Source organism: Salvelinus alpinus, chromosome 33 (assembly GCF_045679555.1).
Source record: "Salvelinus alpinus chromosome 33, SLU_Salpinus.1, whole genome shotgun sequence".
Taxonomy (NCBI): domain Eukaryota; kingdom Metazoa; phylum Chordata; class Actinopteri; order Salmoniformes; family Salmonidae; genus Salvelinus; species Salvelinus alpinus.
In genome coordinates this window covers 13,748,954-13,893,132 of record NC_092118.1, presented here as the reverse complement: position 1 = coordinate 13,893,132, position 144,179 = coordinate 13,748,954, and the positions used below count along the sequence as shown (strand labels likewise).

The 144,179-nt window shown below is 44.1% G+C and overlaps 3 protein-coding genes across 3 annotated transcripts; 1 reads left to right on the top strand and 2 right to left on the bottom strand.

Moving 5' to 3' along the window:
- Window positions 1-86,292: 86,292 nt before the first annotated feature.
- tpcn2 (two pore segment channel 2) lies at window positions 86,293-99,118 on the bottom strand. Its single transcript, XM_071380836.1, has 24 exons — window positions 98,546-99,118; window positions 94,270-94,325; window positions 94,060-94,136; window positions 93,566-93,743; window positions 93,302-93,418; window positions 93,065-93,171; window positions 92,685-92,757; window positions 92,315-92,414; window positions 92,148-92,213; window positions 91,979-92,043; window positions 91,762-91,871; window positions 91,594-91,675; window positions 91,350-91,436; window positions 91,065-91,184; window positions 90,787-90,975; window positions 90,330-90,379; window positions 89,910-90,009; window positions 89,572-89,643; window positions 89,356-89,429; window positions 89,101-89,206; window positions 88,607-88,689; window positions 88,101-88,182; window positions 87,904-87,995; window positions 86,293-86,899 (listed from the first exon to the last, which is right to left on the bottom strand). The coding sequence occupies exons 1-24, from the start codon at window positions 98,682-98,684 to the stop codon at window positions 86,824-86,826; spliced, it is 2,301 nt and encodes a 766-aa protein (XP_071236937.1). The 5' UTR covers window positions 98,685-99,118; the 3' UTR covers window positions 86,293-86,823.
- Window positions 99,119-99,259: 141 nt separating this feature from the next.
- Window positions 99,260-120,717, bottom strand: LOC139562791 (glutamine-dependent NAD(+) synthetase-like). The gene is made up of 21 exons (XM_071380837.1): window positions 120,340-120,717; window positions 119,995-120,055; window positions 119,633-119,749; window positions 119,442-119,495; window positions 119,252-119,341; window positions 118,552-118,603; window positions 109,425-109,513; window positions 109,074-109,191; window positions 108,399-108,530; window positions 108,126-108,197; window positions 107,708-107,832; window positions 107,192-107,240; window positions 106,926-107,028; window positions 106,588-106,756; window positions 106,307-106,442; window positions 105,908-106,014; window positions 105,613-105,744; window positions 105,433-105,502; window positions 104,838-104,966; window positions 104,008-104,184; window positions 99,260-99,696 (listed from the first exon to the last, which is right to left on the bottom strand). Exons 1-21 carry the CDS (start codon window positions 120,422-120,424, stop codon window positions 99,658-99,660), a joined length of 2,106 nt encoding a protein of 701 aa, XP_071236938.1. The 5' UTR covers window positions 120,425-120,717; the 3' UTR covers window positions 99,260-99,657.
- A 937-nt stretch (window positions 120,718-121,654) lies between these two features.
- LOC139562921 (7-dehydrocholesterol reductase-like) lies at window positions 121,655-129,494 on the top strand. The gene is made up of 8 exons (XM_071381092.1): window positions 121,655-121,762; window positions 123,128-123,239; window positions 126,201-126,423; window positions 126,533-126,623; window positions 127,284-127,497; window positions 127,591-127,795; window positions 127,929-128,060; window positions 128,270-129,494. The coding sequence occupies exons 2-8, from the start codon at window positions 123,130-123,132 to the stop codon at window positions 128,732-128,734; spliced, it is 1,440 nt and encodes a 479-aa protein (XP_071237193.1). The 5' UTR covers window positions 121,655-121,762; window positions 123,128-123,129; the 3' UTR covers window positions 128,735-129,494.
- The last annotated feature ends 14,685 nt before the right edge of the window (window positions 129,495-144,179 follow it).

Below are 144,179 nucleotides of genomic sequence, written 5' to 3'. Positions count from 1 at the left end.
TCTCTCTCCTCTGTTCATATTCTCCTAGATCTATCCGCTGCCTTCGACACCGTGAACTATCACATCCTCCTCTCCACCCTGCGTCTCAGGCTCTGCACACTCTTGGATCGCATCCTACCAGGTGATGTGGAGAGGATCTGTGTCTGCACCACATACTGCCACTGGTGGTGTCCCCCAGAGCATGGTTCTAGGCTCTCTCCTTTTCTCTCTATACACCAAGTCACTCGGCTTCGTCATATACTCACATGGTCTCTCCTATCTCACAACTATTTTTCTCCTTCCCCCCTTCTAACACCCAGGTGGCGACATGCATCTCTGCGTGCCTGGCAGATATCTCAGCTTAGATGTCGGCCCACCACCTCCAGCTCAACCTCAACAAGACAGAGCTGCTCTTTTCCTCCTGGGGAAGGCCTGCACGTTCCAAGACCTCTCAATCACGGTTGACAACTTCACGGTGTCCCCCTCCCAGAGTGCAAAGAACTGGCGTGACCCTGGACAACAACCTGTCATTCTCTGCAAACATCAAAGCAATGACTCGCTCCTTCAGGTTCATGCTCTACAACATCTGTAGAGTAGGACCCTACCTCACACAGGAAGTGGCGCAGGTCCTAATCCAGGCACTTGTCATCTCCCGTCTAAACTACTGCAACCCGCTGTTGGCTGGGCTCCCCGCTTGTGCCATCAAACCCCTGCAACTTATCCAGAACGCTGCAGCCCACCTGATGTTTAACCTTCCCAAGTTTTTTCACGTCAACCCTACACCCCAATCCGAGTACTCCGTTCTGCCACCTCTGGTCTCCTCGCCCTCATACCCCTACAGGAGGTCAGCTCCTGCTCAGCCTAGTCAAAGTTCTTCTCTGTCCTGGCACCCCAATGGTGGAACCAGCTTCCGCCTGAAGGTAGGACAGCAGAGTCCCTGCCCATATTCCGAAAACATCTGAAACCCTCCCTCTTCAAAGAGTATCTTAAATAATGGCACAGCACCCTCCCTCGCACCACCTCCCTACCCCTCCCCAACACAAAAAAACATTCCTTTCGTAAATGAACACTCACAAATGACTTTTTCCCCCCTTACTAGCACTGACTTTGCTGATTTACTTTATTGAAGAAAATGTACGTACTATAACTGAGATATGTGGTTGTCCCACCTACGGTATATATCTGAATAGTCTCTCTGGATAAGCATCTGCTAAATTACTGAAATGTAAAAAAATATATAATGTAAGCTCACATTGAAAACAAACAATGACTTTACCTGTATCAGGTAAACACGAGCCAGGAAGATGTCATTCACATGTGACATTCTGACGCATACACAACCTGGCGTTCATACAATAATGCACACATAGAGGCACGCTTAAAGACACAAATACATAACACACTGTACATGCACACACATACGCACAAATACACAATTCGGTACATCCAGAAAACCACACACGGCCTCTCTCTATGCAGCTGTCTGGCCTCACAAAGCTCAGCCTGTTAGACTAGGAAGAGCCAGCTGGACTCAGCTCACACTCATCCCCGCTCAAAAATAAAACCTAGCCCCCCCCCCCCCCCCCCAAACCCCCCTCCCTGTCCCTGCCCTGCTCTCTCTCTCCCACCCTCCACTCATTACCGCATGCCAAGTGGGCAGCTGTCGGCATGGGTGGCACAGAGTGTTAGAGACAGAGAGCGAGGGAGAGAGAGAGACAAAAAGAGAGAGAGCTCCATCCATTGCAACTCTGAAGACACAGAGACGCGTTAAGCGAACGAGCATAGAGCACTTAATCAGTCTCCTGCCCCCAGCCTCCAGTCCCTCCCTTTGTTTCCTTTCTTCGGACCTCAGAAAGGGAGCTGGACACGTTAATGGCTGTATCACAATCATAATTGCAGCCTTCCCAATCGCATACGTACGGAGGTCTACCGCACAACATGGCCCCAGAGCTCCTGTCCTACTGCTGCTGGACCACAGCGAAGCCCTCAGACCTCAGCCTCCTGGGGCAATTATTTACCATTACATGTAATTGGGAGCCATGGTGGGGTCCATCAAAGGCCCAGCCGTCCCGCTCCTCCACAGGGAGGGACACTGTGCAGATGTCCGCTCATAATCCCACTGACTGGCCTGGGAGGAAGCAGTTCACTGGGTTCATGGCTCTCCTTCGTTTCTTCCTTCCTTCGCTCTGTCCAGTATTGTCCTGTCACGGGGTGTCGTTTAGGGCCGGAGACGGACCTAGGTGATAAAGGGTTGACCTTGGGAGTTTGCAGCTGATCATGAGAAATCCTAACCATCTCAATGCAACTTATCTGTCTCCGTGTCTTTCCCTTTCATTCTCGTTCTCACATTCACCTTCTCACGTCCTCTGTATCCCTCTCTCTCTCCTCCCTCCCAGATGTGGTATGCAGTGCACTCCTCCCTCATCATGACTCTACAGTGTTCCCTCTCCCAGTCAGAACAACCCAGGCGGCCTCTACTCCTCTTATCAGATGGAGCCAGGCAGGCAGGACGGGACGGGGCCAGTGTGGATCCAGCTGCTCCCAGGAGCAGGGCGCAGGCCCACTTAATAGGTCTGCTGGCATCCCAGGCCTCGCCCCACTGGCATCCCAGTCACAGCCAGGCAGGCTGCTCCATGGGTGGCACACCTTGGAAACAGGCGGCAGAGACAGAGGAGGTGGACACGGGGGAGACTGGTAAGACAACACAGTCCGTCTGAGGGAGGGTGTGGATAGGTAATGTTCAAAGTATGGTGTTCCAAAGAACTTTGCCGTTAGACCCATTGCTTCCCTAGGACCCGTACAAAGCAATAACTCAGACATGATGAAGAGTCTACACGACGCTGAGTTAGGAGGACCATGACTTCAGAAAGTTGCTCAATCAAGGTCAATCAGGGGCTTAGTGTTCTAAATCACCATAATCGATGGGTGTCGGATGTGTTAGTATTATTATAGGTGCTCTGAGATTTGTCTCCAAATAAATAAAGCTTTAATTTATAAGCATGGACATATATTGTCCTGCATGTCTTGAATGGAGTGTAAACAGCTTTTCATGTTCAGTCTCTTCATGTTCCTGCATGTTCCCACCCTCCACCCCTTCCTCTCAACATGATCCTGCAGGTGAGGGGATCTTCAACGCCAGGTGACTCTAGGTAAGAGCTCAACCTTTCTTCAAAGATGATACTGTAAATGCATGGACCGGTACAGTAGGTTTAAGCTGATCTAGAATCATCAGTAAAGCCCGGGTTTACATACAATGCTCTAGGGATCTGATCGTGGAGGTGGCCTTGCAATTTCAGGTCATCATGACTTCTCTCTAAATATTTATATAGGAAACCCCTTCAACTGCTAACCATGGATATAAGTAGAAAAGCCTCAATAGTAAATTATAAAGCAGTGAGATATGTGCCTCCTACACCAGGGGTGTAGACAGGCCAAACCAGCTGTTAGCTGTGGAGAGCTGTGAACTCAGCCATGGGGTGATAAGGGTGGAGTGGTCTACAGGGAGGAGTGTGTGTGTGTGTATCTGGCCATCCGTGGTTAACCCCTGGCAGATCGATAGGGGCCTCTATCACTATGACTTATGGTGACATGATGCAGGATGGGTGTGTCAGCCCGCTTCTGCTCACATTCCAGGGTGCACGAAGCAAATCTAACGCAGGCGCAACCAAATATAACTGATCACACCGCACCGCATCACTATAGTCAAGGCATGTCATAAAAACTAATTGCCCTGTGAGAACTGTGATTAAAGCAAGCTCTCCAGATTCCAAACCTTCCTTGCAAGTAATTATTGTTTAGACATTGAAACCATTTGTAGAGAAATTATAGGAAAACCCTAACCATTTAAAAAAAAATCCATGCTACAGTATTTTGGTAAAATACATTTTTACCTGTGCAATATCCTTGAGTAATCCAATAGAAATCTATACAGTGCCATCAGTTTAAATGCATTTCAAAGGCTCATAAGATTTGAGTGTTTATAGGTATTCTAGAGGAATGCTATGGAAAGTAAACCTCCAACGCTGCTCAGGTGCGCTCCTTCTTCTTTCCAGAGAGGCAAGCCATTTTTGTTTTACTTGCGTCTCTTGACCTGGAAAGTCAGACACATCGCCGACAGAGAAAATAACAGTTAGAAACTCCTTTGATTACGAAACACAATCCCCGCAGGCTAGTTTCCAAGGAAAGTTATTTTCATATATTTGCATGGTTTTGCATAGAATTTGAAAGGCAATCTTTGGCTGGCCATGACTTGTGTAACTGTTTAGGGGGAAACCCCAGTGGTTGACTGTGATTAATGTTACATAAAGGTATCCACATGCAGCAGCTGGCTCTATTGCTCCATTACTCTAAAACAGTCCCATGCAGCTCCTTGTGTACCATAACATAAGACTCAGTCCTTCCTGTCCTGGATATAAAGAATATTTCTTCCCCTTCCTTTCATGTGTATTATACTCTATGACAGCCTGACTGTATAGAAACCTGTTGGTTCATTCCCGCCCAAACCCAAGTCAACTACCAGGGGATTGGCCTAGTAAACTTTAACTTTGTAATGAGGAAAAGGTTACAGGCTTCTCTGAATAAACCTCTCTTGAAAAGGCGTTGAGCTCAACGGACTATCTGTTAAAACATGTTCAGGACCATTTCCGATGACTAACCCAAGCTGATATTGCAGAACTTATGTAAACAAAGCCTGTTCTAACACATTAACAAGTCACTTTTAAAAGTTTTGTAAGTTCCGGCAGTAACAGGGAACACTGTCAGGTCATGAGTGCATGAGATACTAATAGCTTCTCTGAAAAATGTGACATATACAGCACATACATCCATCTTTCCTGATTAAGAAGCTTTTATCAATGTAAACTGTCTTTCATGAAATCCAGGAGAGGGTCTCTCTCTCTCGCACTCTCCTGCTCTCATCTCAAGGTAATTGAAAAACTTGTGTTTTACAATAGATGATAAAGGACCTAGAATGACTGAAGTCTTTCCGTTTAATAATCTTCATAAGACAAGGCTTTAAATGCAGCAAATGGGTATGCAATTCTCTTAAAAATGCTTGTGCTGCTTTGCCAGTGTCTGAACACAGGACATCACGAGAAATAGTTCACTGTAAAAAACAACAACTATAAACTGTGTAATAAATAACATGAAGACATTGTACATATGCTATGCTAGTCAAAGGATCTAGTATGCCATTGTGGCCAATCAGGATCATCTCTGGCTCTCAGTTCAAAACAGCAATCTAAGGATAGCGGGAAAAAACTCCTTCACCACCATCAAATTAGATTTGCTGTAATGAAATCGAACAGCCCCTTTGACAACTTTTAGCTGAGTAGAACTATTCCAGGAATGTCACGCTATTTGCAAGGGCCTGTGCACCGGCATCACCAGTCAATTAGTCAAACCTTTTTTCACTGACGCAACAAGCGGCTAAGTCATTACTAGCAGCGTTATTGAATCAACCAATTATTTCAAAGACAAGAGTCACTGAGAGGCCACTGTGGAATGTCAGGTTAACTAAGCTAACTGCAACCTGGTGAGATTAACTAGCTGAAATCCATTTGTTCTCTGTTCATTAAATAATAAATCATATTAGGTACCATGATGACACTGCTGGTTACATATCCCCTTAGTTTTATGGATGATCACCTTTCTACATGAGTAAAGGAAATGAGATGCAATAGGTCAAATACCATTATGCTAGATGCTGACTCTAGACTCTGCAATGATACCTGGGATAAAAAAAATGGCTTCCAGGAGTAACACCCCAAGCTAGACTGTACCACCCATAGTTAGCTAGCAATCAAAGGGGTTGGGTTCAATTCGGAAGACACATTCCAGTTGAATGCATTCAGTTGTGCAACTGACTAGATATCCCTCTCCCAATGATTTCCAGTTGAGCAGCCCAGAGCAAGAATGTGTCAGCACAAGCAGAAATGGAGCGCAACATCCAGCTAGAGTTAGAAGGAATGTCATGGCCTTTAATATGATAACAAGCAGGGACGTTCTCAGAGAAATTACCATTGATAACACATCCTCCATATTTTGGGGACTATATTTCATAATTAATCCTCTCCCCAACCTGCAGAATGGTTGGCGTCCCATGATTACAAATATGCAGCAGGTGGCCTCTGCTCCAAAGCTGCTCCAGAGCTTAGTGCATGGGTCCCCCAAATGACAGTCTTGTTCAGGGGGCTGAGTCTAGCTGTCATCTTCGGGAAGAAAGAGGAGATTTCCTGTCAGATATGTGTGCCCTTCAAGGTCTTTTGTTTTGAATTATCGGAGATATCCGGTCTGTGAGGCTAGTGTACACACTCAATGTTCCCTTCCTCTTTCACTGGAATTCTTAAAGAGGAAAAACGACATATTGCAGCAGTTACAGCACATTGCTATTGTTGCAGTGTGCACCCTATTGCTGAAATGCACACTCCACGAATGCTTGTACACACACACAGCCGCACTACAGAAACATGTACACACAGAGACACGTACACATGCTCACAATCATGCAAGTTTATATCAGTTTACCCTGCAGTAACAAATTGTTATGAATCTACTTTCCATCAACCAACGACTTAAAAGGCAACCAATGTACACTTGGTGCATTAGACTAGGGATAAGAATTTGTTCTTAACTGACTTGCCTAGTTAAATAAATGTTAAATTAAATGTACACTCTGAAACCCGAAATGATATTTTCTTTCTTTATGGTAGAGGTCGGAACTCCCACTCACAAAGCAGGATGGGTAGAGGAAGCAAACCAGTCGCGTCAGTTTTCATTTTTGGAGAAACGGACTTCCCCACTGAGAGAGCTGTGTCTGTCGTGGGCTCCCACTTAGAGCATCATGTGATTTCCTTATGCACTCCTAATGACATTAAGCTATTTCTGTCAATGGCAGAAATAGCCACCTAGACCAATCAAAGACTTCAAGGTCGATAGAAATGTTTTTCAATAAACCAATGTCAATATTGTAGAATCTCATCACCTGCTAATACATATGCATAGACAGATGCCGTTGCAAGATATTTAAAAAACTAAACAATTCTCCAATAATCTCTTAGAGACATAAATATCATCCATACCTGCAGCTGATAGTTCAATGACCAGAACAAGCTATTTTTATGTGGTATTTCCTCTCTGGATGAAAGTTGCTTTCCCCCTCTTCCTATGACCCCACAGGATGTCATTAGATTTCACTTCCTGGTGCTCTAAACCGTCTTCCTTTAGCTCTTAAACACAAGGCCATCTAGCTCGACTCAAGGACAGGAGTGACATTACATTTAAAGTGCTGCCCCAGAATCGGTTTTCTGCTTCCAGTCAAGCCCAAACTCAAGCAGTGTGTGTTCAAAAACAAAACACGTCTCGATCTGAACCTCAGTCGGTAAGGTATGCATGATGCACAGTGAATCAGGTTTGAAATAATGCCAAAATTCCTTTGTTGTATGAAATGGACCAAAAAATTTAAATAAAAATTCTTTGTCACATACAACAAGTGTAGACTTTACCGTACTTACGAGCCTTTTCCCAACAATGCAGTTAAAAAGTAAGAACATTTACAAATAGATAAAAACAAAATATTAAAAATGGCGCTGGAGAGGGTGGCTGACGTTTTACATGCTCCTAACGAACTGTGCTATTTTGTTAGTTTTTTTGCGTTGTTTGTATTTTTTTACTTATTTTGTACATAATGTTGCTGCTACCGTCTCTTATGACCGAAAATAACTTCTGGACATCAGAACAGCGAGTACTCACCTCGAACTGGAAGAAGCTTTTTCCTTTAACGAGTCTGACGAGTTCGGCAGGAAGGATACACTGCTTTCCGATGCTTTCAAGATTATCCTACCAACGGGACATAAAAAACTGTAATATCTTATGTTTCACCGAGTCGTGGCTGAACGACGACACAGATAATATTGAGCTGGCGGGATTTTCCATGAACCGGCAGAACAGAGAAGCTACGTCTGGCAAGACGAGGGGTGGGGGGGGGTGTCTATTTGTCAATAACAGCTGCTGCGCGATGTCTAATATTAAAGAAGTCTTGAGGGGCCGAGCTACCTGCCATCCAGGACATTTATACCAGGCAGAGGAAGGCCCCAAAAATTGTCAGACTCCAGTCACCCAAGTCATAGACTGTTTTCTCTGCTACCGCACGGCAAGCGGTACCGGAGTGCTAAGTCTAGGACCAAAAGGCTCCTTAACAGCTTCTACCCCCAAGCCATAAGACTGCTGAACAATTAATCAAATGGGCACAATTTACATTGACCCCCCCCCCCACATATACAGTGGGGAGAACAAGTATTTGATACACTGCCGATTTTGCAGGTTTTCCTACTTACAAAGCATGTAGAGGTCTGTAATTATTATCACAGGTACACTTCAACTATGAGAGACGGAATCTAAAACAAAAATCCAGAAAATCACATTGTATGATTTTTAAGTAATTAATTTGCATTTTATTGCATGACATAAGTATTTGATACATCAGAAAAGCAGAACTTAATATTTGGTACAGAAACCTTTGTTTGCAATTACAGAGATCATACGTTTCCTGTAGTTCTTGACTAGGTTTGCACACACTGCAGCAGGGATTTTGGCCCACTCCTCCCTACAGATCTTCTCCAGATCCTTCAGGTTTCGGGGCTGTCGCTGGGCAATACGGACTTTCAGCTCCCTCCAAAGATTTTCTATTGGGTTCAGGTCTGGAGACTGGCTAGGCCACTCCAGGACCTTGAGATGCTTCTTACGGAGCCACTCCTTAGTTGCCATGGCTGTGTGCTTCGTGTCGTTGTCATGCTGGAAGACCCAGCCACGACCCATCTTCAATGCTCTTACTGAGGGAAGGAGGTTGTTGGCCAAGATCTCGCGATACATGGCCCCATCCATCCTCCCCTCAATACGGTGCAGTCGTCCTGTCCCCTTTGCAGAAAAGCATCCCCAAAGAATGATGTTTCCACCTCCATGCTTCACGGTTGGGATGGTGTTCTTGGGGTTGTACTCATACTTCTTCTTCCTCCAAACACGGCGAGTGGAGTTAGACCAAAAAGCTCTATTTTTGTCTCATCAGACCACATGACCTTCTCCCATTCCTCCTCTGGATCATCCAGATGGTCATTGGCAAACTTCAGACAGGCCTGGACATGCACTGGCTTAAGCAGGGGGACCTTGCGTGCACTGCAGGATTTTAATCCATGACGGCGTAGTGTGTTACTAATGGTTTTCTTTGAGGCTGTGGTCCCAGCTCTCTTCAGGTCATTGACCAGGTCCTGCCGTGTAGTTCTGGGCTGATCCCTCACCTTCCTCATGATCATTGATGCCCCACGAGGTGAAATCTTGCATGGAGCCCCAGACCGAGGGTGATTGACCGTCATCTTGAACTTCTTCCATTTTCTAATAATTGCGCCAACAGTTGTTTCCTTCTCACCAAGCTGCTTGCCTATTGTCCTGTAGCCCATCCCAGCCTTGTGCAGGTCTACAATTTTATCCCTGATGTCCTTACACAGCTCTCTGGTCTTGGCCATTGTGGAGAGGTTGGAATCTGTTTGATTGTGTGTGGACAGGTGTCTTTTATACAGGTAACGAGTTCAAACAGGTGCAGTTAATACAGGTAATGAGTGGAGAACAGGAGGGCTTCTTAAAGAAAAACTAACAGGTCTGTGAGAGCCGGAATTCTTACTGGTTGGTAGGTGATCAAATACTTATGTCATGCAATAAAATGCAAATTAATTATTTAAAAATCATACAATGTGATTTTCTGGATTTTTGTTTTAGATTCCGTCTCTCACAGTTGAAGTGTACCTATGATAATAATTACAGACCTCTACATGCTTTGTAAGTAGGAAAACCTGCAAAATCGGCAGTGTATCAAATACTTGTTCTCCCCACTGTATGTACAAATTGAGCATGTTTGTGGCACTTCACCCCTACCTACATGTACAAATTACCTCGACTAACCTGTACCCCTGCACATTGACTCGGTACCGGCACCCCCTGTATATACCCTGTATATAGCCTATTGTTATTTTATTGTGTTACTTTTTAATTTTTTTTACTTTAGTTTATTTGGTAAATTATTTCATAACTCTTCCTGAACTGTACTGTTGGTTAAGGGCTTGTAAGTAAGCATTTCACGGTAAGGTCTACACTTGTTGTATTCAGCGCATGTGACAAGTAAAATTTGATTTGATTTGACAATGCAATAACACAATAAAATAACAATAAAGAGGCTATATACAGGCTATATACAAGGAGTACCGAGTCAGTGTACTGGGGGACGAGGTAGTTGGGGTGATTGATTGAAGTAACATGTACATGTAGGGTTGGTTGGATGATTGTTTGAAGTACTATGTACATGTGGGTACGGGGTGAAAAGCAGAGAGTCTGGGTAGCCATTTAATTAACTCTTCAGCAGTCTAATGCTTTGGGGTAGAAGCTGTCCAGGAGCCTTTTGATCCCGGACTTGGCACTCTGGTACTGCTTGCCATGCGGTAGCAGAGAGAACAGACTGTGATTTGGGTGGCTGGAGTCTTTGGGCCTTCCTCTGCCTGGTATAGACGTCCTGGATGGCCGTGGGTTTGGCCACAGTGATGTACTGGGCCGTACGCTCTACCCTCTGTAGCGCCTTGCGGTCAGATGCAGCTCAATGGTGCAGCTGTATAACTTTTTGAGGATCTGAGGGCCCATGCCAAATCCCATCCTTTCAGCCTCCTGAGGGGGAAAAGGCATTGTCACGCCATCTTCATAACTGTGTTGGTTTGTTTCACCATGATAGGACTTGAAGCTTTCAACCGTCTCCAATACAGCCCTGTCGATGTGAATGACGGTGTGCTCTGTCCTCCGTTTCCTGTCAGAAAGACCGCAGGTCACAAGACAGTATTACAGAGGCCAGACAGTTCTGTAAAATATGGTTCTATGAAGGAAGTTGGACAGTGGCTTTGAGCCTTGGCCAACCACACTCTAAGCCAGCTTAAACAGAAAACCTGTCCCATCAAATGGACTCCGGAACTAAATTAGATGGCTTAATGGAAACCCAATTGAATAAAGTTATGATTTGCTAAGCATTTCCTAAAAATACGCATTTTGTCAGTGCCTGAGAAACAAATGGTAAAAAGGACAAACTGTACTGCCCAGTACTGTCAACCATGCAGTTGGCATTAAATGTTACGTACCATCAGTATCATCTTACAGACCAATATAATCAGTACATTGCATAGATACATCAGATCAAAGAGAAAAACACTGAATTACCTATTTAGTTTGTTTTTGCTGATGTCACAGCATATACGTTTTATCCTCATGCCTCTATGTTCAGGTTCCTGCAGCAGATTGATGCTCACCATCCTAGCATGTAGCATGATGTATCACCTATTGAGCTTCTACTGTAATGACATCATATAATATCCGCCCCTGAGACAGACGGAAGGTCCTGATTATTGGCAGGGGAAAAAGAAAAAGAGAGAAAGAGAGAGATGAATGCGATGCAGAAGGAAAACCCCAGAAGGATCATATGTGGCAGCTGCTGTGTTACATTCCTGAAGGCAAACACCAGGGTTACATCTGAGGCTAATGTCCCTGGGTCATCGTCTTTCCTTGGGACATGCTGCCCAGGCTCTGCCCAGGCTCAAGCCCAGGACCCAGGCCAGCAACACAAGGAGCCTCCTCTGGGAAATCAGATTCAATCAGCCATTCCAAGGGCTTTTAGAGGGTCGGTGGATCTACCCCGTTTGATATTTGATCAGATTTGTCATCCACCCCCACCCAGCCACTTTCTTTCCCCTGCCTAATGGGAAGTGAAAGATCAGTAAGCCTTGTGGAATTCACCACTCCTGTTACATGAGCATGTGCTTGCCGTCTGGACAAGGGCTTGTTCTCTCTTTCCCTCTCTCTCTCTCCCCTCTTGCCTTTCTATTCCTCTTCTCTTTCTTTCTGTCTCATCCTCCTCCCATCTCCGAGAACTGACCTGTTGTTTGTTGTTAAGACTTCCACAGATGCAAACGTCTCTGAATAGAACTGTGCAAATGGCTGGCCAAAGATCACATATCAGTTGTTGTTTCTCTTCAGGTCTTTGAGACCCTCTTGTTGTCATCTTGTCTCTTCTTACCATCTGGTTGTTTGTATATTTCTCTATTACCATCACTACACCCCTGAGCTCCTGGCTTGCCAACGTGTGATGTGTCACGGCACAAAAATATCTCTGAAAAAAGAGAATTTACCGAACAGTTTCAGCAGGACCAGGAAGGGAAAAGGGAAGGTCCTTTCAATTACAGTATGCAGGTCAACATCAGCAGGAAATAAATACATTTCTTGGCAGATCTCAATACCAGGCAGCCCAAATAAACATTGCATCACTTAGTCCCCTGCCGATGCATGTTTCAGGCCTAGAGTTCTGCATTGTAACAGCTTGACCACACTGTCCCATCCACAAGAGGTTGGAGTGTGATTAGTATGCACTCAAACCAGGGGTGAGGTTGTCATTGAAGACATGTTGAGTGTAACATGATACTTACACCATGATTTACGTGGCTATCTTATGATAAGTTCTATGCAACAGAAGGGGATGGCCCGGCCAGTTAGGTTTCTCTATGTAGCGTATTGGGGGGAAGCACTATGAGTTCATCCTTCCAGCGTTCTGAAAGTGATTACTCTTCCTAAGTCCCCACAACTGTGTTTCATTTTGTCATTACAGACCCCATGAAAGCTGCAATTGTTGCACATGGCTCCTGTGAGCGGAGCTCTCCAGATGAGGGGTGGGGGTGCAGAGGGAGGGGACCACACATGTCTCTGTGTAGGAATCCCGTCCTTATGAACACTGCCCGTGTGACTGTGCCATCCTCTGTATGCACAATACGGGCAGAGGAGCCAACAACACAGGCCACTGCCATGCCTTGTCCTACTCCATATGTTGAGGATTAGGAGGGACTACGGTGAAAACATTGCATTGGTCAATTGGAAGCCCATCTCTACCTTTTCAGGCAATGACATCCACTTTCTACGCCACTTGAAGCATGGCAGGTTGCCTGCCTTTCATTCCAACCACACACACACAAACTCTTTCATGACTCACCTTATGTCATCACTAGCCCGTTTCAGAGCCATATCCAATCAGCCATATTCATAAATCTAGGTTTGTTGGTAGGGTTCCACTAGATACCTTCACTTAGTTAAGACAAAACCTCACGTCAGTCACTAGGATGTGTAACAACCTCCTTATAAAGTATCTACTCTGTCAAAGCCTTTGTGCCAAATGACACAAAGAGCCACTATCCACAAATCACAACAAGCCTATCTCTGTGAGGCAGAGCTCCATGTCTCATGCCCACAGGCAATGGAGCCTCACATCTCTCTCAAACCCCCACTGAACCACTTCATGCACCAGCACTGTCCCACTCATTCAAGTCAATGGACTGTTTCGGCCACAAGTCAGGCTAGATTTTGCAGTGGGGTGTCTGGGGTGAGGCCCCCGAGCCCTTTGCTACAGAATTAGAATAACTGCAGTCCGCTTCATTCATGGTTACGCTTGACCCCCAGAGGTTAGCGGTCACACTGATTAGGTCACCTCTTGAGTATCATCATTCTGGAGTGCTGCTGTGTTGAAGGGATTGATCAGGGTAAGGAAGTATATGTTAATATATAACGGTTTGGAGAAAGCACCGCAAAAGTTGCAAAGTTGTGTAATAGGAAAAATGATTTCCTTAATCTTTTGTTGTGTGCAGTTGAAAACAAAACTCTTCTTTCTGGTCTTGCATCAGTGCTATGACGGTATGGGGAGTAGATGTAACGGCCAGATCATGGCTGTACACTAGCAGGCTGTTTCGGGTTGAGGCACCACCTCCCCCTGGCAGGCAGATAGTGTTATCGGGTAGGAGGTGGGCGAGCAGGTGAGGTGCACGGTGTGGTTGCAGGATGATAGGCCACTGTTAGGACCTCAGAGCTGTGGGAGAAAGGAGACTCTCTGTGAACGTTATCTCCCTCAGCGTCTGCTGCCTGCAGCCAGGGGGAGGAAACATAGCCACTGTGATCACATAGGCTTCCTTTTCAGTACATCTCTTTCTTTCTGTCTATCTTTCTTTCTGCATTGTTCAATTATTTTTTTAATAAAATGGAGTGCTACTTGTAGTGTATTAGAGAATGATTCCAACAGGGAGACCTAAAGGCCTTCAGGAGATGCACTCACATGGCAACAGATCCAGATCTTAGAGGTTGTGCAATGGTAGTCAACAAGCCAATCACTGTGTGAGTGACCAAATCAGCTCCGGCCAATCAGAGGGAACCTGTTTCACTGACCAATCAGCAGAAGTTCCTCTTCTTCTCCCTCTTTCTTTCACTCATTCACAATGCAACTCTCTCATATGTCAATTGCACTTCTTTGTCAGCAGTGTGTAGTCAATTTGCAGGAATTAGGAACTGAATGTGAAAGTTGTGTGCAACAACTTCCATCTTAGTAATTGCAAAACATTTACTTCTATGTCTATGAATTGTTATTGACACATTTCCATTGTTGATACAGTTGAATAAAGGCCAAAGAACTGAATGCAAATGGACCACACGCCGTCATAGGCCAGGTGACCCTCAGGCCCTTTAGACTAGACCTCTGATGGACTACACTCTCACCTTATCCAAAGCTGCATGGCAATTTAATTCCCCTTGTTTCCACGGAAACAAACGTCTTGAACAGTCTGAGATGCGTGTGATTTTACCCAATGTTAAAAATGACAAGTGGAGCAGGGAAACTGTGCACCTCACTTTCCCCCTCGTCGTTTATAGAGGGGGTGCAGAGTGAAGGGGTGGTAAGACCTCTCACACACAAGGTAGTCTTTCAGAAATCAAATCCCTCCGGTTAGTTTTAGCCGAAATGGGAGCCCTCTCTCTTTCCCAACCGTCTAGCCTGCTTATGTAATAAACCCAACATCCCCAAAAAATGTACGACTGCGCTTCGCTCGGCTGTCATAGGAGGAAGGAATCTATAGGGTTGATGTGGGTGGAGGCTTAAAAACCAGAACAATCTTTGTGTGGAATGATTACAAAGACATACGCTCCATGGCTCTAGAGGCACTTTGTGCATGCAGACACTTGAAAACAGACAGATTTGAAGATAATACTCACGCTGAGTGAAAACTGATGGTCTTAAAACATATTCCCATCCGCTGTCTAAGTGAAGACAGATAGACCTGTGCAGAACAAAAAATAAACTGTGAAGGGAGGATAAGGAAGAACATAAACCAAGACAGCATCAGATCAAGGAGGCTATTCAAGGCCAGAGGAAGGTACAGAGGATTTCTGAGGTACTGCAGAGACACTGCTTGGTGATTGAGGATACATTTACAAGAAAATACAAACATGTTATCATTAACAGATCTGCGTTCCCTCAGTGTTGACCAAAGAGCTAATAGCCTCTCAATGTGAGGCCCCCACACAGGTAGCATACGTTACATTGCCTGTGCAGGAAGTGTGAAAGTTTTCATGAGTGACAAACATCCTTAAACTATTTCTGTGGTTTTCCTCAGAGCAAAAAAACGTTTACACCCCCCCCCCCCCCCCTCCTTCTGTTGTCTGCAGAAAGATTTCGCCCTCTCTCCCCGGGTTGTTCTTGTGCTGTAACATGTCAGCATGCTGAACACTAGGCCCAAAGCACATGGCTCGGGGGAGAGCTTATGTGGGAGCATTACTCTGCCTAGTGTGTGGGCTGGGAGGCCTTTGTTGTAGATTACCGTCCCATGAGAACCCAGAGCAACAACTAACCGGGGGAAGCAGGTGGGGCTGGGGGACTATGTGGAGACAGACAGAAGCCTCAGCCATGGAATGATAACCCCCCCCCCCCACACACACACACACACACGCACACAAAGTCACATAAAGAACAACATACACCACTACTACAAACTACTAAAAGCAGGAGGAATAAACAGCATAGATGACCTAACTAGAACAATAGATTCTCAGCCTCAAACAAAAGTGTAGCATGGGTGTACACTTTTTTTTAAAAGACAAACTGAGGTAATTGCAGAATTCCCAGCCAGATATTATTCCCTGATGAAAGATCAATGCTTGGAATTCCATCGGATTTGGCCCCGCTTAAAGTTGCGCTGGCGGAAAGTCTATTTATATGAAGAGCAAAACGTTGGATTTTGAGAGAGCTCGAGGTTAATAAAAAGTAAATACCTATGGTTTGCTTTGGGTGGAGTAGATCCCCTTTTCATACTCTTAGTGAAATGTAAGGAATATTGTTTGTTGGAATGTTGATGTCATAAAGTCATGACCTCTAACATGCTTTTAGTTTTTCACATTTGGCTAAATAGAATGCTCTGTAATTCCTACCAATACGTCCACATGGCCCACCACAAGAGCTACAGTAGCTGTTATTTTTGTTCAGTAGTGTACTAGTGCTATTAACACATTCTTAGAAACCACACAAATACCTGAGGAGTTACATGTTCTAGACAAGAGAAGTGGGTGGCTTTGCAGCATTGTATAGCAGAAGTGTGTCCTAACGAAAGATATCCCTGTTCCTCCACAGAGTGCCACATCCCTCTCTCTCTCTCTCTCTCTCTCTCTCTCTCTACCTGTGAAGTTACTCCCGTCTCCCTCTCTCTCGCTCTCTCTCTCTCTACCTGTGAAGTTACTCCCGTCTCCCTCTCTCTCTCTCTCTCTCTCTCTCTCTCTCTCTCTCTCTCTCTCTCTCTCTCTCTCTCTCTCTCTCTCTCTCTCTCTCTCTCTCTCTCTCTCTCTCTCTCTCTCTCTCTCTCTCTCTCTCTCTCTCTCTCTCTCTCTCTCTCTCTCTCTACCTGTGAAGTTACTCCCGTCTCCCTCTCTCTCGCTCTCTCTCTCTCTACCTGTGAAGTTACTCCCGTCTCCCTCTCTCTCTCTCTCTCTCTCTCTCTCTCTCTCTCTCTCTCTCTCTCTCTCTCTCTCTCTCTCTCTCTCTCTCTCTCTCTCTCTCTCTCTCTCTCTCTCTCTCTCTCTCTCTCTCAACCTGTGAAGTTACTTCCGTCTCCCTTGTAGGCTCACAGTAACCTAACATAGCAGGCGTATAAATATGCTTGAGCGGAGTTCGCACTTCCTTTTTTCAGGGAAAACAGAAGTTAGGTTGAAAATACTGTATCCCTGAAAACCGGATGTTAGCGTTTTCTGCCGACTTAGCATAGACAAGGGTCACAGAGGCATGACCCAGTCTCCTTAGACCTAAGCAGAGGAGAGCACAGAGAAAACCCACTGGTTATTTATAGTGGCTGGAGAGCGGAGAGGTCCTGTCTGGCTGGCCATTACCTCAGCCTCTGGATATCTCAGTCTGCTCCCCTCTTCTCACCACTCCAGCCCTGCCAGACCCTCTGTTGCAGCTTTGTTGAGTTGGAATGCAAGCACCACCTAGGGGTAGCCACGAGGAACGGCGCCTGTGTCCCATATGCTTCAGGACACTCCACGAGGCCCTGACCATGCTCTTTTTGTCTCTGTTCCTCTTCTCATAGCTGCAGTGGTCCTACTGTGGACAAAGCAGCTTTTGTAGACTTGGACCTTATGTGGATCAGGTAAGCAATTTGAGATATGCAATGAGCATTGTAATTTGATGCTAGCAATATAGGTAAATATTGCTATGACAATAATACATCTTCCATTACAACAAGACAAAGGACTTCCATAAAGTCCAACTTTCACATTCTGGTAACCTAGCTGTATATGGACTCCCATGATGGTAATAAACAAAGTAATCTTTCTCAGTTCCTAGACAACAAAATCAAGAGGAAATAGCATTGACAATGTGTTTGATCTAGTATATTGCTCTGAGGGTTTCACGTGGGAATGTTAGCATTGGTAAACTCATTTACAGTACCTTATGACAGGAGGTGCCGCAGAGCTAGGGAAGTGCGGGGGCTGTTTTTACAACTCTGCCGTAAAGAAACCATGTTGTGATATCGATAACCTCTTGACCCCATAGAAACACACACACACCCACTCACATACAATCTCGGTTTATCATATATCCTGATGCCTAGTCACCTTACCCCATATACATATCTACCTCTATCACTCCAGTATCCCTGCACATTGTATATACTGTATGATACTGGAACTGACTGACCCTTATATATTATGCTTACAGTACTTACTTTCTCATGTTCTTCTTATTTCCATTTGTATTTCTCGTGTGTTTTTGTTCTACCGTATGTTATTTTTAGTATTACATTGTTATTGATTACTGCATTGTTGGGTTTAGCGCTTGCCAGAAAGGCATTTCACTGTACTTGTGCACGTGACATTAAAACTTGAAACTTGACTTGCACATTCTAGTTGAGATACTATATGCATCTTAGCTAATGGTGTCTGTACAAAAAAATCTATAAAGATGCTGATTGCAAAAAAGTCGAGGCAAATCTTATATATCTCGAGACATCCTCATCTGCAACATTAGCTACATTAAGCATGAATTGTAAGCATATGAGCCCATGTTACAATGCCTTAGAACATTGACGACGGGTGGTGCACTTATGTCCCTCTGTGATAAGAACAAAACATTCAACACCCCATCTCTGTCTCAGGGTGTGTCAGAATCGACAGTCACATTGCACATTGACATGTCCTCATGTTACCTCTCCAGTCATGTATGGCAACGTGAATGAAACTCTGGGAAGTAAATGTCAATATTGATAACTGTGACTGCAGCTTTCTTTCAAGTAATATTTCTTAGACGTCACATCACATCCCCCTCAGTGCTGATGGAGCCTGACAGGATCTGCAGCTAAAGTTTGCCACTGTAGTCTCCTTTTCTTGCTGGGAGGCCTGGAGGAGAGACTGTGGCTCAGTATTAGTTCACCATGAACCCAAAACATCCAGCTGTCACACAGTAACAGTGGACTGTGGAAACACGGTGGAAATAATCTTCCATTCAAATGTACTAGTGGGACGATTCACATCGCTATAATAAAATGGTATAAAATTGCGAACCATCTGAACGAGTTATAACACCATTTGGAGAAGCACATATTGGTTGAGAATCAGTCCTTGTTGGTAGGTATTGTCTACAGAGGTACAGGGGAGACCTTCAAGTGACCTTGAGAAGATGGATGGGAAAGAGGCCAGTGGTGGGGGGGGTGTGTGTGAGGCCATCAGCGTCTCTTCCCTGCCTCGGGACATTAGGCTGTGGCTCTCTGGGTGTATACAAGGCCCAAGAAGGTAGGTCAGGCTAAGCAAAAGGACCTCTCATATGGAACCAGGGGCCCTGCCTGGCCCCTTCCTGGTGCCATCTGTGAAGGCAGGGCCTACAGAGGATCAGCACTGTATTTGCTTGACCAGGAGCCTCCTTCATTTGTCATTTAACCATCTTTGTGGCCCGAGGTTCAGTCTTCTTCAGGCTGTCTGACCTGTCTTACTGTCATTTGCAAATGGGTCACCTTTCTAGATGATTACTCACGCTGTTTTAAAGAAAGAGATGAAAGAAATGGTCAGACACCTTTATCATATGTTGCCTGTGTAAATAATACGGGAATGAGGCCTACTGCTCTCAAGAGACGCAGCTTGTTTCGGCTTCAGGTATATAATAGAATAGATGGATGTAAACACTCCTCAAAGTATAACATTTCTCCCACAGTAGACAACTGAGCATTGCTCCGGGAACTCAGAGAATCCTGCAAGAGTCTTTTTTCAGCTGCCACTGTTAGCAATGACTGGTCATTGGGTCAAAAGATTTAGCAAATGTGTCTTAATATTTGAAGGACAAACTTGCATAGACAAAAAAATGCAAACATCTTTTACGCTTGTGCAAAATATGTATTTTTTTAAATTGAAGATAAGTTCAAATACAAGAGATGCAGTCAATTCTCTGCTTATATCTTCTCTTGGTCCCTTGATAGAAAAACATTATAAGAGATTATAAGAGAACACATACAGCAACATCATTTTATCTTGATATTGTATTGTTAATCCAGGCAACTTTAACAGGCTCTGAGTAATATGTCAACATTGATTCTACCTCTTCTCTCTGCCTGAAGTTCCTCCATCCGCCCCTGTTTGAACAGTGGAGGTCAGTTGACTTATCTCCTAAATATTTGTGAATGAAGGAGCTAGTTAGATAAGGGGATGGTGCCATTCATGCATTCCTGCCTCTCAGGGTAACATGAGCCCTGTAGAAGGGGATGGGCTGTCAAAGTTTTCCACTGGAGACAAGGAAATGGGATCTGTCCCATTCCACACATCAAACACACACTATCACACATGATCAGATTTTTTCCCTCAAGCATAATCTAATTACCATATGTAGATGAATGAAATTAGAATTTGATGAGTGTACTGCTGAATGAATAAATCAAATGAATGACTGGTTCAGTTAGCACGGTGTCAAATCCTTTCATGCTGTGTAGACCATGAGGTCCAGCACATTCCACACACTATCTTGACCACTTTCTATCATTCATAGTCACATGTCAATATACCACATTTCACACTTCCTGAGGAAGAACAAACATTGAGTTACACACTGATAAGCTTCATGATAATGTCTTGTTCTGTCCTACACTATCCAATGTCTGCTGTTCCTAGAAGTCAGTATGCTTCTCATGCATAAAACCGTCTGACAGAAGTGAGGCTGACTTTGACAAGAACATCTGTCTGTGCATAACTGATACCACTAGCCTGTTGAGTGTGAGGGGGTAACTAGACACCATGGCCAGCTGTTGCCCAATGGGTGTTCCAAAGGCTGAGGAACATTATTCTTCACTCTGGCCCCTCTATGGCCGGTTCTTCAGCTCACTTTATACAACTGGGGGAACCGTCTCAGCAGACCAGCTCATTCCAGCACTCCTTCCTGACCTTCCTGCATTTAACCTTTGACCCGGAAGGACAATATTAACTCTTGGCCAATTGTCTGGGGGCTACCAACTTCCCCTGCGCGATCTGTGAGAACATTCCTGGGGTGGTTGCCAAGCAAGACTGGGTGTTTGAGCATTGACCTCCAATATGTCCTGGGTTACCCTTGATCTTCTCCCCACCCCATGGCCCCTGTCCAAGCCTCATAGCACTTCCCCCACCCCATAGCAGGGGGCTACTGCTCTGTCTCTGAAAGCAGCCCACCCAGCCTGCATGCTATTTTGTCCCCATTCCCCTATATCTATCCAAAGTTTCTCTGATTAACACAAAACACCTGCAGCCAAAAGGTCTTGGTAGGTCTATATTAGTGCAAAACACATAGCATTCACTCACACACTAGTTCTCTTGTTCACACACCATATGCACACAAACAGACAGACTAACAATAACTTCCTGTGCTACTCCCTAAAACCCCTCCACTCAAATCACACTATTTTTATTTTATTTATTTAACCTTTATTTAACTAGGCAAGTCAGTTAAGAACAAATTCTTATTTACAATGACGGCCTAGGAACAGTGGGTTAACTGCTTTGTTCATGGACAGAACGGCAGATTTTTAACTTGTCAGCTCAAATCACACTAACTGGTGCCCACTGGGCACAAACTGGTTGAATCAACGTTGTTTCAATGTAATTTGTCAAGGTATTGTGACATGGAATCTACGTGGAAAATACATTGGATTTTAAAAATGTAATCAACATAAACTGTTCTTTTGAGGGTGATACTTCAAACACAGGATTGTCATCATGGTCACCACATTTCAACATAGACAAATCTTGTATAAAATATATTGAATTTGTACCTTTAAAACAACGTCAGATCTTCAACGTTACATCCACTATCAGAGAAAAATACAATCGGCTGGGGTTTTGATCTATCTACAGCTACCCTTTTGTCTCCCATCCAGAGTTTTAACCAAGCCCTGTCCAGCTTAGCTATGATGTTTGTTACTGACTATTACCAATGTGCTATCTTGAGAATGAATCTATTTACTTTAAAAAAGTAAATAGATTCACTGTTGCTCTTGAAGTCATTCCAAAGGGAAGGTTTAACAGAGCAATTGAAATGTACTTTATCACATTTTTGCAAAGTCATCAACAGCTATTGTTTAAATTCAACCCATAATTCAACAAAAAATAGACAATACAATAGGCCCAGGGTTTCGAGCTCTGGTTGATTTCAAATGTAATAATATTTAGTGATATTCAATTGGGTTTGGTTGTCAACACAACCAAATATCAACATTTGATGGAAATGTATCCTCTGCTTGGATAGTTCAATCTGTACCACTGACTTAGTCTGGCTTTAATTCCAGTTTATCTACAAATTAACTCCTTGAAATATTGATATTTGGTTGCGTTGACAACCAAACACAATTCAGTATCACTTTTGAAATGCAATAAATAGCCTATTAATTTGTTAACAAGTTAACAAAGTGGTACTAATTGGAACAAATTGGAGATATCCAAGCACTAGTTATGTCTCCTTTAAATGTTGATATTTGGTTTCGCTGTCAACCAAACACAATTCTATCAGGACTCAGGATAAGACTCAGATGCAGACAGTTCGAATCACTGATGTTTATTTACAAAACAGGGAGCAGGCAAACGACAGGTCAAGAGCAGGCAGAGGTCGGTAATCCAGGGCAGAGTCAGTAAGGTACAGAACGGCAGGCAGACTTCAGGGTCAGGGCAGGCAGAGGTCTGTAATCCAATTCCCCCCCCAGGGAAGCCACCTGGCGTCCTACCTGGGCAGATACCTGGTTGACCGGGTGCCGGCGGTGGAATTCAGCAATGAGGGCTGGGTCCAGGATGTTCCTAACGAGGACCCAGCACCTCTCTTCTGGACCATAACCCTCCCAGTCAACCACGTACTGGAATCCCCTGCCCCGAGGTTGAACACTCAGGAGACACCTCACCGTGTATGCCGGATGGCAACAGAAGACGAACAGCAGAGGGGCTAAGAATCTTAGAGATGGGGAAAGGGCTGATAAAACATGGGGAAAGTTTGTGGGAGACACCTCACCGTGTATGCTTTCCCCATGTTTTATCAGCCCTTTCCCCATCTCTAAGATTCTTAGCCCCTCTGCTGTTCGTCTTCTGTTGCCATCCGGCATACACGGTGAGGTGTCTCCCACAAACTTTCCCCATGTTCTATCAGCCCTTTCCCCATCTCTAAGATTCTTAGCCCCTCTGCTGTTCGATAACCCGAGACGATAACGGAGAGACGGGGTCCGGTGGCAGTCCACCTGTCGTCGATACCTGGAGGTGGTTTTGAGAAGAGCAGACTGGGCTCTCTTCCAGGTACGGCGACAGCGGCGGATGAACATCTGGGCTGAGGGTATACTGACCTCTTGTTTAAGTAAAAGCGGGGACTGATAACCCATTGAACACTCGATAGGCGAGAGACCAGTGCCTGAGCAGGGGAGGGTGTTGCAGGCGTATTCCACTGACACGAGTTGCTGGCTCCAGGTGGTGGGGTTGGCGGAGATGAGGCAACGAAGAGTCGTCTCCAGGTCCTGATTGGCTCGCTCCAACTGGCCGTTAGACTGGCGGTGAAACCCGCAGGACAGGCTGGCCGACGACCCAATGAGTGTGCAGAACTCTGTCCAGAACCAGGAAGAGAACTGAGGACCACTGTCGGAGACCATGTCCACCGGAAGTCCATAAATCCGGAAGATGTGCTGCACCATGAGCTGGGCCGTCTCCTTGGACGAGGGTAGCTTGGGGAGGGGAATGAAATGGGCGGCTTTGGAAAACCTGTCCACCACCGTAAGGATAGTGATGTTGCTATCAGAAGGAAACCCGTGAAGTCCAGGGATATATGTGACCAGGGATGGTGAGGGACAGGAAGTGATTGAAGGAGGCCAGCCGGAGCTTGCCGAGGAGTCTTATTCTGAGCACAGACAGTGCAGGCGGTGACGAATGCGGAGACGTCAGGGACCATGGTGGGCCACCAAAAGCGCTGTCGCATAAAGGCCAGGATCTGACGGGAGCCAAGGTGGCGGGCAATCCTGGAGGAATGAGCCCATTATAGGACCGGGGAGTGGGCAGCGTCTGGGACAAACATCAGGTTAGCCGGGCCCCCCCCCCGAGGTCCGTCTGGGAACGCTGCGCCTCACGGACCTGGATCTCCATTCCTCAGATGAGTGCAGCCGCCAGACACGAGGTAGGAAGGATGTTCTCGGGGTCCAAGGGTGTAGCAGCAGGGCTATGTGAAAGCGCATCCGGCTTAACATTCTTGGACCCCGGGCGGTAGGAGATGGTAAAGTTGAACCGAGTGAAAAACAGGGCCCATCGAGCTTGCCTGGAGTTAAGATGCTTGGTGCTGCGGAGATACTCCAGGTTCTTGTGATCTGTCCACACAATAAATGGATGTTCCACCCCCTCTAATCAGTGCCTCCACTCCTCCAACGCCATCTTCACCGTGAGTAGTTCTTGATCACCCACATCATAATTCCTCTCCGTGGCGTTAAGATGATGGGAGAAGAAGGAGCAGGGATGCATCTTAAGGTCCAGGGCAAAACTCTGGGACAGGACAGCCCCCACTTCGACATCCATAGCGTCGACCTCCACCACGAACTGACGGGACGGGTCCGGATGGATTAATATGGGAGCTGTGGTGAAGCGGTCCTTGGGAGAGATGAATGCTGAAAGGGGGGAAGCCAGGGTGCTGTAATCCCGGATAAAACGGTGATAGAAATGGTCAAATTCTAGGAAGCGTTGAGGCTGCACTCTGGACATGGTTTGAGGCCAATCCACCACCGCTCTCACCACTCTCCAAGAAAGGAGATGGTGGAGTGATGGAATTCGCATTTTTCTGCGTTAACAAAAAAGCTGGAGATGCTGGAGGACTTGTTGGACGTGGAGAATGTGTTCTTGAGCTAAGCGGGAAAATACGAGGATGTCGTTGAACATGAACCGGTTCAACATGTCACAGAGAACATCGTTAACCAGGGCCTGGAACACAGCAGAAGCGTTGGTCAGACTGAATGGCATCACTAGGTATTTGTAGTGTCCGCTAGCCGTGTTGAAGGCTGTCTTCCACTCGTCACCTTCCCGTATCCACACCAGATGGTAGGAGTTCCGCAGGTCCAATTTAGAGAAAATGGTGGCCCCCTGGGACGGCTTGAAAGCCGAGGCGATGAGTGGTAGCCGCTACCCGCTTGAGGCCCCGGTAGTCGATGCACGGGCACAGGGTTTTGTCCCTCTTCTCCACAAAGAAGAACCCTGAGCCGGCGGGAGAGGCAGAAGGACAGATACACCCTGCAGCCAGGGAGTCCTCGATGTACGTTTCCATAGCCTTGGTCTCCTGACCCGACAGTGAATACAGCCGTCCCCGGGGTGGTGTAGTGCGATCACGCAGTCATAGGGTCGATGCGGAGGAAGCGAAGTGGCCCGGGCCTTGCTAAAAACCTCCCGGAGGTCCTGGTACTCTGCGGAAGCAGTGGAGAGGTTCGAGGCTTGTTCCGAGCCCACAGGAAGATATCCCGGGGCAGGCTGGGTTCAGGCCGACATCAGGCAATGGGCGTGGCAGAACTGGTTCCAGCCCATGATAGCACCGTCAGTCTAGTCAATGAGGGGATTGTGTTGCTGGAGCCAAGAAAACCCCAATACCAAGGGTACCTGAGTAGACTTGATGAGCATGAACTGCATAGGCTTACTGTGGTTCCCTGACACTCGCAGGTTGATAGGAGTTGTATTGTGGGTGACTCTGCCTATAGAGCGCCCAGCCAGCGCTCTAACATCCATGAGAATGGAGAGGGGCTGAGTGGGGATGCCCAGCTCTATTACCATGGTAGTGTCCATGAAACTCTCATCAGCCCCAGAATCAATGAGTACCCTGAGAGATTTTGACTGGTCGCCCCACAACAGGATGGCATGGAGAGGGGTATGAGTAAAGGGAGGAGGACATTTCTCTGTATGGCCCACCAGATTACCCGTACCTACTGATGAGTGTGGTCTTTTAATGTACAGGTAGATACGTAATGACCGGTTGTCCCACAATACAGACAACTCTTGGTTAAGTATGCGTAAACGTTCGGCTGGAGACAACCTAGCTCTGCCGAGTTGCATCGGCTCCAGAAGAGGCGAGTCGGCAGACCTCGGAGACTCTTGGGGGAACTCGGGTAACCTCGGATTCTCTCGGGGAACCTAGACGCCGGGGATTTCCGTGATTCCTCAAAGATGAGGTGGGATCCTTGGGCGAGCAAGTGGGACAGTAATCAGACCTCCTCTCCCTCCTACGTTCCCGTAGCCACCCATCGATCTGGATGGTCAAGGAGATGAGCGAGTCGAGATCTGTAAGCAGGCAGGCTCAGGGTCAGGGCAGGAAGGGTGGTCAAAACCAGAAGAACTAGAAAACAGGGACTTTAGAGAACAGGAGTACGGGAAAAACACGCTGGTAGGCTTGACGAGAGAAGACGAACTGGCAACAGACAAACAGAAAACACATGTATAAATGCACAGGGGATAATGGGGAATATGGGCGACACCTGGAGGAGGGTGGAGACAAGCACAAGACGTGTGAAACAGATCAGGGTGTGACAAATTCAATATTACTTTTGTAATACAGTAAATAGCCTAAAGTTAAGGCTTACAAACGAATGTAACATTCAACCCTAAAGGTCCAATGAAGCCGTTTTTATTCCAATATTAAATAATTTCTACTGTGATTACTTTCAATTAAAATGGTCAAAAATAAACAAAAATAGCTTCTTAGCAAACAGCAATTTCTCACGCAAAATCTTAGCTAGCAAGCTAGCAGTCATCATCATGAATCAAGTCGACAATCTACTGGCAAATCCTTTTCAATCCTTGTCATATGAAGAGAAATGATTGATAAAATGTATCGGTGCTCATCGGCCATTGGACATAAACATTACACAACAAGTTGGAAATCGCAAATTCAACAATGAGTGGTTTGGAAGGAATCCGTGGCTAACTGCAAGCATTACGAAGCAATCTCTTGCCAGCTATTCAGTTGAGTGGACGTGTGGTCCAAGTCTGGGTTTAAAGTTCTCTTTTCCAAGCTTAAAAGGATAAACTTTCAACATTGGTCTTACTGTCAATCCAACATGATTTCTGCGGCTTTCAAAAGAACTGGATACTCGGAACTGGGAAATCTCATACTTCAGTGAGTTCAAGACAACTGGAAAATCGGAAAAGAATTTGCTCCGACTGGGAAAATACGTTTTGAACGTTCATCCAACTTGGAATTCCAAGTCGGCAACTCGGGCCTCTTTCAAGAGCTCCGACCTGAAGATTCAACCGTGTTTTTTTCAGAGTTCCCAGTTGTCTTAAAATCACCATAAATCCAGAGAATGCCAGACTTTGATGACAAAATTTGCCCACAAAAGACCGCCGCGCCGCCTTCCTGTTCAAGTGAGCACAGCATAACAAGGTGAATCGAAAAATGTATTGTATGCTGCTGCTTAATTTATGTAATATGCCAGAGATATATGTATACTGTAGCTTAAAAAGTAATACTAAGTGTATGTTGGGTAGTAAGCTGTTAGTAGCCCATGTGCCTCACACAAATAATTTGGTCCCTTTTCCTCTCATAATTAAGCCTACTGTTATGACCTTGATGGTGCACATGTAGCCTATAGCCTGTTTAGAGAAACGTCATCATCAAATATTGTAAGAGCTTTCATTGTCTGCTTATATGCCAAACTTTATTTATCCTACGGTTCTGACTTGGTGTACGGGGAGAATACTGTAAGAACGGCCCATGTTCTGAATTCTGTTGCTGTACATTTCAAAAGTGCTGAACATTTTGTGAGAGTTTGCCCCACCAAAATGTACATGCTAAAATCGCCATTGGTCTTTTAACTATTTTATCACCTGGTGATGTCACCAGTCAGTCCAAAACTCCATCCCACCAAAACAGGCTGAAATTTCAGGCAGTCTTTTCAAACAGCTCTTAGACTAAAAGGGAATTACAGTATCATAATTTTCACAATTTCATAGTATTATTCCAACCTCATAGTGTGGCAATATATTTAAAACACAGGAAAATCACGTTCTTGACTTCACTGGGCCTTTAAAATGAGTAACATCCATGGCCTTATTTTGAGGTTACTGTAACTGTACATTTCTTCTTATGTAATCATATAAAGGGTGCATGTTCAAGATAGCGTGCATAGGTCACCGCAGGTCTGTGGAGATCTTCACAATTGCTGTAATAATCTGCGAAGAAACTCGAACAGCATTGATCACTTGCACCATGAACTTTTAATGTAATCTCAACTGCAATACAGGTCATTTGGTTCTGCTATTAGATAAGGCACAGTGTTAACATGATCTGTTGTGTAAACAAAATATCTGAGATTGTATTCCCAATTGAACTTTAGTGTGCTTTTAAATGGTTGAAAGCGCAGTGATAACACATTGGAAAATCAACAAACTTTTGGCTGTCTTTATCAGTGGGTGAATATAGGTTGTAATTTGATTGATCAACGTCTCAACCAAATATTACCCAATTATCCACGTTAAAATGACGTGGTGCGCCTAGTGGTTGGTTTACTCAGATTCAGGAAAAACGTTCAAACAGCTTCAATTACAGGTACTATCCATTCAAAAAATCTACAATTATCCCAATTAACCTCAAATACTCAATGAAAGATAAGAGAGCTTGAAGGAGAAAACAACATGGATTAAACTTTGCCCCATAGATAGCTGACACACACTATCTATGAATTTGTCTAATTACATTTGTTTCCAGGCGACGGAGGTAATTGAGGAAACGTTTTTTCTCCCCTTCTATCTTAGTTTTGACGTTTCGTTGAGGGCACAGCTGGTCTCTGCAGGACCATTGGTGTTTGAGAAGGTAAATGAGCTGGGAGAACAAAGGGCAGGGCCGTGGTATCGCTGCCTGCGTGGGAGGTTGAAAGGCCTTACGCTATCAAGCCTGAGCTAAGGGCAGCTGCACCGACCAAACTAACAAAATATAGCCTATTCAGCTCACAGTAAAAACAGGACCAAAGTTTCACTTTTAGAATGCGAGGCCCTCTGACTGACTAACATGCAACCAGCACGTCACACTACTGCTCTCTCCAAATAAACATCTTAACAAAGTAGAATGTACATGTCAAGGCCGGAATAGTTAGAACTGACTTTCTTTGAACAGATAATATCATAGGAAGTTGTATATCAGTCAATTCAATGCAAACCAATTCAATTCATACTTTATTTCCACGTCACAGTATGTTGTGCAGAGCAGAGGACTTTGTCCTGCTTTGGCCTATAACATGCTAGAACAACTACCTTTGGCATTCATCTGCAGAACAATGCTGTATGTATGACTCATAAGATCTATAGTGGTCATTAGTCAAAATGTTAATCAACAATGCCAGTTTTAGATGTATGTGATTTTAAAGATCAAATGTTCTGTTTGGGTGCATTGTGGAATTGTTTTGCAGTCATTGTCTGTCGAATGTATCTCAATATGCTATTCCTAAGGTATTTTACTCCAACTGAATCGACTGAGGAGTTGCAGCTTGTGATTTGTCAATCAATGACTCTCCAGCTACGTGGCACATGTGAATTCAGTTGTCCCTGCTTGAGTGACTTGCATGGGAGTTTTAAACGCATTTATAGAGGTTAGTTAATGATAACAGACTTCTGATATGGAAGGTGGACATGGATACAACATGTCTCACACCACAGTGGAATCATTGTGGGAAATCTGTAAGACAGAAACTGAAAGAAAGATCCAGTGGTCACTCCGGATAGAGGGAGGTGATCGCTACGGATACAGCATAATACAGTGTTCAACTTTGATATCGAAATGTAATTCATGGTTATACAGTAGGTTAGAGTGGGGTAAGTTGAGACATTATTTTTTACATTCAGTGTCAGTCCGTCAAGGGAAATATAGTATTCTTTCTAACAATGATATCTATATATTTCAGGATGTTGTGTATCCCTGGAAATAAGTTCATGTAAACATTACTGTTTTGAAAACATAGCTTGTCCAAAAAAAGAAGTCTCTTGGCACGGTATGTTGAGCCACGGGACAGGGTAAGTTAAGCCATTTCTGTACTGAATAAAAAATATTACCACTACCTTTTTAAAACCATGTCTATCTTTTTTCCAAAACACAATTCAACACAATCACAATCACAACCTCTTTTTAGATTTTTATCATTTTATTAATTAAGCATATTTTAACACAGGCTTAACACCTAACAAACACTTTGCACTTTTGTAAACACTTTTAAGATAGGCCCTGTTGTTATGCCATATCCCTGCGATAATGCCTTGCATTACGCCTGTGAAGAAAACATTTAAATTCGCTCAACTTGCCATTGGCTCACCCCATGGCCATTGGCTCAACTTACCCCAAGGCAAACATTTTGCCTATATTAGCCCACACAGCTACAAGGATGCACTTTCATGCTAGGTTTAGGACCTCATATTGAAGCTAATAGAGGCAACTGATGTATAGAACAATCTTAGAAGTATCTACTTTGGTAAAAATACAAGCATCATGTAACCTCTAACACAATAAATTAATTTGACTTGGTGAAACTGGACCTAACTTCCTTACCACTTTTTTCCATGTGGTTAATTCCTTTACAGACTCCATGAAATTATGACCTCTTCCTAAATATTTGGTCAACTTATTAATTTTGTGTATGGTTTCCTATAAATAAGGATGGCTCAACTTACCCCACTCTTCCCTATATGAATCCAATGATGCAGTACTCTATTTTAACACTACCTTATCTTTGAGCAAAAAATATTGAGCAGGTTTGAGGTTTTACTTAATACATAGCCTTGAATGTCTGTTTAACCAGAAAGTTACAACAACGTGATTAATTTTGTTATATTCGACCATATGAGTCACTAACACGTTCCTTTATGACTAAGCCAGGAATTTGGACAATGGTACATGGCACTGTCAAGCCCGCTGCTTTGTGAATTAGAATATTCCAGTATACAATAGGTAATGCCCTGTCCTACTTACTTTAAGATATGAGAAATCTCTGCCCTACTTTGGTTAGAAGAGTTCGAAGAATGTATGCAAGCTCATGGACGCGTAGAGAACACTGTGACGTCCCTTGGTCATTAAACACTGTTGACGTCCCTTGGTCATTAACATCACGTCGTAGACGTGTTTCAAAGACTTGCACTTACAGGCTCAAGTGCCATGGGTTTCCATGACCCCACAGTCAACATTGTCGATCAAAGGGGAACGACCGTCTGGCTTGTGAGGGCACAACAACTGCCTCCTCCTCCTGCCTGTGGTGGTTCTGATCCAACACATTCACAAGGGGCATGTGAGTCAGCAGGTTCAGGTTCAGAGGCTGGATCACTTGTGCAGTTACCGTCCTGGCAAGGAGTGCACAGGCACAGGCTTTGATCACAGGTCTACAGGACGGTGAACAATCACACCTCGCCCCATTAGTGGCCAGGGAATGAAACTGAGAATATACAGTGGGATGCATTTAAAAAAAAAACTTTCTAGATCACAATTTGATATTTGAATAAATCATATTACTAAAACGTTACAAACATAGGCCTATCTTCATTCATCTCTGGAATGAATATTAATAGATAAACCTCAAGTAATAAACTCAAATTTTGTCTGTTCAATATTCAAATGAATGAATGTATGAAAGAGCACGGACTAGAAAAAAGAAAGTCAGAAAACAAATCATTGACAAAGACGGGAGAGTGACACGGAGCAAGAGGGAGCCAGAGAGAGAAAGAGGGAGAGTGAGAGATGGATGATTAAAGAGCAATGAGCTCCCACGGCCAAAAGGAGCGACAAACCTCTGCCCTTGTTTGTTCAGCCAGGAATTCGCTGGCCAGGTGAAAAAGACACAGCATGAACGGGCTCTCAGGGCAGCGGAGTCTGCCGTGAGGTGGCCGCAAGAAATTCCTGTGGTCAATGATTGAAAGGCCGGCGGCGACTGTGGTTTCACAGCCACTCACAGCCCCAGCTATTGCCCTAGCTGCGTTTCACAGGGGAAGGGGCCAAAAATGCCTCTCTGTGTTTCTCTGTGTTTGGTCCATACATTTTGGATGAGGTGATCTGGTCCAATAACCAAAAGGTGTCTTCATAAAATACTTCACAAAGATCCTACTGTTATCCTCCACTGATTGTTATAGATGTTTTCAGTTTTGAAAGATTGAAAATTAACCTTGGGGAGGTGAAGCGAGCGCCTGACTGACAGATGGGCAAAGTCTTGTTTTGGAGAAAATAGTGCTTTCTGTCAGCTGGTACTTACCCAAGGGTTCTCAGAAAACACCAAGGCCTCAGCATTATAGGCATGGTTGGTGTGACAGGAAGGACTGACCCAGTCCTGATGTGATGTAGCCTACACCTGCCTATCACTGACAGACATCAATTAATGGTATGGCAATAATCACGTATGTCTGGTCCAAAAAACATGCTAGTGACTCGAACTATGTCAATGCTCCAACCCAGTCCTCTGCGTGGGTGACAAGATAGGACTGCTGCCACTGTTTCCAAAGCGTACAGGTGACTTTCTCAGGGCCAGCAGGAGTCACAGATAGGAACTAGTGTCATGCTGACAGGACACTGCCTTCACCTTACAGCCCATTTAGACAATATTGTCCGTAGAAACTAATTAAATCCAGATACTAGTACCTGAAAATCTATGTATCTGCAGCCAAGGTCACATCCTGTTTTCCAACAGGTCAGAGAGCAGGTGCTGGTAGGGAAAGCCAGGGTAGGGTAGGGAGAGGTGTCTTTACAGGGAATTGGTTGAAGATAAGGTGAGCAAAGACACTGACTGGATGGGGTGGTCTGGTCTGGTCAGCTGCCGGTCGGCCACATGACCTTGATCTTAAAACGTGTCATTGAACCAGACACAGTGAGGTTCAATGGGCAGCCACTCCTGTTCCTGTTAAGATTAATTTGTGTCGGGCAAACACTCCTGGAGGCTGTGGAGTCACTGTAGCTGCAGCCACAGAAATAGCTGGGTTGATAATGCAGAGGTTAAGGGACTTGCTTACATTCAGCAGGCCAATTGTTTCATATGACCCAAATAAGGATAACGTACAGATAATATCCAGCCATATTGCATCATGTCTCCCTGACGGACGGAGGGACACTTCAAACTGTCTGAAGCACACTGTTAAACTCAGACAAATGAGTGCAGTAGGGGGTTAGTGAGTCTAATCCAGAATGGCCAGCAGGGCCAGCATGGCCAGGGTGTCAGAGGGCCCGACCCAGGGCTAGAGTGTGCCGAAGGAGTAATGAAACCCGCCCCGCTGGAGGGAGGTGGGCCTGATGTTATGTCCAGATGGAGCTCAGCAACAGCACTGTACTACACTAAAACCTATTGACTATGCAAAAGTAAAGTAGTATTAGGAAAATCTAGCATGATCATACAGTAGTAATCAATTATGGGTATGTTGAAAATAAGGTAACAGGTAGGAAGGAGACTTTTACATGTACATCATCTACTGTATACTTTATAGTGTTCTTGCTATCTCAACTTTAGTTAACAAACTTACCACGGCAAAGAAGAAGTAGCAATGAAATATGAATAACTCATATAATTCTAATATATAAGTGACCTTTGCCTGTATAGGTGCTAATATCAGGTATGTGCTGATTGTTGTATATCCATTGTACCTCTCGCCCTGCGTAGGACCATGTTTGCTAAAGACACTTCCCTTGCTGGTGGTTCCCTAAAAGAGCACAGGTGGCCAAACGTCTAAAAAAGGGAAGTCCTTTAATTTTATAACTGTAACGGCTGTCAATGTCGTTCTCCTCCTCAGACGAGGAGGAGCATGGATCGGACCAAGATGCGGAGTAGGAGGTATTCATGATTTTAATGGCAAACCAACAACCACTACAAATAAACAAAACAACAAACGTGACTAACCTGCAACAGTCCTGTGTGGCCCAAACGCTAACACAGGAAACAAACACCCACAAAACACCAGTGAAACCCTGGCTGCCTTAGTATGACTCTCAATCAGAGACAAACGATACACACCTGTCTCTAATTGAGAATCATACCAGGCCGAACACAAAACCCAACATAGAAATAGAAAACATAGACTGCCCACCCAACACTCACGCCCTGACCAATAAAGACATACAAAACAAGAGAAAACAGGTCAGGAACGTGACATAACCCCCCCCTTAAGGTGCGAACTCCGGGCGCACCAGCACAAAGTCTAGGGGAGGGTCTGGGTGGGCATCTGACCACGGTGGTGGCTCAGGCTCTGGGCGAGGTCCCCACCCCACCATAGTCACTCCCCGCTTCCGTATCCCCCTCCCAATGACCACCCTCCAACTCAACCCACCTAAATGAAGGGGCAGCATCGGGATAAGGGCCAGCACCGGGATAAGGGGCAGCAGCTCCGGGATAAGGGGCAGCAGCTCCGGGATAAGGGGCAGCAGCTCCGGGATAAGGGGCAGCAGCTCCGGGATAAGGGGCAGCAGCTCCGGGATAAGGGGCAGCAGCTCCGGACTGAGTGGCAGCTCCGGACTGAGTGGCAGCTCATGACTGAGTGGCAGCTCATGACTGAGTGGCAGCTCATGACTGAGTGGCAGCTCATGACTGAGTGGCAGCTCATGACTGAGTGGCAGCTCATGACTGGGTGGCAGCTCATGACTGGGTGGCAGCTCATGACTGGGTGGCAGCTCATGACTGGAGGGCAGCTCATGACTGGAGGGCAGCTCATGACTGGAGGGCAGCTCATGACTGGAGGGCAGCTCATGACTGTCTGGCGTCTCTGGCAGCTCCTGACTGGCTGGCGTCTCTGGCAGCTCCTGACTGGCTGGCGTCTCTGGCAGCTCCTGACTGGCTGGCGTCTCTGGCAGCTCCTGACTGGCTGGCGTCTCTGGCAGCTCCTGACTGGCTGGCGTCTCTGGCAGCTCCTGACTGGCTGGCGTCTCTGGCAGCTCCTGACTGGCTGGCGTCTCTGGCAGCTCCTGACTGGCTGGCGTCTCTGGCAGCTCCTGACTGGCTGGCGTCTCTGGCAGCTCCTGACTGGCTGGCGTCTCTGGCAGCTCCTGACTGGCTGGCGTCTCTGGCAGCTCCTGACTGGCTGGCGGCTCTGGCAGCTCCTGACTGGCTGGCGGCTCTGGCAGCTCCTGACTGGCTGGCGGCTCTGGCAGCTCCTGACTGGCTGGCGGCTCTGGCAGCTCCTGACTGGCTGGCGGCTCTGGCAGCTCCTGACTGGCTGGCGGCTCTGGCAGCTCCTGACTGGCTGGCGGCTCTGGCGGCTCCTAACTGGCTGGCGGCTCTGGCGGCTCCTGACTGACGGACGGCTCTAGCGGCTCCTGACTGACGGACGGCTCTAACGGCTCGGGACAGACGGGCGGCTCTAACGGCTCGTGGCAGACGGATGGCTCAGATGGCGCTTGGCAGACGGATGGCTCAGACGGCGCTGGGCAGACGGATGGCTCAGACGGCGTTGGGCAGACAGATGGCTCAGACGGCGTTGGGCAGACAGATGGCTCAGACGGCGTTGGGCAGACGGATGGCTCAGACGGCGTTGGGCAGACGGATGGCTCAGACGGCGTTGGGCAGACGGATGGCTCAGACGGCGTTGGGCAGACGGATGGCTCAGACGGCGTTGGGCAGACAGATGGCTCAGACGGCGTTGGGCAGACAGATGGCTCAGACGGCGTTGGGCAGACGGATGGCTCAGACGGCGTTGGGCAGCCGGGCAGTTCAGGCACCGCTGGGCAGACGGGCAGTTCAGGCACCGCTGGGCAGACGGCAGACTCTGGCCGGCTGAGACGCACAATAGGCCTGATGCGTGGTGCCGGAACTGGAGGTACCGGGCTGAGGGCACGCACCTCAGGGCGAGTGCGGGGAGGAGGAACAGGGCTCTGGAGATGCACTGGAAGCCTGGTGCGTGGTGTAGGCACTGGTGGTACTGGGCTGGGGCGGGAAGGTGGCGCCGGATATGCCGGACCGTGAAGGAGGACACGCGCTCTTGAGCAACGAGCCTCTCCAACCTTACCAGGTTGAATGGTCCCCGTAGCCCTGCCAGTGCGGCGAGGTGGAATAGCCCGCACTGGGCTATGCAGGCGAACCGGGGACACCACCTGTAAGGCTGGTGCCATGTACGCCGGCCCGAGGAGACGTACTGGAGGCCAGATACGTTGGGCCGGCTTCATGACATCCGGCTCGATGCCCAACCTAGCCCTCCCAGTGCGGCAAGGTGGAATAGCCCGCACTGGGCTAAGCACGCGTACTGGGGACACCGTGCGCTTTACCGCATAACACGGTGTCTGACCAGTACGACGCCCTCTCACTCCACGGTAAGCCCGGGGAGTTGGCTCAGGTAACCAACCCGGCTTCGCCACACTCCCCTTTAGCCCCCCCCCCCCAAGAAATTTTTGGGTGAGCCTCTCGGGCTTCCAGCCTCTCTTACGTGCTGCCTCCTCATACCAGCGCTCCTGGGCTGTGGCTGCCTCCTTCTCCTCCCGAGAGCGGCGATTCTCTCCCACCTTAGCCCAGGGTCCTTCTCCGTTGAGTATTTGCTCCCATGTCCATTCCTCTTCTCTCCATTGCTTTTGTTCCTGCCTTCCTTCTCCAATCCGCTTGGTCCTGGTTTGGTGGGTGTTTCTGTAACGGCTGTCAATGTCGTTCTCCTCCTCAGACGAGGAGGAGCATGGATCGGACCAAGATGCGGAGTAGGAGGTATTCATGATTTTAATGGCAAACCAACAACCACTACAAATAAACAAAACAACAAACGTGACTAACCTGCAACAGTCCTGTGTGGCCCAAACGCTAACACAGGAAACAAACACCCACAAAACACCAGTGAAACCCTGGCTGCCTTAGTATGACTCTCAATCAGAGACAAACGATACACACCTGTCTCTAATTGAGAATCATACCAGGCCGAACACAAAACCCAACATAGAAATAGAAAACATAGACTGCCCACCCAACACTCACGCCCTGACCAATAAAGACATACAAAACAAGAGAAAACAGGTCAGGAACGTGACAATAACGGTATACAGTAGGCCATTAAGAACAATTTTAATTAACTTTCAACAACACTGGTCTTTTTTTATGGGAGGAAGTTTACATTAGTAGACACCTGCAACTCTTCCCATTCACAAACCATTGGTTGGTTAATCCTGGGCGTGTTGCTGCTATGTGGAAGTACATACTGTATGCATTACATAAAAGTCAACAAAGATAAACTTCCTGATATGAACATTCAAACCACATTAGAATTAACGGCTACTTCATAGCATCCTATTTCTTCACATTATGTTAGTCACTCAATTTATAAAAAGCATGAGCTGGCTCACCCAGAGAAAATGATTTAGTGTAGAGGTGCTGACTAATTGCGAATAAACTGTGAGCTATAAAAATAAATAAAGAGAGTCGCACTCTATATAAATAAGCTCCCAGTAACTTATTGGGTAAAACACCAACGTTTCTGCATCACAGTATCACAGTATCACGTTTCTGCATCACAAACAACAATAGCCTAACATATTACATATGCTGTAAACTATAGTCTTTTAACAGTTTCACTCAATACATTCTAATCAACCTAATAATTATGACACACACCTCACTATTGTCATTGGTTGCACTAACTGCACTGTTTGTCTACATAACCTGGTTCAAAGCATTCATGACATTACCCTGAAGAAGGCACAGTGATGCCGAAACGCTGGTGATTTACCCAATAAATTACTGGGAGTTTATTTATATAGAGTGTGCGACTCTTTATTCATTATTGCCACTCAATTAATAAAAAATGATTTCCTTCATGAAAAAGCTATTTCAAGAACTGATCTGTTTATATAGTCTATCCTAGTAGGTTCCCTTGAAAATGGTTATCAAACCTAACGCTCAACCCAAGGCAGGACAATGTCTCACATTTATTCAGTGACTAAGTATTATTGTCTGCCATTATTCTGACGAGGAGTACCAGATACCATTTGATGCTGTTATATAACCTGTAACAATGGAGCAGCTTGGTAGTTGGTTGTCCACTACTCCTCCCAGCCACCCGTAGAGAAACCCAGAGGACAATTAAAGAGACGAGGAGATTTCCCGCTTCCCCTGGGACAATCAAAACTGCCATTTCAATTTCCAGGACTGCGTTACGGCAAATTACTTCTAGCTCGGTGATTGCAATCACTAGACTGTGGTAGCGGGACTCATGGGTGGCATGTCCCCATCAGGAACCTCTCACACTCTCTCACACACACATGCACATGCACACATGCATCCACATGCACACGCGGTATCAGAGGTTTGTTTTTGTAATCATATAGGGTGGACGTGCGTCCTTTCTCATCCCCTGCAGAGCGCGCCCATCCTACGCGTCCATATCCATTTAGTGGGTGTATGTGTGTGTAAGAGAGAGAGAGAGAGTGTGTGTGTGTGAGTGTGTGTGTGCAGATGCCACAATCGATTGTGGGCTATGTGCCACTCATATGTCAGAGGACAATGAGAGGGCCAGGGCAGATATTAGTGAACAATGGTCATCAGTCTGGTCGCAGAGGCACAGCGCGCCAAAAAAAATGGCTGTCAGAGCAATTAAAACAGGGCTCATGGTCAGATGGTCTTTGTGGTAACGGACCAATTGAGTGGAGGACTAGGTAGCTACACCACATGCAACTAACCCAAAAGTTGTAATTTCTCTGCGAGTAATGTATGTGTAGCCCATATTATACCTATTTCTATGCTTCCCGTTCTTAAGTTTAGTTTTTGCATCTTTTACTTTCGGTTTTGTACACCAGCTTCAAACAGCTGAAAATGCTATATTTTTGGTTATGGAAAATGTATTTCACAGCGGCTTAGATGGTACAATGATTCTCTACACTATACTTGCTTGTTTAGTCACATAAACTGAAATTAGGCAAACTATTAGAATTTGAGCAAATGGCTTTCGGTAGCCTAGTGGTTATTGCGTTGGGCAAATAACCGCAAGGTTGGTGGATCGAAGCCCTGAGCTGACAAGGTAAAAATCTGTTGTTCTGCCCCTGAACAAGGCAGTTAACCTACTGTTCCTAGGCCATCATTGTAAATAAGGATTTGTTCTTAACTGACTTGCCTAGTTAAATAAAAACACAGGAAATGGCAGAACCTCCACTTCATTTACACTCCATCCACTGAGACAGCTGCCAGAATAGCAGGATTAAAAACATGCTATGTAGATCTCTCTGTTGGCCTGAAACAAAGAAACAGATTATTGTGATTTAGCTGTCCACTCAGCTCGTGGTTCGGGGAGGGCTGGGAATCACTCCTCACCCACCTGTTAACCTGATCCTGTAGGAATGTTTCTCTGTGTGACCGGATGCATCCATAGCCTTGTGAACCTGCCACATTGCTCCACTGAAGCCACGACAATGAATCTGCCTCTTATTCAACCCACACATCTATCCATTCTGCTGTTAACACTGTTTCATGGATACAAAGGAGATTTAAATGTTAAGACATTTAAAAAATGTCTTCAATGGTTGTGAAACAAATTTAACCGAAATGATGTATACCTGATCTCAGTATAAGTATGATGATTATGTATTATGGCATTGGAGAGTGAAGTCCGGGCCTTATCTGTAATAGCTCAGACAGATCATTGAATCATTATGATTGCCATGCTCCAGCCTAATGAAGTCCAAATAAACCATCTGAGCATGGCAGCATGCATACCATTCCATTGTTACAGGGTGCTTACTTCCAACTAATTGAACCAATTCAGAGTTTGGTTGATGTTGTTTTGTGACGTGACTAACGTGTGGCCAGAGCGTGTCTCTCATTACCGCCACAGAGCCTGCCAAGCATCTGCTCCTCCACACCGGCCCAAGCTCTCTTTTCACCGCTTTCTGGGTGATTTCGTTACTCATATTCCAAAATCTGTTTGGCCACTCTCCTCTCTTAACCTTTGTCACCCCAGCCCTCTCCCTTCTCTGTCCATCCCTATGATAATGGGGGTCTTCCCTCTGCTCAGTCTGGTGCCTGTGGCACCTTCTCCGCTCGCCCATCTGTTGCTGGTGGGTGCGAGCGCCACGCTCCAGTCCCCTGCGCACCGTGCCAGAACCTTGCGGCCATTCATGGACACCAGCTTTGATTCCCTTTGTTGCTGCTAACTGTACTGAGGGGGCCGACATTTGTTCCAGCATAAAAGAAGTCCTTGTATCTTCACTGGAGGGTGGGGTTGTGGAGGTGGAAGAGGTGAGGGGGAACGGGGAAGGAGGGTGGGGTTGTGGTGGTGGAAGAGGTGAGGGGGAACAGGAAAGGAGGGTGGGGTTGTGGTGGTGGAAGAGGTGAGGGGGAACAGGGAAGGAGGGTGGGGTTGTGGTGGTGGAAGAGGTGAGGGGGAACGGGGAAGGAGGGTGGGGTTGTGGTGGTGGAAGAGGTGAGGGGGAACAGGGAAGGAGGGTGGGGTTGTGGTGGTGGAAGAGGTGAGGGGGAACGGGGAAGGAGGGTGGGGTTGTAGTGGTGGGAGAGGTGAGGGGGAACAGGGAAGGAGGGTGGGGTTGTGGTGGTGGAAGAGGTGAGGGGGAACAGGGAAGGAGGGTGGGGTTGTGGTGGTGGAAGAGGTGAGGGGGAACGGGAAAGGAGGGTGGGGTTGTGGTGGTGGAAGAGGTGAGGGGGAACGGGAAAGGAGGGTGGGGTTGTGGTGGTGGAAGAGGTGAGGGGGAACGGGGAAGGAGGGTGGGGTTGTGGTGGTGGAAGAGGTGAGGGGGAACGGGAAAGGAGGGTGGGGTTGTGGTGGTGGAAGAGGTGAGGGGGAACGGGGAAGGAGGGTGGGGTTGTGGTGGTGGAAGAGGTGAGGGGGAACGGGGAAGGAGGGTGGGGTTGTGGTGGTGGAAGAGGTGAGGGGGAACGGGGAAGGAGGGTGGGGTTGTGGTGGTGGAAGAGGTGAGGGGGAACGGGAAAGGAGGGTGGGGTTGTGGTGGTGGAAGAGGTGAGGGGGAACGGGGAAGGAGGGTGGTGGTGGTGGTGGTGGAAGAGGTGAGGGGGAACAGGGAAGGAGGGTGGTGGTGGTGGTGGTGGTGGAAGAGGTGAGGGGGAACGGGGAAGGAGGGTGGTGGTGGTGGTGGAAGAGGTGAGGGGACACGGGGAAGGAGGGTGGTGGTGTTGGTGGAAGAGGTGAGGGGGAACGGGGAAGGAGGGTGGTGGTGGTGGTGGAAGAGGTGAGGGGGAACAGGGAAGGAGGGTGGTGGTGGTGGTGGAAGAGGTGAGGGGGAACGGGGAAGGAGGGTGGGGTTGTGGTGGTGGAAGAGGTGAGGGGGAACGGGGAAGGAGGGTGGTGGTGGTGGTGGTGGAAGAGGTGAGGGGGAACAGGGAAGGAGGGTGGTGGTGGTGGTGGAAGAGGTGAGGGGGAACAGGGAAGGAGGGTGGTGGTGGTGGTGGAAGAGGTGAGGGGGAACGGGGAAGGAGGGTGGTGGTGGTGGTGGAAGAGGTGAGGGGGAACGTGGAAGGAGGGTGGTGGTGGTGGTGGAAGAGGTGAGGGGGAACGGGGAAGGAGGGTGGTGGTGGTGGTGGAAGATGTGAGGGGGAACGGGGAAGGAGGGTGGTGGTGGTGGTCACATTTGTTTTGTGCCTTTTAACCAGCTCTTGACTCTACCCTCGCACTTGACATTCAGGAGTGACATCTTTGTTTTGTTTTTGTTTTTGATGCAGCTACTTTACAAAAGCCAAACTTCTTGGACAGTTCCGAGGACACATTCAGCGTGAACAAAGCTGACACAACAGATAACAAGATAACTTGCACTTACTTTGCTATTGTTGACAGTAATGGCCATCAGCAGACAAAACAAAAGGTGGGATGGGGCGGGATCGGGGGCATTTTTGGGAAAGTCTGCATGTTTGCTTTCCACATGGTTTCACACAAACTGTTGGCAAACAAACTTAATTAGGCAACAAACAAAGGTTGACAAATGCATCTTTATAATAATAGAAAATGAGATGCATCATGCTCATTCATGCCCTTCACAGTCATTACATTGACAAACTGGAAGCATGAATAAAGCCACTCCAGTTTTGCCTCTGCTTATGATGTCAACCTCCATAGAAACTTGTATTGGCAAGTATTTCCACCATGTTTAATGGCTAAGGAAAACATGTCATAACTTTAATAATCGCCAACTCCCACCGCTATACCTTGGATAATCTATGCTGTCCATTTGCACCAGTCAGCCTAGACAAGATGTCTTGCTAAATTAAGTGTTTTTTATTTGTATAATTTTTTTAACCTATTTTTCTCCCCAATTTCGTGGTATCCAATTGGTAGTTACAGTCTTGTCCCATCGCTGCAATTCCCGTACAGACTTGGGAGAGGCAAAGGTTGAGAGGCGTGCATCCTCCGAAACACAACCTAGCCAAGCCAAACTGCTTCTTGACACAATGCCCGCTTAACCCGGAAGCTAGCTGCACCAACGTGTCAGAGGAAACACCATACACCTGGCGACCGTGTCCGCGTGCATTGCGCCTGGCCCACCACAGGAGTCGCTGGCGCGCGATGGGACAAGAACATCCCTGCCTGCCAAACCCTCCCCTAACCCGGATGACGCTGGGACAATTGTGCGCCGCCCCATGGGTCTCCCGGTCGCGGCCGGCTGCGACAGAGCCTGGACTAGAAACCGGGATCTCTAGTGGCATAGCTAGCACTGGTATGCAGTGCCTTAGACTACTGCGCCACTCGGGAGGCCCTTGCTAAATGAAGTTACACAAAAACTAATCTCAGTCATTTCTTAGACTCTTTAGAAGCTCTCAATCAGTTCTCAATAAGACAGATTGAAGCCCAGACAGGGTCATTGTGACGCTACTGTACCATTTCCATATGAAACGAGTGCTCTTGTTTGTTATGACCGGCAGTTGAGAACTGAACCGCCCTGTGATTGTATCAGAGATGCGTAGACAAATAGAAAATGACCACGGGTGGCCGGGCCTGGTTGCTCTGCTTGCCCAAAGGGATGGAGCACTGAAGAGGCCGGCTGAGGCTGACCACGATCAAAACATAAACAGCTGATGTACTGTACAGTCCAACCACCCCCTACTGGCTATCAGCCTCCCACCAGAAAACGTATTTTTGGTACAGCTCAGCAGCAGGGAGGGGCTGAGGGTCAAAGGCCATTGTATGAGCAACTAATGAGTTTCATATAGAAAGGGAGAATGAGGTCAGTGCTCTGGGGAGATGGTGGCCTCCCATTGAGAGAGAGTCACTGGGACTGGTCTAAGACTGGTCACCATCATGTCACCGTCTGAGGCTGGGCACGCTTCACTCTCCCCCCACCGCTGACCCACATATCTGCCGGAGAGGAAACTCGTCAAGCATTGCATCAGGGTCAAGGAGGTGAGCTGCTGGTGGCGGGAGTTGGGGTGATGTGTTAAGTTCCCCTGTAACTTGGTTCATATAGTCATATATAATCATGTTCACATTTCATGCTCCATATGATACAGACATACAAAACCAGAGGATGGATTGTTTGATTACTTTACAATTAAACATATTGTATTCATTAGAGGCTCTAGCTGCATTGGTATTAAGGGAACAGATGTGCTAAGTGGTATCAATTATTAATTAATGTGTGCATTGGAAGCGAGTTTGATAAATACAGTCCTGCCTATGTTTAGTGAAGGATATGATAAAAAAGACTAGTATGCCCCAATATGGCAAGTACACTCCACTCCGTAGCCCTATATGCACTTCTGTATATGAATAGTTTATTTCCAAAATGCTATATCCACCAATTTTTCACATTTGTGTTTTTTCTCCAGAAATGATTGCATATGGTTACCTTCATCTGTGTACATTTACTGTTCTCATATTTCTTTATAAATAAATGTGTATGAAAATGTTTTTGTTGCTAAATGCTATATATTTGTTACGCCTGCTTCCGCTCCCCCTCCCTGGCCTGATCATTACGCACACCTGTCACCATCAATACGCGCATCAGCGCAATATTGGACTCACCTGGACTCCTTCACGTTGTTGATTGCCCCTTCTATATCTGTCTGTTCCTCAGTTTGTTCCCCATGTCAGCATATTGCCGTTATGTTTCCCCTGTTCAGACCCTGTCCTTGTTTGTTTCATGTCAGTTATTTACAAAATGTTCACTCCCTGTACTGGCTTCTCGTCTCCCAGCGTCTGTCCTCACAGAATTCTGACACCAATATTGGAAGCATCAGGGATTTTTTTTTGTTTTGGTTAGTGACGTCGGGTCCGGGGCCGCTGCCGAATGAACCGAGGGTGCCTCAGCTGGCTCATCGGGCTTCCACGCCTTAGCTGGCTCGAGAGGTTTCCTTGCCTCAGTTGGCTCGGCAGGCTCCCACCCCACGTCATGCCTCAGCCAATTCGCTAGGCTCCCACGCCTCAGCCGGCTCGTCAGGCTTCCACGCCTCAGCCGACTCGTCAGGCTCCCATGTCTCAGCCAGTTCGTCGGGCTTCCACGCCTCAGCCGGCTTGTCCGACTCACACGTCTCAGCCGGCCCGTCAGGCTCCCTAGAATACTGTCACGCCTGCTCCCTCTCCACTTTCCACTCTCCAATGACGGCTGCCCGTCATTACTCACACCTGTCACCATCATTACGCACATCAGAGCAATATTGGACTCACCTGGACTCCTTAACTTTGTTGATTGCCCCCTCCATGTCTGTCTGTTCCTCAGTTTGTTCCCCGTGTCAACATATTCTCGTTATGTTTCCCCTGTTCTGACGCTGTCCTTGTTTGTTTCATGTCAGTTATTTACAAAATGTTCACTCCCTGTACTTGCTTCTCGTCTCCCAGCGTCTGTCCTCACATATATCCATTGTTTAGCTGGAATAGAATGTGTGTATCCTGTACATTTGACTGGGATATGTGGTTGTCTCACCTAGATATCGTAAGATGAATACACTTATGGTAAGTCGCTCTGTATAATAGCATCTGCTAAATTATTAAAATGTCAAACGTAAGTGTTTTACTTACAGATCTGATATTACTATATTTAATATTTGTTGTTGTTGTCACAAATGTATAATTTCTCTGAGAGTGAGGAGGATATGCACTGTATACAAAACATTAAGAATACCCGCTCTTTCCATAACATAGACTGGCCAGGTAAATCCAGGTGAAAGCTATGATCCCTGATTGATGTCACTTGTTAAATCCACTTCAATCAGTGTAGATGAAGGGCAGGAGACAGGTTAAAGAAGGATTTGTAAGCCTTGAGACATGGATTGTGTATGTGTGCCATTCAGAGGGTGAATGGACAAGACAAGAAATGTAAGTGCCTTTGAGCAGGGTATGGTAGTAGGTGCCAGGCACACCGGTTTGTGCCAAGAACTGCTATACTGCTGGGTTTTTCAGGCTCAACAGTTTCCCGTTTGTATCAAGAATGGTCCACCACCCAAAGAACATCCAGCCAACTTGACACAACTGTGGGAAGCATTGTGGGCTAGCATCCCTGTGGAACGCTTTCAACACCTTGTAGAGTCCATGTCCTGACGAATTGAGGCTGTTCTGGAGAGCAAAAAAAAAAATTGGTATACTCAGTGTATAGCGTTTTGCAAAATAAATAAAATAATTATTTGTCTCTCTGAAACTCTTCATGTAGAGGACACCCTTTTGGACAACAGACGATAGCTATACTAACATCATTATAACAGATTTTTCACCAACCAGTTTAATTGGCATGTAGTAACATACATTCTTCAGGTGCGTACCAACATGTCTGTGTATCTATAAGATGCCTACTGGGAGCATCAGAGACATTATGTCAATAGACAGGCCTGTGCCTTCAGGAAAATCTTTCGATGATTCAAAGGCATTTCCAGCAAGTCAAAATTATGTTTTTTTTCCATATTTCAAACAAGGTCCTGGCAAAGTTGCCTCAAAGTTATGTGACATTTGCAATAGACTAGCATGTAATTGTCTTTGAATCGGGTCACTTTATGCCAAACAGTATATCATTCCTATCATATAAAACACCATTGATTAAAGTGAATATTTCCCAATTATTTCACCAGTCCCAACAATAACATATATTTGAGGTTTTCCCAATCATATGCAGCTCACCTCATTAAACAGACTGATTAAATAAAACCAATGTATCTGGGACATCCATCTCTGCCTTTCTTTCCCGCTGACACCACAGCGTGTGTCTCGAGCTGCACACACCAACCCTGCAAGGTCTCGTCTGTCCAGACTGCCTTAGGGTCAAAGTTGAGGCCCTCTAGCTACCATTGCTCCAGTGTATCAAGTCAGTGAGCAAAGTGACAGTGCTGTGGCTATTGTCTGCTGGTACTGTCCCAGAGACAAAAGAAGCACCTGCCTGCCAGATCATTCCCAGCGCCTCCACGAGTCCATCTACAGCCCCCACACTGGCCTGCCATGCGCCCGGCACAAGGCCTTCGTTGTTACACCAACTCCCCCCTCTCCTTTTCCCTCTAATTGGCGAGGGGTGTAGAGGAGGTGGGTATATGGCACACCCTGGGGTCATGTTGGCGGGAGAGTGCAGAGCCAGGCGTGTTAAATGTACATCTGTTCAGCTACATGCGCGCCCCCGAAAAGAGCGAGGCAAAAGAACAAGCACATGCTTATTCTTCCATAATGAACAGATAGGCTGCGTCATGTTGGCATGTGGCGGGTGAACCAGAGGGCAAGCTGTCCATCCGCAAAGGTTCTCTCGTGTCCATATTGGCGACTGCATCCTGGGGAGACGTGTCGCGTGCAGGTGCAGGTGTCATTTTCACTGGACGGTGCCAAATGCAACAGCACGGACAGAGGGACATATGTTACAGGATCTGGCACGGCATAAGCAGAGGAAGCTAGGAACACTTGTTGCACATCTGACCATTAGTGCGTGCCAAATAAGTAGCTGTGAGTTTGTAATGATTTGAATGTGACTCTTACTGAGAGGCTTTAACATCTAGATAACTAGCGGCAGAGAGAGCTGTGCAGGCTTGTTCATCCCTTCAAGCAGATGACTCCCTTCAGTTCAATGGATAGCACATATTTCAGAATGACTTACTCTTGCCCCAGATGGTCATTGTAAAACATGTCAAATTCTTTAAGCACACTATAACATAAATCAATCCTCACCCCTGTGGAAAACGAGCACTTCCTTTAAATCAGGAAAGAGAGGAAACAGGTATGTTTACTACCAATTTGATAGACAGTAAACATTTCCTAAATACTTCACACTGAATACTTCACTAGATACTTCACACTGTCCACACTGAAACTGGTATTCCATTCCACTGTAATCTAGACATGCACACCTCGTGGCATTCTACTCTGAGGACACAAGAAGATTCTGGAAAGGGACGTTTCACACTTAAGTCAGGGAGCTGGCTGTGTTACTATCAATTCAAGGGGTTTTAGTAGCAGCAATATTTGAGACATTCTGCCATACACAATAGCGATAGTGGCGTGTCTCTACTCAGCTCAGAGTTTCTGTGTGTGTTGTTATGGGTCTCTGTGTCCCCTATGCCAGCAGCAGCATCCTGGACTGTGGAGCCACACACTGCTCTGCAGATAAGGCTGTCCATGAGAGGGAGCCGGACAAGGCCAGCGACTGGGTCAGACAGATCACTCTGCCCCGGCCCACTCCATAGGTGACTCAGGTACACACGATGCTCTGACTGCTGGATTCCACTGTACACAGCAGTAGCCTGAAACACACACAGCATAGAGCCGAATACACATAGCATGCGGCTGCATGTATTAGGTTAGAGGTGAGAGGTTGGAGGGTGCAGTACAAGTGGAGCCCCCTGCCTCAGCGCAGCCTGTTTGTTTTGGAGAGCAAATAGAGAAGAATTACAAAGCAGCGGTCACTTTGTTGAGCCATCCAACTTGTTTGGGTTCTAGAAAATAAATAGATTTTGGTGTGTTGTACAGTGGAGGCTGCTGAGGGGAGGATGGCTCATAATAATGTCTGGAACAGAGCAATGGAATGGCATCAAACACATGGAAACCATGTGCTTGATGTATTTTCTACCATTCCACTTATTCCGCTCCAGCGACTAACCACGCGCGCCGTCCTCCCCAGTTATGGTGCCACCAACCTCCTGTGGTTGTGCACAGAGCCAGGGTATCAAGATTGATCACCCAAGGTCTAGCACCAATAAAAACAGGATGAATAATAAAAAACTGACAAATGTTGATGAGCATTCTAACGCAATGATTACTACTATAAAAATGGCCCATAAAACTACTATTGAGTAGTCACATTAGTTGACAATAACTACATAAAGTAAATTACGTTTATATTAAAGGCCCAGTGCAGTCATAAATGTGATTTTCCTGTGTTTTATATATACTTCCAAACTATGAGGTTGAAATAATACTGTGAAATTGTAAAAATTATGATAATGTCCTTTTACTGTAAGAGCTGTTTGAAAAGATAATCTGAAATTTCAGGCTGTTTTGGTGGGATGGAGTTTGTGACATCACCAGGCAGGCCACATAACACAGGCCACATCACACAGCATTCCAAACCTCTCTGCCAATAACAGCTAGTTTTCAGTTTTCCCTTCCCCACTCAGACCACTCCCAGACAGTCATAGTAAAATTCTTGCTTGAGAAGTTGCTCTTTTGCTAAGAAGCTATTTTTGTTTGTTGTCGTTTTAACCACTTTAATTAAAAATAATCAAAGTAAGGTACTTAAATGTTACCAAGAAATGATTTGATATTGAGATAAAAACATCTGCATTGGACCTTTCAGATTGAACAAAGATACAAACAAAGATAAACTCATAATTAAACATAAGTTATAATTAAAATGTATGCAAGCATTTAGACTGACTTGCTGACCATCCACTTTAGTGCAAAGTTCCTTTGAGGAATGAGCGCCACCTATTGGTGAATTGATTAACTAGTTCCTCTGCACATCAAAGATATACCCGCAGGATCCTCACTATAAATATGTATATGTAGTAGTGTTCAGCATGCTCCTAACAAGGGCTCCACAAAACACCTCACTTTTAGTTTGTAGCATTTGGAAACAAAAAAATGCTAATACCACGTGCGAGTCAATGGAGGCAACAGCAGAGAAGACAAAATGTGCTTTCATTACAGGGAGTTTCTGAACACATAAATCCCCTGTGCTCTCTTTGATGAGGCTTGAATTCACCACCAATCATGTAACACCACAAAAGCAGCCACAACCTCCACCCCCAAATAGCACCATGTGAAAAATACAAGGGCATACAACACTTCTGAAACCAGGCCAAAGTGAATGCTGTCTTGAGCTGCTCACACAATCAAGTTACCCTAATGCAAGTGGACAGGCGATCTTTCTGCTATAGTCAGCAGGCACAATATGCCATAATTACGTATTCACAAAATGCAAGCATCTTAAATGTTTGTGCAAAGAAACCAAAGCCTTTAAAACTAAATAGGGCCAGGGGAGATGCTACAGGAAGTGATACACTCAGATCACTACAAGTAAATTACAACTCATGTTCTCGCTAAGTATAGGAGGGCTCAACTCATTCCAAATAAATACACAGGCTCAACCCATAGGTCAATACTGAAAAACAGATGAATAGAGGAGCCCATATTTACAATGTGCTAAGTAATATGGTGGTCTGGCATTGTTCCACAAAAAGGGCTAGGATATTCCAGTACTTGGAACTGGGATAGTGTTGAAGATGTGGGAAACTTGACAGGATACTTTTACATCCACAACACAATATAGAAGAGACTACTAGGAATTTCTGTTTTAACTCCTGGAAGATCGCACAAGGATAAAGTAATCCTTCTCACCCCCCCCCCCCTTAAAAGATTTAGATGCACTATTGTAAAGTGGCCGTTCCACTGGATGTCATAAGGTGAATGCACCAATTTGTAAGTCGCTCTGGATAAGAGCGTCTGCTAAATGACTTAAATGTAAATGTAATAATTATTCATTATTTGAGTATTCTCTTTCAAAGGCTAAGTTTGGAGACCATGTTAGTAGATGTCTGTTCCTCTCTTCACATGCCAGGGGAGATGGATTGGCCCATAATTAGATTCAAACACAACCTGAAGAATAGTTAACTACGAGAACAACACCAGTCCAAACTCTGGGAACAGGCCAGGGCCCTCACTCCATAATAATCCAATCAGAAAATAGAGATACATCTACTATGGTTCTACTTTTTACAATAGCGTCAGAGAAAACCTTACACTGTGTCTGTAATACTTTGTACGTTTTAAAGAGTGACTGCCCGTAAAAACCAACTCATCGACTCATCTTTTTGCCCAAATTGCCCATGTGGCATCGATATGAGTCAGAAACATTTATTCTAGTGTCAAAAGAGTAAATAGGATTCAAATCAAATGTTATTTGTCATATGCGCCGAATACAACAGGTGCAGATCTTACATTGAAATGCTCACTTACAAGCCCTTAACCAACAATGCTTTAAGTAGTTAAGATTTTTTTTAAATATTAAGTGTTAAGTAAAAAATACATAAGTAAACATTTTTAAATAGAAAATAAAAGTTACAAATAATTTAACAGCAGCAGTAAAATAACAAGAGAGGCTATATACAGGGGGTACCAGTACAGAGTCAATGTGCGGGGGCACAAGCTAGTCGAGGTAATAGAGGTAATATGTACATGTAGGTAGAGTTAAAGTGACTATGCATAGATTATAAACAGAAAGTACCAGCAGCGTAAAAGAGGGGTCTGGGTAGCCCTTTGATTAGCTGTTCATGAGTCTTATGACTTGGGGGTAGAAGCTGTTAAGAAGCCTTTTGGACCTCGAATTTGCGATCCGGTACCGCTTGCCGTGCAGTAACAGAGAGAACAGTCTATGACTACGGTGGCTGGAGTCTTTGACAATTTTTAGGGCCTTCCCCTGATATAGAGGACCTGGATGGAACGAAGCTTGGCCCCAGTGATCAAATCAAATCAAACTTTATTTGTCACATGCGCCGAATACAACAAGTGTAGACCTTACTGTGAAATGCTTACTTTACAAGCCCTTAACCAACTGCAGTTCAAGAAGAATAAAGAAAATAATTAACAAACTAACTAAAGTAAAAAAAAAACACAATAACATAACAATAACGAGGCTGTATACAGCGGGTACCGGTACCGAGTCAGTGTGTGTGGGTACAGGTTAGATGAGGTAATTTGTACATGTAGGTGGGGGGGGGGGGGGTTAGGGTTAGGGGGGGGGGGGTCAATGTAAATAGTCCGGTGGCTATTTGATTATTTGTTCAGCAGTCTTATGGCTTGGGGGTAGAAGCTGTTAAGGAGCCTTTTGGTTCAAGACTTGGCGCTCCGGTGTCGGTTGCCGTGCGGTAACAGAGAAAACAGTCTATGACTTGGTTGACTGGAGTCTCGGACAATTTTATGGTCTTTTTTATGGGCTGACATCGCCTATTATATAGGTCCTGGATGGCAGGAAGCTTGGCCCCAGTGATGTACTGGGCCGTACGCACTACCCTCTGTAGCACCTTATGGTCAGATGCCAAGCAGTTGCAATAGCAGGCAGTGATGCAACCGGTCAGGATGCTCTTGATGGTGCAGCTGTATAACGTTTTGAGGATCTGGGGACCCATGCCAAATCTTGTCAGTTTCCTGAGGGGGAAAAGGTTTTGTCGTGCCCTCTTCACGACTGTCTTGGTGTGTTTGGACCATGATAGTTCGCTGGTGATGTGGACACCAAGGAACTTGAAACTCTCGGCCCGCTCCACTACAGCCCGTCGATATTAATGGAGGCCTGTTTGGCCCGCCTTTTCTTGTAGTCCACAATCAGCTACTTTGTCTTGATCACATTGAGAGAGAGGTTGTTGTCCTGGAACCACACCGCCAGTTCTCTGACCTCCTCCCTATAGGCTGTCTCATCGTTGTCGGTGATCAGGCCTACCGCTGTTGTGTCGTCAGCAAATGTAATGATGGTGTTGGAGTCGTGTTTGGCCACGCAGTCGTGGGTGAACAGGGAGTACAGGAGGGGACTAAGTACACACCCCTGAGGGGCCCAAGTGTTGAGGATCAACGTGGCAGATGTGTTGTTGCCTACCCTTACCACCTGGGGGCGGCTCGTCAGGAAGTCCAGGATCCAGTTGCAGAGGGAGGTGTTTAGTCCCAGGGTCCTTAGCTTAGGGATGAGCTTCATGGTCCACATGGTGTTGAACGCTGAGCTGTAGTCAATGAACAGCATTTTCACATAAGTGTTCCTTTTGTCCAGGTGGGAAAGGGCAGTGTGGAGTGCAATTGAGATTGCGTTATCTGTGGATCTGTTGGGGCGGTATGCGAATTGGAGTGAGTCTAGGTATCCGGGAAGATGCTGTTGATGTGAGCCATGACCAGCCTTTCAAAGCCTTTCATGGCTACCGATGTGAGTGTTACGGGGCGGTAATCATTTAGGCAGGTAATCTTCGCTTCCTTGGGCACAGGGACTATGGCGGTCTGCTTGAAACATGTAGGTATTACAGACTCAGTCAGGGAGAGGTTGAAAATGTCAGTGAAGACACTTGCCAGTTGGTCCGCGCATGCTCTGAGTACACGTCCTGGTAATCCGTCTGGCACCACGGCTTTGCGAATGTCGACCTGTTTAAAGATCTTGCTCACATCGGCTACCGAGAGCGTTATCACAGTCATCCATGCTTCAGTGTTGCTTGCCTTGAAGTGAGCATAAAAGGCATTTAGCTCATCTGGTAGGCTTGTGTCACTGGGCAGCTCGAGTCTGGGATTCCCTTTGTAGTCCGTAATAGTTTTCAAGCCCTGCCACATCCGACGAGCGTCAGAGCCGGTGTTGTAGGATTCAATCCGTAATATTGACGCTTTGCTTGTTTGATGGTTCGTCTGAGGGCATAACGGGATTTCTTATAAGTGTCCGGATTAGTGTCCCGCTCCTTGAAAGCGGCAGCTCTAGCCTTTAGCTCGATGTGGATGTTGCCGCCTGTAATCCATGGCTTCTGGTTGGAATATGTATGTACGGTCACTGTGGGGACGACGTCGTCAATGCACTTGGTGAAGCCATATACTCGTCAATGCCATTGGACTGAGCATGCACCCCTGAGGGGATCCGTGTTGAGGATCAGCGTGGAAGATGTGTTGTTCCCTACCCTTATTTTGGCTTATTTTGGTCATAAAGTCAGTCTCGTCTAAAACGGAGTTTGGAACCTCAGTGCTAAAACGAGTAATGAAGGTTGAGTTTGGATTACAGTTATGTCAACAAATCATGCCAACCTGCATATCGCCCCTCCGCCCACTTCGCTTCCCTTCATTGAATGGGGCTCCGTTGTTTCATCTCCCCAAAGCATTAAAAGGTCACAGCCGTTTGAGACTGAAAAGCCCTAGCTATACGGGTTGACCAACAATGGTTTGCATGCCCTGCTGAAGTACCCTATCTTACGGAATAGGTGGTTGTGTCACGCCCTGATCTGTTTCACCTGTCCCTGTGATTGTCTCCACCCACTCCTGGTGTCGCTTATTTTCCCCGGTGTATTTATCCTTGTGTTTCCTGTCTCTCTGTGCCAGTTCGTCTTGTATGTTTTCCAAGTCAACCAGTGTTTTTCCCGTTCTCATGCTTTTTGCTATTGTCCTTTTTCTAGTCCTCCCGGTTTTGACCTTTGCCTGTTTTTGGACTCTGTGCACGCCTACCTGACCATTCTGCCTGCCTTGACCACGAGCCTGTCTGCCACTCTGTATCTCCTGGACTCTGGTCTGGTTTTGACCTTTTGCCTGTCCTCGACTATTCTCTTGCCTACTCTTTTTGGATTAATAAACATTGTAAGACTCCAACCATCTGCCTCCTGTGTCTGTACCTGGGTCTCGCCTTGTGTTATGATAGGTTGGAGTTCGTTGGTCCCTAGTGGTGGTGGGTATACTGGTAGCTAGACCATAGACTGCTGGTTATGTATCTGGTTATGTATATTTTGATAATCATTATCACCATCATCGCTAGCACAACTGACGTTAGCTACCTAACTAGCTAGCTCAATACAACTCGGATTTGACTTGTTAACATTTCAAAAGAAGGAAAATAATTAGCAGGAAAATCTTTTGTCACGATTGTGATGTCGCCAGATTGACTTTAGATGCAGTATAATTTAGCCAGCTAACGAAGTTTGAGGGGACCACTGTATTTTAGCAAGCTAACATTAGCATTGGTAGCTATTTTTCACAGACTTTGCTAGTAACAGTAATGGCAACATTGCCATCTGTCTAAAGTAAATTTGACGACATCATAATATGGAAAAGTTATTTCCTACTAATTCCTCCGAAGTACAGCCCATGTCTAGGGCACAAAATAAGGACGCAGCTATGGTGGTACTAGCTAACTTATGTCTAGCAGCAACAAACTCAAACCAACCCAGGGCCATAGCAAAACATGTCACAGTTGGTTGCATAACGTAACGGCGTCACCGGCCTGAATCTAATCCAATCTGGAACAAGTCAGTCTACATCTGTAAAGCATAGAATTAGCTTCCAAACAAGATTGTTATATCTCTAGCTATGTTTATAACTGAGGGATGATGACAATTGTTGACCCTGTTTTTAAAAAAAAATTTTTTAACTTTGTTTTTATTGGGGAACACAAAGAAAGTACAAATAAAGTAAAAGAACCAAAAAGATCTGGCAGTTACAGCGCACATCATACAGTATGTTTATCAGATTAGTTACATTGATATCATCTTTCAATTAGACAATATTCAAATACGAAACCCATTTTTCCCAGTATTCCTGACCTCTCTCCTGTTGAGTTCTTAAAGCAAAGGTCATACGTGGTGTATATGGTGTATTTCGTTAGCAATATCAATCAATTGTGTCACGGTGGGAGGGTCTTTTTGCAGCCATTTCCTAGTGATAGCCTTTTTACTGGTTGCCAGTAGCACCTTCAACAGGTTCTTTTCTCTAGTGTATAAGTTATCAGGTATTTCATCCAAGTACAAAGAAATTTGTTCTATGTCAAATCCCATTATTTTTCCAATGTTAGATCTTATTTCTCCCCAGTAAGTTTCGATTGCGGGGCAGGTCCAAAAGATATGAGAGTGATCCACCCTTGATAGCCCACATTCTCTCCAACAAGGGTGTAGGGAACCAGTCTGTTTTATTTCAGTTCAGCTATTATGAAGAAACATAACATTCTTCCAACAAAAGTCTCTCCATGACCTTGAGTTGGTGGAGCTTTGTTGAGTCTCAGATATGTTCAACCATGTTTCATCAGTTATGTCAATGTTAATTTCCTCCTCCCTTTTCTGTTTAATATAGTTTGTAGAATGTTTCTTTGAGGATTGAATACGCATGTAAAGATTTGAAATAGTTTTTTGTTACTCCGCAAGTTGTATGCGTTAGTGAATACTTGGATTCATTTTTAAGGTGCTCGAGGGTCAATCACTTTTATCTCCCTTAAGAAATAGTGTCGAGCTTGTAGGTATCTGTAAAAATCTTGTTTATCCAAGCCATGTTTTTCCTTAGGTCCTGGAAGTTCTCTAGGTCCCCATTCCTTATAATTGTACTGAATGATGTGATGCCTTTCTGCGTCCATTGTTTAAATCTGCTGTCCTGAGTTGCAGGGATGAAGCTAGGGTCGTATGCGGGCCAACTCAGCAGTTTGACCTCCCTGTCTAAATTATTTTGCTTAACTACCCTAAACCATGTCTTAAGAGAGAAATGAATCCACTGATATATATTTCTATTACCATGTCCTTATTTCACAAAACTGACTGTATGGGTATCTCTGTCAAAGTAGTCTCGATGTCTTTCCATTTGGATTCGTATTCTGAATTGCGCCAACACACCAGAGGTCTCAATTGGGCTGACACAAAATAATATTTTAGGTTTGGTAAGGCCATACCCCCACTGTTTTTTGGTAATTGTAATGTTGATTAACTAATTCTTGGTCTCTTACTGTTCCAGATAAACCTAGAGATCCCATTCCCTAAATTGTTTAGGCGGGATTTCTATGGGCAGTGATTGGAACAAATAGAGTAATCTCGGCCAGATGTTCATTTTGATTGTTTAAATTCTATTACTAAGATCCAAGGGAAGTGAATTCCACCTGTCCAGGTTACCATATATTTTCTTGTTGATGTGATCGTAATTCACGTCCTAAAGTTTGGGTGTATCTTTTTGTAAATTTACTCCAAGATATTTAATGGATGAAGAGGTCCATTGGAAGTTATACTTACTCTTCAGCTCTTCCTGTGGGGGTATAATTATATACTAGGGCTTGGGTCTTGTGTACGTTAAGCACATACCCTGAATATGTTCCAAATGTTTGTAAAACATCCATCAATCTAGGTACACTTGAGCCTGGGTCTTTAAGGAATAACAGAACGCCATCAGCACACATGCATACCTTATGTTCACTGTCTCTTATTGTTATTCCCTCTAAGGTTGGATCCTGTCTTATTGTTATTCCCTCTAAGGTTGTGTCCTGTCTTATTGCTATTCCCTCTAAGGTTGTCCTGTCTTATTGCTATTCCCTCTAAGGTTGTGTCCTGTCTTATTGCTATTCCCTCTAAGGTTGTCCTGTCTTACTGCTATTCCCTCTAAGGTTGGGTCCTGTCTTATTGCGTGTGCTAATGGCTCGAGGTACAAGGAGAAGGGCGTGGGTGAAAGATTACAGCCTTGTCTTGCCCCTCACTCTAATTTTATTGTTCATGACAAATGTCCATTTATCTTTATTCTAGCAGTCAGACATGAATACAGTGATTTTATGCACTGTATCACTTCTTTGTTGAAACCAAATCTATCCATAACTTGGAATAGATAATCCCATCCCACTGAATCAAATGTTTTTTCTGCATCTAGACTAGATTAATATAGCACTTGTCTTATTCTGAGTAATGTGGTCCATGACATGTAGAGTTCTTCTTATGTTGTCCTGTGTCTGCCTATTTTGTATGAAACCAGTTTGATCCTTGTCAATCAATTCTGGGATTACATTACTACAGATATTAATAGCTAATTATGGAAAACAAGATATACAGGATTTAAAAAATATATACATATATATATATTAATGGCTATATATAGTACAAATCGTGTGAGGGCGATGGAAATGCATTTGGCGGTTGATCTGCTTCTGTTCTGTGGGTGGCACTGTGTGCTCTTTTCGAAGGATGGATCCCGGTCTCTCTGGGGCTATGGGATCTGGGGGGTTGGGGGTGGTCTGCCGGGCATTGGGATGACAACCCAGCTCGGGATGAGGAGGGCTTTTAGCGGGTGGAATAGTGGGGACCAATTGGAGGTTTACTTAGTAGCAATGCAAATATCATGGTACAGCTATATAGACACTCAGTCATAATGTAACTTTTTAATGGTACGTTTACAAACATATATTTTGAGAAATAAAATTGAAACTTGTCTCATTATGGTAAGTGGTGAAATAAGTATTGCCAGTTACAATTGTAATGGCCTAGCAGATAATAAGAAAAGACGATCAGTATTTACCTGGCTAAAAGAGAAGGAATATAATATCCAATGTTTACAGGAAACTTATTCAACAATTTTAGATGAAGTTTTGTGGAAAAAGGACTGGGGGGCGAAATATATTTCTCCCATGGGCAAAGAAACTCAAAAGGGGTGATGGTATTAATTAACTGTAATTTTGATCCAAATGTGCAAATTGTCCAAAAAGATCATCAAGGTAGATGGATTATTCTAAATATGTTATTGGACAATAAGCAGATATGGCTTATTAACCTATACGGTCCAAATAATGATATAAAATATATAAATAAGATATATATATATAAGAATTTATCAACTCTACAAGCAACACTTGACACTATTATTGTGGTGGGGGATTTTAATACGGTTTTAAATTCCTATATGGGTCGTAAAGGAATTCACACTACAAACTATAAACCTCAGGCACTTAAGAAAATCATGAATGTCATGGATATATTGGAATTAGTGGATATATGGAGGCTTAAATATCCTGACCTTGTGAGATATACATGGCGGCGGCTTAATCAAGCTAGTCGTCTTGATTACTTTCTTATGTCATTCTCTCTGGCACCAACAGTTTAAAAAGTGTTGATAGGGGAATGCGGTCGGATCACAGAATATCCACATGGGCGAGGATATTGGAAATGTATTCAAAGCCTACTGGATGATAACTTGATTTTAACTAGGACCGAAGAATTTATAACTGGCTTTTTCCAACATAACATAGGTACAGCAGATCCCCTTATTGTATGGGACACTTTTAAATGTGCCTTAAGAGGCCATGCAATTCAGTACTCATCTATAACTGTATTCACATCCTACCATACCTTTGTCTGTACATTATACCTTGAAGCTATTTTATCGCCCCCAGAAACCTGCCCCTTTTACTCTCTGTTCCAGACGTCCTAGACGACCAATTCTCATAGCTTTTAGCCTTACCCTTATCCTACTCCTCCTCTGTTCCTCTGGTGATGTAGAGGTAAATCCAGGCCCTGCAGTGCCTAGCTCCACTCCTATTCCCCAGGCGCTCTCTTTTGATGACTTCTGTAACCGTAAAAGCCTTGGTTTCATGCATGTTAACATTAGAAGCCTCCTCCCTAAGTTTGTTTCATTCACTGCTTTAGCACACTCTGCCAACCCGGATGTCCTAGACGTGTCTGAATCCTGGCTTAGGAAGACCACCAAAAACTCTGAAATCTCCATCCCTAACTACAACATTTTCAGACAAGATAGAACGACCAAAGGGGGCGGTGTTGCAATCTACTGCAGAGATAGCCTGCAGAGTTCTGTCCTACTATCCAGGTCTGTACCCAAACAATTTGAAATTCTACTTTTAAAAACCCACCTCTCTAAAAACAAGTCTCTCACCGTTGCCGCCTGCTATAGACCACCCTCTGCCTCCAGCTGTGCTCTGGACACCATATGTGAACTGATTGCCCCCCATCTATCTTCAGAGCTCGTGCTGCTAGGTGACCTAAACTGGGACATGCTTAACACCCCAGCCTTAACATGTCACTCCCCGGGGGCAAGTATACATTAAATAATGTAACTTCCTTGTTATTGTCAAGGGTGTGTACGGAGGCAAAGTCAGGTGCAGGAGATCAGGATGTAGTAAATAGGAGCACTTTAATTCCGGTCAAAAAATGACAGCACATAACAACATAAGCGTGCCAAAAACACGGAACTTAACAAAAGTATAGCGCCTGTGTCACGCCCTGGCCTTGGTTATCTTTGTTTTCTTTATTATTTTAGTTAGGTCAGGGTGTGACATGGGGGATGTATGTGTTTTGTATTGTCTTGGGGTTTTGTATGTTTATGGGGCAGTGTCTAGTCTAGGTGTGTGTATGTCTATGGTTGCCTAGATTGGTTCTCAATTAGAGACAGCTGTCTATCGTTGTCTCTGATTTGGGAACCATATTTAGGCAGCCATATTCATTGGGTAGTTCGTGGGTTATTGTCTATGTCTATGTGTAGTGTTTGTGTCAGCACTATTTGTTTATAGCGTCACGTTCGTTCGTTTGTTGTTTTGTATAGTTTGTATAGTGTTCTTCATTTCGTTTCATTAAAAGAAGAATGTATTGTTATCACTCTGTGCCTTGGTCCTACTCTGTTCCACCATATAACGATCGTGACAGCCTGACAATACCCACATAACACGAAACAATTACACACAAAGACATGGAGGGGAACAGAGGACTAAATACATGCAGTGTGATTAAGGAATGAAAACCAGGTGTGTATGGAACAAGACAAAAAAAATGGACATATGAGAAATGGAGAGGCGATGGCTAGAAAGCCGGTGACGTCGATCGCCGAACGCCGCCCGAACAAGGAGAGGAGCCGACTTCAGTGGAAGTCGTGACAGTTATCCAGTTTACATTTAACAAGTATAAATTTACCATCCTTGTCTTTAATTTCTGATATAAACTCAAAATTAACTGAATTGGGGACCAAGATTGCAACGCACCTTCTACCCATTTTGTAAGAAGAGAAAAAGGTATTCCTATACCCCATTTTCTTGAGTTTCTTGTGTTCAGGAGTGGATAAGTGAGTTTCCTGCCAGAATAGTATGTCAACTCTCTCCCGTTTCATCTTTGCTATTACCTTACTTCTCTTGATGGCACTCCCCAGTCCGTTTACATTGAGACTTATGACCTTAAATTCCTGATGACGCATCGATATAAATGTAAAAAACTGTGCACCATAACTGCCTGCTTAACATGGGCCTAAAAATGAACAAAAAAACAAGAACGATAATAAAGTAAACCAAAGTGGGAAAATACTTGCTATTTGGAGGACTGTCTCTTGCCTCTGGAGATTGAGGGGATGAGCCTGTCCGCAGGAGGGGCCCCTCGCTTAGATATGAAAATGCATGACGCAGTCGCAAACAAGACCTGTTGGAACTGAAAATAAAATGGGTGCCTATTTCGTCGCTTATACACATCGGTTAATTACAAGTGCATACTATATAGGTCATGCGTGCATATCCTCCCCTTGATATGCCCTTCTGTCACCCCGTTGTCAATGTGTCATTAATCATAAGCTAATAGATATGTTATTAACGTGACCATACATAATGTGTCCATAAAGAACACATACTTTTGGCTACTCACCCTTGCTCAGCATTGGGGGAAAATAGGGGAGACATTTTACCTATTGCAATGTCAACCGTAACAACCCAATACATCTTAACAGCTCACGGTAACTATTAAGTCTGTTAAATCCGATTCAGTGTCTTCCATCTTCTCGTTGGAAATGCCTGAGTCTCTCTTGGATGTGAACGTCCTCTCACCGAGGTGATTTCCCTCTTTTTCTGTGACTCTGCTCGCCGACAACGATCCTTGGGAGTGCCTGCTCGAGTATTTCCGCCGGTGAAGACGCCTTTCTCCTGGCGGTATACTCCACTGGGACGCCCCTTGACTTCAGGTCCTCAGCTGCCTCGTCTGCATGCTTGTATGTAACCGGGCCATTTTCCAGAAATACCCGCATTTTTGCCCAGGAATGGTGTTTGGAAGCGAATACCTTTCTCTTTAAGTGCTTTCTTGATGGGGGAGTCACGCCCTGACCATAGTAAGCTGTTTTTCTCTGTGTTGGTTGGGGCGTGATAGTGACTAGGGTGGGTCATCTAGGTGTTTGTATGTCTATGTGTAGTTGCCTGTTCAGCACTCATTTGTATAGCTTCACGGTTCGTTTTGTTAGTTTTGTTCAGTGTTCATTCTTAGAATAAAGAAGAATGTACGCACGCCACGCTGCGCCTTGGTCTCCTCCTTACGACGGACGAGACAGGGTGTGTATTCCTTCCTTCTTTTCAGTATCTCTCCCGCGTAGTCATGATCAAAGAACACTCGTTGGCCTCGGAAGTTAACAGGCTTTTTCCAGGTTGCACGTAAGACTTTCTCTTTGACTGAGAATGTTAGGAACCGTATTACTATGGATCTTGGTGGGGCGCCGCTGGGGGGTTTTGAGGCCAGAGCTCGGTGTGCTCTCTCCATTCACAGGTCCGTGCCGTCTTCAAGTACAGTGGGGAGAACAAGTATTTGATACACTGACGATTTTGCAGGTTTTCCTACTTACAAAGCATGTAGAGGTCTGTAATTTTTATCATTGGTACACTTCAACTGTGAGAGACGGAATCTAAAACAAAAATCCAGAAAATCACATTGTATGATTTTTAAGCAAGTCCTTTGCATTTTATTGCATTATACTCGATTATATCTTCTGCTGTCTTGTTACGGGCTATTGTTGTAGCTCCACAACCTTTACCTATTTTCCCCTTTTCCATTTTGTGTAAGTTATTATAATGCTCAGAGTAAATTCTTGAATTTAGGGGGGAAACACCTAACCGATGTGCAGTACAAAAAACTAGGCAGCCATTTCCTAAATTGCGTCACCGGAAGTCCCCGACCCTGTTTTTCTGTTAGACAAAGTGCACAGTTGGGTGCCAGACTGATCCCCTTGTCATGAATGGATCCTAGGACCTACCTGAAGGAGCAAAGGTGGCTATCATAACATCTACAGCAATGTGATTGGAATGGTTTAGTGGCTTCCAAAATTCATTTAAGTCACTGTTGACTTGCTATTTTTACAGCTTGTCAGGCAAGACCTCAGAATAAAAATGTGTCATGCAACACATGTACACTTGTGACACCTCCTTCGTTGTTGACAATCTCCCTCGCCTCCTATGAAAAGGACATGCCATCACGAGGCCTCTGATAGTGGCCCGAGTTACAGCCCATATGACACAGACGGCTTCATCAACAACGACAGGTAATGTTTGTTATGTGAAATGTGAAAAGTTGTATTCAAATATACCCAGCTTGATAAACTAGTAGCCTAATTCCCCAGCCAAGCAGATACAACTAGTAATTTTTATTGTGAAATGCATTAGCAAAAAGCTTTGTATTTTCTATAGAAATAAATGCAATTCACCACTTGGCTGTCTATTATATCACCCTTTTACAGGCCCTCCCAGTCCACACCATCTTATAATATTGCCTGCTGCAGTTGTTCGAGAGATGTCCAGTTTGCAGCCGAACATGCAGCATAGAGAAGACCAACAAGGGGGCCCTCATCAGCATCATGCAGACATGCCCTCACTGTGAGGATTCCTATGAATGGAACAGTCAGCCACTTGTTGGCAAGTATCCACCCAGCAACCTTCACCTGTCGGTGGCAACAGCTTTCACAGGATCATCATTTGTACAAATATAAAAGGTAACCCACTTTATTACTTTGATAGCCCAATTGTGAAACCTAATTTATGTAAACTGACATTACTTGTTGCTTATTTTATACTTCTTAGATGCATACAATGTCTAGGGCATAACCTAGCCTAGTCTGATCGCTGTGTTCACCATTCTATTTCACTTCATATTTTATGATATCTGAAGTAAAATAGAAAGGTGAATGCAGAGATCAGGTTGGTTCCATCAGGCCAATCATAACCACCATTGATAATGTAATCAGTCCTCTGTGTGTGTGTGTTTGTGTTTGTGTGTGACTGACCAGTATCTTTGATGAGGGGCTGATCTACGCTGCTATGCCCGTCAATGGGGCTCTGTCAAAGAATCTCACGTCCAGCCTCACCACTTGCCTGCTCACCAACGGTCGTCGATGGGGAGAAGAGAATTATGTAGGTTTAGTCTGACCTGTTCAAACGTCAGCATAGCACCTGTTTGTGTGTCAAATATGACCTATCCTAACTGCCACTAGTAATAGAAAAGTGAATATGTGTGTTTGTGTTCACAGCAACATGTATGGAGCCAGCACATGGAGACTTGCAAAATGATGTGATGAAGTTCAGACTCACAGACGGGCTTCTCTCAAAGGAGATATACCTGGAACTCGGCATAAAAATTTAACTAGACATAACTTTTACTTGGGTATTTTTTATTATTTAATTGAATGGCATCAGTCAATATGGGCAGGGAGATACACTGTGTATTCTGCACCAAGATCAGGGAACTCCTGTTCTACACGGGACGCCACACGGGAAGATATGACCACTCTGACATGTTTGCCATGGTAGCCTCATTACCACCAGACAAAATGCCAATAGGCACAGTATCTGTATCGGCTGGGAATGACAATGGTGCACATTGTTATATGTGACTCGTTTCAGGAAAGTAGGCGTATGTCGCGCGTCACTACTTCACAGAGCGCTATTTGAACTTAAACTTTTTTTTTAATCAAAATGTGTTTTGGGGGAATAAAATGGTTAAATTATGAGCCTAGTTGGTTTAGCCATGGAAAAAGACAGCAACTTTCCCACTTTCCCAACTTTCCCATTGGCAGAGATAATGAGTGGGCTGGACATACCAAGAGATGAGTTCGGATTGGTCTACCATGTAGCCAGCTTCTGTCTATAATATGAGCTGGTCAGTATGTGTAGGTAATCCTTTCCAACGTGGCTTTTTTGAAAGATGTCACGTAGTAGAACTGCATAAGTGTTGCTCTCCACTCTCTGGAGGACCGAGTTTTGAAATCAGTGGAATTAGAGTATGATAGCCAAGGAGATGGAGAAAATTCTGCCGTTTGATTGCAAATATGCAGACGGAGTCGAAAAGAGAACACAGAAGGCTCCGGATTACATCTTCAAACTAAGGGCAACCATAGCATCCCTGACAGAGAGGGAGAAGCGTCCATCCATGTATATGGGTAAGAGAGTCTAGCTAGCTACATTTTCAGATATTACACGTCTCTAATTTTGTCAGAAAGTCATTTTCATTTGAAGTTAATGTGTACTGTTAGCTAGCTAGCTAACATTAGCTAATGTTACGTGTATGATCTTTATAGTAATATTATTCGTATCTCAGAGACATTTTCATTGCTAGTTATAGCCTAATGTTAGCTAGCTAACAATGAACCTGGTTGGTTAGCTACCTGCAGATTCATGCAGGGTAGTAATGTTATGAGTTGGGATTATGGTTAATTGTTTAAATGTCTAAACAAAAGACTCCACTATGCAAGTAACTATTTCAATAGAATGTTTATTATGTCACTACGACAACTGTCGATAGACGTAGCTGGTAAATTCCCTCTGGCTATCTACTCCGATTTCAGAGCACTCTCGTCTGAGTGTGCCAGAGCGCAGAATTACTGATGAATTTACGAATGCTCAACACCCGTTGAATATGGCTGGTGTCAGTAAATGTTGGCAAAAAATGTGTAATTAAATTGTTGCCAGCAGCACAGTTGCAGTCACCAACACTTTGGATAACATAGAAACAGCCTAACCAGCTCTGCTAGGGCGAGTAAAATGGTCAGAGTGAGCTGTTCTCTCATTTGTGTCTGGAAGTAGCTAGCAAGCTAGCCAACGTTAGCCAGTTAGCTTGGGTCCTTGACTGCTGTTGTTAGGTCAGAACGTTGGGATCAAACCTACTTTTCAGCCAGAGTGTCTAGTGTGAGTTTACTAACGCCCAGAGCACACTCTGGCACTCCAGATTAAATTTAAGAACACACCCGTTGTATAAACCAGTCTTTAGTCTTGAAATCTTTGGTTGTTTAGTACATAGCCTCACATGTGAATCCTTAAAGAGATGGGTGGGGCTAAAGCTTAAAAGGGTGTGAACGATGCTGAATGGGTGAAGACAAAGAAGAGCTATCCAATATGTACCAAATCATTCAAGGGCCATTTTCTCAAAAGTAAGCTTACAAGTTTATAAACTTACAAAGCAGAATTACCTTCCCTTTGTCACGCAACTGTAGTGTATGATACACAATTTTTTTTGTAGATCTGAGTCTCTACTTTTATCCAATGTAAAAAACACAATTTCAAGTTTTACTACATAAGACCAAATCGAGCCGGTCGGTCACATATTAGCAGAACACTACTTCTATGGTATTATGTAAAGGGTTGTTTATTCTACATGGACCGGTTACTACATTTGAAAGTAATCAAAACACTTAGTTTAGAATATCTACAGAAATTCAGCAATTGCGTTCTCTTATTACTCTGTAGGCTACAGACCTGTTCAAAGGTCATTTGCTGTCATTTGGATGCTGTTTTGTTTCATATTGTGTTGCTGTGATCAGGGCACCCTTGTGAATGAGACCCTAAAATAAATAAATAAACACTTTTCTTTCCGGCATCTCACCATACATCTGCCTGTAGTTATTGAATTCAACCTGCAGGAGGTTTGTTTGTTGTGACTGAGCGGAGGGAAACAGCTGCGGACAAGGTTCTGACAGATGGATGTGTCTTGGTGCTGGCAACACACCCAAGAAACACCCATATCAAACCACACCCCCAAGCCAACTCACGTTTGGTTTCTGTCTTGGCCGCCAGCATTTCTTGAGGAGCAAGCCAAAAACGAGGCCAAATCAGCGGGTGCAGTTCCCCTTTAAATTAAATTATGCAATTTACAGTAGAAATATATGATAGGATGCATAAATGCATCCATAGGACTACCTAGTTAGATTTGAATAATTTCACAATGTTAAGATTATGAACGTTAATATAACTCAGTTTGCTTTCAATTTATTTGATTGAGATACGCAGTCGACTACAACAATGTGAGGTACTGTATCTGTACATCACAGGAGGCTGGTGGCACCTTAATTGGGGAGAAGGGGCTCGTGGTAATGGCTGGAGCGGAATAGTTTCCATGTGTTTGATGCCATTCCATTTGCGCCGTTCCAGACATTATTATGAGCTGTTCTCCCCTCAGCAGCCTCCTGTGCTGAACACCAATGGCAGATGGAGTTGGTTTAGGGAATGTATATGTTTTCCTTCTTCTCTTTTTTAACAGATGGGTAGCCTACACAGAGAGGCTAATCTGAGTGGGTGTAGCCCTCAGAATGCATGCATTCAGTGATGCAAATGGGGGCCACAAACAGATGTGGCTCTAAATAGCATCACACAGAGAACCCCGCGGCTGGGGCCCATTATGGCCCCTTGCTGCACTGGGTGGGTGAACCACAGAAATTAAAATAAATAAATGTCTCTGGGTTAAGCACCGGTTGGTTCATGAGCATCAGAGGATGGAAGGGGGAAATCCGCATTTTGCACTGATGTGTGAAAATCTCTCATGGGTGAAAGGGGTGAAGGGGTTGGAGAAGGTCATGAATAAAGACTTGTCTCAGATACATCTGGGCACTGAATGGATCTGTGATTTTAATGGCTCAGTGGGTTAGGGTATGGTGCTGGAAACATCTGGGTTGTGGGTTCGATTGCCACATACTGAATATGCTGATTGTATCAGTCCAATATATATATTTGGGTGGCAGGTAGCCTAGTGGTTAGAGTGTTGGGCCTGTAACCAAAAGGTTGCTGGATCAAATCCCTGAGCTGACAAGGTAAAAATCTGTCCTGTTCCCCGGTAGGCCGTCATTGTAAATAAGAATTTGTTCTTAACTGACTTGCCTAGTTAAATAAAGGTTGAATATCAGAAGTCTAATCCACTTCAGTCATTAAAAAGATCATGGCATAGAGGAGGCTGAGGTGAGATAACTGCTGTTCATCCTGTTACTGAATCAATGTTTCACCTTCCCAGTTCATTAAGCCGTTTCAGGCCACTAAGAATCTCAACTAAATCTCCAGCCAGGTGATGAGCCGACACTTTCAGTGTCAGGTGACAGCGAGTAACAACAGCTATTTTAGTAGGAGTGGATTGTGGATGGATAACACTCTCTTCACAGTGTCTTTGAAGTCATGATAGCCCGGCTATCTGGCCACCGAGTGACGGGTGATGTCTGAGCTGAAGGAACCCCCCTGGTGTCAGACAGGCGAGAGAAGAGACTGGCTTTGTCCTCATGGAGGTTTTAGTGGTTTTAGTGCATGGCCGTCTCTCCTAGATCCCTGAAGTGTCCTTCCACAAAAATGTTGCAACTGCCTCGATGTCAATGAGTTACAAGTCCAAATAATACAAACTTCAAAACATTCCAATTAGAAGAGCAGTGCTTAACGCCATGTATGCAGAAGAAACCATGTCTGAACAGAAGAAACAGAAGAATGTGAGTGGCAGAGTAACAATAAGGACGTTCCTAGAGACGTCTGGCTGTTTAATCTTATTCCCCAATAAAGGGAATAAGATTTGTCTTGTAAAGCTATGAGCATTTTAAAGCATTTCACAGCCTTCCCTCACTGTGAGTGGAGGGGAAGTAAAGGCAGAATTTATGGGCCTGCTATGCTACAAGGATCCTGCCATCACTGGTGGTCCGATTAGGGGCCATTCGTTTTATTGACATTTTTTAAGGCCTTGGCATCCCAGTTGACCCAGAGCTTAACCCTCCACTGTAGAGCACCATTCCAAGTCAGGGGCTGAAGATGCGGCTCGTCGGGAAGGAAGTAGTTTGAAATGCATCACAACGCAGCACCATTATCACCAGCACGGTGCTGGGGAGCGTCCATCCTGACATGCCCCAGCCCCTGGCATCTCAGGAATCCTAATGGTGTCTTTACGATCTGGTTGGTGAGATGACAAAGACATCAAGGAGACATTTAGAGAACTGCCGGGCCGTCCACCAGCTGTCTAGAGGTAGAGGGTCTGTGACTCACCACTGTCTCACGACCGCTGATGGTCGAGTCGATTGACCACTCAGTGTCGGAGGGGGATCAATTGAAACGCTTTCCCAACTGAGATACAATATTTTCTTAGAGGTTAGGTGCCACGGATGATGCCCACAACACAATGCTAATGACCCACAACACATTGCCAATGAACTGACGAACACAGTATGAGCACACCAGCCCATTCTACAATAACATGCATTCACATTTTGGCTGCTGTTTCATGTATTAATTGATATTTATACTTTATATTCAAAGAGAATAACAACAGGCATACAGTATACTAACATATTCATCATCATTTGAAAATGTTTTTGTTGTTGTCTATACATAAAGAAAATGCTCCATAAAGCAAAACAAACAAACAAGAACAGCATGTGGCTCTTGAAACAGAGTGTTGTATCTCTCCTGGTTCCTGACACCATATCTCCTTTGTTGACCCTTGTTTTGTTATCCAATACCCCAGAGTTCCAAGCAACACCCGCATTCCTCTACACACCCACCCCTCTGCTTCCCAGTCGATAGAGTTTGGAAGAGTTTGTGCATATATAACGATTACATTTTGTGTGGTTTTTGTTCATTTTGGATTCCGGAGCGGAATAGAGATTCTTCAGTAAAGTCTTCGTTGTCCTTCAACGAGAGACAACTTGTTTTCATTCCATTTTTTTCATTTTGAAATACTGCACCAAACATCTAAAATTGCACAACTAAGATCTCGGCAAAAACGTCAAAATCAATAACAGATTTCTTGAATTATCTTAGAATAATTCTGACTATTTTGAGGAAGTGGCTATGGCCTCTCAAAATAGACAAACAGTATTATTGCTGATTTTTTCTCGTTTTTCAAGCGAATGTCTTTCAAGAGAGTATGCAAGCACACTTGTTTTGTTCGCCTAGCCGACTTTGGCTAGCACTGAAGCATGCTGACACCTTAAAACCCCTTCCAACCCCCCCACCTCTCCTCCCCCTCTCCCTCCACCATCCCTACCCAGATCCATATCCTGGTTGATCCCATCTGCACAACTCAATCCCCCAAACCCACAAAAACGGAGTGTAGTCAGTCAGTCAGTCTCACAACCCCCTCTCTCCCAGGGCTATGGGCCTTATCTACAACCATTTGTAGCAGCATTTAGCATTGAAGAGCCTCGCAATGTTTTGCCTGCAGGGGTGGAAACTCTCTTTCAAAGCGCTCAGACCATTCTCCACGTCTCCTTTAGGGCTGTTATAGTTAATCAGTTAACTCAAGTTAACTTTTTGTAATTTTTGTGCTCAAATTATATATATTTTTGTAATTAATCGTATTGTCTGAAATCATTAAAAATACACTGAAAACATCCAAAATACATCATATACACTGCTAAAAACAACAACGAGATGTCAAAACAAGTGTAACGAGTGCGCTGGGGGTCGGGAAGCAAGTTCAGGGAGTGCATAATTTAATAAACAAATGAACAAAACAAGAAACACGAACAACGCACAGACAGGAAACTGAAACAGAAACAATAACGCCTGGGGAAGGAACCAAAGGGAGTGACATATATAGGGAAGGTAATCAGGGAAGTGATGGAGTCCAGGTGAGTCTGATGACGCGCAGGTGCTCGTAACGATGGTGACAGGTGAGCGCCATAACGAGCAGCCTGGTGACCTAGAGGCCGGAGAGGGAGCACACGTGACAGTACCTCCTCCCCGACGCGCGGCTCCTGCCGCAGGACGCCGACCAAAATGAAAGATCCCGGGGATCAGGAGCGAACCGGTCACCTCTGCTGAGGCAAGGGAAACCTGTCAGTCCGGCTGAGACGCGGGAGCATGGCGACCTAGAGCGCCGGAGAGAGCATACGTGATGGTACCCCCTCCGCGGCACGTTTGGCTCCAGACGCAGGACGCCAACCAAAGGGATGATCCCTGGGATTCGGAGTGGACTGGTCGCTGAGGCGCAGAAACCCGACGGACCGGCTAAGGCGTGAGAGCCTGATGAGCCGGCTGAGACCTCCCCAGTTGCCTTGGTCAAGGCACAGGAACCTGTTCACCAGCTGAGGCATAGGAGCCTATCGATGCTGAGGCATGGTAGCCTATCGAGCCCGCTGAGGAATGGGAGCCTATCGAGCCAGCATGAGGCATGTGAGCCTATCCAGCCAGCTGAGGCAAGGGAGCCTGTCGAGCCAGCTGAGGCAAGGGAGCCTGTTGAGCCAGCTGAGGCAAGGGAGCCTGTCGAGCCAGCTGAGGCAAGGGAGCCTGTCGAGCCAGCTGAGGCAAGGGAGCCTGTCGAGCCAGCTGAGGCATGTGAGCCTGTCGAGCCAGCTGAGGCATGTGAGCCTGTCGAACCTGCTGAGGCATTGCAGCCTCACGAGCCAGCTGAGGCATTGCAGCCTGTCAAGCCAGCTGAGGCATGGCAGCCTGTCGAGCCAGCTGAGGCATGGGAGCCTATCGATCCCGCTGAGGCTTGGGAGTATCGATCCCGCTTAGGCATGGAAACCCGTCGAGCCAGCTGAGGCAGGGGAACCAGACAAACCGGCTGTGGCCTCCCAGGTAGCTCCGGTTCGGACACCCGGACCCGACATCACCTCCAACACAAAAATAAATAAAAAACACCCCCTGATCCTTCCCTTTGGTTAGGCGTTATTCTGTAACGAGTGCGCTGGGAGTCGGGAAGCACGTTCAGGGAGTGCATAATTTAATAAACAAATGAACAAAACAAGAAACACGAACAACGCACAGACAGGAAACTGAAACAGAAACAATAACGCCTGGGGAAGGAACCAAAGGGAGTGACATATATAGGGAAGGTAATCAGGGAAGTGATGGAGTCCAGGTGAGTCTGATGACGCGCAGGTTCGCGTAACGATGGTGACAGGTGTGCACCATAACGAGCGGCCTGGTGACCTAGAGTCCGGAGAGAGGGCACACGTAACAACAAGTTGACTTTGAGGTTAAAGAAAGTGTGCTTTATCAATCTACATTATTTTTTCTAGCCGTTACTTCGGACAAAAATAAAACGGCAATATTGTTGTAACGATTTTGTATAAAAAATCTTAAATTGGAGCTCCCGGGTGGCGCAGTGGTCTAGGGCACTGCATTGCAGTGCTAGCTGCGCCACCAGAGTCTCTGGGTTCGCGCCCAGGCTCTGTCGCAGCCGGCCGCGACCGGGAGGTCCGTGGGGCGACGCACAATTGGCATAGCGTCGTCCGGGTTAGGGAGGGTTTGGCCGGATATCCTTGTCTCATCGCGCTCCAGCGACTCCTGTGGCGGGCCGGGCGCAGCGCGTGCTAACCAAGGGGGCCAGGTACACGGTGTTTCCTCCGACACATTGGTGCGGCTGGCTTCCGGGTTGGAGGCGCGCTATGTTAAGAAGCAGTGCGGCTTGGTTGGGTTGTGCTTCGGAGGACGCATGGCTTTCGACCTTCGTCTCTCCCGAGCCCGTACGGGAGTTGTAGCGATGAGACAAGATAGTAATTACTAGCGTATGGATACCACGAAAATTGGGGAGAAAATGGGATAAAATAAAATAAAATAAAAATCTTAAATTACAGCTTCATTTGGGCAAATTCTGATTTTGCGGTTAATCGTGATTAATTACAGCAATTCCTGCGATTAACTAGATAATTATTTTTTACCATTTGACAGCCAGGGTTAACTTTATTTGCTTAAATATAGCATCAAATTAAATTGTGTTTGTCACATGCGCCGAATACAATAGGTGTAGACCTTACCGTGAAATGCTTCCTTACAAGCCCTTAACCAACAATGCAGTTATAAGAAAAATGAGAGTTAAGAAAAAGTATTTACTAAATAAACTAAAGTAACAAATAAAAGAGCAACAATAAAATAACAATAACGACTCAATATACAGGGGGTACCGGTACCGAGTCAATACGCGGGGGTACAGGTTAGTCGAGGTAATTGAGGTAATATGTACATGTAGGTAGGGTTAAAGTGACTATGCATAGATAATAGATAACAAACAGCGAGTAGCAGCAGGCTAAATAAAGTGTCACCTTGAAGAGGTTTTTATACAATAAATGTATTCATCGTGCATATGTTCAATATGGAAATGAATACGAGAAGAAAGTTGACAATGCCTTTTAGCTGGAATATGGTTGGAGTGGTCAACGGACATGCTTTTGGTATTCCAATGAGAAGGCCTACGCCCCTGCAGACTGGTAAACCCATCCCCTCTCCCTCCCCTACCTGCTTTCATCCTGGGTTGGAGCAGAAGCGAAACTCTGTAACATGGTGGGTGACTTTGTGCTGCTAGTCGCCATCCCTGTGTCCACGCACCTCTGGCAAGACAAACACGGGCTGGAATTCATAGGGGGTCACAAAAGTCGATCATGGGGTCCAGATGCACTGTGTGTGTGTGTGTGTGTGTGTGTGTGTGTGTGTGTGTGTGTGTGTGTGTGTGTGTGTGTGTGTGTGTGTGTGTGTGTGTGTGTGTGTGTGTGTGTGTGTGTGTGTGTGTGTGTGTGTGTGTGTGTGTGTGTGTGTGTGTGTGTGTGTGCGTGCATGTGTGCTGTGTGTCGCAGCCTTTCCGTATACCTAACACACTAACAGCTAGTGGAGGAAGTCACCCCTCCTCTTCTACAGCTGAACAGTGGGAACATTACCTAACAAGCTGAGAGACAGAATGGCAGGAACAATGAGCACAAGTGTACTGATGGACCACCCCATATTGCAGAGATATCATCTCCCTGCCTTCCAATAGGTGAGGCCCTTGACTTTGAGGGCTAATAAAAGTGCCATTAAACATCTATCAACAACAAGGATCTGCTGAGGGAGAGGTTGTATGTAGTCACACCCTCCACATCACAATCCTCAACCCCACTGTGTTGTTCGTTTGGGACAGAGTTATCACACAAAGAGGGGCTGTGCCCTCATTTACAAGTAACAAAACAACAGTCACAAAAAAGAGTCATAAACAAGGGGACTAACACAATGGTCCCATTTCAGCACAAATGAGAAAGAAATGCGGCCAAGATCCGATTTAAGGCAGACGACCCTTCTAGTAGAAAAGGGTCATTCTTTCACAGTCACCCCCTCATAAATGTGTCACTTCTCTTTGTGTCACGTATAACATTCTGCTCATGCGTTGATCCACGTCTTTTTCCAGCTCTTGCTTCACAGGGCCCGAACAATCAAACATCCATTTTCCTCATAAACCAGCCTTACAAAACATCCCAGCTGCACTGTGTGAGTGTTCAGAGATTGAACAGAATTTCAAGGTTAGTATATTATGATTCCTGTTGACAAAGCTTGTGCTGGTAATTGGGCTCAGGAGTGGCCACACACCCAGAACCACAGGCCCACTGGAAGCTAATATATTACAGCACCATTTTATTTCACAGACACGCACCAGGGTAGTAAATTAAATAATCTTTATTTTGTCAAAACAGCATTCAATCTTTTGCACCATTGTTATTTGACTATTTCTAGGTTGTCCGAAACTGCACTGCATTGTTAGCCGGTTCCTGCTAGACTACAACAAACCAGAGACCTTGAGACCAGTTGACCTTCTAAAAATATCCCCAAATAAAGTAACAATAAAATAAATGATTCCACAGTGATGCAATGGTCTCGTTTTAAGCAAACAAAGCCCAGAAGACATCACTGGTGCTTTTCACCGATATAAATAGTCTTCAATGACACATAGCTCTATGATCATAGCAAACCTTCCCTTGAGATGGCCATTAAGTGAGAGCATGGGAAAAAGACTAACGTGTGTAATTCAACTCTCCGTATATGTATTGTACTGCATATAAGCTATTGCTCTGTTTTAGGGAGCATTTTTCTGCTAGGGAAAGCACCATGACATTTTATTTCCTCCGAGTTTTCGGGCTGTAATTAAATATTGTCCACACAATGACGAAACAAAGAGTGAGTCACCCAAGTCGCTCTCACAGTCACACAAATGAGAGAAAAAAACATACCATTCAACAATTAAGACATGTTTATTACCTTATTATTGTCACTGTGAGAATACACAGAATATCCACATACAAATAGTCAGTGAATGAAACTGAAAGCCATAGTAGTTATGGGAACACATCATCCTCCTCCTCATCTTCATCATGGCTCAACTGCCTATTATTATTATTATTCATATGATGAAGAACCAGTGTGGCTGCTCTGGTCTTAGCAGGCCTGTTAAGCATCTTGTCCCCGATAACAAGGCAGACAGTATGCCATATGATCCTCCTAAAGAGAATCAGGGCAACCAGCACTACCATGAGAGCACCGGAGAACATGGTAGAAATAACAGCAATGGAACCACTAAACTCGGTTAATCCAGAACTCAAATCTCACAGAATTTGGTCAGATGTTTTACGTAGTCTCTGTCTGTCCACAAGATATTATGTAACCACTACTAGTCTAGGATACTGATTCATTTCCATCAACCCCTCCAATGTTTACCTTTTTATACATTTCTCTCCCTCTCCCTCAAACATGTGAATCTATTAATCCTAGAGGAGAAATAGAGACAGTCCTGCTAAGGAATGTGATTGTATGCTGCTCACAAACCCAGCCTACAGAGACAACTCAGAGGCGGTGGAACGGGGTGCAGTGGTGGTGTTGGGGGGAGGGGGGCACAGTCCACAGCACTATTCATCGCTGTCTTCAGCCACTTCAGCCTGCTAACAATGATAGCTCTGTCAAGAGGAACTCCGGAGCAATCTCCTGCTCCCTTCAGAAAGGAGCCCTGATTTGTGGAGTGTGCCTCACACCCTTCTCCCTGTGCCCCCTTTTCGATCACTCCTTCCCTCCTTTCTTCTCGGCTGCTGATGTAATCCAAAATCATCCAGAGGAGCAGCTGCACAGCGAAACTGCGTTCTCTCACTCGCTCGCACTCTTTCTCTAAATCGCTTTCCTTTCTCTTTCCAGAGGCATGCAGGGCTGTCACAGGGAAGGAGAAGAGGCCTGTAGAGACAATTGTGTCCTTTCTCTCCTCTATCACTTCAAATCTCCTTTTCTGTCCACCACTGTATCCTGTTTGAAGAGGTGTCCGGGTTCGGATCAGCCTGAGGGACAGGCAGTTGTGTGTTTGTAAAACAAAACAAACTGGAAAATCAACTGTAGCTATCTCCCTATTGGGCCACCAAAGCCTTTCTCCAACAGATGTTGTAGTCTAAGTATACTTTCTAAGTATACTGTGTAAATATCACAAAATAATCTCACCTTGCCTGACTGGCTTTTCTGTCTGAGGGGAGATGAGTCATAACCGTCTGCTGTGAAAGGTGTTGAGTGCACTAATCTGTCAGCAGTGTGAAGAACAGCCTTATCTTGAATAAAGTATAGGACTTAGTACATGGAGTTTACCCATGGGGGTGTGATTTAAAGACCTTGGTTTTGACTTTCCTGATAAGGGAAAACAGCCTGTCGACATTGAGATTCTTTTCTTAGATCAGTTCATGGTACACGTATTCAGATGTTTTTCAGTTTCAGAGCAGTCAGATGCCTCCAAAAATGACATTGTCTGTCAAATCACATGCTAGCCCCTTTCTCAGTTCCAGGCCTGGAGGTCATGCTAGCCCCTTTCTCAGTTCCAGGCCTGGAGGTCTTGCTAGCCCCTTTCTCAGCTAGCCCCTTTTCTGGAGGTCTGACTCATGCTGGTTTCCATACCTTCATCCTAATCAGGAATTGATTCAACCCTGGGGCTCCAGGTGAAGGAACTGTCTGGCCAATCGGTGACATTAATCAATCAATTAACTCCCAGGGAGGAAAGACAACCATCAATACTCCGGACCTTCATGCTTAAATGTGACTACCTCTGCTCTACCACATCGCAACAGAAGGGAGAGCTAAGTCGAGTGTATCCTTAGTCATGATGAGGGATCCATCCAAAATGGCTTCCAAAACATAGTTACAGTACCGTTACATAAATTGTAAGCTTAACACTGCCTTGTCAATGTGACCGCATGCAGGGCGCAAAGCTCCAGGAAAACAAACATATAGACTGGCACTCCATTTTTTAGTTTCTCTGCTATCTCCATAACGATCTGAGAAAAAAACACCTATCCCAGCATTCCACTGAACCGTTTGACCCATGAGAAGTGTGAGGTAAACCACAAGCCGGGGGACGGCTAACCATTATTTTTTCAAACGCCCCCTCTCCCCCCCACCTCACTTCACTCAGTCATGGATAGCAAAGCGGAGTTGCCTGGGGTCTGAGACCCTGACACAGGGCTGGGATAGTGTAGGGGTGTAGGGGTTTAGGGTGAGAACCAGGGGCCTCTGTTCTCTCTGCTTGGCGGGCAGTAAATAAACGGAGTCAACAGTAAATAAACACCAGCAACCGCCCACTCACCAAACACACAAAACACATACACCATGACCAGCAGTCCGACTCGTCAGGACTGATGTAGACCTGGCCAGGGGCTCTGGGAGAGATTGGAATGTCATGGTGAAAGGTCACCGTTCAAAAGGTTCTTCATGTGCGACTGATTCAGAGGTGAAACAGACAAAGTACAGAGCAACAGGGCATCCGGGAAGCAGGACAGCCAGCCTCATTTTGATGTTGAGGTCAACTAGCTGTGTTTGATTAGTTCCATAGAGATGCACAGGAGTCACTTGGTATCAACAAGGAGTAAAAATAAGAATTTCAGAAATAAAATCATATATGCCTGTCTGGGAGTTGAGTCTACTGAAGAACGTTCAGAAAGAAATATGACCTGTGTAGCCCACTGGTCCATCCACTTTTCTCTCGAAGCTCCAGGGCGAGTTCTCTTGCCTGCAGATACATGTTCTCTATCACTGGCCGATCTTTCTTACCAACACAGATGTTCACTGACCTTAGGGAATCCTTCATTCACCTCAGACCTGATCAACATGATCAATGACCACACATGCTGTATACAATACCATTTTTTTGTATTTAACCTTTATTTAACTAGGCAAGTCAGTTAAGAACAAATTCTTATTTACAATGACGGCCTACCAAAAGGCAAAAGGCCTCCTGCGGGGATGGGGTCCTGAAATTAAAAAAAATTACAATAATAAATACAATATAAATACAGGACAAAACACACATCACAACAAGAGAGACAACACAACACTACATAAAGAGCGACCTAAGACAACAACATATCAAGGCAGCAACACATGACAACACAGCATGGTAGCAACACAACATAACAACAACATGGCAGCAACAGAACATGGTAGCAGCACAAAACATGGTACAAACATTATTGGGCACAGTCAACAGCACAAAGGGCAAGAAGGTAGAGACAACAATAGATCACACAAAGCAGCCACAACTGTCAGTAAGAGTGTCCATGATTGAGTCTTTGAATGAAGAGATTGAGATAAAACTGTCCAGTTTGAGTGTTTGTTGCAGCTCATTCCAGTCGCTAGCTGCAGCGAACTGAAAAGACGAGCAACCCATGGACGTGTGTGCTTTGGGGACCTTTAACAGAATGTGACTGGCAGAACGGGTGTTGTATGTGGAGGATGAGGGCTGCAGTAGATATCTCAGATAGGGGGGAGTGAGGCCTAAGAGGGTTTTATAAATAAGAATCAACCAGTGGGTTGCAGCAATATGGGTGAATTGCAATAAATGCAGCAATATGAAATGTCAGAGCCTAAGAGTGATCATTGTAGTAAATGTCATGGCTTTCCTTGAAGGCACGCCATACTGTACTTCTAGCGTCATACAACAGAAAGCGTTGAACCGTGCAAGTGGAGAAGCAGTACGGGTGGTGTGTGTAGTCACTAAACACACAGTGGTGTCTCCAGGAAAGGAGAAGAGAGAGAAAAGAGGAAGTGGAAGTGGCAGACAATAACCCCAAGTGGAGAGGGCAGACTTCTGCTCTGGCACAACTTGAAAGGATGAAGGGGGTTGGATGGGGGCGAAGAGGAGAGGAGGGGACGGAGGTGGGGGGGCGGGGGCGGCTGCTCCATTGCTGTGGCAGGAGCAGCCGTCTGGGTTCCCATCCAAGATCCAACCTCCAACTTAGAGCCCAGCAGCCAGGGCACAGGACTCACCCATGAACCATTCTGCAGCCTGGGTAGGCTAGCCTCCCTGTCTTCCATTCAGACCTGAGCTGATCTTCCAGATACACAGGCCAGCGCAGATCACAACATCATTAAGCTACATCATATTGACTGAATCCTGAGGTGTCACACCCATCTATTATTCACCAGGTCCCGTTTAGAGCATACGGCATCACAGTTTCTGCTTGCGATGGGTACGGCGAGTTTGGCCATTTTAAAGAAAAAGGGTTATGGTTCCTAAGGATAATTCATATCTATGCCAATGGCAACATATTCAATAATTCACAAGCATTGCGCTGTCATAATCATCACTATCGTCAATGGAACAAATAATCAAACGTAAACAATAATTGATCAACAATTACAAAGACTGTTGTGTGACTGTTGTGCAACCGTAATGGAAGTGGTTCAAACATATTTCCATCTAATCAGACATCCAATTCTTTCCATAGCTTTAGGGAATGCCCCCCACCCCCCTCAGCGCCCATCTTCCTTCTTCCCTGAACACAGTGTCAGAGAGGGGAGCCAGACAAGACCAGGAATGCCAGGTTTCACCAATCACCATCCGACACCCATTATGCAAATCCAACATTTGCCTGCTGAGGTCACAGTACATTTCCACTAGCAGACTTCCCAGCATACCATGCAACAGTTGGGCCATTGATGATCAGTCTGGTGATAGTAGTGTGAGAGAGGGAATAATCCTTATCTTAACTATGATCCTATCTCTCTGTAAAGAGAAACGTGATATCTAGCACAAGTTATGAAATGCAACGCACAGACCAGTTTCATCCTTTTCAAGCTTTTCAAAAGTATGTCTGAACAAGTCATTTCCTCAGTGAGAAGTGAAGTTACATTCCTTTAAGTTGTTACTAGTGTATTTAGACAGAAAGGGGGCAACTAATAGTTGGCGCCATTCGAGCCCCACTAGTAAAGGGAAGGTTTAGTCAAAGAGAGGGTGTGTGTGTGTGTGTGTGTGGTTGGGTCAGGGTCTGCCTGTGCCCTGAATGCAGAGCTGTTCAGGGCAGATTTCACGGCTGGCTGATCACAGGCGTCCATGGGCCGACCCTCGCGACAGCTGCAAGGCCCCGCCGGCTGCCCCTGCTTCCCCCTCCATCCCTCCCTCCAACACCCTCCCCACCTTGGCACAAAGGAGGCCCTACACTGCACACCAGAGCGCCTGACAGGCTACTGCCGCCGCTAACGATGGCAACTGTGTGAGGCATGCGCAAGGAGGGGGGGGGCACTAAAATACTGCACACCGTGCTAATCGAGCAGACGAGTGAAGTGAGGAGCCCCCTTCTCTTCAGCACCCTGTCTCTTCCCTCCTCTCTCCTCCCGCCTCCCTCGTTCATCCATCCAGACTACGAGGAGCTTTCTTTTCCATGAGATTATTCCTCTTCATTATTCTCATTTGTTTCAATGACATCATTTTCACCCTCTTTTATTTCCAGCTCTCCCTTCATCTGACAAGTCCGCATCCATCCGAGATCCACACCAGAACATTATGCACCGAGACGTCCATGTTCATTGCTTTCCCCACTTCACTTCTCACATCCCTGGCCTGCTGGTGGTCTGATCTGCCTGGAAGAGCCATGAAGACTACCGTTCACAAGGGTAAAGGTTGGAGGCCAGGACAATGTTTGGACTTTGCAGCCAAGTCATATCAGAGGGCTGTAAGCAGAGCAAGGAGCGCAGCTTGGACATTCTAGTAAGGATGTCTGTTCCTTAACTCCCCATCTCCACACCAACCATTCACCCAACTTCACCCCGAATTCCCATAGACTCCCTCCTTTTCAGGGTCATCAATGAAATCAAGTTGGATGGATGCATTCAATTTATAGCTCAGGGGTATAGATCCAGAATAGAGAACTGTTAGCATTGTCCCTTGGGAGCTCATGTTTATCATGTCAGCCTCATTGTATGGCACCCCCTCCGTTGACCCTGCATGTTGACCCCGCGACCCTCAGGGGTCAGCAGGGTCGACCACTAGACACCACACCGCTGCCCACAGGACTGTAATGAGCTTAGGTGGTTCCGTCAGCCTCTGAGATAATGTATTGGAGCGCATCGAAACCACTAACAGTCTTAAACAGTGGTGACATGGGCTTAAAGCAGAGAATAATCCTTGGCTTTAACAGGATGGGCCACTAATATGGCAAAAACACACACGTCCATCCGGCCAATCCCGCCACATTTCCTCAAGGCACTTGGGTAGGCTACAGTCCTTCCAAAACGACACTGCACACTGAACAATACATGTAGTTCATTAAGGACTACAACGCCACGTTTTGAAACACACCTGAATTCACTACCTGTAACTCTCCCCACCTACCGTATAACCAGTGCAAAAACATGACTAAGAAATTGTATTCCCTAAAAATCACTGAAACAGCTTTGGACATTTTCAAGGTAAGGTTGTAGATCTATTAAAGCCAATGTAAACAGTTTCATTCTAGGGGTATCCATTACATACCCTATGCGAAGAGACTTGATCTATGAAAATATGAAGGCTCCCTTTCAATGGAGAATGGTTTGAGAGATTGGGAGGGAGAGCGAGTGAGGGAGAGGGGTGACAGGTAGCCGCGTTCCACTAACCAAGACTAGACTCATTGTCCTGTCTCTGTGGGAAACTCTGAACACTTCCTTCAAGAGCGATTACCAGGAAACTTAAGATGCCACATCAGTGACCCTTCTCACGTTCACCGCAACTAAGTACAACTCTGCCCACAGGAGATGGCTCCCCCTCATCTCTACACACACACACACACACACACACACACACACACACACACACACACACACACACACACACACACACACACACACACACACACACACACACACACACACACACACACACACACACAAACACAAGAATGTGGACGATGAACAATAGGCCCTTAAATGGAGAGTAGCTAAATAGGTTTTATATCTAAAGGGGGGTCAATCAGCATTAATAAAAACATGAGACACTTTGTCATGGTGGGTTACTGAGAAATCAGAACAACATTGGGATGGGAGTAGGGGCCGCTATGTAGGGGTGATAAGAGCTGGGCCATAATGGACATCATATGATAACCTCATCATTATCATAGCAATGCAGAGCAGTACTTCTATTTAACCAGGGTCCACCAAACAGCATGACTAAAAAGCCAGCTATGTCCAACAACAGGGAACTGGACTTTTTCCATGGTCATGTTTGCACACCATGCCTGATAAAACTGGTAACACCATAGGCCTAGGTCTTAAAAACTTCCATAAACTACAAGTCCTTTGTTTTCTCTTCATAGAAAAAGTGGGGGTAAGATGGTCTCATAGAATTCACCACCTGTTGCATCTAGGACTTGTTGCATCTAGGAAGCAACTACTGCCATCTAGCGGTGAGATCCCTCTCATTAAGTATGGAAGTTCCCAAGAGCAGCTCTGCTCTGACAGAGACTAATGGCCGCCTTGCCTCCTACAGACAGAGCCCAGAGGACAGCTGCTGGCTTCTGTCTACATGCCAATGTTGACCTAAATCTTTCTGAGGGAAAATCCCCCTCATTCTGTTCCCAGAAAAAAATCTTTGCTTCTTACTCTGCAATCATCGCCCTGGTCGTTCCCTATTCCCTTTCTAAAGACCTGCTTCATCTACTTTCTTCTTCTCACCTGTATGCTAATGAGCCTGCTCTCTAAGTGTTTTGAGCGGGAGAGAAAGGGCAGTACGGGCAGACTGATTGCTTCCGCTGCTGAAGAATGCATTCCGCACTTTGGCCACAAGTTAATTTATTACTGGAGAGTTACAGTGCCAGACACAGAGAGGGGTGTTTGCAGAAATCGCTTTTCATGTCATTAGGCTGGCAGAGCAATCAACAGTGCTTTGAACAGCACCTCGTTTTTCTGAAGACTGCTCTGCCATAAAGTGTGGAAGAAACTTGACGAAAGTATTCTTGTGGGTTTTTAACTGAATATTCAATCAGAAAAGGGCACTTCAATAAAATATCTGTAACTAATGCTTAGTCATTTCAACAAAAATTCTTATTATGGTGTTATGCAATTTGGAGTATTGATCAAAGCAATGCACTTCTCTGTTTCCCTCACACACCCAGAGTGGGAGAGAGAGAGAGAGAGAGAAAGTGGGCGAGTGAGAACCAGCTGCTGCTTGCTAAAGATGGGCTGGGCGTGAGACAGGCTGAAAGTGGAATGTCCTGAACTTTTCCCCTCTCTTTCTCCCTTATTGTTTACAGCCCTCCTTATCCTGCATGGGGAGTGAAACCGGACAAACAGAGGCGAGAGGGAGGGGGCAGTGAGGCGATAAAGTGGCACCTGGCTGGCAGGTGTTGGAGGAGGCTGCCAGAGTGCACCGTGCCCCAGATCAACGGCCCCGCTCACCTGAGTGTGCACCAGCCCCAGCTCCGCCTCTCCACCAGGCAGAGAAAGGAGCTGGGCAGGGCCTGACAGACAGGTGCATCTGCTCCCACTCAGTAGGGCAGACAGGCAGCCATTGAACAGAAGAAAGGGGCCAGGTCGGTTTGGTGGGCGGCCGAGTAATTAGTCAGGGAGACCTCATATAGGACCTGGAAGGTGTGGTGACGAAGTTGTGAGGCAGTAGGTGGTGAAGGGGAGGTGATATGTGGTGTAGGTCATACCTCTCCCGTGTGTCCAGATATGGGTGGCCTGGTCTCAGAGTAAAGGGTATAGGCGTAGGGACATCTCCTTCTATTCTCTTCCTGTGGCTTCACAAAGGGTGAGAATGGCCCAATACCTCACCATAAAGACCTATGGAGTTGGATCCCTTTAATTATATAAATCCGCCTTTTCCCTGGGCGAAATTTAAGATCGCACCCAGGTGCGGCAACTTCAAAAGGTCCTGTAAAAGCAGGCCTCCCGCATTTATTGAAAGGGGTGAGAGAACGGGCCGGGGCCAGCAGGTATCATTAGAGCTTATAGAGGCAGGTTAGCTAAGCCTTCAGGTGAACAGGGAAAGGTGGAGAAGTAGGTGGCGACTAAACCGGCCGCTCGACAGTTGCTCCTGGATCAGTTTCCTTGCTCCTCCTCTATTAACTATGGTGGCGGGATTTAAGATGTGAAAGATGATCCACAATCAGCAGCTGGATGGTGAATGGAATCTTTTTGTTCAATATTCTTCAACTTTCTAGATGCCACACTACTTATAAGGGTGACAGCTTGAGATTCAATAGAGGGACAGAATTGGCAGTTCAATTGGATTTTCAATAGCAGATATGTTGGTATTAGGCCTATTCACCCAAATAAGAAAGACCTTGAGGTACAGTCAAACCATCTGACTGATCAGGTGACGCATATTGATCAGGAACAAAAAGAGCAATAATTCACTTATTACAGAACGAGAGAGAGAAAAGACAGATAATGGAGAAAAAAAACTCAGTAATCAGTGAGAACATGGTGCAGCTGCTCAGAACCCTTTCAGGTCAGTGACAATGACAAGATATTAGTAGAACAATTCTGGAAGGACTGACGACCGCCACAATGAGCTCACTAGTAGGGAAATACAGGTTCAAAAGCAGTGTGAATTATGATATTTTTGCTACTCCAGAAACAAAAAGGGTTACCAGGGGTCAGTCCCACGTGCTGTAACTAGCGTTGGTAGTCCTGCCAACTGCTTCACACAGGGAATAACACAAACACAGGGAAAGATCAACCAAAACCCACAGTGAGCAACAAACACCACCTTCTTCAAGCAGTAGGAGGCAAGACCAACTAGTCTGTTTGTCACTGCATGTGAATGCCTCACTTTGTTTCCAATATCCTCTTTAGTAAAGAGAGAGAGAGGGAGCGAGAGAGCTAACCCTGTTGAGTCCTCCTCCCCTGTCGGCACCTGCATTCTTCAAATGCTTGGAGAACTGACATCTTTCATCCATGGCATTTCAGCGCACAGAGCAAAAGGTCGCCAGGCTATGACATCATTTAGTTTGGCAGGTAACACAGAGTGCTAGCTTCCCATGAGCATCTTCTGCAGGGAATGTGTGAGGGGGGGGGGTAGAGGCACTGACAGCTGGAGATCAGACAGAGAGACACGTGACTCATTCAACCAATTACCGTAACCCTGATTCCTCATGCTGTTTGGTATGCATGTAGACCTAGATACCAGCACTTCCCAAACTCGGTCCTGGGGACCCCACATTTTGGTTTTTGCCCTAGCACTACACAGCTGATTCCAATAATCAGCTCATCATCAAGTTTTACATTTGAATCAGCTCTTTCGTGCTAGGGCAAAACCAAAAACCTTTGCGTCCCCGTAACTGAGTTTGGGAAACACTGCAGTGATATAGTAGGTTCCTAGGGGATGTAATGACTATAAATGCCACCAGAGTCATTACAATACAACTGACTGAGGTCAATGAAACTACAGCAACCACTGGGGATCAACCATTGTCCCGTATCCATGTTTGAGCAGGAGGACAGTATGTCTAGAGTGTACATCTCCACGTACATATATCTGCCCAGCCTGCATTCCTCTAGCACAGTCCTTCCCAGACTGTGGCCCCACAGCTAGCCTGTAAAGGGCATGATTTTGTTTCATTTTTAAGGAACTCAATCCGGCTTTCAACCGACCTCTTATTGTTGTAATAGTAAAATGCACATGGTGCAATTTCTAAATTGGGTAGTGCATCATCAGTTCCTCTTGTCCTGTCAATCATTGCAGACCATAGAGAGCTATTTATAACTTTTCAGAAATGTATAGATCATGTCAGTTCACATTTCTTAGCTAGGTTTCTTAGCCCATTGATTTTGTTGTCATGTTTGAGTCACTGAAATATCACATGAACACATAAGACAGGAAAATGTGGAGAATTCCAGGAAATTTACTTCAAAACTGCAAAATGTTCCCTGCACCGCACACCATAACAAAATCTGTAGAATTGCATTTTCTCTTCGCCAACAAGAGGAATCTGAACAGTTTGTGTCATGAACAGTGCTTGTGCCAATATAAAGTGCGCAGGGGGAGGGGGCACGGGATGTTCTCCAATGCTGGAAAGGGGGCCTGAGTAAAAGAGTTTGGGAACCACTGCTCTACCACACATCACCTAGGCCTATCCCTCCTGCTAGTGTTGGTATTCCAGACAGCCAGGCTCTGTTGACCTAATCTGTTCTCATCAAGCTGGGTAAACAGTAGTCATTAGTCTGCTGGACTCATTAACCACCTGTTTCTAATTATCACCAATCATGCCTCATCTGGGATGCCTCTGGCTCTGCCTTCACTGCAGTGGTGGGATCGAGATAGAACATGGCTGACATGTTGGCAAAATTGATGGAAGCTTCAACCTTTTAAGTTTAAGTTTTAAGTTAATTTCCTGCAATTCTGCACATCTTGCCATGGGCATAGAGAAAATGTTTTTGTTTTATAACTAATTTCATGCAATTCTACACATTTTGCCATGGGTGGAGGCAAATGTTTGCAGTTTTTAATATGATATCTGATGATCAATGGGACCCAGGCCGGTTGGTAATTCGACCATGCTTACTACAAGTTTAGATAGCTGGCCGCTAAACTAACTTACCAATAAATAAAAAACATGTCATGGGGTAATTCTGATGCACAACCAAATCTCCAAATTGCATCTTGGGTATTCTATTATTCTAAGTTCAGACCCCGACTGTGTTCCCCCAAAAAAATAATTCTAATTGGTCCGCTGGCCTACAAAAGTGGGCCCCCGCCAGTTGCCCATCCCTGTTCTAGAATGTAGAACTCACTACTCTGAAAAGACTCAAAGAGAAGGGTCCAGATAGCCCTACATCATATCTCAATGGTCTGTCATATTGTCATGCAATGGGCTTTTAACCTGATATGTCCCTACATTCTTATGTGGTTGTGGACAGGGTTTGTGGTAAGGCTTTGCACGAGCCCAAACTCACCAAGAGGAAAAGCAAACAAATAGTGGGAAGAGAGGTCAGACCTTTGATGGCCCTCTGGAGGTTGGCTTGTTTGCCCTAGTCTGTTTCCAGTAAACATGATGCTTGAGTGTGTGGGGTGTGGAGTGTCAACACCAGTGTGTGTGTGTGTTTGTGTACTCTATTAGCATAGAACCACAGAACAAACCCCAGGGACAATGCCTAGGACGGTGCCATGCCTTGATCACCGTAATTATCTTTCTGATTGCATTTTATTATGATGTTGTAAAACATGCTATTTTTATTATTCACAAAAACATGTTTCTCCCGCTGCCCTTCAGGTAGAATAACAGTTCTCCATTCCATTCTATACCGTGCCATTCCGCAGTGTGAGCAGGATTCCTCAGTCAAGACTTGCATGCCCCGGGGAGAGCTAATTACCCTTATCTGAAATGACCATCACCAGGATGCATCAGCAGGAGTCTTCATTTAATCTTAGCATTAACTAGCCTGGCCTGATGAGTGTGGAAGAGGGAGACATCAGTTGGTGCTTATGGTCGGGAAGACCCGAGGGTCTCAGAAAACACACAATGCCGGCACCTTCCAACTGATTGCAACAGTCAGGTAATTATATAACTAATAGTTAAATAAAGGTTCAATAAAAAATACAAATAAAATATGAAATTGTAGCTGTAGCTATCCAAGAGATATTTTACCTAATGCATAAAAACAACAAGGGCGGGTCTTGTCTAAAATTTGTTTTACACATTTGAGAGAATCATTTCCAGCCATGCTAAACACATATTTCATAATTTATATAAAGTTCACTGAGATTTCTTTATTTAGCTAAAAGCACAAATATAAAATGCATCCCATGTTTCCCCCCTGTACAGCTTTCTTTTTATAAATTGCATTAAAATCCTATTTACATTGCAAGGCAGGTAAGCAAAAGAAACAGCTTTCATGACAAATATACGAATAAAAACTAGTCCTTTTACCTCCCTATTAAATAATTTCATTAAGAACAGAGGTGTATTTTGTAGACAGACTTAACATGAACAAAACGCTTAGCAACGTAATCTTTCAAACTCACTTTTAAAGTAACAGATGCAGGGAGAGAGGCATTTGTTCAGTGGTTTGAGTGCAAAAACATACAAAATGTGACAACATAGGACTAATCAGAATTGATAGAGCACTAACAATATTGTCCCTTTTGAGTCCCTGCCATTCACACAGAAATACGTGATAGCCAGTAAAGGCCCTGTTTATTTTGGATTGGCACAAGCCTGGTCGGACGCAGGGTCCAATGGTGTGTGAGGGGTGAAGGGTCATCAGCTGAGATGCAGGTGAGGGTGCTGGTGGAGTTGGGTGACCAGCTCCTCCTCTGTAGGCTCTTGAATTTGTTCTCTGGAAGGTACAGTGTAGTTTTAAAGAAGGACACGAAACTGTGTCAAGAGACACACAACGAGTTGAAGCGAAGCACGCTCATGCAAGCGGCTGCTGTAGTCCACAACGTGCATTTAGGGACGGGCATTAAGGGTTGCTCTTCTGACTTGTCCCTGCTAAACATATCAACCACACCTTCAGCAAATATTTTAGCGACATGCGTTTAGTTAAGCCATTAAAGAGGTAGGCGGATGTTTTTGCTACCAATTATATTAGTGATGGGGTAAAAATTGATACAGTTACATATCGCAATATTATTTGTGACGATATTATATCGATACTTTGACTAGTAACGATTTTTACAAAAAAAATGCGAGTCGGCTGTACCTGCACCTAAACACCTAAAGCTGTACCTGCGCCTATCCTATAAATAGTGAGCCAACATGTTTTCAACGCTTTCATTTCCATGACTGATCAAGGCTCTCTCTTGTCACTCTGCAGCAGACATGGTGAGCAATATGTTTGGAATATCGAATCGCGAACAAAATTGCAGTATCGCAATAAAATCGTGAGAATCGCAATACATATCATGTCGGCATCTAAGTATTGTGATAATATCATATCGTGAGGTCCCTGGTAATTCCCAGCCCTAAATGATATAATTAATTATCTGCAAGCTAGGTCATGAAAAAATACTTGCCCTTTAAGAGTTTGCTATCAGAAAGCTCACCAGACACAATTGCCCAGATAAAAGCATTTCCGAAGATTTTTTGGGGAAAGGGTTACAGTAGTGAAATGTGAGTAGCCAAAGAGCATGGTTTTAGGCAGTGCCTTTTGATGCTAAATGACGTACAGCCAAAACATTTGACTGCATTCACAGAGAACTGGCAGAACCGCTGACAGTGAGGGCATCCCAGTTTGTGACTGGGATAGGCCTAAAACCAACACCAAATAGTAGGAATATGCAACCACCCAGACAACAAACAGAAGCAAAAAGCCAGAGCGGAGTTAAAAAAGCAACCTACCTGAACATGAGCTGGACAGTGGTCTCATAGCCTGTTCGCTCAACGTCCGCCACTGAACATGTGACACTTCGGTCCCACTTATAGATGAAGTTCTTTCACATAAAACGGAGGATTCATTGAGCTTACATCTTTTCAGAAAACATCTTGCACTTAAACTACAGTAAGTACAGATCAGGCCAGCATAAGTTCATACATACCTCCAAGATGAGAGCCACAAACAAGTTGACCCACATGACAGAGGAGGTAAGCCACCAGGAGACAAAATAGACCTTGGACCACCTGGGAGGAGAGAAGAAACCTGATCAACTGTTTACATGGACACATCCCCATTACCCATAATCACTGTTTTACAAACGGAGCCCCATGCACAATTAACTTGTCTTCATCCTCTTTAAGCAGGGCAAATAACGAACGTGAACTATGGCCCCACTCCTACATGTATTTTCACTGTTACTAGCCTTGTTCCTGAGTTGAGTACAAAAGCTTATTTAACCAACCAAACAGTTGCAAGTTTTCGGGAACAACTGGAATTAGATAAATATTATGAAGTGGGAGCTCACTAAAGTAAGGCATGGCCCAAAATGAAAAGGACTGATGTGCTTCAGCGTCAACTGCTGCCCTCTAGTGGATAGGGAAACGAATTGAAGCGTCTGACAGTTGGATCATAAAACTCATGTACGGATTTGTATTATTGTTGGCTTACTCTGTGGTGTATCTGGTGTAGGCATCCATAAACACCTGCCAGTTATTCACCACCATGATGTTGTAAAGGAGGACGAGGGAAGACTGAGCAAAACCGAGGGAGAGGAGAAAGAAAACACAGGTTAGTGTCCACTCTCTCTCTCTCAACATTTAGACACAATTTAAAGATTCATTTGATTGATCAGGACTGAAATGTCAACATACCCACCATGGTATTTTACGGGTGTCTTTTAAAAGTTACTTCAGTGCATTATCCCCTTGAGAGGTTACCCCCACAACACTAGCCTTCTCAGTCAGAGCCAGTACAGATGAGGCACAGATAGAATGCCAACCATGTGTTTTACAGTTTCATTCCCTCCAAAGTCTATTCTCATTAAACCGGTCTCTTATAACAGTAGAGCGAATATTCGCCTTGAGCTAAACCTCCCCTGTGTTCTCTGCCTATGATTCTACTTCACGGGCTGGCAGAGCGAGAGACAAGAGAAGGGCACCCACAGCAAAGTCGTCAAAGTTGTTTGGCCAGTAGCCCAGCTGCTCGTAGGAACCACACTCCATGGTGAAGTTAATGGTGATGTTCTCCATACTGGAATTGGACATCACACTGTAATGAATACGTACAAAATAACTTCCAATTACCTCACACAGTAAACACATTAAAACAGCCATATTAGCTACTGTATGAGGCCATTGCTACTTTTGATGTTTGTGAATAGTGTACAAGCTTTCAAATACATAATTGTCAAACTGTACCTCATCTTCCCTGGAGCTGTGATGGCTCCCTGGAACAGCCAGATACCAAGGACAGCAAACACATAGAACACCACCTAAAGAACAAACAGGATGTTAGCTGTGATAGGGAATCCATGATGTCCAGCAAATAGACGCCTAGTGTATGGATATGCATTTAAAATGACTAGCTGGATGAGAGAACGAAAGAGAAAAAAACAGTGTCATTGTGTCACTCACCACTAGTATTCCTGCAAAAGCTCGGAGGTTTTTCACCAGGTCAACCAAAGTACTCGCTACAAGGGCCATCAACTAAAAGAGGCATTAAAACACAAGGATGACTATTTATATATTGTAATACCAACATGCATAACCAGAGATGATAAAGACATTGGCTGTACCGGCATGAATTTACAACAATACAACTCTATTGACATAGAGTACACCAAAATAGAGCAAAAGTCAAGCAATAAACCATTTCCACCACTAGGTGGAGCAAAATACAACATATACAATGGTCTTATCACATATATTGAAAATGATGGCACTAATACTACCCAGCGGCACCACTTCCTCACCTTGATATCAGGGATGATTCGGAGGAAGCGGACGACGATGAGCATATTGACCAGACGCACCATTTCCCACAGAGACATCAGACCACGCGACGCTGGGTTCCTGGGACAACCACACAACACAAAGGTGTATTCAATCTCACAGTGTTACTTAGTTTCTTATCTATTATCATTCATAGCATTTTATTCAGTAACTCTCTTCCTCTGCTATGTTTATCACTATGTAACATATCTTCATGTCCATGTTTCTGTTGCTGTTTTAGACCATCCCCATGTACCTGTGTGTGAGTGTGTGTGTAAACAAAGTACCTCTTTCATCACTATTGTAACTCTATATACAAATGAGCACCATCCTTCAAGACAATTTCATTATACAGAATGCATTTGTTGAGTGAGAAATATGACCGAAGTGAAGACACCAACCATTTAGGAAATGGAAGCCTGTAGGTGGCAAAAATGGTGATCTGAAGGACCTGTAAAAAATAAAAATAAAATACTTTCAGTTATATTACCAAGACAGAAATATGCTTAAAGGGGCAGTATGTAGCTTTTTGGGGCGACCCGACCAGATTCACATAGAAATGTGAGTTATAGATTTGAGAAGCGGTAGACCCATTCTATGTGCGCTTTTTCTATGCTCCCCGTTAAGTTACGTTTTAGCGTCTTTTTTCTTTCGGTTTTGTACACCAGCTTCAAACAGCTGAAAAAAACAATATATTTGGTTATTGAAAATATATTTCAGAGCAGTTTAGATTGTACAATGATTCTCTACACACACTATACATTGTCAAACTGAAATTAGGAGAAGCATTGAAATTGTCGAGTGATTTCTACATATTGCACCTTTAATATGTTTCCTGTCATTTACAGAATATCTTACCAGAAGGCAAACTGTGAGAAGTCCATCAAATATGTTGTTTCTGTATGACAGGTAGCCTTTCCACCCAAAGGCTAATATCTTTAGACTCATCTCCATCAGGTAGTATAGAATAAAGAAACAGTTAATAACTTCCATGTAGTAGTCATCCCGCTCTGCAATGGACTTCTCGGAATCAAGCACCAGTATGGTCTGCAACACACCGAGAGAAACAGAGAGACCAAACAAGTTGAGCCTCGGTCTAATATGCTGGACAAACAAACAACAGGTCCTGGACTTACACAGATGCACATGACATTGGCCAGGGCCACGGCGTTGCCCACTATCATTACATAGTAGTGGCTGAAAACCAACTGAAGCCTCTGGAGGAGTGGAGAGTTGAACTCTGGCTTTGGAGGGTGCTGCAGGAGAAAGACAATGAAGACTCGTCAAATCATACAGGAGCAATCTAGCTATCATTTAGACAAGTAAAATAAGCCAGTTTAGAACCAACAATGAAGTTCATCCAAAACAGTAACATTGATCTGGTGAAGAAGCACAGAGTAGTTAATGAGATGTGGCTCCACCTCTTTGATGCGGTCCTTGTCCAGCTCATCAAAAAGACTCCGGAAGGCCTCCCACTGGATGAAGCCATCTGACAACTGCTGCACTCTCTACAGGAAGAGAGAGAGAGAGAGAGAGAGAGAGAGAGAGAGAGAGAGAGAGAGAGAGAGAGAGAGAGAGAGACAGGGAAACAGGCACATTCAAAGGGAGTTATATTCAAATGTTTATCCACATGTTCTAAAGATTTGCACTGTAGTCTTTTCTCACCTTGATGATGGCTTGTCTGTAGTAGGACTTCATTTGTACCCTCGCCATGACCTGCAAAGATGCATCCACCCGCACACGCTCTCTGGAAGGGACAAGATGTAAGGCCATTCAGTGTGTGTGTGTCTTTGTGTGAGTAGGGCTTAAGGATAAGAGAATAGGCAGTCTTACACATGCTCCTCTGAGTGTGTAGCGTCGTGACCCCGCCCCTGGCAGGACATGACCTCAAAGGCAGCTCTGATGCCAAGTCTCCTCCTTAGGATGGATGCCTGGACAGACATCTGCCACAAGAGAACAGTTTCATCATGATATTCTATGGGGTTTACACTGTACCTTAAAATGCACTGATATTTAAATCATATCAGTCCAGTGCCAGTCTTAAACTCACCAGCAGGTATCCCCTGAACTGGTTGTAAATGATGGCAGTTAGTAAGTTCATCAAGAAGTAGGTTCCTGGAAGCAGTTAATAGGACAAATTAACAACAGACTGTGTTACCACTCAATCTGTTTCATATTTTCCTTGTCCCTGAACAGCTCATTTGGTGGCTAGCTCTTACCAAAACCACTAAAGAGAATGAAGAAGATGGAGTATCCTCGGTTTAAGGAATAGGCCGGAATCATCACTGTTAAAAACATGAAGACAGCTTTAGGTGGAGTAGACAGCTGTATATTGTGCAGCAGAAAATATATGTTTAATTCACTTTGACCTACACAGTGAACTTACCATCAGGGTTATTGGCTGTAGTGAGGAGCACCAAGAGAGAGGAGAGAGATGTGGGCAAGTCTCTGAAGTAGGTCTCCCACTCCCCGTTGCGCTTTGGGTTCTAGGGACAAAACAGAGGTAATACGGAGATACTTAACTCCCTTATAACAACAATGTTAAATGGACATCTATTGTGCTTCATCCTGGTCATGTGGGGGTGAGTTTCTGTACAGGTCTCTATTCAGGCAGGTGTAATACTACACATCTACAAGCTCTGTTAAAGCCTGTACCACCGAGTGAATAAAACAGTAGTGAGGTAAGGTAAAAAGGCACGTTCAGGCTTGAGAACTGGGCGTCAACAGTACAGCCAGCAGGGTGTAACAGAACGTACCTCTCCTTTCGCAAAGAGCAACATGCCAATCATGGTGAAGAGGCAGAGGTGGAGGGCCAGGAGCAGGATAACACTGGGAGGTAAGAGAGAGAGAGGAGTGGTGCATTAGACACACACCTCTGCAATGACAGTCAAGCCTACATACAGGCATCCATCCTAAGGAGGAGAAGTAGATTAGGGTGCCCTCTGCGGGTCTCACATGTACTGAAACAAGAGTGAATCATGTATCAGTATATAACCCTAAATATAGGAGTTATAGCAGTTTTAGGGAACTATGTATGTGATAACAGAAGTGAGAGTATTTTGAGGTTGATGATCATTGTAAAGCTGTGAAGTGAAGATATGAGATTGAACAAAGTGTTGGTGTTTAACACAATTACCTGGCTATCTCTGGGAGAGTCCTCTTGATGCACTTTAATGTTTTCTTCATCAGGGAGGAGTTTTGAAGGAGGAAGAAGGGCCGAATGAGTCTCCTAACTCGTAAGTTCTGACATCGAACAACAAAGGGAAAGAGCAATATTCCATTTGAGTCTTTGTATTGTAAACCATGTCTTTATCAACTGTCAAGAGACATGTTACAGAGGATGTATAAACCAATATCTTGAATATGATCTCACCTGATCACAATACATGCTCAACGTCAATGTCCAATCAATTACAGATGCTGAGATGGCCAAGATGTAGACAATCAACCACTTGCATTTCCGAAACTCGTCCCAGCCAATCAAATAGCTCTAAGGACAATAGATTAAGCTCGAGCCATATATATATATTTATTGCAAATAAATACACAAAATTGATGTTTATGTACTTTGAGATTTCTTGTTGCCCATCTACTCTCTTCCCCGTTGACATTGTCAGAAACATGGCCTGATGGTTACCTTGGTAGTGAGGTCAATGGCAAAGATTATGAGGCAGACAATCTCTATGCCCTCTGTCAGGCCACAGGGGGGCTCCCAGGGGGGAGGTCTGAAGCGAGGGTCTGATGTGTAGGAGAAGGACGAGGGCCTCTCGATGAAAGCCAGCATCAAGAAGACCGCAATAGTCAGGCCCAGCCCCCTGAGCAACACAGACAGTCATTTAACAATGACACAAAACCTGTGAGAGGGTTTCAAACTGAGAACGGGAAGGCTGATGGTTGGCTTCACCGTCATAAAGTGCTCTTTTCACTAGACTTAACCACAGAGGAAGCTAAGACAGGACAGAGTTAAGTCACCAATGCTGATGACAATACTGAATACTGCACATTGCAGTGAGATGCAGTGCAGAAAGGATATAATGATTGACTTCAGAGGATAGGACAAATATAAGAATAGAAACATGCAGAACAATCCAGAACAATATACTTTGACTCATCACGACAGTAGCGGCTTACCATTGCCATAACCTGGAGTAGTACCACCTGTACAGACGTAATGAGTTTGCATCCACTCTATGATTGATGGATCGGTACTGTAGAACAAGAAACACATTTCATTGTTTTAAACAGCAGTTTAGGGACAGTTCATAATCAACACAAGTCATACAAATAATATATTTCAATCAGTTACAGCGAGAGTTCATACAAAGGATATATATGTTTCACCTGTATGGCGTCCTCAATAAACACAACAGCTTGCTGGAGGTAGAGATCCTCATCAGCTGTGTAAGAGGAGAGGGAAATGATTAAGCAAGTGATGTAAAACAATAGTTTTTCTCAAGCAAATGAAGTCATACTTTGTGTTGATTGAAAAGAAAACATTGAAAACAAACCTATCGACCTATCTGTAGTTTTTCTCAAGCAGATTAATAAACCACAACCAAAACCTTGCATCTCATGCTCACCTTTTATCAGTGGCCACTGATTATACAACAAAAACAGACTGTTCCACAGAGGTCAAAGTCTGAGCACATATCCTAATCCTACGATAGGCCTGTGTGCATGTGTTTGCAATAAAGTTCAATACATGTCTGAATTCATCTTAATCTTTCAAATATTCCAATTGAATTTTAACCAAGTCTGGATGGATAGTGTGCTTCAAACATCCCTCGCCAAGTCAGGTTAAATTAGCTACCGATTCCAGGCATTTTTCCACAGACCTGATCACACATCTAAATGTCAATTGAACTCTCTTTCACTTACTGGACTGTCACTTCAATTCAATTATTATTTTCAGTTTGGGTCTACAATAATATATCAAATTCATACAGCTATTCTGATCTGTGTCAAGAAGCCATATTATCTCCTGGATTTGTCTTTGTCCCCATTTGTCCCCCTACAAATTAGTGAATTTGGCTATTTCAGCCACACCCGTTGCTGACGGGTGTTTAAAATCGAGCACACCGCCATGCAATCTCCATAGACAAACATTGGTAGTAGAAAGGCCCGTACTGAAGAGCTCAGTGACTTTCAATGTGGCACCATCATAGGATGCCACCTTTCCAACAAGTCTGTTTGTCAAATTTCTGCCCTGCTAGAGCTTCCCCGGTCAACTACATGGCGTTATTATGAAGTGGAAACGTCTAGGAGCAACAACGGCTCAGCCGCAAAGTAGTAGGCCACACAAGCTCACAGGACGCGACTGGCAAGTGCTGAAGTGCATAAAAATGGTCTTTCCTCGGTTGCAACACTCACTACCGAGTTCCAAACTGCCTCTGGAAGCCACGTCAGCACAAGAACTGTTCGTCGGGAGTTTCATGAAATGGGTTTCCATGGCTGAGCAGCCACACACAAGCCTAAGTTCACCATGCACAATGCCAAGTTTTGGCTGGAGTGGTGTAAAGCTTGCTGCCATTGGACTCTGGAGCAGTGGAAATGTGTTCTCTGGAGTGATGAATCACACTTCACCATCTGGCAGTCCGACGGATGAATCTGGGTGTGGCAGATGCCAGGAGAACGCTACCTACCCGAATGCATAGTGCCAACTGTAAAGTTTGGTGGAAGAGGAAGAATGGTAGGGAAATCTTAACGCTATAGCATACAATGACATGCTAGACAATTCTGTGGTTCCAACTTTGTAGAAACAGTTTGGGGAAGGCCCTTTCCTGTTTCAGCATGACAATGCCCCTGTGCACAAAGCGAGGTCCATACAGAAATGGTTTGTCGAGATCAGTGTGGAATAACTTGACTGGCCTGCACAGAGCCCTGACCTCAACCCCATCGAACACTTTTGGGATTAATTGGAACGCTGACTCTGAGACAGGCCTAATCTTTGCCCGACCTCACTAATGCTCTTGTGGCTGAATGGAAGCAAGTCCCTGCAGCAATGTTCCAACCTATAGTGGAAAGCCTTCCCAGAAGAGTGGAGGCTGTTATTGCAGCAAATGAGGGACCAACTCCAAATGAATGCCTATGATATTAGAAAGAGATGTTTGACAAGCAGGTGTCCACATACTTTTGGCAATGTAGTCTATTTCATTACATGACTGCCTTTCAAAAGCTTTGTGTGGGGTGTAAAGTAGAGCTGCACATCATCAGTAAAACGGGACGTTTGAAAAGGGCAGAGTAATCTAGGGCAGGGCCATCCTTGTTCAACAGGATATAACACAATGTGGAGCTTGGCATTTCAACCTGGCTTCAGGGCAATTCATAGGATTTGGGCTGTTTATTGTTTCCCTCCATTTAGTATGACAAGAATGATAGGCTTCATTCAAATTCTCAACATACAGCTGAACCGTTTACCCAGAATCCCACTGCCTCTGCAATGTCACTCCACTGGTCTAACTTTTAAAGGTACATTTTCCAGTCATAATACATGGTCACATGCATGTTTGATAGTGTTTCCCTTTTCAGGTGACTATTATTTTCTTCCCATATTTTGAAAGAACATGTCCTGCCCATAGAGCAATTGTTATTAACCCAGACTGGATGACTCATATTAGACTTTGTTTCCCTCCACACTACCACTGCTGACTACAACCACATTATGTGTCATCACTCATCATGGCTGTCTCTGACAAGGGCAACTTTTCTCAAAATTAGTCCACAATATGCTGCCAAAGAACACTTCCTGTCACCAAGCATCTTAAAGATTTTTTTATAAACACATTGTGGACCACTCAAATAGAGTTTTGAGACATTAAAAACAATTGGTAACACTTTACTTGTAGCATAGCGTCATAACACCTTACAACAAGGTCATAACACATAGTTATTTGTTTATTATTTGTTTTATGGCTGGTTATGACACCTACATAAGAGTGTTAAAACCCACAAAACCTACCACACAAGACAAACCACTCCATTCAAGCATAGCCTACTTGTAAATAGTATGTTTTATAACATTTCCTGAAATTGACCATTTTATTACCATGGCAATTGCACATACATTGATATCAAACATGTGCCTACCCCAATGCTCTGTTGCTGATGACTTGCATGATTTCAAGAGCAGGACAGCATTTGTGACTTATGACTGATATATGGTGATGTATGTGATAGGCCTCTAGACAGTATGAAATTCTATATATAATTATATATAAATATATACAGTGGTGTCCGAAATTATTGACAACCTTGATAAAATGAGCAAAAATTACTGTATAAAATAAATAATTTAAATACTGAGCTACATTGTATTCTCAACAAATGGGGAAATTATATTATTTTATACTAATACAATGGCTCAGAAAAATATCTTGTTTAACAAGTAATACCTTTTTTCTCAAAAAGGTAGGGGTAAAAATGATTGACACCCCTGTTTTCAATACCTTTTAATACCTCACCTTGCGGGATAATAGCTGTAGTACTACTGTTGCCTATAACGTTACGATGCATGGGTGGATAGTTACCTAGTAGTTGTTCACACCAACATATGTAGTGATTAACAAACACTAGCTAGGTACTGTAGTTAGCTAGCTACATGAATAGTTGATAGCTAACGTTAGCTATATGTTATGAAAACATTGAGAAAATAAGATTCTAAAGTGTTTGACAATGTGTGAATTCGTTAGCTATTGGTATGTAGCCTTAGATTTTAGTGTGTCTTTCTTTAGCTGTATTACCCCAGTGTTGCATACTCTACTCTGATTTCTGTTCTTTACTTATATTTTTCAGAGAAAGTAGCTAGCTCATGCATCTGTTTCCATTGTGGAGGTTAAGGCTTTGGAGGGAGGCTGCCATAAAAAAACGTGGGAGTCTAACTTCCTGTGAGTGACCTCAAAGACAAATGTCCGGGCCTGTTTCAGCCCACTCGCGTCAAATTACAGTTGAATGACAATAGACAATAATTAATGTAAGGATTAATCATTATTCTTTGTCTTGACCTGAGATACTCATCACAGCATCAGTCACAAATCTCTCTGTTTCTTTCTCTCACAGATTGAGAAGGAATTCAGAAGGATTACAACCATCCCGGCTTCAGTCCAACTTCATGGAGAAGCTGGATCATTACAAGACTGTTGTCCTTGTTAAGATGAGAGGTGCTGCCAGGAGATACAGAGCATCCTGGAAGTGCTACGGGGTATGCGCTCACGGTAGTCACATTACAGTCAATAATTACATTTGGTGACAATTTGGTTGACCGTAGTATACAACCATTTTAATTCCATCTCATGTCAGTGTAACACCAAAGGGTAGAGGACGTATCATATGTCACATGTCACAACAGGTCTAAGTATGTGTAATGACAGCGTTGTGAAAGTATTATGTCAGTTATGACATAAAATGGTTATGACCGTGTTATAACATGTTAGGAAGCTATGCTTCAAGGGTAGAGGGACCGTATCATATGTCACATGTCACAACAGGTCTAAGTATGTGTAATGACAGCGTTGTGAAAATATTATGATAGATTATGTCAGTTATGACAAAATGGTTATGACCGTGTTATAACATGTTAGGAAGCTATGCTTCAAATATTGTGAACTACTGAAACGCTTACCCCCTTCGACACAGCAATACTCTGCAGCAACCGAGTAGGACAGACGTCTTGTCTTTGGGGATCCCTTTTCAAGGTGATCATTGTTGTCAGGGTGGGAGCCGTAGTTAATGCTTCCAGTCAGCAGTGGTTCCGATTCCATCTAGTATATTTGACCAAACTAAGCGAGTGTTAACTTGTTTATGCGGCGCCTGTAACTCAGATAAAACAAACTGAACCTCCGCCAAGTGTAAATGGACAGTTTTAGTGAAGAAAATGAGAACTATACTGGAACTGTCAGAGAGACAGAAAACATGTTATGCTGTCAAAAACGTGTAAATTCGTTAAATCCATAGTTTTATATTTACAGACAGTTTCTCCACTTACGACTGTACGGGAAATCTGTTTTTAGCAAACGAACTAGCTAGCCTACTCCTCCCTGTGTTCTCAAGTATCACTTTTCACCAGCTGGTGACTCACCGCGCCACTGAGCTATATCGCGCGTAACTCAAGAGTAGCCTGTCCCCAAAGTAGCTCTTCATTTAAAACAATGGTAGCCTACTTAAGGTCTAGTGGTAGTTTACTCTCTATTTTGTTAGTCAGCAGCTTTCTACGCGCCAATAAAAGGGGTGCGTAGAAGACGTTTCACACTTACTCGTTTTCGGTTTGCCACTTCCTTGGTAGTAAATGTTACCACTTAAGACTCATGTAATACACATCATTGATAACAGTACAAAACAAGATAAAACGTGTTTAATAGTAAAGCTGTACATCACTATTTCAATAAACAAGTGTATTGTATTTGAACCTGAGAGAATAGACTGTTGTGAATATTTTTAACAAGACATTGTTACTCCTTTTGACCTCCAGTTTAAGCTGGCCTAGAGCATGTAGAACGACAACATAATTAATGCACATCATGCTGAACCACTGACACAAAATACTCATTTTGAATACCCTTAATTGTTAGAGTCTATAATATCAATCAATAACCTAGGTCTATTTTCAGAAATTAGAATACTGTACCGTAAGAAGGCATTGTGTGTACAGTAAGAGTGTTTGGAGTTGCACTACAGTGTTTATTGTCACAGTTCAGATGAGTTCTTTGGGATTTTGCTCTGGCATTGGGAGGAGCCTTAGTCGTGGTAGTCATTCCCAACCTCCATCTTGGACACCTGTGTATGAAATAACAATATTTATTTATTTTATTGAACCTTTATTTAATTAGGCAAGTCAGTTAAGAACAAATTCTTATTTACAATGACGGCCTACCAAAATGCCTCCTGCGGGGACGATTAAAAAAAATAAAAATAAAATTATATATATTATACACATACACACTACCGTTCAAAAGTTTGGGTGTTTTGAAACAAAAGACAGATTTTTGTCCATTAAAATAACATAAAATTGATCAGAAATACAGTGTTGACATTGTTAATGTTGGAAATTACTATTGTAGCTGGAAAGGTCAGATTTTTTATGGAATATCTACATAGGCGTACAGAGGCCCATTATCAGCAACCACAGTCTGTACCCGCAAAACACCAGTCTCAACGTCAACAGTGAAAAGGCGATTCTGGGATGCTGGCCTTTTAGGCAGAGTTGCAAAGTAAAAGCCATATATCAGACTGGCCAATAAAAATAAAAGATTAAGATGGGCAAAAGAACACAGACACTGGACAGAGGAACTCTGCCTTAGGAGGCCAGCATCCCGGAGTCGCCTCTTCACTGTTGATGTTGAGACTGGTGTTTTGCGGGTACTATTTAATGAAGCTGCCAGTTTAGGACTTGTGAGGCGTCTGTTTCTCAAACTAGACACTTAAATGTACTTGTCCTCTTGCTCAGTTGTGCACCGGCGCCTCCCACACCTCTTTCTATTCTGGTTAGAGACAGTTTGCGCTGTTCTGTGAAGGGAGTAGTACACAGCGTTATACGAGATCTTCAGTTTCTTGGCAATTTCTGACATGGAATAGCCTTCATTTCTCAGAACAAGAATAGACTGACGAGTTTCAGAAGAAAGGTCTTTGTTTCTGGTCATTTTGAGCCTGTAATTGAACCCACAAATGCTGATGCTCCAGATACTCAACTAGTCTAAAGAAGGCCAGTTTTCAGCTGTGCTAACATAATTGCAAAATGGTTTTCTAATGATCAATTGGCTTTTTAAAATGATAAACTTGGATTAGCTAACACAACATGCCATTGGAACACAGGAGTGATGGTTGCTAATAATGGGCCTCTGTATGCCTATGTAGGTATTCCATTAAAAATCTGCAGCTTCCAGCTACAATAGTCATTTACAACATTAACAATGTCTACACTGTATTTCTGATCAATTTCATGTTATTTTAATGGACAATTTCCCCCCCCTATTTTCTTCCACAAACAAGGACATTTCTAAGTGACCCCAAACTTTTGAACAGCAGTTTATATACAGTGGCAAGAAAAAGTATGTGAACCCTTTTGAAATACCTGGATTTCTGCATAAATAAGTCATAAAATTTGATCTGATCTTCAGTTAGGTCACAACAATAGACGAACACCATCTGCTTCAACTAATAACACAAACAAGTATACGTTTTAATGTGTTTATTGAAAACACTGTAAATATTTACAGTGCAGGGTAGAAAAGGTATGTGAACCCTTGGATTTAATAACTGGTTGACCCTCCTTTGGCAGCAATAACCTCAACCAAACATTTTCTGAAGTTGCGGATCAGACCTGTACAACGGTCAGGCGGAATTTTGGACCATTTCTTCTTCACAAAACTGTTTCAGTTCAACAATATTCTTGGGATGTCTGGTGTGAACTGCCCTCGAGGTCATGCCATAGCATTTCAAATCGGGTTGAGGTCAGAACTCCAGAAGGTGTATTTTCTTCTGTTGAAGCCATTCTGTTGATTTACTTCTGTGTTTTGGGTCGTTGTCCTGCTGCATCACCCAACTTCTGTTGAGCTTCAATTGGCGGACAAATAGCCTAACATTCTCCTGCAAAATGTCTTGATAAACTTGGGAATTCATCTTTCCATCGATGATAGCAAGCTGTCCAGGCCCTGAGGCAGCCCCAAACCATGATGCTCCCTCCACCATACTTTACAGTTGGGATGAGGTTTTGATGTTGGTGTGCTGTGCCTTTTTTTCTCCACACATAGTGTTGTGTGTTCCTTCCAAACAACTCAACTGTATTTTCATCTGTCCACAGAATATTTTGCCAGTAGCACTGGGGAACATCCAGGTGCACTTTTGCAAACTTCAGACGTGCAGCAATGTTGTTTTTTTGGACAGCATTGGCTTCTTCCATGGTGTCCTCCCATGAACTTCATTCTTGTTTAGTGTTTTAGGTATCGTAGACTCGTCAGAGATGTTAGCATGTTCCAGAGATTTCTGTAAGTCTTTAGCTGACACTAGGATACTTCTTAACCTCATTGAGCAGTCTGCGCTGTGCTCTTGCAGTCATCTTTGCAGGACGGCCACTTCTAGGGAGAGTAGCAACAGTGCTGAACTTTCTCCATTTATATACAATTTGTCTTACCATGGACTGATGAACATCAAGGCTTTTAGAGATACGTTTGTAACCCTGTCCAGCTTTATGCAAGTCAACATATCTTAATCTTAGGTCTTCTGAGATATATTTTGTTTGAGGCATAGTTCACACCAGGCAATGCTTCTTGTGAATAGCAAACTCACATTTTGTGATTATTTTTTAGAGGGCAAGGCAGCTCTAACCAACATCTCCAATCTCATCTCATTGAATGGGCTCCAGGTTAGCGGACTCCTGACTCCAATTAGCTTTTGGAGAAGTCATTAGCCTAGGGGTTCACATACTTTTTACAACTTACACTGTGAATGTTTAAATTATGTATTCAATATAGACAAGAAAAATACAATATGTTTTGTGTTATTAGTTTAAGCACACTATGTTTGTCTATTGTTGTGACTTAGATGAAGATCAGATCAAATTTGATGACCAATTTTGGAAGAAATCCAGGTAATTCCAAAGGGTTCACATACTTTTTCTTGCCACTGTATATACATTTTGGACAAAACACACATCACGACAAGACAACACTACATAAAGAGAGACCTAAGACAACATCATAGCAAGGCAGCAACACATGACAACACAACATAGTAGCAGCACAAAACATGGTACAAACATTATTGGGCACAGACAACAGCACAACGGGCAAGAAGGCAGAGACAACAATACATCACGCAAAGCAGCCACAACTGTCTGTAAGAGTGTCCATGATTGAGTCTTTGAATGAAGAGATTGAGATAAAGCTGTCCAATTTGAGTGTTTGTTGCAGCTCATTCCAGTCGCTTGCTGCAGTGAACTGAAAATAGAAGCGACCCAGGGATTTGTGTGCTTTTGGGACCTTTAACAGTGACTGGCAGAACAGGTGTTGTATGTGGAGGATGAGGGCTGCAGTAGATTTCTCAGATAGGGGGGAGTGAGGCCTAAGAGGGTTTTATAAATACGCATCAACCAGTGGGTCTTGCAACGGGTATACAGAGATGACCAGTTTACAGAGGAGTATAGAGTGCAGTGATGTGTCCTATAAGGAGCATTGGTGGCAAATCTGATGGCCGAATGGTAAAGAACATCTAGCCGCTCGAGAGCCCCCTTACCTGCCGATCTATAAATGATGTCTCCGTAAACTAGCATGGGTAGGATGGTCATCTGAATCAGGGTTAGTTTGGCTGTCTGGTGTGAAAGAGGAGCGATTGATATGTGCTGAGAGAAGGACAGTGTACCGTCTAGCCATACTCCCAAGTACATGTATGAGGTGACTACTTCAAGCTCTAAACCCTCAGAGGTAGTAATAACACCTGTGGGAGGAGGGGCATTCTTCTTACCAAACCACATTACCTTTGTTTTGGAGGTGTTCAGAACAAGGTTAAGGGTAGAGAAAGTTTGTTGGACACTAAGAAAGCTTTGTTGTAGAGCGTTTAACACAAAATCCAGGGAGGGGCCAGCTGAGTATAAGACTGTATCATCTGCATATAAATGGATGAGAGAGCTTCCTACTTCCTGACCTATGTTGTTGATGTAAATTAAGAAGAGCGTGGGGCCTAGGATCGAGCCTTGGGGTACTCCCTTGGTGACAGGCAGTGTAACTTACCATGTTCAGTGGACATTCACAATTCTTGTGAGATTAAATGAAATCCGAAAAAGCCGTTGAGGGAACAACCAAATGTGAGAGATCCACAGTAAAAAAATCCTGAGTGGCGCAGGGGTCTAAGGCACCGCATCGCAGTGCTAGAGTTGTCACTACAGACCTAGGTTCTATCCCGGGCTGTATCACAACCGGACGTGATTGGGAGTCCCATAGGGTTGCGCACAATTGGCCCAGCGTCGTCCGGATTAGGGGAGGGTTTGACCGGGGGTAGGCCGTCATTGTAAATAAGAATTTGTTCTTAACTGACTTGCCCAGTTAAATAAAGGTCAAATAAAACAAAATGTCATGTTGACTGTCAGATCCCCACCTGATTATCAATGGCTCTGAACTGCCAGGACCAGCGAGTGTTGTAGAGGAATGGCCTGAGGTCAAAGCGGTTGTCATCGCAGCCATAGCTCTCAGCGTGGTAGGATGGTGTCACAGTTGTCATTTTGTGTCTGTTCACAGAATACATCTGGAAAAAGTGTTTCACTTTGGCCGCCACCTGAAATGTCAAATGGTCAGAAGAAGTGTTATTCTCAAATCATACAATTAGATAGCATACACCGAGTGTACAAAACATTATGAACACTTCTTTCCATGACCGACTAACCAGGGGAATCCAAGTGAAAGCTATGATCCCTTATTGATGTCACTTGTTAAATCCACTTCAATCAGTGTAGATATAGGGTAAGACACAGATTAAAGAAGGACCTTTAATCCTTAAGACAATTGAGACATGGATTGTGTATGTGTGCCATTCAGAGGGTGAATTGGCAAGAGAAAATATTTCAGTGCCTTTGAACGGGGTATGGTAGTAGGTGCCAGGCGCACCGGTTTGTGTCAAGAACTGTAACGCTGCTGGGTTTTTCACGCTCAACAGTTTCCCATGTGTATCAAGAATTGTCCACCACCCAAAGGACATCCAGCCAACTTGACACTACTGTGGGAAGCATTGGAGTCAACATGGGCCAGCATCCCCGTGGAGCGCTTTCGACACTCAATTAGGAAGGTGTTCTTAATGTTTTGTCCACTCAGTGTAAACATGACTTTGTGTGAAACAGAACACTATCATTGAGATTTTTCCTCATTTTACATGGCAGACATCTAATAGTATGAAAATAGTAAAAGGTGTGCGATACAGGGGTGTAGAGTGACCTGTAGAGGGGAGAGGGCCTCCCTCCATGTGTGGATGAGTTTGCAGAACATGCTGTACGGGCCACACTTGGAGATCTTCCTGAGCCGGCCAATCACAGACAGCTCCGAGTATGTCATCCCCATATCAGACTAATGAGAGGGGGACACAGAGAGAGCAAGAGAGAGGACGACAGCAAGGGATAAGGAGGAGGTCAGATTACACCATAACTGAACAAACCATGTGCGCAGATGACATCCCTGAAGAGACATTAATTTTCCAAGCTTGTGAGGTGGTATATATAGACAGGGGAAGTTGAGTCACACAGTCACAGAAGAAAAACATGGCGGGACAATAACAACAGTAGTCAAGCTGAATAGAGCTGAGGGTTTATGGTATGACTTTCACCTGTAAGTCTGAAATGTCAACTTTTCTTAATACGTATACAGAACGGTCAATCATAGCAGTGTGTGCACAGTATGTGAGTAAAATAAATAAATAGAAAGAAAAATAAGTTGTCACTTCATATGTGGTTGGCCCACACGCACAACGATCAACATAATCAGAGGGCCCAAGGCCACATCTGGCTCTACTTGAGGTGACATGCTGACTCATTACCTCATCAGTCTGCGACACCTGGCCGTCCGTCAGGGGCTCCAGCTCTGCAGTGGGAGGTGCAGCCATGATACTACAGAGGACATAAAGACAGTTGCCAACATGGTGAGTCTCCTGACATTATACTGACTGTTTTGTATTGTCCCAGAGAAGAAGACGGGTTTGCAGAGCAGCGTGCTTCACCTTTTGAGGGCGGTGAGCTGGAACTGTTCGACACAGTACTGCAGGAAGCTTTTTAGGTCTGTCTTACTGATGCCCCCAATGGGATTGATGTCAGCACTGGAGCAGTCATACTTAGTGAAGTAGCCAGTGAGGCTGCAGAATAGAGGGGTATTGAGGTGAAGGTCAAATACAGAGAGGGGTCTATACAAAGAGGGATCATACACTTTTTGTACTTTTCTGTTGGACTGAAGCAGACAGCACATAGTAAAAAAACAATTTAATAAAGAAACATTGACATTCTCTAGTACTCACTAACCTCTCATCCACATTGGCTGAGCCAAGGACTAGGAGGCCACCAGGTTTCCCCTCTGCCCACTGACTGAGCTGAGCAAAGAGATAGGCCAGAATCATCCTGATTCGGGCCTGGAAGGGACAGGATAGTGGATAAGGGTTTCATACAATTCACACACCACACAATTGCTTACTCAGATCAGACCGTTTAACTGGTACATGATAGTGTGAGGATTGTGGTGAGCATGTGTGAAAATGCAAGTAAATGGTGCGATTAAAGAGAAATACAAGCGAGGGGAAAAGCTCTGCTCATCTCAGAAACCATTTTTTGGGTTCATTTTGCAATAACGGGTTTCTGCTTTGTTGAAGTGTTTCAGGTAACACCTGAACAATGTACTGGAGTACTCCTTGACACTCAACCCACCTGCACATTCTGTAGGGCAAGGTTTTCTCTTGTGCTTCCACCGTTAGCACGGAACTGGGGACACTTTCCCGTAACCATGGAGAAGATTCCCAGCATGCCTTTCACTGCCATGTCGATGTTGAGGTTCATGTGTGAGCTGAATAAACAAGATAAATACAAAGAAGAAAAAATTACTTTTGAAGAAAAGCATAAGGTGAGATTTAGAACAGATGCGAGTCTCATTGTGTTCTAATTTGTTATTCTGTAACCTGCCCAACTATGATGGGGCCAGTGATCCTCACCTGCCAACCTGAGAGGCCAGCTCTTTGGCCCTGTTACGGGTTCCTTCTGAGGAGTTCTCACTGGCCATGTAGCAGGTGGTAAAGATGCGTCCGCACAGCTCCCGTGGGTCCCGGGGGGTGTAGGACACATCATTCACTACCCGTTGAACATCCTCCAGCACCTGGGTGTCTGATACAGGGAGAGGGAGGGAAGAAGCTGAAGCTGTAGCTGTCAGAAGCTGTAGTGACAAACTCTGAATGCAATGTCAAACTTTAAAATAGGAGCCATGTGCTTTTGTGTCACTTGTGGGACACAACAAAACACTATGGGCCTGTACAGTATCCAGTCCAGTACTCACTGCCATCTCTGACTGCCTGGCAGACCAGCACACACATGGAGTAGACAATGCAGGCTGTAGAGGAACTGTCCACACCACCACTGAGAGGCAGGAGGAAACCAGCCTGGAGCAGGGAATAACAGAAGTGTTTATGGATAGAGATAGACAGACAATATAAATATTCAGTACATTTTGTATATTTGTATATTTAGTACAAATATTCAGTAATAAGCAGGTACGCATAAGCACATTTACACATCATTTAAACCAAATATAGCACTACTCACCTGACCACTTCTCCTCAGGTAGTCCCAAAGCCAACATGCTGGACCCAGGCTGAAGACACCAAAGACAAGAACACAGAAACACGCATGTGCATGTATTTGACATGGGTCAAATTGCAGGTTAGAATGAAGGCCCTGTGCTGTTTGTCACATGAAGGGAAGGGTATATATGTGTACACTGTAAACAGGTGGGCAGTCACATGATCTGGAAAGTAGCTTTAAAAAAAAAAGTTTCTCTAGTTTTAACTTCTCTCAGACAGGGATTGGCTCCACCAAAGACAGGCAGCTCAGTTTCAGACACAAAGGGAGCAGTCAGGGTAAATGAATGTCACACGCCAAGCTCCTGAATCCAATGTGTGGCAATATAGTAGGCTGCTATCGCTGTCTGTTTCCAATGATTCCATGGTGAAAAAAACGAAATACAGGGAGACACAGTCAAAAATAGCTACTATTTATTATGGGAAGCATTTAAGCACACAACACTCTTGTGATCACAGTCTTTGTCAGGGGGTACCATACCTAATCTCCTCCTCAGGGGTGTGGAACTGCCACTCAATGGGCTGGTGAGTGGGGAGGTAGACATCTTCACAATCAGACAGGGAGAAGTCCACTTTGACTCGATGGCACGGCTTGTGCTCATACTCCTGGACACAGTGGAGCAGAGGACATATCAGCAAACCATGTGACATTTAAAATGTAACCGGCATGCTATTTTGAGTCTAAGTCAATAACTGAAGGGACTCTCTCTGTGTACCCAGTATAGGGAGGAAAGACGACACCGGACAGAGACAGAGCCTTGGGTTGAGGAGTTGAATAGGATTACCTCTGGTTCCCCTTGTGTGGCTAGTTTCACTTGGGGAGTAATGCGTTTCTGAATCACACCTACCATTTCTGAGAAGTAAAAAGTTCCCTGTTTTGAAGAGAGATGTCAGCTCACCACATGTGGGTGGCAATGCTCTCCTCTGTAGCTGCGGACATCCTCCAGATCCAGAATGGCAGTCACAACCTCCTGCAACACACACACACACACACGCACAGTCCAAGAGTTCACTTTGGGAATGGCTAGCATTAACGATAACATTATACAACATGCTGACTTGGCCAACCATATAATCAAACACAGCTCACCCTGGTGTGTGAAGTGAGGGTGAAATAACAGGCTGTAAGATATTCTCACATTTACATTCTGTTATGTTTAACCTGTCCTTACCACGTCATCCAGGGAGAACTGTCTTCCCTGGGCCACTATGTCCCCGTTGATGGCCACCGTGGCACAACCATCATAGTAGAGTCTGTCTCCATCACAACCCTTCTGATTGGCAAACATGTAGATCCCCCCACTCTGTGCAAAACAACAACACACTTGTCCTTAGTCCACTTGTAATATCAGAAACCGCTCAACATCATTACTATGCAATAACATTTTACTAAAATAACATGTAACAACAATGTTGTTATCTAGTAATTAGTGTTATTACACACGTCTAGGATCAATGTGATGATAAGTGTTACCCAAACTCATACTAAGCAAAATATACATGTAGGCAAAACACTATGAACTGGAGCAGTATTATAAAACAGTGCCTCCAAGTGGTTACTGGGCAGGCAACATGCAGTACCTCTATTCTCACTAAACATACTGCATAACAGGGGTACTCAACTCTTACCCTACGTGGTCCGGAGCCTGCTGGTTTTCTGTTCTACCTTATAATTAATTGCACACGCCTGGTGTTCCAGGTCTAAATCAGTCCCTGATTAGAGGGGAACAATAAAAAAAAATGCAGTGGAACTGGCTTCCAGGTCCAGAGTTGAGTTTGAAGGGCTGTATAACATGTGCGTGTGTTCATGCATGTGTCCGTCCGTTCGTTCGTGTGTGTATGGTCACCTTCGTGGTGGCTGACTTAACCAGGTTGACTCTGTGGTCTGCCTTGCGTAGCTCGTGGTAGCTGGCTGAGGAGTTGGTGAAGATCTCCACACCGTCCAGACCCATGTCCACATGGGGGCTGCCAAGCACATGACATTCCCACATACATCATTACATACCGTAGCTTACTAGAAAAACACACACACACTGTATATATTTATTCACATATGCAATCTCACTTAATCTCTCAAAAACATTTGAGCTCTCCTTCAATCCATTACACAAATAACTAAGGACACACAACTCATTACAGAAATTAATTAAAGGTTTGAAAAGAAAAGTCCTTCATTTGAGACTCTTCATTGAATGTACCTCCTAGGGTTCCACAGCTCTGCACAGATCTCACTCCCGATGCAGGTGTCTTTGGTTGAGAGGACGCAGTCACCAAAGGGGACAGTGTCCTTCAGGAGACAGAACAATGGAAAGGAATTTCATTAACGATAACATTAAATGGATGATACTATTGATTGCTGCACATATACAGTACCATTCAAAAGTTTGGACTCATCCCAGGGTTTTTATTTTTTACTATTTTCTACATTGTAGGATAATAGTGAAGACATCAAAACTATGAAATAACACATATGGAATCATGTAGTAACTAAAAGAAAGTGTTAAATAAATCAAAATAGATTTTATATTTGAGATTCTTCAAAGTAGACACCCTTTGCCTTGATGACAGCTTTGCACACTCTTGGCATTCTCTCAACCAGCTTCATGAGGTAGTCACCTGGAATGCATTTCAATTAACAGGTGTGCCTTGTTAAGTTCATTTGTGGAATTTCTTTCCGTCATAATGCGTTTGAGACAATCAGTTGTGTTGTGACAAGGTAGGGGTAGTATACATATATATCTCCATCCCTAACTACAACATTTTCAGACAAGATAGAACGACCAAAGGGGGCGATGTTGCAATCTACTGCAGAGATAGCCTGCAGAGTTCTGTCCTACTATCCAGGTCTGTACCCAAACAATTTGAACTTCTACTTTTAAAAATCTACCTCTCTAAAAACAAGTCTCTCACCGTTGCCGCCTGCTATAGACCACCCTCTGCCCCCAGCTGTGCTCTGGACACCATATGTGAACTGATTGCCCCCCATCTATCTTCAGAGCTTGTGCTGCTAGGTGACCTAAACTGGGACATGCTTAACACCCCAGCCATCCTACAATCTAAGCTTGATGCCCTCAATCTCACACAAATTATCAATGAACCTACCAGGTACCACCCCAAAGCCGTAAACACGGGCACCCTCATAGATATCCTCCTAACCAACTTGCCCTCTAAATACACCTCTGCTGTTTTCAACCAAGATCTCAGCGATCACCGCCTCATTGCCTGCATCCGTAATGGGTCAGCGGTCAAACGACCTCCACTCATCACTGTCAAACGCTCCCTGAAACACTTCAGCGAGCAGGCCTTTCTAATCGACCTGGCCCGGGTATCCTGGAAGGATATTGACCTCATCCCATCAGTAGAGGATGCCTGGTTATTTTTTTTTAAATGCCTTCCTCACCATCTTAAATAAGCATGCCCCATTCAAGAAATTTAGAACCAGGAACAGATATAGCCCTTGGTTCTTTCCAGACCTGACTGCCCTTAACCAACACAAAAACATCCTATGGCGTTCTGCATTAGCATCGAACAGCCCCCGTGATATGCAACTTTTCCGGGAAGTTAGAAACCAATATACACAGGCAGTTAGAAAAGCCAAGGCTAGCTTTTTCAAGCAGAAATTTGCTTCCTGCAACACAAACTCAAAAAAGTTCTGGGACACTGTAAAGTCCATGGAGAATAAGAACACCTCCTCCCAGCTGCCCACTGCACTGAGGATAAGAACCGATAAATCCACTATAATTGAGAATTTCAATAAGCATTTTTCTATGGCTGGCCATGCTTTCCACCTGGCTACCCCTATCCCGGTCAACAGCACTGCACCCCCCACAGCAACTCGCCCAAGCCTTCCCCATTTCTCCTTCTCCCAAATCGAGTCAGATGATGTTCTGAAAGAGCTGCAAAATCTGGACCCCTACAAATCAGCCGGGCTAGACAATCTGGACCCTTTCTTTCTAAAACTATCTGCCGAAATTGTTGCAACCCCTATTACTAGCCTGTTCAACCTCTCTTTCTTGTCGTCTGAGATCCCCAAAGATTGGAAAGCAGCTGCGGTCATCCCCCTCTTCAAAGGGGGGGACACTCTTGACCCAAACTGCTACAGGCCTATATCTATCCTACCCTGCCTTTCTAAGGTCTTCGAAAGCCAAGTCAACAAACAGATTACCGACCATTTCGAATCCCACCGCACCTTCTCCGCTATGCAATCTGGTTTCAGAGCTGGTCATGGGTGCACCTCAGCCACGCTCAAGGTCCTAAACGATATCTTAACCGCCATCGATAAGAAACAATACTGTGCAGCCGTATTCATTGACCTGGCCAAGGCTTTCGACTCTGTCAATCACCACATCCTCATCGGCAGACTCGATAGCCTTGGTTTCTCAAATGATTGAACTCTGATAGAGTTCAGTGTGTCAAATCGGAGGGCCTGTTGTCCGGGCCTCTGGCAGTCTCTATGGGTGTGCCACAGGGTTAAATTTTTGGGCCGACTCTCTTCTCTGTATACATCAATGATGTCGCTCTTGCTGCTGGTGAGTATCTGATCCACCTCTACGCAGACGACACCATTCTGTATAATTCTGGCCCTTCTTTGGACACTGTGTTAACAACCCTCCAGACGAGCTTCAATGCCATACAACTCTCCTTCCGTGGCCTCCAACTGCTCTTAAATACAATAAAACTAAATGCATGCTATTCAACCGATCGCTGCCTGCACCTGCCCGCCAGTCCAGCATCACTACTCTGGACTAGAGGTCGACCGATTATGATTTTTCAACGCCGATACCTATACTGATTATTGGAGGACCAAAAAAGTCGATACCGATTAATCGGCCGATTTTTTAAAATGTATTTGTAATAATGACAATTACAACAATACTGAATGAACACTTATTTTAACTTAATATAATACATCAATAAAAATCAATTTAGCCTCAAATAAATAATGAAACACGTTCAATTTGGTTTAAATAATGCAAAAACAAAGTGTTGGAGAAGTAAAAGTGCAATATGTGCCATGTAAAAAAGCTAACGTTTGAGTTCCTTGCTCAGAACATGAGAACATATGAAAGCTGGTGGTTCCTTTTAACATGAGACTTCAATATTCCAAGGTAAGAGGTTTTAGGTTGTAGTTAATATAGTATTTATAGTACTATTTCTCTCTACACCATTTGTATTTCATATACCTTTGACTATTGGATGTTCTTATAGGCACTATAGTATTGCCAGTGTAACAGTATAGCTTCCGTCCCTCTCCTCGCCCCTACCTGGGCGAGAACCAGGAACACATCGACAACAGCCACACTCGAAGCAGCGTTACCCATCGCTCCACAAAACCCGCTCCCTTGCTGAGCAAGGGGATAACTACTCAAAGTCTCAGAGCGAGTGACGTTTGAAATGCTATTAGCGCACACCCAGCTAACTAGCTAGCCATTTCACATCGGTTACACCAGCCATTAGGCTGATAGGCTTGAAGTCATAAACAGCGCTGTGCTTGCGAAGAGCTGCTGGCAAAACGCACTAAAGTGCTGTTTGAATGAATGCTTACGAACCTGCTGCTGCCTACCATCGCTCAGTCAGACTGCTCTATCAAATCATAGACTTAATTATAACATAATAACACACAGAAATACGAGCCTTTGGTCATTAATATGGTCGAATCCGGAAACTATCATTTCGAAAACAAAACGTTTATTATTTCAGTGAAATACGGAACCGTTCGGTATTTTATCTAACGGGTGGCATCCATAAGTCTAAATATTCTTGTTACATTGCACAACCTTCAATGTTATGTCATAATTACGTAAAATTCTGGCAAATTAGTTCGCAATGAGCCAGGCTGCCCAAACTGTTGCATATACCCTGACTCTGCGTGCAATGAACGCAAGAGAAATGACACAATTTCACCTGGTTAATATTGCCTGCTAACCTGGATTTCTTTTAGCTAAATATGCAGGTTTAAAAATATATACTTCTGTGTATTGATTTTAAGAAAGGAATTGATGTTTATGGTTAGGTACAGTCGTCCAACGATTGTGCTTTTTTCGCAAATGCGCTTTTGTTAAATCATCCCCCAGCGTTGTGTAACGGGGTTGGTTATGTTTCCACTTGCCTCTAAAGAAATGTGTATTTAATGTTCAAGCATTCTTATTGGTTAGTTCAACTCTGATGACAATAAGGTGTGTTGTGATTGGCCCCGCTTGCAGATAGGGGGAGATCGCGAACGTCAGGTCTTCCCAGTAGGAAAATGTGATGCAAGGGGTAGGTCACGTTCTGAATACTGTTTTCTATTTTACAACGTGTACACGTTTGCTGTACGTTACTGATTTATACATGTGTGGGTATATGGTACCTGTTAGGGATTGGGGGGCTTTCTGGGATGTGCTATGGCATATGATTGCTGTAAATAAGTGTGTTAGCTAGCATACACCGATGTCATGGTCACATAAGCCACTGCTAACACAGTTGTCTTCATGCTACAGATTTTGCCATCGACAGCCATCAATACTGTTAAGCCCTGCACAACTAACGTGCTGTTTCCCATTTAACAACAGGTATTTACACATGTTATATTTTGTATTGTATTTTTGTATTTTGTTCGCCCAGTAGGAAAATGTGATGCAAGGGATTTTGCCATCGACAGCCATCAATACTGTTAAGCCCTGCACAACTAACGTGCTGTTTCCCATTTAACAACAGAAATAAATGATGCTCAACTGGGACCACTGGCCGAAGTGATTTATTTTGAGAAAACACAACGCATGGAGAGTACATTATACATCTGTTACAGTTGCATCGATTATATGCAACGCAGGACACGCTAGATAAGCTAGTAATATCATCAACCATGTGTAGTTATAACTAGTGATTATGATTGATTGATTGTTTTTTATAAGATAAGTTTAATGCTAGCTAGCAACTTACCTTGGCTTCTACTGCATTCGCATAACAGGCAGGCTTCTCATGGAGTGCAATGAGAGGCAGGTGGTTAGAGCTTTGGACTAGTTAACTGTAAGGTTGCAAGATTGGATCCCCCGAGATGACAAGGTGAAAATCTGCCGTTCTGCCCTGAACAAGGCAGTTAACCCATTGTACCTAGGCCGTCATTGAAAATAAGAATGTGTTCTTAACTGACTTTCCTAGTTAAATAAAGGTATAACATTTTTTTTTTATATATATATATATATATATATATATATATATATATATATACAGTGGGGAGAACAAGTATTTGATACACTGCTGATTTTGCATATTTTCCTACTTACAAAGCATGTAGAGGTCTGTAATTTTTATCATAGGTACACTTCAACTGTGAGAGACGGAATCTAAAACAAAAATCCAGAAAATCACATTGTATGATTTTTAAGTAATTAATTAGCATTTTATTGCATGACATAAGTATTTGATACATCAGAAAAGCAGAACTTAATATTTGGTACAGAATCCTTTGTTTGCAATTACAGAGATCATACGTTTCCTGTAGTTCTTGACCAGGTTTGCACACACTGCAGCAGGGATTTTGGCCCACTCCTCCATACAGACCTTCTCCAGATCCTTCAGGTTTCGGGGCTGTCGCTGGGCAATACGGACTTTCAGCTCCCTCCAAAGATTTTCTATTGGGTTCAGGTCTGGAGACTGGCTAGGCCACTCCAGGACCTTGAGATACTTCTTACGGAGCCACTCCTTAGTTGCCCTGGCTGTGTGTTTCGGGTCGTTGTCATGCTGGAAGACCCAGCCATGACCCATCATCAATGCTCTTACTGAGGGAAGGAGGTTGTTGGCTAAGATCTCGCAATACATGGCCCCATCCATCCTCCCCTCAATACGGTGCAGTCGTCCTGTCCCCTTTGCAGAAAAGCATCCCCAAAGAATTATGTTTCCACCTCCATGCTTCACGGTTGGGATGGTGTTCTTGGGGTTGTACTCATCCTTCTTCTTCCTCCAAACACGGCGAGTGGAGTTTAGACCAAAAAGCTCTATTTTTGAATCATCAGACCACATGACCTTCTCCCATTCCTCCTCTGGATCATCCAGATGGTCATTGGCAAACTTCAGACGGGCCTGGACATGCGCCTGCTTGAGCAGGGGGACCTTGTGTGCGCTGCAGGATTTTAATCCATGACGGCGTAGTGTGTTACTAATGGTTTTCTTTGAGACTGTGGTCCCAGCTCTCTTCAGGTCATTGACCAGGTCCTGCCGTGTAGTTCTGGGCTGATCCCTCACCTTCCTCATGATCATTGATGCCCCACGAGGTGAGATCTTGCATGGAGCCCCAGACCGAGGGTGATTGACCATCATCTTGAACTTCTTCTATTTTCTTCTATTTTCTAATAATTGCGCCAACAGTTGTTTCCTTCTCACCAAGCTGCTTGCCTATTGTCCTGTAGCCCATCCCAGCCTTGTGCAGGTCTACAATTTTATCCCTGATGTCCTTACACAGCTCTCTGGTCTTGGCTATTGTGGAGAGGTTGGAATCTGTTTGATTGAGTGTGTGGACAGGTGTCTTTTATACAGGTAACGAGTTCAAACAGGTGCAGTTAATACAGGTAATGAGTGGAGAACAGGAGGGCTTCTTAAAGAAAAACTAACAGGTCTGTGAGAGCCGGAATTCTTACTGGTTGGTAGGTGATCAAATACTTATGTCATGCAATAAAATGCAAATTAATTATTTAAAAATCATACAATGTGATTTTCTGGATTTTTGTTTTAGATTCCGTCTCTCACAGTTGAAGTGTACCTATGATAAAAATGACAGACCTCTACATGCTTTGTAAGTAGGAAAACCTGCAAAATCGGCAGTGTATCAAATACTTGTTCTCCCCACTGTATATATATATATATATATATATATATTCGGCAAAATCGGCGCCCAAAAATACCGATTGTTATACCGATACCGATTTCCGATTGTTATGAAAACTTGAAATCGGCCCTAATTAATCGGCCATTCCGATTAATCAGTCAACCACTACTCTGGACGGTTCTGACTTAGAATATGTGGCCAACTACTAATACCTAGGTGTCTGGTTAGACTGTAAACTCTCGTTCCAGACTCACATCAAACATCTCCAATCCAAAGTTAAATCTAGAATTGGCTTCCTATTTCGCAACAAAGCATCCTTCACTCATGCTGCCAAACATACCCTCGTAAAACTGACCATCCTACCGATCCTCGACTTCGGCGATGTCATTTACAAAATAGCCTCCAATACCCTACTCAATAAATTGTATGCAGTCTATCACAGTGCCATCCGTTTTGTCACCAAAGCCCCATATACTACCCACCACTGCGACCTGTACGCTCTCGTTGGCTGGCCCTCGCTTCATATTCGTCGCCAAACCCACTGGCTCCAGGTCATCTACAAGACCCTGCTAGGTAAAGTCCCCCCTTATCTCAGCTCGCTGGTCACCATAGCAGCACCCACCTGTAGCACGCGCTCCAGCAGGTATATCTCTCTGGTCACCCCCTAAACCAATTCCTCCTTTGGCCGCCTCTCCTTCCAGTTCTCTGCTGCCAATGACTGGAACGAACTACAAAAATCTCTGAAACTGGAAACACTTATCTCCCTCACTAGCTCTAAGCACCAGCTGTCAGGGCAGCTCACAGATTACTGCACCTGTACATAGCCCATCTATAATTTAGCCCAAACAACTACCTCTTCCCCTACTGTATTTATTTATTTTGCTCCTTTGCACCCCTTTATTTCTATTTCTACTTTGCACATTCTTCCACTGCAAATCTACCATTCCAGTGTTTTACTTGCTATATTGTATTTACTTCGCCACCATGGCCTTTTTTGCCTTTACCTCCCTTATCTCACCTCATTTGCTCACATTGTATATAGACTTATTTTTCTACTGCATTATTGACTGTATGTTTGTTTTACTCCATGTGTAACTCTGTGTTGTTGTATGTGTCGAACTGCTTTGCTTTATCTTGGCCAAGTCGCAATTGTAAATGAGAACTTATTCTCAACTTGCCTACCTGGTTAAATAAAAGTTAAATATAAATAAATACGGAAGATAGCCCTATTTGGTAAAAAACCAAGTCTATATTATGGCAAGAACAGCTCAAATAAGCAAAGAGAAACGACAGTCCATCATTACTTTAAGACATGAAGGTCAGTCAATGCAGACATTTTTATGCATTTTGAAAGTTTCCATGTGCAGTTGCAACAAACATCAAGCGCTATGATGAACCTAGCTCTCATGAGGACAACCACAGGAAAGGAAGACCCAGAGTTACCTCTGCTGCAGAGGATACATTCACTTAGAATTAACTGCACTTCCGAAATTGCAGCCCAAATAAATGCTTCACAGAGTTCAAGTAACTAACACATCTCAACATCAACTGTCCAGAGGAGGCTGCGTGAATCAGGCCTTCATGGTCGACTGCAAAGAAACCACTACTAAAGGACACCACTACTAAAGGACACCAATAAGAAGAAGAGGCTTTCTTGGGCCAAGAAACACGGACAATGGACATTAGATCGATGGATGTGAGATTTTTAGTTCCAACTGCCGTGTCTTTGTGAGAAGCAGAGTAGGTGAACGGATGATCCCCGCATGTGTGGTTCCCACCGTGAAGCATGGAGGAGGTGTGATGGTGCTTTGCTGGTGACACTGTCAGATTTATTTAGAATCCAAGGCACACTTAACCAGCATGGCTACAACAGCATTCTGCAGCGATACGCCATCCCATCTGGTTTGCACTTAGTGGGACTATCATTTGTTTTTCAACAGGACAATGACCCAACACACCTCTAGGCTGTGTAAGGGCTATTTGACCAAGAAGGAGAGTGATGGAGTGCTGCATCAGATGACCTGGCCTCCACAATCACCTGACATCAACCTAATTGAGATGGTTTGGGATGAGTTGGACCGCAGAGTGAAGGAATAGCAGCCAACAAATGCCAAGCATATGTGGGAATTCCTTCAAGACTGTTGTAAAAGCAGTCCAGGTGAAGCTGGTTGAGAGAATGCCAAGAGTGGGCAAAGCTGTCATCAAGGCAAAAGATGCCTACTTTTAAGAATCAAAAATCTGAAATATATTTTGATTTGTTTAACACTTTTTTGGTTACTACATGATTCCATGTGTTATTTCATAGTTTTGATGTCTTCACTATTATTCTACAATGTAGAAATTAGTAAAAAATTAAGAAAAACCCTTGAATGAGTAGGTGTGTCCAACTTTTGACTGGTACTGTATATTAATGGTGCAGATTCTCTTTATATGAAGAAATGTGCAAATAATACTAATACTCTTATCACTGATCCTTGTTAGTGCATACCAACACCCTGCCATTAAAGAGAGATGGATCCTACCTGTCCTGTCATGTCCTGGATCATCCTGGGCAGGAAGTACTCCTCCACATGTCTGTGGCAGACAAACACAATAATGCCATGTTCAAATCAAAGTTTAATGGTCACGTACAGAGATTTGCAGGTGTTTTGACAGGTGCAGCAAAATGCGTATATGTTATTATGTGTGATGTGAAAAATATGGATTAGTGTCCTTTTCCACGTACCAAATCTGCTTTGACCTAAACATTTAAAGACGTCCCGGAAACTTTGCGACTACGAAGTATTTTTTAAACCTCCCGCTTTGGGCTGAATGTGTCCATGTGTAGTTCATACATGCATAATCTATGAGCAGAATTAGTGTCTTACTTCAATTAGCCACGAAATCCCTAGTTTGAAAGCAACTGTTTTCTGGAAGCTGTGCTGCGCCATTTTCCCAACATTTTCCCCCTTCAGCCCCTCGCCATTTGAGTGTCAGCTAGCAAGATGCCCACACAGCAGAGCGAGAGAGAGAGCAATGACATGGTGCACATATCTGAACATATGTGACATAGTATGCAATTTTCTGAGACTACTTTTGGCTTGTAAGCCTTACTTTCTGAACTACTGGCTAAAAAGTATACAAAAGTACCGGAAAATCTCTCTAATTTCACTGTTTATCAAAGTATTATCATTATGTTCAGAAGGAAGGCTTTCTTGTGCAGATTCAATGTTGATCACTAACCTGAGTTTATTCCATGGTGAAAACCAGCGGAACTCCCGGTTGTTTCCATAGTTGGCCAGCAGCATCTTGGGTCGGATCAACAAGATTTTCCTTTAAAAAGAGGGTAAGAATTGTGAACAATTACACCTACTTGCTATTGACGATGCACATAACCTACATCAATTCAGAATTGCTTATTTCTGAGACTTACCCATTGAGGAAAATTACTCTGCAGTTATACCGAACATTATGATGCATGATGGGCCTGAGGGGGACATAGAGAACATTAGCCACAGGTTACGGAAATCTTACTACAACATACACTGTTTAGTGGGGAATGATAGTCCAGGAGGCAAAGCGAGGGACAACCGAGCTGAAGTGCTTGTGAGAAGTGTGACTGACATGCCAACATCGCAGATGATGTCCTGGGTGACAGGTGACTCCAGCAGCTTCCCAAGTACCTGGAAGCAGTGCAGCAGGGTGTCTGACTCGTAGAAGTGGTCTGCACAGCCATACCCACTGATGACCAGGGACAGAAAGAGAGGAGGTTGAGGGAAAGTTCATGGAAATTCAGAGCAGGCATAACCATGTTGGATGCTTATTATATGCAAATGCACAGAGCTTTATAGGAGTCAAATAAAAAGACCACAAACAAAGACATACATTTGTCTAATAAGCTAAATGTTTGCTCTAGGCTACGTACTGTATACAGTAATGTACTCAACAATCAGAACTTTGATGAAGGAGATGTAAATTATAAATACCATATTTCCAGTTCTGGTCCCAGTCTGTATTTAGCCCCCTGAGACTTGGCTGTCGCGATACCTAGTCATGAGCAAGATATCATTATTAAATTGAATGGCATGTCCAGAGTCCTGATTGCAAGACTTGCATGCTATTCCCGCAGAACAAGTAGCCTAGTATAGTATACTCCAGGCTTATAAGTGGAATGTCTATAAATCATTACAACACCATATTACCTTTAAAACAGCTCTGTATATGAACACACTACAGTTTAAGTTAAATGGACAATGCATCTTCAATTCGACGATTTTTATTTCGGGGGACGTTTGCAGAGTGTGATACTCAATTATTTTATTCAGACTTACTTCTCAGTATTCTCTCCAAGTTTCCGTCAAAATCTAGTGCCCATTGATTCAAGGAGCACGTCGCTAATATAACCTTTCGTCCCATTTCATATAATGGTGCAACAAAGTAGCCTTGCTGATATTCAAACGTTGAAACCTTAGTCTAAATTCTCAAATGAGTTACTGTAAGACTCTACTCAAAACTATCCAAGTTGCAATTGTTGTGTCACTTCGATCCGGGAACTATTACCACAGATAGAACAACGAGACAGATATTTCACCGGATGCATAAATGTGAAGCATCCGAGTGGCTTTTCCACTCGCTCAAATAATGTAACAAATATGATAGTGAGCGGAAGCCGAGTGGCCGGCAGTGGGAGAAGATGGAACGCTATGGATTTTGGCCGACATTGTGCTAATTTTCTCATAATTTTATCTCAATACAGTTCCCCCCAAAAAAATCAGCACGATTTTTTGGGGGGGAACTGTTTTGAGATAAAATTATGAGAAAATTAGTGGATAAGGTTTTGTAGACTTTACCCTTTGACAAAGTTTCAAAACATTGCTAGAACGCGCCAATAGGATCTCACTAACTCGTTCTTGGCCCTGCCCACCTCCTTGCTTGTTCTGCCCACTATGAACCATTTGAAACGACAGGCTTATCTTGGTTTAGGTATACACATCTTTGCTTATACTGCCCCTCCTCCTCATATGTCTTATTAAAGAGACAGGACGCTTATTTATACAACCAGCTGCTGCGCCTCTTCTCTACAAAATTATGATGCCCGTATGGAGTAGATCTACCGGTCGTCTTCATATGTTTTAAAAATTGTCCATATTTTAGACTTAAAAATTGTGATGCTTCCATAAATAAAAATATTCTGGAAACCAAGGTGAAAAGTAGATCTCGTACTTCACAAGTTGTGTAAAGTTGCGACTTCATGAAAAAAAAGACAATATAAAAGTAACCTACTACTTAATCTATAAATATTTGTATTTATTTTAGCTACATCATCCTGTATTATTCTGTCATCATATGACAGCTGTTTGCAGATATTGTCATCATGAAGACAGTGTGGCTGTGTGATGTTGTCCACTTATTGGTTCACAGTCCAAACTGTGTGATGTTGTCCACTTATTTGTTCAAAATATGTTGAGGATTTATTTGGGTTTACTGCCAGGTAATCTGTCGGTTTATTGACTATGGATGTCTTATTTTGAATGGCCCAACTATTCACGAGCTCATCAGGCGCTAGTGGCTTCAGGTCAGTGTTATCCAATCAGAGGTCGATATGGCAGTGCGGCGCATTCCCTACTGAGACGTTATTGGCTGTACGTTCGCACGCATTTATTATTTGGGCGGAGTTGTTGTTAATATAGAACCTTTTATTCGTTATATTATACACATCTGGGCCAAGAGTTTTCCCATATGTCCTAGAAGTTGGTGAGTAGCCTACGAAATTATATTTTAGACAGACCTATTGAAATGCAATGTCTGCTTATAATGCTTATGTTATTTTTCTGTCTATGATCCTCGACATTATGCATGATCTATTGTCCATATGAGTTATGGCTTTTTCTGGAGGTGCGTTATGGCAGCGTTAGGCAATTCGTTATCAATTGTTTTGTTGAGAGCCTCTATCTAACGTCTATTTATTCATTCGATCCGTTGTCTACATGTCGTAGACATTTCAGGGACTTGCGGGTATTTATTCAATAATCGGGTGTAAAAGCAGCTGACGCTTGTTGTAGGCCTATCAGTAATTTTAAGTAACGTTAAAAGGGTGGAGAATGAAGTCTATGCTTTTTATGAAACCCACCTTCTGCACATACTTACTTCAATCAGTCTTGTATACAAAATTATTTGAGTGGTCTATGTGAATGTGTGACAGCCGTCACTCTGCCGAAAGTGTCGTTGTCAACTACGTACAACAGGTGTTCCCCTCAGCATTATCGTTTGTTCTGTATGTTGGATTTAGTCCAAAAACGTTTCAGCTGACATAACATGACCTATGCCCAGAGACCTGCAATTACTATCCCTGTGGGTCTGCTTTACCCCTTCTGTGGATTGTTACAGTACATATGTAGGCCCTACATCTGCTGTATGGTATAATAATATAATATATGCCATTTAGCAGACACTTTTAACCAAAGCGACGTAGTAATGCATGCATACATGTTTATTAATGGAGGGGTTGAGCAACATTAGAAGTAGTTTAATAAGGGGGGTGGAAAAGTTTGTTCGGTTCTATGGTGTCTTTGAGCCCATGTAGTAATCACATACCATATGCAGTTATGGTGTTATTAAAGTGTACGTACACTTTTTTCCAATGTGTTTAATATGTTTGAACATTTGCATTAGATTTGCTAACATACACAACTGTGTTGTGCTAATACCTCTCATTGTAGAATTAGCATGCTCAAGTCTGTTCATAAACCTTTAGAATTGTGCATGTGTCAAACAGACAAACTGTAGGCCTTACCACACTGGGACCAAAGGATTTGTGACATTTTGATCTGTATTATACAACATCCTGTGTGCATCAAATAGTAGCCATCTGGCTTGTCGTTATCACTCTTGGACACACACCCCATGCAACCTTGTGTAATCGACTTTTGATCCTTAAGGTTTACTAATATTATTTAAACATGTATCATGTATAGCACCATCACATAATGTGTTAGGTCAGGTCCTCAAAGGCCACCAGATGTCCTTTGATATCCCACATTACCTTATTGGCTTTAAGGTACAGTCGGTCTGTTATGTATTGGTCACTACCATGACTCTGTACTCTCTCTGTTTCTCTAGAGATGTCTTCTGCAGTGGCCATGGAGGCCACCCGGAGGCGCCAGAGGCTCAGCTCTAACTGGGGGGCGTCTGAGACGACAGAGGAACCTGCAGGGCAGTGGGGAAGAGCATGGTAAGATGAAGCTGACCTACTGTAGGCCTATAGTCATTAATGCTCTACTCAGGTAACTGGGTGCACATGTAAAAATGTTCACTGTCTGTTGGTTCAGGACTGATTATGATACGATATACTTAAAGCTGCAATCCTTAATGGGGAAACTGCCACATCTGTTTGCAATATTACAACAACAATTTAGTTACTGCAAAGAGCAGCAGCATATGTACTGCGATTTCCTTTACACTCCCCACCTCTGCTTCGTCAAAAAAAACAGAAACGGCTGTGGGGCAGACAGTGGCGCTGTTTCCCCCACTGCGGATTCCATCTTTAATCTCCATTTATATGGAAATTAATTTTGTGAAATCAGCATACAAATACCTAATATAGAAAACACTGGAAATGTCATAGTTAATGCACACATATTCACAGTCCCTGTGGCCTACTGTCTGACCATTGGACCTACATCTGGCCTATGTCCCACTGTTCAGCAGCCGTCGGAATGAAACTTGCCCTGCTCTTATTCTTGCTGAACAGTGGGACCTTATATTTCTTTGGGAAGGGCAGCTGCTTAAAGTATTGGGCATTGGTGTGGGGACCTGCTTAATCTTCAGTAGACAACGGTAGTATGAAAAGGAAGTGGAGTATTTGACTGGGGAAAATAAACAACCAGTTTGAATCAGTTCACAAGCTTCCATCGCCCACACATTATATTTCCATTATATGTCTATTCCAGTTGTCATTGGGTTATGGGTCGCTGCCACTAAAATAAGTTAAAAAGTGACGCACAGTGGCAAGAAAAAGTATGTGAACCCTTTGGAATTATCTGGATTTCTGCATAAATTGGTCATAAAATTTGATCTGATCTTCAACTAACACAGTCTGCTTAAACTAATAACACACAAATTCTTGTATTTTTCTTGTCTCTATTGAATACATAATTTAAACATTCACAGTGTAGGTTGGAAAAAGTATGTGAACCCCTAGGCTAATGACTTCTCCAAAAGCTAATTGGAGTACAATCATTGAGACGAGATTGGAGATGTTGGTTAGAGCTGCCCTGCCCTATAAAAAACTCACAAAATTTGAGTTTGCTATTCACAAGAAGTATTGCCTGATGTGAACCATGCCTCAAACAAAAGAGATCTCAGAAGATGCAATATTAAGAAGTGTTGACTTGCATGAAGCTGGAAAGGGATACAAAAGTATCTCTAAAAGCCTTGATGTTCATCAGTCCACGGTTTGACAAAATGTCTATAAACGGAGAAAGTTCAGCACTGTTGCTACTGAGTGGCCGTCCTGCAAAGATGACTGCAAGAGCACAGAGCAGAATGCTCAATGAGGTTAAGAAGTATCCTAGAGTGTCAGCTAAAGACTTACAGAAATCTCTGGAACATGCTAACATCTCTGATGAGTCTACGATACGTAAAACACTAAACAAGAATGGTGTTCATGGGAGGACACCACAGAAGAAGCCACTGCTGTCCCAAAAAAACATTGCTGCACGTCTGAAGTTCGCAAAAGAGCATCTGGATGTTCCATAACGCAACTGGCAAAATATTCTGTGGACAGATGAAACTAAAGTTGAGTTGTTTGGAAGGAACACACAACACTATGTGTGGAGAAAAAAGGCACAACACACCAACATCAAAACCTTATCTCAACTGTAAAGTATGGTGGAGGGAGCATCATGGTTTGGAGATGCTTTGCTGCCTCAGGGCCTGGACAGCTTGCTATCATCGACGGAAAAATGAATTCCCAAGTTTATCAAGACATTTTGCAGGAGAATGTAAGGCTATTTGTCCGCCAATTGAAGCTCAACAGAAGTTGGGTGATGCAACAGGACAACGACCCAAAACACAGAAGTAAATCAACAACAGAATGGCTTCAACAGAAGAAAATACACCTTCTGGAATGGCCCAGTCAGAGACCTGACCTCAACCCGATTGAGATGCTGTGGCATGACCCCAAGAGTGCAGCTCACACCAGAAATCCCAAGAATATTTCTGAACTGGTCCAAAATTCCTCCTGACCGTTGTGCAGGTCTGATCCGCAACTACAGAAAACGTTTGTTTGAGGTTATTGCTGCCAAAGAAAGTTCAACCAGTTATTAAATCCAAGGGTTCACATACTTTTTCTACCCTGCACTGTGAATGTTTACACGGTGTGTTCAAGAAAGACATGAAAACGTATAATTGTTTGTGTTATTAGTTGAAGCACACTGTTTGTTTGTCTATTGTTGAGAAATGTTGTCACATTTTATGACCCATTTATGCAGAAGTCCAGGTCATTCCAAACGGTTCACATACTATTTCTTGCCACTGTACATGTTTTTGCCATTGTAGCCCTTATACAAAGCTCAGGTTAGCGAATGGATTCACTACGGAATTATTTAAAAAAGGAAAAACTAGGCTCTCAGGATATATGTTGATTTGTGCTGTACATGGACAGCACAGTAGGCTTGTGGCACCTTCATTGGGGAGGATGGGCTCGTGGTAATGGCTGGAGCAGAATAAGTGGCATGGTATCAAACGTGTTTGATGCCATTCTATTCACTCCGTTCCAACCATTATTACGAGCCGTCCTCCTCTCTGCAGCCTCCACTGATGGACAGTCACTACATGGACAGAGAGTCACTGAAATGTTGGCCTATATCATTCTTGTCATATAATCAGTGTTTTTCAAATTAGCCTGTAAGATAAACTGGTCATGCTTATCTTTAGAGTGAGCTCTAGCAAAGTTGGCAGTACACCACAAGGCAAAGTCCTCGCAACATAGAATGTACGTTAGATTAGATCTACAGCCTAATAATAACAACTCTCAAATAAATTAGAGTAGGCTATCAAATTATATATATATTTTTTTTACGGAAACATTTTCAGGAATTATGAATTATTATAAATGCTCCAATGATTATGCATTTTCACCATTACAACTCTGTTATTTCCCCCATCTCCTCCACACCTACCACTCTGTTAGGGAGGTGGACTGGTTCTCTCTGAGCGCTGTGATCCTGCTGCTGTGCACAGCCCCCTTCCTGGTGTTCTTCTTCGTCATGGTGTGTGACCAATACCAGTGCTCGGTCAGCCAGCCCCTGGTAGAGCTCTACAGTGGAGAGGCCACCCTGCACTCCATCTGGGATAAGGCCCCCTCCTTCACCTGGACCGCTGCTCAGATCTACACCGTCTGGGTCTCCTTCCAGGTAAGGCCATAGGTAGGGCCGTGTGTGTAAATTACATTTTATTATGGTTTATTGCATCAGAATATTTCAACGATGGGAGTTCTGTGGAATGACACTGTTTCTCCATCAGGTGGTGCTCTACATGTGTGTTCCTGATATCACTCATAAGTTCCTGCCTGGCTATGCTGGTGGGGTTCAGGATGGAGCTCGCACCCCAGCAGGTAAGGCACCTGAGAAGAGAAAATTGTCGTTTTTGGAGATTTCTTGCATGAAGGATTGGTTTCTATTCATATTTACAGATATTTTATGTGCACAATAGTGTTGAGTGTAGTCGTCTGCAAATACTTGGTTCTGTTCTACCCAGGAGAACTACTGCCCCCTCTCATTGAAGCCACGGAAGTTCAAGCCTGACCACGGTACTGCAGGCATTGTTTTCAGAAAACATGATCCCCCATTATAGTGAATGAAAAAAGGGCAATCTTAGTGTAAATCCCCCCCAAAAATCTAAGACCGTTATGGTACCAATAATTGCTTCTAATACACAAGATGTACGTCCTTGAACAGATAATTTTTTTAATCACACACAGACAAAGTTATAAGGATCATTTAGTTGCTAATGGTAGCCTACAGTATCCCGATCGACCTTCAACCTGATTTACTCAATGAGAGGGGGCAGCACCTAGCTAGCCTGCAACGCCACTTCCTGGAGTAGCTCAAACTGCGCACGTTGTCTCCATGAGACGCCATCTGAAGCAACTTCATTTGGCTTCAATGCGCTATTGAGTCTTCATATAGGAATGAATGGTGTCACGTGATCAACGGCTTTGTCCATTCATATATGCAGTCATTGGTTTCACCCCACATTGTTTGTTCTCTCCTAGGCCTCATAAACAAGTATGAGATCAACGGGTTACAGTCGTGGCTAATCACCCATGCCCTATGGTATGCCAACGCTCAATACTTCCACTGGTTTTCCCCAACCATAATCTTCGACAACTGGATCCCACTGCTGTGGTGCACCAACATACTGGGCTATGCTGTGTCCACCTTTGCCTTTGTCAAGGCCTACCTCTTCCCCACCAACCCCGAGGACTGGTGAGGACTAGATGTGTCCAATAATATGTTATATTTCATTCAAACTTGTCACTTTGGGCCTATTTAATCTGAATTGCCTTTATCATTTCCCAGCAAATTCACAGGCAACGTCTTCTATAACTACATGATGGGCATTGAGTTCAATCCCCGCATCGGGAAATGGTTCGACTTCAAGCTCTTCTTCAACGGGAGACCTGGTATTGTTGCCTGGACTCTAATCAACCTCTCCTATGCAGCCAAACAGCAGGAGCTCTATGGCTATGTGACCAACTCTATGATCCTGGTTAACGTGCTGCAGGTGAGACACTTCTCTCCCTTTACCACTAGATGGCAGTGGTAAACTAGACCTTAGAGTGGTAGCTTTGACTGAACCAGTTTAGGCAAGCTTTACCTCCAGTGAATGGCTACTAATGTAATAACTACTCCTCCAGGCAATCTATGTTCTCGACTTCTTCTGGAATGAGGCATGGTACCTGAAGACGATTGACATCTGCCATGACCACTTTGGCTGGTACCTGGGCTGGGGAGACTGTGTGTGGCTGCCCTTCCTCTACACGCTGCAGGTAAGTCACATCATCATAAAAAAAACTAGTCAGAAACCCAACACAGAAGCCACTGCAAAAATATGAATAAGTCATGGAAATTGTAGTTGAGTTGATGCGCTTCTATTATACTGGCTGAGTTAAATGTAGCTGTTATGGAGTCTTTCTTGTTTTCCATTCAACGGACATGACATCATACTGTATGTTTGGCATCATGTCTCTTTCTACAGGGTCTGTACCTGGTGTATAACCCAGTCCAGCTCTCCACAGCCCATGCTGCTTCTGTCCTCCTCTTGGGTCTGGTGGGTTACTACGTCTTCCGCTCCACCAACCACCAGAAGGACCTGTTCCGCCGTACCGATGGGAAGTGCTCCATCTGGGGCAAGAAGCCCACCTTCATTGAGTGTGCCTACCGCTCGGGTGACGGCGGCCTGCACCACAGCAAGCTCATGACCTCCGGCTTCTGGGGCGTGGCACGACACCTCAACTACACGGGCGACCTGATGGGCTCGCTGGCCTACTGTGCAGCCTGCGGCTTCGGCCACATTCATCCCTACTTCTACATCGTCTACATGACCATCCTGCTGGTGCACCGCTGTGTGAGAGACGAGCATCGCTGCAGCAGCAAGTACGGCAAAGACTGGAAGCGCTACACGGATGCAGTTCCCTATCGCCTGCTGCCTGGGATCTTCTAGAGTCGAGACAGAGGTTAAAGGAATCCCTGCATCCTGAAAGAAGTTTAACAGAAGAAGGAGATGTGTGTTAAATGGACTGTTCACATTCCATGGGAAAGATGTTGATGACATTTTGAGCAAAAATGTGTGTGTGTGTCTGTGTGTGCCGTGGTGTCTTTGGATGTGTATGTGTGTTTCCATGTTTCTCTGTATGAAAATATGTAGTACTAGTGAGATCTTCACTTGTAGTCAGACTGCCAGCTTTGTGCTCTAAGAAGCAACCCTCAGGTACTCTCAGAACTGCTCTCACTGCTGCCTAGGAGCATTTCTCCATAAACGTTGGTACTATGGTACATAGACACTATGAGAAACTCAATAATTGATTTCTAATTAAAATCTGTATTGAAGTGTGAACACCATACCGTAGCAGTTAGTTGCCATGGGTAACGTAACTACAGCTACAAGTGAGCAATAATCTCAATAATAATGCACTGTCTGACAAATGTGTCTTCTACTTAGGGATCAGCACAGCATTACATGATGCAAGCAGCAGACTAGTATATTATGTCAGTTACAACTATACAATGATGGTTCCTGCTAAAATTCATTTGTCTTTATGCCTGTCAATATGTTTGAGGTACTTGTTATTTTAAAGTTTGTGCTAATAGTGCTTTTACTTTATCCAAAAGTGTTTTTTGCCATTTGATTTGAGTTGTTTTCCTGTTTTACCTGCCCTGTGATAAGTGATAACTTAGAAAAGTAAATATACCTAACATTCTGATTTCTTTACTTTGATTCCATCAATTCATATGTATTTTGTGAGTGGAGGAAATGACAATGACGGAGGTGTCATTGCATCATCACAGAGTTGTTCCTGTGCTTTGAAGGGTGCTGACATGGCCTTAGAGAGGTCAACACTTCCTCCTGCTGTGACTGAAGAGGTTGATCAGGCCTCCTGTCCCTCACGCTGGCCTGCCTGACCCCTAACCCCTTCAGATCGCCACAGCTGCCAGGAAAAGAGTTAAACAAACACAGACGGTTGGAGCTGGATGTGAGGCTAATGTTAGGCTCTGACAGACAAGAGGAGGGAGGGGGAGGATGTGGAAGGGGTGGCCGGTGGAAAGACCCCTGGAGTGGGTATGACAGGGATCACTCACTGGTAGTGGTGGTGGTTGTACTAACGTCAAGAGTGCACTCTTCAATTCCATTTACTATTTTCTTCCTCTTTGTTCTTATGTCTCCCTAATCCTCATATTTCTATCCCTCTCTCTTCCTTTAATTTAAAGTCACCTCATATCTGACATTCAGCAGCAGGGGGCAGTAGAACACAGGTTCTAGGGGATATAAAACAATCCAAGGGCGCTGGTGAGTCATTTTAAGTACATTTTTATATATTGATAAAGATCTTAAAGAATTTGATGTTAGAATAGCCTGAACATAGAGAATTATTTATTTATTTTTACCATTGAAGTCTATGGCCCTTTCCCCCCCCCCATTGAAATGTATTGGGAGCTCATTTTCAAAAGTAGAAATGCTATCAAAAATGTTTTCTCAAACAATCTAAGTTGGGGCCGTCTGTACGTTTTGGAAGTTGGTTTCGTGTCCATAGAGAAAATTGCTTAAGCTTTAGAGCGGGCTAAAGTAATCAAATTATAATAATAGGAGTATGTAAGAAATCAAGAGTTGTGCTTTGCCTTCAGCAAGCACACCTAACGATGAATATCTCCTCAACATGAACTTCAAAGACAACACAAAATATCCAAATGATTCATCCAGACACACATCTTTACTCATTATTCACACAGACTTAGACAAATAAACATCGTGCGCTCTTCTACTCCCTCTTCAGTCGTTCACATACACACATACTCAATCACCTCTCCCATCGCTTTTCACACCGACACAAATAAACAAACACTGGACCCTAATGTCCTATCCACAGAAACACTACACGACTACTCCCAATCCTCAAACTACACAACATACATAGACTCACACACCAATGACCAATGGTGGTAACCAAGGGGGAGAAGGGGGTATTTCTCATTCAAATAAACGGTCCATTACACAATGTAAGCACTTGCCCAGAGACTGCACCACACCACTGATAAGATGCTTTACAATGACAATAATGGTCAGTTAAGGTAATGGAATATGCATCGATTTCCCCTGTCTTTATTCAGAGTTAACGCAATGTACAGCAAATTCATTACATTATCTTACATAGAACAAAATCGCTTTTCTTTTTTTAAACGAATGCCACTTAGAGGATGACTGAACTGAAGAAGAAGAGACAAAGCCACGACAGCAGATTGAATATGACATTATTACTAATGTCCTGGAATACATTATTGATTCTCATTACAAAACGGAGTAGAAAAAACTATGAGCGATAGTTTTGTGAGAATTAGACCAAATATCACCCCACACATGACTTCCAAATGACCATACTGTCAAACAGCCTGAACATTTTGACTTCTTTTGACTTCCTCTTTATCTGTTTTTCATTCTGACTTTAAAGACAATATGGTTTTATCTGCAAAGCACTGAGGATCAGCTAGACAGAAAAAGAGCGAGAGAGAGAGCGAGTGGAACTAAATAAGATATACAAAAAGTACAATGAAATATTTGGACTGAGTGCCAACTGGGAATAAAATCTGGATGATTTCGTTTTTATAGTGGAGTTTGGAGGCAGAGGGTGGATGTGGGCTTGATGTGTGTCAGCAGAGAAAAGCAGTGATCTGAACAGAGGATGTCAGATTGTGGTCATTGGGGTTGTTTGACTGACTGATCTGGTGGAAGGAGCTAATGGAGCAGACATGTTGAGTAGTGTGCTTCTATATTTCTCTTGGGAAGGAACTATGGTGTATTTAGTGCTAATATACTTTCTCTATGTCTCACAGTGTGTGGTAGAATCTCAAATGCATACGTCTCGCGTCCTCGCTCCTCGTCTCCTCAAAACCCATTGGATGAGAAAGCCAGAGGTCCCTCCCTTCTGACCTTTTCCTCCAATGGGTTTTGAGAAGGAGGCGAAAAGAGAGGACACGAGGAGTATGCAATTGAGATTCTCCTCTCTCACCCCCCCGCCCCCCTCAGCCTGTGATCATCTCTTTGTCACAGACAAGAGCTGAGGACTCTTCTACCCTTCTGACCCCTGCCCTGCCCTCTCCTGCCCTTCCCTGCCAGCATGAGGAGTGATGAGATGACCAGAGAAAAACCAGACTAAACACACCTAGCCTTAGAGTGACACTGACCTCAGTCTCTTTCCGTTCAACAGAACCACACACACACACCCCAGGCCCAGCCTTGTCTCCTACTCCTATCCCATGTCTAACCCTAGCACCAACTGTATCTCCAACCCTTGTTCAACACCTGACTCTCTGACCCTAACCATAGAACCAGCTGTATCCCCTTAACCGCTGATAGTGTTTTTTTTTTTTATAATATGTTTATTATTTTCCAATAAAAATAAAGTAAAAAAGACAGCAATACAAACAATGACATTCATTGTACTGTTGAATGGGATGGCCAGTTTAGAGGACAAAACAAAAGTTAACTCACACATACACAAAATAAAACAAAATCCTATTAGGTGGTACATGTATAAGAAGACAGCATATAGTCATTACAAGCAGTGTAGTTCAGCCAAAAATAAATATTGAGTGGAGTACAGCACAGAGTAGCAGCAGATCGTCAGCCCAGTTATGAAGCGGGGCTAGACCATTTATCCAGTATCGGCTGCCATATTTTGTAAAACAATGGACTTCTATTGGAGGTGTTGTATCGAATCTTTTCCATATGTATTACATTCCCTAAATCCCGTAACCACATTTCAAAGGTAGGTACAGTCTCCAATTTCCAAAATTGCAATATGAGCCTTTTGGCTAATAGAGTACACAGAGAGACAGCTTTCCCTTCCTGGTTATTCCCATCAACTGTACCAAACAGAGCGATCAATGGGTCTGGGGCTAGAACTCTATCAAAGGCCTTAGATAAGTAATCAAAAATGAGAGCCCAGTAAGCATGTAATTTAGGGCATGTCCAGAATAAGTGGGTCAACGTCCCCTCATCCTGCTTGCACCTCTCACACAGTGGTGAGGTGTCCGGGAATATTTTATGCAGTTTTACTTTTGAGTAGTGTAACCTGTGTATCACCTTAAACTGTACAAGGTTGTGTCTGGCATTCACTGAACTGTGGTTTATATTCCTGAGAGCTTCTATCCAGTCCTCATTTGAGATTTCTGAACCAAGTTCTTGTTCCCAAGCCCTTTTAATGGTGTCTGTGGATACCTCTATGTGGGCCTGTAGCACATCATACAGTCTAGAGACCGACCCTTTTGAATGGGGTTTGACAAGTATCAAGCTATCTAATGTAGGACTATTGGGCTTAATGCCATACTGTGGGATATGTGTCCTTAAGAAATTCCTGATTTGGAGGTATCTGAAAAAATGTGTTGTTGGCATGTTGAACTTTGCCTGTAATTGTTGAAATGAAGCTAACTGACCATCTATGTATAAATTACCAATTGTTGTGAGCCCCTTCTCCCTCCACTGTGAAAACACCACATCATCCAATGCAGGGTGGAAAGCATGATTCAGGCTAATCGGGCTGTCTATGTAAACAGTGGGTATGTTAAGAAAATCCCTAATCTGTTTCCAGATCCTAAGCGTATGACAAATGACTGGATTGGAGTCATAAGTGGGTTTTTTCACATATGATGGGCTATTAACAAGTGCAGGGAGTGAGGAACGTTGACAGGAGGCCTGCTCGATCAAAAGCCATGAAGGCATATCCTTCTGTCTCATCGCAGGTAAACTTTCCCTCCAGAAAGACACAATGTTCAGATTAGCAGCCCAATAATACAGTTTGAAGTGAGGAAGGCCAAAGCCCCCCTCTATCTTGTACTTGCATAAATGCTTCTTTGAAATTCTGGCTGCCTTGTTATCCCATAAAAATGGAGTTACTATTGAATCCAGTTTCTTAAAATAGCTTTGTGGTATGAAATTGGGTAGACATTGGAAGAGGTAAAGAAACCTGGGTAGGACAACCATTTTAATAGCGTTTATACGACCAACCAAGGAAATAGGCAGAGTTTTCCAGAAATCTATATTTTGTTTAAGCTGATATATTTTCATGTCCCAATTCACTTTCAATAGCTGGTCAAGGTCTCTTGTCACTACAATGCCAAGGCTTGTGAACTTGTCCCTCACTGTTCTAAACGGGGTAGATTGCAGAAATTGCATATCCACAGGCCGTGATATTGGCATCAACTCACTTTTTTGCCAGTTTATCTTGTAGCCAGAGAAGGAGCCGAATGTGTTTATCAAGTTAAGTAATGGTGGAATAGAAGTTTTAGGCTTAGACAAAAACAAAAGAACATCGTCTGCATATAGGGAAATTTTGTGCTGTGTGTCTTTTATTTTAACAGAAGCTATATCGGCACATGCCCGAATGCGAGTAGCAAGGGGTTCCATGGCTATAGCGAAGAGAGCAGGCGAAATAGGGCACCCCTGTCGGCACCCCTTGAACAGGCGGAATGACTGCGACATTTCCTGATTGGTCACAACGGACGCCATTGGGTGTGCATAAATAATTCTTATCCAATTAATAAATTCCTTTCCAAATCCGAAATGCTCCAGAACCGACATCATATACTTCCACTCAATCTGATCAAACGCCTTCTCTGCATCAAGAGCTATTACCACTGCCTCAACTTTATGATCATGATACATTACGTTGAAAAGGCGTCTCAAATTGTAGTATATATGTCGGCCCGGGATAAAACCTGTCTGGTCAGGGTGTATGATGTCGGAAATATATTTTTTCAATCGGTTTGCCAATATCTTTGTCAACACCTTGTTTTCTATGGGGAGTAACGACACGGGGCGATACGACGACATCTCCATGGAATCTCTATCTTTTTTCAAGATCAGGGCTATTGTAGCCTCATACAGTGTTTGCGGGAGTTTGGTATTTTCTTTGGATTGTTGAAACATTCGCAGCATAAGTGGAGATAGACTAGCGCAGTACTTCTTATAGAATTCTATTACATATCCATCGGGCCCAGGGGCCTTGCTGTTTGGAAATTGTGCTATCGCTGTGTTAATTTCATCTAAGGTTATCCCTGCATCGAGTGCGGCAGCTGCCCCCCTGTCTAGTTTAGGAAGTTCACATTCAGCGAGAAAGCGTTCCATAGTTTGTGGATCAGTAGCATCGCATTTTGATTGGTATAGCTCTGAGTAAAACTGCGCAAAGCATTTATTAATGTCCTGCGGATCTGTTACTATTTTACCCTTCTTGTCTTTTATTTTGTGAATAGCTCTAGATGCTTGTACCTGCCTTAGCTGTCTTGCTAATAATTTATGTGGTTTGTCCCCCAGTTCAAAATAACTTTGTTGCGTTCTAGCAAGTAAAGAGCCCACCCGTTTCGAAAGGATGGTATTGTATTCATACTTTAACTTTGTGATCTTCTCAAGGACTGTATACGAGGAATTTGTCCTAAAAACGTTCTCCTGTTCCCCTAACTCTCTTTCAATTTCTCTCAGCCTAGTATTGGCACGTTTCTTCCTCTCTGATGTATAAGAAATAATGTAACCTCTAATCACCGCCTTTAGAGATTCCCAAAGGGTGGAGTCGTCAACATCCCCCGTGTCGTTAGTACTGAGGAAAAAGGCAATCTGCTCCTTCAAATACTGACAAAAAGCCTCATCTTTCAACAGGTATGCGTCTAAGCGCCACGATCGCCGACCTGTCGACATATTGTCGAGTTTCAGCACCATGGACAGAGGAGAGTGGTCCGTAATTAGAATGGGGTGATAGGTAACCGACTCAGCTGCTGAAATTAGTTTGGAGTCCAACAAAAAATAGTCAATTCTGGAATATGATTTATGAACTGATGAAAAGAAAGAATAATCCCTGTCTGTTGGGTGCGTCAGTCTCCAAATATCGACAATGTTAAGGTTTGTCATCAATGTATTTAGACAGACACTGGCATTTGATTGTTGAAGTGACCTTGATAGCTGTTTATCTAAAAGAGGATCTAACGTACAGTTAAAGTCACCTCCAACAATAACACTTGTATCCGAGATATTTGGTATGGCCTTAAATACCCTTTGAAAAAATAATGGATCATCGAAGTTGGGTCCATATAAATTGACCAAGGTTATTGGTTTTGAATTCAGTGTACCAGCCACAATAATATACCGACCATTAGGATCTGAAATCGAGGTTGAGTAAACAAAAGGAATGTTTTTCCTTATCAGGATTGCTACCCCTCTCGCTTTTGCATCAAAGTTAGACTGGTATATCTGACCGATCCAGCCGACTCGTAGCTTGGCCTGCGCGGAGCGTTTAATATGAGTTTCTTGAAGAAGCACTATGTCAGCACCCAGTGATTTAAGATGAGAAAAAACCTTAGCTCGTTTCACGACATGCCCTAATCCATTACAGTTCCAGCTGACTATCTTTATTCCACCTGGTCTACTCTGTGCTCGGTCACTATGTGGCATTTCTTATTTTAAAGCAAATTGCTGCTGTCAAACAAAACCCTGAAGAAAAACGTCCCGCCATGCGGGAGCTTGTCATGCCACCTGTACTAATAAACGTGAACATAAAACACAGACCCCATCCCCCCTCCCGTCCCTCCACCCGTCCCTTTACTGAGTGACTTCCCCAAACGAAGCGCTCCTTGACTAACACACAAACCTTAGGGTGTCTAGACATAAAGCTTGAACTAACTCGTCGTCTATAGATGCTCCGCATATAAACTAATATTAAATAACACTTAACTTAACTCTCACGTTAGGGGGTGAGTGGCGTTAAAACATGACATGCCAAACAATGCTATATTAGCCACAACATCTCACCTATCATATAAGTCCCAATTTCTGATCTTCTGATCGAAAAGACATAGGCCGGAAATTCAATTCACACACATTCCTGGCCTGTATTTGGCCATTTAGCCTGCTGGCACAGCCGTTCTGTATCCTCAGCCGGGGAGCTTGCTTGTCAAGAACAGATCGGCCTCTTTTGCGTTGTCAAACGTACGTGTTGATCCCTCGACTGTCACCTTAAACCGGGCTGGGAAGAGGAATCCATATCGGATGTTGGCCGCCCTGCATTTGTTGCGTACCTCATCATACTCTTTCCGTTGGTTCCTCACCTCCAAGGTAAGATCTGGGTAGAAAGACACCCTGGCTCCGTTGTAGTTAAGGGGGAACTTTTGACTAGCCAGCTTGAGGATGAGATCCCTGGTGTGGGGATAGTGCAGCCTTACAATGAATGGCCTTGGTGGCCCGCCCTTGGCCGGCTTCGTTGCCTGTGCTCTGTGTGCGCGGTCGATCAGGATGGCCGTTTTGAAGTGTTCACTCCCCAGCAATGCCGGTATCAGCTCCGAGACAAATTCAGTGGGTTTCCCTTTCTCAGTGTCCTCCTGGATCCCACATATTCGGATGTTCTGGCGTCTTGAATGCGACTCGAGCATTTCCAGTCGGGCCTTCAGGGTTTTGTTGTCATTTTTGAACGTTGCGCACTGTTTCTCTATGTCCTGTAGCCTGGCCTCGTGATCGATTGTCGTCTGCTCAACCTCGTGCACCCTTCCCTTAGTTGCCTTCACAGTTTCGGCCAAAGTCCCAATACTCTTTGAGATATCAGCCAACCTTGTGTCCACCTTCTTGCTTAGTGCGTTTATGGCAGCCAGTATGTCACTTTGAGTAGGTTCTGTGGGGAACTCTTGGAAGCTAGCCTCTTCAGCTAGCTCCTCGTGGGTCGGCGACGTTGAAATTGGTTCGTTGTCTATCTCATTCCAATTATCTTGTTTAGCGCCCCCTTTTTTGTTGCCTTTTCCTTTTTTCATATTTGTTTGAAGTTATAGGTTGTGAGAGGTTAAGATAAATATTAATTTGTTTCAAAATTGAGCGGAGCTCTAGCAATGCACGTCTACTCCATAGCACGCTCTCTAGCGCCCCCCAGTGGTGGTCAACCGCTGATAGTGTTAATAATCCCAGGAGAAGTCTGCTGGGTGAGCCAGGAAGATGGAGGTGTGGAGATGAACTCATTGTGATAAGGTGCTCAGTGTAGTTGAGAAGTATTTGATACTGACAGGATATGACAGTGCTGTAGAACTATACATGCTGTACTGTAATTAGAACTTTCCCATGTGGTCTGGGAGTTATAGGCAGGACATTACTGTGGAAAAATATCATCAGCTGGACAGATTTCCTGAATCTCTACTATTATGAAGAAATCCAACAGGAGTGGCAAACGCTTCTTGAACTGCACTGTTGGTTAAGGGCTTGTAAGTAAGCATTTTACGGTAAAGTCTACACTTGTTGTATTCGGCGCATGTGACAAATAAAGTTTGATTTGATTTGAAATGTATTTCTCACTGGACATTCCCATCCTGACAGTATGCAGACACCATTATACACAAGCATGTTCATGTACGTATGCACGCACACACCCTGACCCTGACCTTACCCAAATCCCTCTCTGGGGAGGCCTGCAGTCTGAAATAGTCCATTAAATTCTGATGGAGGGTGCAAGGGATGGGCTTCTTCCATGGGAGGCTTACTTGGCATTCTTGTGGTCAGCATGTGTTGCATTCACATGCAATGCTACTATACTTCATTTTATCTCAGATGTTTTTTCTCCATTCTCTCCCTAGGTCCAGCAGCATTAACCCCGTAACTAATAACTCTCCACCCAGCAGGGAACAGGTGGGGGAGTTTCCTGTGGGAGGAGGTCGACATGTTTGGTTATCTAGGAGTCTAGCAGACGTTTGGCCTGGAATGGGTGTGTAAGGGTGGAGCGGGTGTGGAAGGGTGGGGCGGGTGTGGAGGCAGTGGCCAGCTGTCCAGGGGGGCTGGGTGGTAATACAGCCCACGGACCCATCGCCAAACTTGGCAGAGACCAGGCAGCAAGGTCACCCCGTCATCCAGTTCACCCTGGAAGACAGGACTGAGCCATACCCAGGGCAGAGAGACCTGGCCAGTGAACCGCATGCAGTGCTCAGCCCATTCCAGTGGTTAAATGGTCTGGTCTGTACCGGATCTCATTATCGAACAAGCCACAGAGTAAAGTGCTTCTCAGAGCGCACAACTTTAATGGCCTGTCTTTAATAAATCATTGGGGGTGATCATTCTTCCATTAGACTCAGTCACGCATGAAATGAATACAGACGATTATACTACACACTATACACAGATTATGACGGCTTAGGTTTAGAAAACCTCTTGACTTGCCATATTATCGATAGTGACCTTTGCGTGACCGTTTCAGGCTTGATGTAGAGCCAGATAACTCATGCCAGAATCAGTGCTGGAAATAAAGAGCAAACATATGTGAATTTAGAGTGGATATATCTACTTAAAGAGTCTAAAACTGGTCCACAGAGACTCCATAACCATGTAACCTCCCAACCTCTCCACCAACCTAGCCGGTCGCTCACTCTTTTATACTCATCCATCTATTTCTACCCCTCTCTTTCTTCAGCCTTTTACCTTCTGTTTGTCTCCCACTCTTTCTCTTTCAGGCTCCCTTACTCTAAACCTCATTATTTTCCCTTCTCTGTCAGTCCCCTACATGTTCTCTTCTTCTCCATCTATTTATTATGAGATGTGGTGGAGCCTGAGCCGGATGTGAGAGATTCTGCCTCATCAGCATTTATTGACTTATGTTGACATGATGTTCGTCATTGTGCTGTTTTACTGGTAAGGGAAGAGGTTCAACGCTCACTCACACAGACTGCCGAATCATCATCAGCATGTCCAATTGTCAGCATGCCACAAAATGTGACATATTTCCATCTAAGGTCATTAGAATAATCACACGTTGCTCGCTCCGTCACGCTCGTCCCCCCGCTGCTACGTCCCAGTTGTTTTATCCAAACCATTACAGCTCACATGCTAAAAGCCCATTACTAGGGCATAACGCAGCCAACACTGATGCCAACCCCCTCCCCCAAACACACACACCTAAAACACACACGCACACACAATGCTATTACTATTGTCATCAGCAGCAGCAGTTCCTGCTTCCTTTGGGCATCGGCGGTAGCAGTGCTGCTTTGTAAGCTTGCAATGACATGCAGAGTTTTTGGTGTATTTGTGATCTCCAGGAAAAGGTACATTGATTGTTTACCTCTGTTCCCCTTCTCAGTACTGATGTGACCCACTTCTGACTAAGCTGTGATGTGAATGTTTTCCTGGTCGAACGAGGAAAGCTGCTTTTACGCTTGTGGTTGACAGAGAAAAAAATAAATAAATGTGCTGAATGAAAAAAGAGGCAACTATCTAAAACGGATTGATACAATTTTTGAGGGAGAAAAACAACAAGGTTGAGATTGAGGGAGTAGAGAAGGAGTGTCCTGCTTTGTGTGCACTAAAATATATATTGGTTGTCTGATTACTCACCCTACCAGACATGTAAGAGGATACTTTGAAGGACACATACAACAGGGACTCTATCAAAGATTTACTAATGGTCAGACTTAAAAAAGACTTCCTTCTGGCTAGTGATGCCACGACAGCCCATCAATCTATCAGGGACAAAATCTGTACGTGTAATTTAGCCCCGGTGGGCAAGGCGGTTGGCATTCTGGGCAGAGCAAAGCCCATTCTTAAATATCATCAGTCAATGTGACATGTGATATATTCACTTTATACGGGAGCTGTTTTTAGCCGTACTGAATGTCATTGGGTTTGTGACTGATACCAAAGCAACTGGAGCTTTGAATACAGTACAGTCAAAAGCCCCCTACTTACCTCTTTAAGCACACACATACAGGGTGAAAAACATTCAGACAATGTACAATCACACACACAAACACAAAACACTAAAATACTGAACACACAACATCCAAGTCACCCACCCCAGTAGCAGACTCTTGGTGGTCATGATACAGTTGAAGTCCGTAGTTCACATACACCTTAGCCAAATACATTTCAACTCAGTTTTTCACAATTCCTGACATTTAATCCTAGTAAAAAATTCCCTGTCTTAGGTCAGTTAGGATCACCACTTTATTATAAGAATGTGAAATGTCAGAATAATATTAGAGAGAGTGATTTATTTCAGCTTTTATTTATTTCATCACATTCCCAGTGAGTCAGAAGTTTACATACACTCAATTAGTATTTGGTAGCATTGCCTTTAAATTGTTTAACTTGGGTCAAACTTTTTGGGTAGCCTTCCACAAGCTTCTCAGAATAAGTTGGGTGAATTTTGGCCCATTCCTCCTGACAGAGCTGGTGTAACTGAGTCAGGTTTGTAGGCCTCCTTGCTCGCACACGCTTTTTCAGTTCTGCCCACATATTTTCTATGGGATTGAGGTCAGGGCTTTGTGATGGCCACTCCAATACCTTGACTTTGATGTCCTTAAGCATTTTGCCACAACTTTGGAAGTATGCTTGGGGTCATTGTCCATTTGGAAGACCCATTTGCGACCAAGCTTTAACTTCCTGACTGATGTCTTGAGATGTTGCCTCAATATATCCACATCATTTTCCGTCCTCATGATGCCATCTATTTTGTGAAGTGCACCAGTCCCTCCTGCAGCAAAGCACCCCCACAACATGATGCTGCCACCCCCTGGCTTTTTTTATGACGGTTTTGGAGCAGTGGCTTCTTCCTTGCTGAGTGGAATTTCAGGTTATGTCGATATAGGACTTGTTTTACTGTGGATATAGATACTTTTGTACCTGTTTTCTCCAGCATCTTCACAAGGTCCTTTGCTGTTGTTCTGGAATTGATTTGCACTTTTCACACTAAAGTACGTTCATCTCTAGGAGACAGAACACGTCTCCTTCCTGAGCGGTATAACGGCTGTGTGGTCCCATGGTGTTTATAATAACGTAATATTGTTTGTACAGATGAATGTGGTACCTTCAGGCGTTTGGAAATTGCTCCCAAGGATGAACCAGACTTGAGGAGGTCTACAATTTTTTTTCTGAGGTTTTGGCTGATTTCTTTTGATGTTCCCATGATGTCAAGCAAAGAGGCACTGAGTTTGAAGGTAGGCCTTGAAATACATCCACAGGTACACCTCCAATTGACTCAAATGATGTCATTTAGCCTATCAGAAGCTTCTAAATCCATGACATAATTTTCTGGAATTTTCCAAGCTGTTTAGAGGCACAGTCAACTTAGTGTGTGTGAACTTCTGACCCACTGGAATTGTGATACAGTTAATTATAAGTGAAATAATCTGTCTGTAAACAATTGTTGGAAAATGTACTTGTGTCATGCACAAAGTAGATGTCCTAACCAACTTGCCAAAACTATAGTTTCTTAACAAGACATTTGTGGAGTGGTTGAAAAACGAGTTTTAATGACTCCAACCTAAGTGTATGTAAACTTCCGACTTCAACTGTATGTGCCTGGAAAGACCCCTCCCCCCGTTTCCTCCACCTTGGCGCCGTGCCAGAGGTCCCACTCCGAGGCCTGTGCCCGGCTGCTTTCTCGTCTCCCAGACAGAGAAACAGACAGGGCTAGAGCCCAGGCTTTCCTGTGAAAGGTCCCTAAACGTACATAAACCCATTTTTCCCCCCATCTCTCCCTCTCTGTGGGCCACTCTACTCTATTGTTCTACAGTGCTATGCCATCCTATCCTCTGCATGGTACATCTGACTCATGGACTAAACTGCATCCAGACTTTTTAACGACAGCATTTTGTAACAGGCCTATGTTTAGTTGTGTGCTTTGGCTTTGCATGCATGTGGTACTGTATAGATCCGCAATATATCCTCAGGTTTGTACAAATATTATTAAGCCTCAGTAACAGGGTGGAACATCTGCCTTCAGCTTTCCTGCTTAGTGTGTAAAATTGAATTTGGCGGATTTCTAACAAATTATGTTTCTGATTTAGCCATGAATTGTAGATCAGAGAGTGGATGTTGACCAAACGGGGGTGAAACAACACTCTGACAATGATAATAAAGGCTTGTTGTTCTTCAGATAAGGATATCAGTTCTGTGATGAGGCAAATCCAATAAGGATAATTGATGGGTCTGAGGTCGATCAGAGAGAAAAGCCAAGCAAAGCTATCCCTAATGAGACCAGCATTAAGAGTGGGATGTGTGTGTGTGTGTGTGTGTGTGTGTGTGTGTGTGTGTGTGTGTGTGTGTGTGTGTGTGTGTGTGTGTGTGTGTGTGTGTGTGTGTGTGTGTGTGTGTGTGTGTGTGTGTGTGTGTGTGTGTGTGTGTGTGTGTGTGTGTGTGTGTGTGTGTGTGTGTGAGTGTGCGTGGGTCATTCCACAAAATAAGTGCCTTTTGCGTCCCTTTAATATTTTCACTAGACATTTTGCACAAATATAGAATTTTAAAAGTGTGTTACTGTATATTAAATGAAGTGCCCTTTAATATAGACCACATTGAACATTCATTAAAGCAGATTTTTAATATCAATAAAGACTTGCTAAAGTGACAAAAGTCTGTCCCTCTATGCATCCTGTTTGACTTCAAGGAACATTTTAACCCACTTAACCCCAACATTTATCTTCGTTTTCATCACCCTTGTCATTTAGTTGCTTGACAAAGTATTTTTTGAAGATTATTATTTATTTAATGTGATTAGTGATTCATTTTAAGAAAAAATGGCCCTTATTTTAAGGGAAACCCTGTTCCGTGAACTGAACTCTCATTTTAACATGGTGAAACTATTCATTTTTCCCCCATTTCTTTTTCAAAAGAAACATTGAAGTCTAATAGTCAAATCCTACTCTTTTTGGCCATTTTCTGGTGTTTTGTGATGGGAAACTGAATGGGTCAAGCATATCACATCAACCCTGTTACCCATAGATGATAGGCTAGAAATGTTTTAACAATTTCAACGCTTTTGTGAAGCTTGCATTCAATTGCCCTTTCCTTTTGCACACACCAGCTTCCATTCCCCCTGTCACAAGGGGAATTATGGATGATTTGAGATGAAGTCGTCAACCCTGTTATGGTCAACCTTGTTACGGTTGCACTTCATAGGCATTTACTATAGTATTTTGTTTTTGTACCTCTTGAGATGGGAAAACATGTTTTTTATTAAGTTGAACATGTGCTCTTTATGACAGAATGTTAAAACTAGGTGAAATACATTTAATATCACCAAGTATTTAAATCACCAAGTTACACTACTCAAAAGGCACCTAATTGGTGGAACGTGCATGGATGTGTGGGTTTATGTGTGTTTTTCTAAGTGCCTCAGAGAGTGCTCTCTGGGCCTCTCTTTTAACGGATGGCTGATAGTATTCTGGGTAATTTCATGACCACACATTCTCCATCCAAGCTTCTCCTGGTGCCCTGCTGTGAGGCTGGATACTGTACACACTGCACGGACCATGTGTGTGGATAAGTGTGTGTGAAAGTGTGTGTGTACAGTACATTCAGAAAGTATTCAGACCACTTTACTTTTTCCACATTTTGTTACGTTACAGCCTTATTCTAAAATTAATTAAATAGTTTTTTCCCCCTCATAAAT

What these genes read in the sequence shown, in the direction of transcription:
- tpcn2 (XM_071380836.1), bottom strand. Translation starts at nt 98,684, where the DNA reads ATGGAATCGGAACCACTGCTGACTGGAAGCATTAACTACGGCTCCCAC. An exon ending in TGCTCTTTGCGAAAGGAGAG is followed by an intron (nt 92,415 to 92,684) that starts GTACGTTCTGTT and finishes TTTTGTCCCTAG; the next exon opens with AACCCAAAGCGCAACGGGGA. An exon ending in TACAGCCAATAACCCTGATG is followed by an intron (nt 92,214 to 92,314) that starts GTAAGTTCACTG and finishes TGTTTTTAACAG; the next exon opens with TGATGATTCCGGCCTATTCC.
- LOC139562791 (XM_071380837.1), bottom strand. Translation starts at nt 120,424, where the DNA reads ATGGGACGAAAGGTTATATTAGCGACGTGCTCCTTGAATCAATGGGCA. An exon ending in GGACCAGAACTGGAAATATG is followed by an intron (nt 119,750 to 119,994) that starts GTATTTATAATT and finishes CCTGGTCATCAG; the next exon opens with TGGGTATGGCTGTGCAGACC. An exon ending in TCCAGGACATGACAGGACAG is followed by an intron (nt 109,514 to 118,551) that starts GTAGGATCCATC and finishes TGTCTCCTGAAG; the next exon opens with GACACTGTCCCCTTTGGTGA.
- LOC139562921 (XM_071381092.1), top strand. Translation starts at nt 123,130, where the DNA reads ATGTCTTCTGCAGTGGCCATGGAGGCCACCCGGAGGCGCCAGAGGCTC. An exon ending in TCCTGGTTAACGTGCTGCAG is followed by an intron (nt 127,796 to 127,928) that starts GTGAGACACTTC and finishes CTACTCCTCCAG; the next exon opens with GCAATCTATGTTCTCGACTT. An exon ending in CCTTCCTCTACACGCTGCAG is followed by an intron (nt 128,061 to 128,269) that starts GTAAGTCACATC and finishes CTCTTTCTACAG; the next exon opens with GGTCTGTACCTGGTGTATAA.